This window comes from Plecotus auritus (genome assembly GCF_963455305.1).
Source record: "Plecotus auritus genome assembly, chromosome: 9".
NCBI lineage: Eukaryota > Metazoa > Chordata > Mammalia > Chiroptera > Vespertilionidae > Plecotus > Plecotus auritus.
The window spans coordinates 149,134,898-149,265,661 of record NC_137783.1 but is presented as its reverse complement, the minus strand read 5'-3'; the positions used below and the strand labels follow the sequence as shown (position 1 = coordinate 149,265,661).

Here is a 130,764-nt window from a genome sequence, read left to right as displayed (position 1 = left end):
GCTCTGCCACCCACCCAGAGCCCCCACATACTCATACACCCTGGGCCCCATTCCCCACCCTGTGGGCCAAAATTCTTTCAGGCAGCTCCTCCTAGTCCCTCATGACCCTCCCAGACATCCCACCTCAAGCTCTTCCAGGTTCTCTGGCCTAGTGGGCTTGAGGGGTGGGAGCTTGGTAGAAGGTAAAGGTTCCCTGGGTCTGGGTTTTTCTGCCACTGGATGTCTCTTTTGTCCTGTCCCAACCACCCCCTCCAACCCTCCTTTCATCACCTCCCTTTTTACCTTGGCCATCCTTCCTTGAAGTGTTCTGGGGAGATTTGAAAAGGGGCCCTTCTGGCCATTCCTCACCGTGGCCACCAGGTGTCAGACTTTGTCCAGCTGGGAGGAAAGTCCTAGCTCATTTCCACCCCATCAGCCAGGCTTTGGAGATCAGGGCAAGTTGGAGCCGGGCCTAGAGGACACCTCTGAATGGAGGCTGAGGGACCCTGAAGGTGGAGATGAGGAAAGGGCTGGATTTCTGGTTCGAAAGCTCACAGTATTTTCTTACTGCCCCAGCCCCCACCCCACTGACAAAGGCTTTGTCCGCTATTGGGAAATTGGGGAAACCAGGCTGAGTCAGAGAGCTCAGGAATTGAAGTGACAAAAGCAGGGACAATTGTGGCTCCAGAGAAGGGGGGGCTGAGAGGAAGCCACCCATCAGAGCATTCAGCCAGGCCTGGGTCACTGGCCGTTGCCCTCTAGGTTAAGGAGAACAAGGGCCTCCCTTGGCCCTTCCCCATTTGGGCTGGCTGTGGCAAGTGGGTGAGTGTGTGTGTGAGTGTATGTGTGTAAGATGAGTGCTTGAATGAGTCTCCTAACTTCCCGAGGGAGTCCTAAGTCCTGGATGTCGGGTCAGTCTTTGCAAAAGTGGGCAACTGGCAAGGTGTGACTACCCTTTTTGCCCCCTGCGTCCGAGCCTCTTCTGTACCCACTCCTATGCCCCTGGAAGTTGCCCCCCCCCCCATATGACAGTTCTGCATCTTAAACACAGGGGTGTTAGATGAAATGAGATTTCTAATCCACTCTGTAATACCTGGAGAAGACAGGGAGAAGGGCCTTCTCTCCCCGCCCTCTCACTTTCCCTAGGCTTCCTGCAAACAGATGCCTTCTAGAGACAACACCCTCCCTCCATGACACTGCAGGGCTTCAGGTATTCCAAGTTCTTAGGTTGACCTCTGGATACCTGGGCCCTTGACTATAAGACCATACCTAAGAGGTTAAACCTAGGATAACCAATAAAAACTCACCACCTCTCCTGAAACAGCTGTGGATGGAGAATGACAAACTCACTCACAGAAAAGCCTGATAACATGCCATTTACCAGGCGCTACCTGCCCCTTGACCTGTAGTCCCAAAACCCAAAGGAGGGGCTCCCACTGCCAATACCATCAGCAGGGAGCTATTCGGAAGAAAGTTCAAAAACTCAAACTATGAAATGTCCTCTATGACTGGGTTCTCCTCTGTGTCCACCTCCCCCACCCTGCTCCTCGGGTGCACCCTCTGCATCCTTAGCTGGAGTGAACTCCGGCCCCCGTCCACCCTTCTCCTCCCACTCACTCGTCCCATTTCCCGTTGCTACTTACCCGCCTGCACTGTGCTCTGCAAGGCACACAGCCACTCAACCGTACAATTTCTCACCTTCTAGAGTCCCACATACCCACTGCCCCATGATTCACTGCCATTCCTGCCTTGCCAGTCCCCAGCTTTGGGGAATGCCCTTTCTCCACTCTGTCCCTACCTCTGGGCATCTCTCACTTGCTAGGGAACGTCACAATCCATGCCAAATGGGTTGGTGACAACAGAGCTGCGTTTGCTGATGTTACCTGGTTCCTTGTGGCTGCCCAGCAACCCTTTTGATTCTCCTGTGCTCGTCTGTGATTCCATTCCCCAAGTCTCTCCATTCTTCCACTGCCACTCCTCATGCAGCAATGACATGTTTAGATCTCTTTCGTTTAAAAAACAACAGCAAACCAACCAACCAAACAAAAACCTTCCATGCTCCTCTACCATCTCTAGATATTCCTTTTGCCACCAAACTTCTGAGGGAATATATTTACCCCTTCTACTTTCTTATCATCTCCTTCTTTAATCTCACGGTTTGGTACCTGCCTCTTAACTGCTTTTGCAAGGGTCACCAACCACTGATGGATTTTACCAATGCCAGTGGATTTTGCCCATATTCTCTCAGTTCTTCTGGGCATCTGACACTGTCGATCAGCAGCTTCCTTAAAACTCTCCTCTCTTGACTTTTAGCACATTATTGTCTGAACACACTTTAAATCAAATTATGGAGAACTTTAATATGTGCTCGGCATTGTGCTAAAATGCTGTAGGAATGCAAAGATGAATAGATTACAGAGCCTGCCTTCAAGATGCGACCTGCTTAAAAGGGAGATGGAACACTTAACTAACTATCCCTTGCCTTGCCTATCCTTCAAGAATGGTGTCAAATCGCACCTTCTATACTGATGCAAAAGCACTTACTGTGTGCAAGGCACTGGAAATACACAGTGATCTCAGACAACCTTTGCCTCCCTTCTAGGGCTACAGATTAGCAGAGTCCTCACCCAACTGGAGCAGTTGCTTCTTCCTTGATGTCCATGGTATTTTCCCTGGGTCTTTCTAAACTTAATCAAATTCTACCGTGGATTCTAGCATTTGTGAGGAGGGAAGGAAGTAACAAGTCATTTTGTTCAACACAGTAATTGATCACCATCTTTAGGCTGGAGCTTGAGCTGGGTGCTGGGATAGACAGATGGGGAATACTCGGAATCTGTCCCCCAAAAGCTCACAGTACAGCAGTGTGGGACATCCCTCTCTCCCCGTTATATTCAGTACAGCCCTTTGCTTGGTGCCTTACATATAACAGCTGCTACTCATTTTGCCCCTGCATGGAGACAGCCCAGATGCCCTCTCCTTTCTGTCTTGTTAGGCAGGAGGCAGGGCCATGCCCGGGCAGATTTCTCTCCCTGAAGAGCCGGGACCCTGCAGGGTGGGCATGTTCCCTCCCAGTTGGGCCAGGTGACTCAGGGACATTCAGCAGAGCCTGGCTTGCCCCACCCACACACAAGTCCAATAGCTCTGGCCTCTCCCTTTCCAGTGGTTCATGCACTTGTGGGGACCGCCCAGTGCATACGACACATGTATGCTTTTGTTCCTTATCATTTCGGGTAAGCTGGTCTTCTCTTCCCAAATAGATTGATTACAGGCTCCAGAAGGGCTTCTTTCTCGTCTCCTACACCAAGTAGCACAGTGATAACCAGGTAATGTCTTTAAAATATTTGTCAACTGCTGGGCCAGTGTGGTTAAGTGGTTGAGCGTCTACTTATGAACCAGGAGTTCAAGGTTTGATTCCTGGTCAGGGCACATGCCCGGGTTGCAGGCTCAATCCCCAGTGGGGGGTGAGCAGGAGGCAGCCGATTAATGATGAGCCAATTCTCTCTCATCATTGATGTTTCTGTCCCTCTCTCCCTCTCCCTTCATCTCTGAAATAAAAAATATATATATATATATTTTTTTTAAATTTATCAACTGATTGACATCACCATCACTTGTTACTTTCTTCGCTTCGGGTACTGTCTCCAGGAGGCCCTTGTAAAACAGCCATGTATTTACCTGGGAGCAGTTAGCCCATTAATTTATCCCGCGGCTCTTCGCTAGATTGTTATGACACACCATATGCCACAAGAAATCTGTTTTACTAATTGCCACTGCTGTATTTAATATTCCCGTTTTACAGATGGGGAAACTGGGGAATAGAGAGCTTTAAATGTTTTGTCCAAGGTCATTTAGCTCATAGGTTATGAAACTGGAATTTGAGCTTAAGCCGCCCCTTAAACATCATCTCTCCTATTAACTTGCAGCCCAGTATGAATTTTTCTCTTTCCCCTAATCTGTCTTACATTGGAAAGGAGTAGTCCCAGCTGAGAACCACGACGTGGCTGTGCTCTATCGCCCTCCCTAGTAGATGCAGGGCAATGAGAAAGCCAGGGTCACTGCTGGGGAGGAGGACCCAAAGGCAGCCACAGGTGGAGGTTCTGGGGAAACTGAGGACCGAATGCATGGGCTGACTACCTGGAAAGAGCACCAAAGGAACAGCTGGACTGTTTTTCAAAGAGACATACCTCTGAGGCCATTAGAGTAATCCGGAGAGGTGAGGTAGACTGAGCAAAGGCGGGGAGAAGGAAGATAGTGACAGATAAGAAGGCTTTTGGGGGGACTAAAGGAATATGGCGCTGACGGAGAGAGCTGGAGTGAGGTCTGCTGTGTACACGTCTTCCCCGACAGCATGGGAGAGCCTCTTTCCCAGGCTCTGTGCGTCTCCTGAGTTAACCTCTGGGCTCCCGGGCTCCCCTAGCAGCCCTGGGAGCCAGGGGAGGGGGCGGCCAGGAGAACCAGGGGAGGGGGCGGCCAGGAGAACCAGGGGAGGGGGCGGCCAGGAGAACCAGGGGAGGGGGCGGCCAGGAGAACCAGGGGAGGGGGCGGCCAGGAGAACCAGGGGAGGGGGCGGCCAGAAGAACCAGTAACGAGAGCCAGGAGGGGCAGTGCCAAGCAGAGATGCTTCTGGGGCAAGCATTTTATTTGTTAATACAAGAATAGAAAATTTGCAATAAATATAATCTAATAAATAACTTCTCCAAATAAATAAATATTAATACAACAAACAGAGTCATGAGTGGTTGGGGCTGGGGTGCAGGGCCTGGGGGAGCTGCCCCATACACCCCGAAATGCTACTGCAATGTAAACTTTCAGGAAATCCTGGGGCTGTGGCTATGGTTGCCCTCCCCAGGCTGGGCAACCCACAGATACCCTGGAAAAGGGGGCAGAGAGGAGGCACCATGATACTGGCAAGAAAATTCAAGACAAGGTCCTTTGGTCGCCACCCTGTGCCACACGTGCCTTGGTGACCCCAGGGTCCAGTCTGTGCCTGTCCCCCTGCTTTCAGTATTACCTCCAATGCAGACCTCACCTCTTCCATTTTTAATACCATCTCTTCCTGTTTGGACTTGCCACTGTGCTTGTTTCCTGAATTGAATGTATGGAGTTAATTGGGGTAGGGGAGCAACACCCATCTACGGAGAGTGAGGCAGCAAAGGGCTTCACCCCAGAAAGGCACATGCTGTGGTGGCCCCCTCCCTGCCCTACAGGCATGCTTCCTGCAAGTGCCGCTTAAGGGGCTGTTTGGGCACTGGCAAGTGGTTGGCAGGAAGCAGGAGGCTGTGAGAGCCTTTACACCAACCCGAACCACTTCGGGCTCCCTTGAGCATTACTCCCTGTAGAAATGGATGGGGCCTATTGCACCTCTTCCCCAGACCTGCAGAACTTTGGGAAGTAGGGAGGGGATGAGTCTTATTGCATCATGCCCTCTTCCAAGTCTGGGAAGGGCCAGAGGCTCACAGCTTCTGTCTCCTGGCTCAACAAGTGTTGGCACACAGGTTTCTCCCTCCCAGAGTGGGAGCAGGGTTGGAAAGGGGAGGGGAGAGAGGAGGTGGTAAAGGTCAAAGATTAGAAGCCATGGGTCCCCAGGTGCAGGGTGACTGCAGCTGCTGGAGGCTGCATCTTCTTCTTGAGCCGGTTGAAGTCCTTGGCTGAGCGCCACAGCCAGGTCTGCAGCTCCTTCAACAGCCAGAAGTCATCCATCTTTTGGAGGAAGTCACTGTGGGCAGGGCCAGGGGCCCAGGTGGGCTCAGTCCCGGGCAGAGGCTGGGGCAGCGGGTAGCCCAGAGCTGCCATGACACCCGCAATGCTGCCCAGCAGGCCCTGGAGGCTGGTGCAGAAGTGGGCCAGGCTTCGGCGCAGCTCAGTTGCAGCAGCCTGGCGGTTGAGGCCACGCAAGTGGCACAGAAGGTGGCTATAGGCCTCGTAGTTCTGGGTCAGCCGCAGTTTGTCATTGAGGCTTCGCCAAACTTCCAAGTTGACAGTGGCCCTGGGTAGAGTCTCTGCCCCCAGCCGAGGTGGGTTGAAGTCAGGCTCGTTGAAAGGGGGGCCCAGGTAGTTCAGCTGTGGAAAGGAGAGGGCGATGGGGAAGGAGGAGGGCCAAGCAGCCAGCCTGCCACCACCAGGAGATACCTGTCCCCAAAGCTTCTATTTCCTGTGTCCCCTGACACTGGCCCCATCTCCACGCTAGATCTCTCTGTTCACAGACCAACCCTAAGTTTCTCCATGGATGTCGTTTGCATGGAGATGACAGTTGAAGCGGTGAGGGTACTGAGCTCTCCTATGGAGAGGTGTAGAATGAGAAAAATTGAGCAGCAGATACTCAGGGAGGACTCACTGATCGGCTGTGTGTGCAAGCCTCTGGAGAGGGCCCGCGGGGAGGCAGGGCAGAAGAGGAAGAGGAGCCATGGGGACCCAGGAGGCCAGGCTGCAGAGGTAGAAGGTGGACCGAGAGTGCAGAGCCAAGAAGAGTTCAAGAAGGCAGCAGTGCTCAACAGTGTGGCTGTAAAACAGAGAGCAAGGGGAATGAGCCTTAGAAAATACTGTCGGGTTTGGCAAGAAGGAGGTGCCTGACAACCTTGGAGAGAACCGTTTCAGTGGCCTGGAAGCCAGATTGCAGGGGGTTAAAGCGTGAGTGGGTGGAGAGGAAGTGGAGGCAGAGGGTGTAGACCACTCCTTCGAAAAATTTGGCAGGGAAAGCCAGGAGAGAAAAAGGGTCGGGAACTAGAGGGGGTAGCAGAGTCAAGCAAAGGTTTTCTGGACAGGAAAAGCAGGTCGAAAGGGAGAGGGGCCTGTGGGCATCAGAGCTCCATTTGCCCAGTGCCACCAGCTGAAGGGCTGAGGACAGAGGTACACACTAACCTCTCCAAGGAAGGGCTCAGCCCACAGAAGCAGGACTGCAGAAGGAAGAAACTGAGGCAGTCTCAAGAGCTGGGCTGGAGGAAGGGTAAGGAAGTCAGTGCAGGGAAAAGGACAGCCTTGCCAACCCCCGGGGGAGAAGCCTGGGGCCCAGGGAAAGGGCTGAGGGAGACAGTTCGCGGGGAGAGAAAGGGAGAAGAGGGGCGAGGCCTGGGATAGGCAAGGGCCCAGGGGGAGGTTCACACGCTGACAAGCACAGAGACAAACTAATTTCCTCGGTGTATCCTGGGGCGGAGCCAGCTCCCCCGCCACCCCCTCCCCTTCCTTTCCCTGGCTCCAAAGTAGGGTCTGGGATGTAGAGGAGGAACACGGGAAGAGGGGGCCGGTTCCCGTGGCCCTCGCCAACTCTGACCCTCCTTCCTCCTCTCCTGGGCTCTCCAAACACCTCTGGACTGCCCCCAAATTCGTATGGCAGAACTTCAATCCACACCCTGAGCCCCCTGCCACCACTGGCCTGGGTTCCCTGCAGCCCCCTTCCCACAAGTCCCCCCTAGGAGGCCCATCTAGGATGGGAGAGGCAGACAGAAGGAAGGCCCATGGGTCCAGAGCAGCAGGGCCCCAGGTCTGGGGCAGAGGCGAGCTGGAACATAGGCATGGGAGGTGGGGCCCCTCCATCCCCACCCAGCCCCACCCTTGCAAGAGACACCACAACACGGTGTAAACAGAGGAGACTTCCCTGGCCCCCAGGGGGAGGCGGGCGGCTGGGCAGTCAGCCAGTGGGGCAATGGGCCAAGGCGGGTGCGAGGCCTGCCCGCATGCCTAGTCCTGGGGCCAGGGATGGGGAGGAAGGGGCACCCTAGAGGGAAGGGCAAGAGATAGGCCAGACATGGAGACTGCTTGGAGCTAAAGGTCCCCTCTTCATCACCCCACATTCATCAGGACCCCTCCACCATTCTCTTCCAATTCCTCCTCATTCTTTGCCCAATTCCCAGACCCCTAAAGCCACCCCTAATACTCACATAGGTCCCAGCCAAGCTGCGGAGTTGGTGCTCCAGGTAGCGGGTGAGGTCATAGGTTTTCTGGATGGAGGGACCAGGCCCTGGGTCCCCTGTGCGATTGAGGGCTGGCACTGCAGGGAGGTGCCAGAGCACAGTGCACAGGCAAGCTAGCATCCCCCACGAGTCCCCTGTGGACAGGATGGGCAAGAAGCATGAGGGTGGGCCTGGCCTGGTAGAGGAAGCAGCTGGCAGCCCCTCAGGTGTCTGTCCCCACCTTGGGCTGGGAGGGAGGGGTGGGACGCCAGATGGGAGACAGGGGGGGATGGAGGAGGGGAGCATTCCTGGCCCCAGAAAGGGTTTGTTCGTGTGTGTGTGTGTGTGTGTGTGTGTGTGTGTGTGTGTATGGAGGCATGTATGTTATACATTATACCAGTAGATATTGGAGAGTATATTTGTGGGTCAGCTAACAGGCACTGTATGTGCCCCCAAGTAGGTATGTGTACAAGGAGGGCCAGGCCTAGGGACAGGAATCAGTGTTCCCGAGTTCTGGGTGTACCTCAGCCTCCTCTCCCAGCCTCTAGTCCCACTGCAGCTTGCGGGGAGCCAAGGGGTTGGGGTGGGAAACAGCACACATCACAGCTGCCAGCTGAGAGGCTGTCTCCTCCCTCCTCTGTCCGCCCGCCCTCCCTGAACTAACAAGTCCCAGTCAAGCTATAGGAGGCAAGGTGTAGGGCCAGACCACCTGGGTCAGGCTGAAGGACACAGGTCTGGCTCAGGCGGTCAGTGGTGGGGACATTCTGGGATATGGTCCTTGGTGTGGAAAGGTAGGATGGGGTTAGATTAAAGGAGAGTTAATGTTCACTCTCAGGGAAGTGTGCTCTGTTCTTACCTAGGGTTTTAGATGGGGAAAAGGTTAAGCTGCATGAGGCTTTCAATCAGTCTGCAGTGGAGGTGGCGGCGGGGTGGCGGGGTGCGGGGGCGGGGCAGGGAGAGGAAGAGAGAGAATGATGTATTCAATGAATTGGGTCTGTCAGCTGATCGTGCTGGAGAGTCTGGACATCCGAGGATGCCAGAGGCCAGGGGTCAGTGCTGTGAGAACAGACATAGGTGGTTGGGAAACATGATTTTTCCCAGCTTTTAGGTGAGGTCCAAAATCAAGATCACTTGGTCAGGATTCAGTGAGCATTGGGACTGGGTAAAGCAATTAAGGTTAGGATAGGGTAAGGCTATAATTGGCATTGGGCTAGGTTAGCTTTAAGGACTGGGTTACTTTTAAAGTTTCAGGTTAATTTATTGGGATTTGGCTGAGTGAGTGTGGTTGAGGTTTGAGTCCAGCTGGGGGATGTGGTTAGGTTTGGGCAGGCAGAGGGTTGGCTGGGACTAAGGTTTGTGAATGTGTTGATTCAGATTTTCAGATAGGGTGATGCATGACATGTCACTAAGAATATTGCTAGTGGATTTTGAGCTTGGATAGATGTGAGACCATGAATGGTTTTCTCCTTCTAATTTATATTTTATACTTTCACATTTTCTGCAATGACATATGTTGTTTTGATAAAAATAATTGGGGTATGGGTTTAACAATATGACTGCACTTAGAGTTAAGATAGGTTTGAGTTAAGACTAGGTTAAGTTTACAGTTAGTCATAATGTTGGGTCAGGGTTTTAGGGTAAAACTTGGAAGGGATTAGGATTCAAATTGTATAGAATGTCTCTTACAGAGTGTAAGGATCAGGTGGGGACTCCCGCAGTGTCTTTATATATATTGATTTCAGAGAGGAAGAGTTGAGAGAGAGAAATGAGAGAGAATCATCAATCAGCTGCCTCCCTGCATGCCCCACAGTGGGGATTGAGCCTGCAACCCGGGCAGGTGCCCAAACTGGGAATTGAATCATGACTTCCTGGTTCAGAGGTTGACAATCACTGAGCCACGCCAACTGGTCAATCTTGACTTTCAGATGTGTGATTGACTGGCTTTACTGATGGAGCATGGGAGTAGGGGTACTGCTAGTCTCAGGAACCTGCCCTTTTGGTGAAGGGCTCTTGGTCTGAGATTGTGTGTGTGTGTGTGTGTGCGCGCGCGCGTGCGCACGCACGCGCGCACACACACACACACATACATGCGTACCCACAGACATGTGTTTTAGGACAGAGAGGAGGGTCAGGCACATAACTGCTCCCTGAGGAGACAGGCTCCCTGTTCGCTCTTCCCCCATCTCCAGCCTGTGCATTCCCTCCTCAACGTTCCTTTCCTTATTCTTTCTTTCCATCTGAGCTCTTGGTGACTCTGAATTCCTTTCTAGTTCCTGTTCTTCACATCCCAAGATGACTCCAGGCCTTCTCCTCTGCATGAAGCCTTGGGCTACTCTTAGCCTGGATGTCTGACTGAGTCACTCCCAAGATCCTGCTGGTACATGGGGGTTAGTGTTGGAGGCAGAGACCTGCTGAAGTGGGCAGTGGCCCTTCTAGCCTTGAGGTAGCTTTCAGGATTGAGTCTGGCCTGGCTGGCAGTTAATGGCAACGCCGAGGGTCCTGGCTGAAGCAGGAATTGGGAGCTGGGCTTGCCTCTTTACCCCACCCTGCTTTGGGCAGCCCTGCTAGACAAGAGTTCTGGGGCAGGGCTCTGCTTACCCCATTGGGGGGGGGGGTAGTCAGGAACCCAGCTATGGGACTTATTTTCCCCCTCCTCTTCTGGGCCCTGTGGGACATCCCTGGGGAGCACTGGCTCCCTACACAGGGACAGCAGGGAGAGTGGGGGAGAAGCCTTTGGATAAACAAGAGCTAAGTCATCTGGGCAGAAAAACGGCTCATGAAATTAACCAGACAAGGCCGGTGTTTCCAGGAATATTTCAGTTCTGAGGTAACTGTCACTGCAGTGTGGGTGGGTGGGGGGGTGCAAGGGAGAGAGCAGAAGGATCCAACTGACTGACCCATAGAGAGAACCAGAAAGAGGGAAGGAGACTCAGAAACCCAGAGGGAAAAGAGGCTAGGAGAGGAGAAAAGGGACAGGACAGGGCTCTACCCTCTGTCATGACAGCTTCCCCTCCGGGCAAAATGTTCCTGCATCTCAGGCAGCAAAAGCATCTGGGGCAGAGACAACCTGTGATTTAGTTGTAAGTAGCTTGCAGCTTGCCTGTGTCCCTAGGAGGGAGAGTGCAGTGGGCATCCTGGAGCCTCATTGATCCTCCTCTCCAAGTTCATGGTGTGCAGGTGGACCTGGCCACTAAGGACTGTGTCCTGGGCCCCATCTCCCAGTCCTGGCACCCGACCAGCTCCCGCCCCAGCTCTGGCTCTGGCTGCTGCCCACTGATTGTTTACATCCCGTCTTCCCCTGTGTTTATAAATCCGGCTGAGCACGTGAGGAGCTAATGAGTGCAGCTCACGTTTCCTGCTGCAGCCCCCTCACCCCCCCATCCTGGCCCCCGCCTGGGCCGGCCCCTAATTCCATCCAGATCCCTGGGCTCTGGGAACCGAGGCCCCCCTTATGAACACTCACATGCACACCTCGGACTGCAAGCGCATGGCCACCCTGACCCGGCTGCACAGACAGGCACACCTGTGTGTGCATGTCTTTGGCCAGCTGCCTCTCAGTCTGTAGCCTGTATCCCCCAGGCTGACCTCACTCCACTCACTGAGGGTGTGGGGCTCGGCAGTACAGATGTGCCAGGATGGTCAGGGTGAGTAGGACAAGTCAGCTGGGAGACTCTGCTCCTGGAACTGGTGGCTAAGAGCTATCAGCTGAATGCATAGGAGCCAGGGAGGCATCGCCAAGCTCCAGAGTGTTGGGCTAAATGTGGGAGCCAGAAGGAAAAGCCCTGCCCTCAGGCCAGGTCAGGAAAGCATCCTGGTGACTTTGGATGGGTCTGTTGAGGGGAATTAGGGGAATGAAGCAGTTTAGGGGGTGATGTGTCCACTGTGGCATGAGATCCAGGCACTGAGACTGTAGGAAAGGGTCCATGGGGGAGCTTCCCATCGTGCCTTCCCAGGGAAAGGCCCACAGACACAGCCGGACTTTCTTGTCCTCTTGGCTGCCTGGCCTGCCCTCCCTCCATCATCTCCTTGGTTCCTGTCCCCCAGGCTGCTGAGAGGTGGCTTAGTGAGTGAGTACACATGGGCCCCCAGAAGTCAGGAGACCTCGCTTTGCCAGCAACCCATCAGGTAATGAGGCTTTAGTGAGGGGCTGCACCATGAATGTTAAAGTTCCTCACCAGAACCACGTGGGGCTCTGTCTCTGCTGTCCTCTTCAACAGCCCGCTCCCTGCCCTTCTCTGCCACCTAAATGACAAGAAACTGAGGCCTGGGAAAGAAGCAGCCAGGCAGGCCAGCTGCCTTGCCTTGTGAAGTCCATGTGGACACAGGGGTTGGGCTTTCCTTGGAGTGAGAGGGTTCTGGATTGTGCTGCAAAAGGACCCTGAGTGTGCTGGGGGCGGGGGGAGGGGGGGAAGGGGGGGAGAGAGAGAGCTGAGGCCAGGGAAGCTGGGCCACCGGCTTTAGCGAGGCAAGGGAAGAAGTTAGGAAATAGTAGGGGTAAGTGTGTGGGTGAGTTTCAAAGGGTGTTGTTATCCAAAAGGCCTGGGAGGGGCTCTGAGGGATCCGGCAGGAGCCCGGGTGTGAACAAGCAGGTGGGATTGTGGGGAGGAATGTGAAGTGTCACTAGTAGCCTAGCTGGTGTGGCAGGGTGGTGTGCAGAAGTGTGACTGGGCAGGAGTGCGGGCTCTGTGAGGGGGAGCGGGAGAAGAGACTTCTGGGGCAGCTGGGTGACAGTTGCTGCCATCACTGCCTGGTGCCCTTTCCCATCTGGTTGAGCTCCTGGCTCCCGCGCAGTGAGTGTGCCTGAGCCAGTGGTGGAAGCAGGTCTGGTCAGTCAGGGGGATGTGCCTCTGTGTGCCACGGAAGGGGCATTGTGTGCTTGGGAGCCCAGGAGGGATCTGCGGGGACCCTGAAAGACGGAGATGTCCGTCTGGGTTAGAGAGCGCCCGACAGAGGAGTGTGTCCAGTGCCCCCGCCTACAGCCTCTCTAAAGGGCTCGGATTGCTCTAGCCACCGGGGACTGCCTGCTCCCCTCGGCTCCGGCTCCGGCTCCGGCTCCGGGCAGCCCCCTCCTACCCACTATGGGAGGGTCAGGCCGGGCGCAGGAGAAAGCTGGGACGGGATCCTCTGGGACTGGAGGTCTCTGGGGAGGACTTCTGGACAGCAGACAAGGAAGGTGGGAGGGCAGAGGTCAGGGGGACTCTGCGAGGCTCGAGGGACGCGGGGTTTCCCTTGGGGGCCTCGGCCCGGGAACTGTGCGGCGGCGGCCGCTCCTGGCCCTCCCCCCTCGTTGTGACCCCTCGCTCCGGGCCCTCTCCCCGCGGCGGCTGCGGCGGCGACGCCTTCCCCTTGTGTGGCCCCGGCGCCCCCGGCCCCGCCCCCGGCCCGCTCCCGCCCGGGTGCTCCCTTCCCGTCGGCGGGGGCGGGGGCGGGTCCGGGGCTCCGTGCTCAGCCGGGCCGCTGCCCCTTCCCGCGCGTCAACTCCCCGACCCGTCCGCCCGCCCTCCCGCGGGCCGCCAGCGCCCAGCGGCCGCTACCGCCGCTCCCCGGAGGGTGACGGACTTTTTCCTGCCCCGTCCGGCCGGGCTGCACCCGCCCCCCCTACACTAATCACTCCCAGGCCGAGGCGGGCGGTGCGGAGGGCTCGCGGCCGCCGCCCCCACCGCCGGCCCCTACCTGCCGCCGGCTCCTCGGCCGCGGGCAGCATGGTGGGCTCCGGCCGCGCGGCGCGCAGCGAGGAAGCCGCGAGTCCGGCCCGCGGCCCGGCCCGGCCGGGCTCTGCTCTCCGCCTCTTCTCCCCTCTCGCCCGCCCTCCTTCCCGCCCTCTCCTCCCGCCGGGCCGGGGAGGGAGAGCGGCACGGCCCGAGGTGTCGGCCTCCCTCGCCTCCCGCTGGCCCGGCCCCGGGCTCCCCTCTGTCTCCCTCCCCTCCCCTCCCTCTTCCTCTCTGGCCCCCACCACCCCGCGCGCCGCGTCTCCCTCCCGCAGCCCCGCTCCCGCCTCGGACTCGCTCTCCCCGACTTTTGCGCGGGGCTCGTCCGTCGGGATTGGCGGGACCCCGCCTGGCTGGGGTTCCTGGTGGCCGCCTCCCCAGGGCTGCGGGTCGCCGGGACTCCCCGCCGCGCTCCCGGCCACCTCCTGGCCCCGCGGAGCGGACTCCAGGAATGCCGCGTCCCGCCGGGCCGCTCTCGAGGGCGCCCAGCTTTGCCTCCACCGGCCCGAGCCCTGCTGGCGGGGGCAGGTCCAGGCTCCCGGCTTCGGGCTCCCGGGGGAAGGATGGAACCGGATCTCGAGGCTCCTGGGCGGAGGCGGGGGCCGGGGCCTCGGACGCCTGGCTCCTACCTGCTCGGAGGTCCATGGAGCTGGGGGCCGGGCCGGCCGGGCGAGGCTCCTCTCCCGGAGGCTGGCGGAGTGGGAGGGCGAGCCGCGGCTCCAGCGAAGCTTTAATAATCCCATCCGCCAGGCCCACTCGCAGGTTTTTTTCGCTCGGTTTCGGATTTTTTTTTTCTTCAGTGTGGGACATTCTGCAAACTTTTTTTTTTTTTTCTGACGTGTAAAGCTGTAACCACAAATTGTAGCGGCCCTCCCTGGGGTGGGGGGAGGAGGGGGGAGGAGGGAAGGGAGGGCTTCTGGGGCTCCTCTCCCTCCCACGACACCGAGGGGGGGTGAGGTGAGGCGAGGCTGCGGTGGTACCACCCTGGGCCTCCTGGGGGAGGGGGCGGGAAGGGCATCAGTCAGTGTGCAAACTTTGAGAGCTCAGGCAGGGAGCCGCCCGCTCCTTTTCCTCGCCCTCCGCGTCTGCCTGGGGCGCCGCTCCCTGTCCGCATGGGTCCCTGGGTCCCACGCTCACCCTACCTCTGCCTTCTCATCTTTAAGCTTGCCGCCCCCCCCACCCCGCACCACACACACACACACACACACACACACACACAGTAAATGCAATGACACATTCTCCCAAATGCCAGCGAGCTGGCCTCCAAGCAAGTGATGGTGTTTTTCCTGCTGCCCTTTGTCTGGGCTGACCGCCCCCCTCGCCTATTGTCCCGACGCCTGTCCCACTTCCAAAAGCCGGGGCTAAGCGAGGCGCCTGGCCGGGGCAGGTGACTAACCGGTTCACAATGCCCCCTGCGGGGGTGGGAGAGGGCACCACAGGCCCACTTGGCGAGTGCTTTCCGCGCAAGTTCACAGGGTTCTCCATTCTTCCCAGGGGCCAGGAGAGTGCACATGGGTGGGGGATTTGTAATTCATTAATCAACACGAGGCACCCGGACCAGTTTCAACACCAGGGCTTCGTGGGTGACTCAGCGAGAATGTTCTAATTCAAGGCAATGGACGACCCCATTTGTGAAATGCTTCCCCATAAAGACATTTGGCTTCCTCCTGCCTTTGGGGTTTGGGGTTGTTGGTTTTTCCGGTGGTGGGGTAGGGGCGATTTGGCTGTGGAGTGCTCTTTCTCCTTCCTTCCCTCAGGCCTGGGTTGGGACTTGCTGGCTGGGATACCCAGGGGACCCATAAGCCTAGACCCTCCCTGGAGGGTCTTCCTCGCTCTACCCAGGTCTGCTAGGAAGCGTGCAGAGAAAACAGCTCTCCCTCATCTGGGGTCTTGCAGGATGACTTTTCTTGGGGGACAGTTATTTGATCTCCATGGCTTTGAGAGCTCTAGAACCAGACCAGCAATAAAATCATTTAGTAATTCGTTGCTTTTGTTGTTGTTTATTTGTTGTTTCAAAGGGATAGAGGCGGTGGTGGGCCAGACCTGGACAGTGATTCCTCTCTCTGGAACAGCATCAGAGCCCACGCTCCCCACTCCTTTCCTGGTGCCCCCCGAGAAAGGTGGATGCTCTGCCAGCCCTGCCACAGCCCCTCCAGCCTGTAGGTCAGAGCAGGCGGTATATCATGACCAGCACTGGGTTCCCAGGGCAGCTCTTCCTTTTCTGCACTTGGAGAACTGGGGTGGGGGGGATGGGGGGGTGGGGAAGAAGTTTGTTTTCAATTACCTCACTGGAGTGGGACAGACTTTGTTGTTGAGTTTTTTCCCCCTCTTCTTTCTTTCTTTTTCTTTTTTTCCTAAACAAGAAAAAGAACTGGGAAAGGGGAGCTAGCCTGGAGTTGGGGGCAGGGGACTTTCTAGGGGATCAGCAGCAGCTCTGATGGGCTCTAGGGCATCTGCCTTAGAGGGGCCCTTTTGAAAAGTGCTCAGGGCCTCCCTCTTCCCCCGCCCGCCCCCCCCCCCCCCCAGCCTGAACACTGAAGTTTCAATGACATTCTTGGCCTGTGAGCCCAATGATCTTTGATGCCCATGCCAAGGTCAAGAAGGCAGATGCCCAGTGGGTGACTGGCACTGAGGCCAGCCAGGAGGTCCCCTAGCAGCCACCCTGTCAGAGGGAGGGAGCCATGGAAGGGAGGGGAGAGGGAGAGGGGAACCGCTCAAGTCCTTCTCCCTGGTTTGCAGCCGGCTCCTTGTGGAGAGTGTCTGCACAGACAATGTGGTTTGGATTTGGCTGAGCCCCCTCAGCACCTTATAAAGCACCTTGCTGAGTCAGGGAGAAAGCAGCCCCACCGAGGGAGAGGAGGAGGGGGCCAGGAGAAAAAGGGGGAGAGGGGAGCTGAAGGAGGAGGGTGGGGGCTGAGGGAAGAGGAGGGGGAGAAGGGAAGGGACAGAACAGGAAAGAGGAGACACAAAGGCAAATAAATGGGTGGGAGTGGGAAGGAGGGGAGGAGCAGGAGCCCAAGGAGGAAGAGGAACAGACTCTTGTAGTTGAGGGGGAATTTACCATGTTGCCTCCCCTCCTAGTCCTGTGCCCCCCTCTCCCCCCCCCCCGCAAATATTCACCTCAAGAGTCTAGGTTCAAAGGAACCAAGGGCTTCAGCTCTCAAATGAGGACCAGGCCAGGTGGGTGCAGGAACAATTGGCTTTACACACAGCCCCTGGGCTTGATACTGTGACCCCACAAGCTGAGGAAGTCCCATCTGCCTCAGCCTCTTGTCTGGACTTGTATCCCTGCCCTCTCCCCTCTCTGTGGTGGTGGGGGGAGGATGGAGGAATGGGGGGCAAGCCTCTCCCCTCCCCCTCTTCTCTACTGCAAAGGGAAAATCAACTCCATCTCCAAGCAGCCTGTGCCCCTCTGCCATGTCTGGGCAAAGGCAGCAGGCTGCCAGTTGGGTTGGGGTGGGGGCTGGAATAAAGACTATGCCTTTATTCTACCAAATCCTAAATGGGAGTGGGCTATTGGAACTCAAAGGAAGGAAGGAGAGGCAGAGTAGGAATGGCACCTCCAGGGTTTCTGTGGGTGTCAAGGCATAGGTGGCTGCCCTCTGATTTCCAACTGGGGCCTCCGGAAGGTTCCTGCTCCCCTGTGGCTCTTCCTGTTCATTGCTGCTGGGGGCAGGGCAGAGGTTAGAGGAGACACCCCCCACACACACCTGAGTTCCAGATCCTTGGTGTGTTGTGCAGGCATTTCTGAGCCCCCGCTGGGTTCTAGGTCCTATAAAAGACAAGGGAAGAGGAAAACCTACCCCTGCCTTTAAGAATGTCACAGTCCTGTGACAAGAGACACCCATCAACCCCTCGGAGATCAGAGGATGGTGAGGGGAGGAGAGCTCTGGGAAGAGGTAGAGCTTCAGGGTAGCAATGTGACTAGATGGCAGGAGGGGCAGTGGCAACCACAGGCAGGGGTCCTGAGGTACCCCCTGGGCAGAGGTATAAGGCTCCTTGCAGAGGCAGAGGGCCAGGCTGGGAGTCAGAATGCTGGGCTTCCAATTGGTCAGTGTGGCCTTGGGACAAACCCATCACCTCTCTGTGGAATGGGATAGGACCACCTTCCCCCAACTCCCCCACAGGATGGTGGGAGTATCAGTGAGCTGAGGCGGCAGACACTGCTTTGCTGCCCTCTCTGGCCTTCTAGACTCCAAGCCTTACCATTCACAGTGGGGTAGCAGGTAAGGCTCCAAGGGGTGTGGCTGGGCAGGGGGCAGGGCTGGCACCAGGTGATGACTGAGCTGCCCTCCAGAGTGATGGGGGTGAGTCGGTGTTGGCTTATGGATGAGCTAGAGTCCCACTTCTCCCTCCCACCTTCCCCCCATAACTGGTATCCCCAGGGAAGGCTCTCCAGATGCCCCAACAACACCATGTCCCAGGCAGCTAAAGGATTGGCACTGTAGGGGCACTGGCCTCTGGGTGTCCTGGATTCCTAAACCAGGGAGGCTGCTGGTCTGGTGCCCTTCTGAGGGGTGAGCAGGAGTCTGGTGGTAGAGCAGCCCACAGAGGTGAGTAAGGATATCTCCTAGTTCATTCATTTGTTCACTAAACATTCCCTGAGTGCCTACTCCATGCCAAGTGCCAGGGACACAGAGAGGAACCCTAAGAGGCTATGGGGTGGAGGCTGACCTGTGTGCAGATAGGAGAGGGAGGGGGAGGGAGAGAAAAAGAGAGAGAGAGAGAGAGAACGAAACATTGATGTAAGAGCGATACATTGGCCCTAGCCGGTGTGGCTCAGTGGAGAGAGTGTCAGCCCAGGGACTGAAGGGTCCCAATTTAATTCCAGTCAAGGGCATGTACCTCAGTTGCAGGCAATCCCTGTGCAGGAGGCAACCAATCAATGTTTCTCTGTCTCTCTCCCTCCCTTCCACTCTTTCTAAAAATCAATGGAAAAATATCCTTGGATGAGCATTAAATAAATAAACCATGAATGCAAAAATAGAGCACTTGTTTCTACAAAAATAAATAAATAAATTTTTTAAAGAGAGACACATTGATCAGTTGCGCCCTGATTGGAGATTGAACCCACAACCTAGCTATGTACCCTGACCAGGAATCCAACCCGCAACCTTCCGGTGCACAGGACAACACTCCAACCAACTGAGCCACAATGGATGGCGAGGGCCATCTCGTTCTTACAATAACCCTGTAAAATGGGAACTGTTATTTCCCCATTTATATGTGAGGAAACTGAGGCTTGGTAAGATGAAGTCACCTGTCTAAGGTCACGCAAGTAGTAGAGCCAGGACAGGAGCCCTTTTAACTATCCCTCGCGGAATTAAACCTGGGAGGGGACTCTGGAAAGGACAGGCTGGGTGCTGAGCAGCTCCAGAAACACCAGGACTTGCCAGTGCCCTGGCCATGAGTTAGCTAACCGGGGGTGCCTAGTCTCTTCAGGACACTAAGCCGTTCCTAGGGACAGAGTCCCCACTCTCTTGCCCACCATCCACTGCTGATAAGAATTGACTGTGATGCTGCTGTCACCCCACATCACCTCCTGGGACAGGGAGAGGCACCGTGCCCTCAGCTGGAATTGTAGATTCTAGGAGCAGTAAGCTTGAATTAGGACTGAGCACTGAACTGGGAGTTAGAGGACGCCACCTGCAGAACCAGGACCAGGATGTACCTGTGCTTCCTGAGGGCCAGACTATATGGCCTGCAAAGGGAGGGGCTGAGTAGGCTGAGAGGCCCCTTCTGGGCTACTAACCAGGGCCAGACAAGGCCCGCAGGGACCATCCCTGGGCAGAGCCTCCTCCGCTCCTCTCCACCACCACGTGTGAACATTCCAGTGTGAATGTGCAGGCCTGGGGGCCCCTGAGGGCAGATGGTGAGAAAAGGCAGCAGGGGTGGGCGCTTCCCTTTCCCTCCAGCGGGCAAGAGCCCAGCGGGCCCTGTCTCACCCTGAGCTGGCCATGATGTCAGCGGAAACCCCTGGGCCTCCTCCCACCTTAGCAAGGGCCCTACCCTGCCCTGTGCCCCCACCCACACCTGGACCAGCTCAGGCCTCCCGGAGGACACCACACCCACTGCCTCCATGTGAAGCTAAGAGGAAGCAGGCTTTGCTGCGGGCCACTCCCTGTCCTGCCTGGGCTCTACTCATCTGCGGGGACGTCTGGGTGACAGGTGTGTGAGATGGGCAGGGGCAGAAGGGACACCCCCATGCTCAACTCCTCCCTTGCTTGTCAGAAACTCCCCCGCCCCCCATTCTTCCAGGATGTTCCATTGCCCTGGCCAACCCATGCCTCGGGCTGGGCTCCGTGACTCCGTCTCCCCTGGCAAAGGAGTGGGGTTACCTCTCCCTGGGCTGGAAGATCCTTATCCTGCCCTGCTGAGTCACTGCCGGCTCCTCCTGCTCTGTCCCCTCCCTCCTCACCAGCCACCCTCCTTCAGGCTTCTCAGGACTTTCTCCAGAATGTCTGGGCTTCTCAGGGACCCTGGGGGTCAGAGGACGGACAGCACCTCCCTGGGGCCATCCCAGTGAAGCAGTGATGGGAGCCCCACTCCCAGTGCCTGCCACCCCAAGTGCCTGCACTACTGGGAGAATGACACAGGTGAGGGTGACCACTCCAGCTTTACTAGCTGTGTGACTTGGGGCAAATCACTTGATCCCTGCACATCTCTTTTCTCCTGCATAAAACAGGGGTGATGATCATAGTGCCTTCCTCGGAGTAAGGGTCCATCCGGTTAATACAAGTCAATCTCTGGCACTGATCACTCAATAATGTTAAATATTACTGTTACCTCCTCCTCATGCCCTATCCTCCTGCTTCCACTAACGATGCCACTACCCCCTTGCAAGCCCCTATGTCTGTGCCTTTTCTGTCCTTTTGATTCTGCCTTCCTGAAGCCTGTCCCCATCACCCCCACTCTGACTCCCCACACAGGGCACAGACACACAACTCTGGAGAGTTCTAGAATTGGGCTGTTGCTCAACTCTCCAATGATAAATGATTCCTGAGCATTTGAATTCGCACCCCAGACAGCCTCCGGTAGGGGTTCAGTGTGTTAAGGAGGGTGGAGTGGGAGGGGCAACAGTGAGGGCGCAGTGAGCTCGGAAGGATTGAGAGGAGCCAACTGATCCTGTGCTGGGTGCCCGCCCCATTCTGAGCTTTCAGGTCATCTGTCTGCAAGATGTGGGTAGTCTGGATCTCTGAGGAGCCCCCTCACTCCTACTGGACCCCAGGGCACCTTTCTGAGGACCACAAGGTCCTCAGCAGAGTGCTCTGTGCATGTCAGTTTCAGCCTGCTACAAACTTTGTTAACTGAGACAGGTGCCGAAGAACTGAAGGTTTCCAAAGGGCTGTGGAGCACAGAAAGGTCGGGACGGAGACGTCAGGAAGGACTTCCAGAGGGGCTGGGGGATCTGCGTGGAGAAAGGGCAAGGCCACACCTGGCCTGGGACCTTGCTGGGGCTGGGGAGGGGCTTGCAGAAGCTCCTGTATGTGCCCATGGAACAGTTTGGAACTATAGAGACCCATGCCTGCCAGCCCGGGCTCTGGGTCTCCTGGGACTGAGAGCAAGATGGCTCCAGAGCCACTCTGCTCTTAATTAGTGGCCTCCTTCCCACCCTGCCCCCGGTTTCCTAGTCTCCCCCCCCTTACCCCCCACTGCAGTAAGCCCTTCTCAGCCCCTCCCTCCTCAGGTGCCTAGCTGGCTTAGGCACAGAGCTGGGCCCCAGGGGTGCTTGCCTGCCCTATAGGCGGAGTAGCCCAACTCTGTTCTGGGAGCTGGGACTGGACACGGTGTCTGTCTCCCTCTGCTGGTCCCTTTAGGGGACAACCCGGTCAGGACTCCCCAGAGCTGGTGGTGCGCATATCTCCCCAGACAGCAAGTGTTGGGGGTTGAGGAAAGAAGCCCGGGACTCAGACGGGGCTCTAGCCTGCCAGAACACTGATGCTGCCACCTGGGGTTCCTGTGGCCTGAAGCCTGCCTTTGACCCGGCCCCCTTGAGCTGCTCTTAGGGAGGCCAGGTCCCGCCCTGAGGCTTTCCCCACAGGCCAGCAGGCCCCAGCTTCCTTCCCCTCTAGCCATGAATGGAGCTGTCATCCACAGATTTATCTAAACCTTTTGTGAAGCTATTTATATTCCCAGCCGAGACCACATCTTGGGGTAATGAGTTCCATCGGTATCCTCCCCTGCTGGGTGAAGCACGCTGTCTTTGATTTGTCCTAAACTTACCTCACTTGTGCTCCAAGGGGGCCTGTAATTCCAGCGTGCCAGGTTTTGGTGAACAAGCCTATGCTTCCCCCTTTCCTTCTCCGCTGTGGGTTTAGAAAATTCCCTCCCATCTCCCCCTCCCCCTCCTGCCCTGCAGACTGGAGAGACCTGGTCTTGTCTGTGCACCGTGCCTGGCAGTGTGGGCACAGCCACTGCCTCGTGTCAGCCTCTGGCAGCTTGGGAAGACAGAGGACTTCCATTCCCCTCACGAGGCAGAAGGCATCGAGGGGCCAGCACATGGCAACAGCCACAGCCTCCCCACACCTTTTCCCTGGGGCTGACCTCTGCCCCACCTGAGTCCTGCGAGTTCTTTCCAGTCCCTGGCCTCTGGCCTTTTCCTTGCAGTGTTTCTCTGGGGGTCTCTCCTCCCTGCTTCCTCGTGTGGATTCCTCCCTAAAGGGGATTGGTTTTGTTCTTGGTTCTGACCCTAGAATCCTGTGAGGGCACACGCAAGATGGAGGTGGTGGGACACAGCAATCATCATCATAGTAAAACTGACCGTGCGTGCTAAGAGCTGTATAAACACTAAGTTAATCCTCACAACAGCCCTTTCCTTCCCCCAATTTACAGATGAGTAGACTGAGGCTCAGAGAATATCGGCAATGTGTCCATTTGCACACAACCTAAAAGTGATGAAGCCAGGATTCAGATCTAGGCAGGCTAGTGCCCAGAATCCCATTGTCCGCCTCAATAGACAACCTGAGTTCCAATCTTGTAACCACTTTGAATGTTATGCTCTTCAGTCATTCAGTTTATGCTTAAGCCACCGATATGTGCTGAGCTTGCTCTAATTGCTGGGAGAAATGCTGGGGAATGAGAAAGGCCTGGGCGGGGCTTGCCTACAGGCACCACTGGCACCTGGTGAACCACCAGCAGTTACAGGTGGGCAAGTAGTGCCCTGCCAGCAGCTCAGAGCTGCCTCGCCCCCTTGGTCACCCCAGCGTAACTGCACATTTGGATCTCATCAGAGCCTTGGCACAGGCTGTTCCCCTTAGTCTGTCCTCCAGGACAGTGGAAGCCCAGGAGAGCAGGGATTTGTATCCTGTACTCTCGTTCCTGAACTGAGAAATGTGTTTCTGTATTAAATGAATTACTGAGCTCTGGAGATTCCTGCAACTTCAAACCTAACCAGTTGGGTGAGAAGTAGTGGTTGAACTGAAATTTCCCAACAGATGATTATTTTTAAAGTTTGAAATGGGCCCTGGCCAGTTTGGGTCAGTGGTTAGAGCATCGGCCCTAGGACCGAAGGGTCGAGGGGTTGATTCCTGGCATGTATCTTGAGTTACAGGTTCCCTGGCTCCGGCAGGAGGCAGCCAATCGATACGTCTCTCTCACATCCATGTTTCTCTCTCTCTCTCCCTTCCATGCTCTCTAGAAATCAATGGGAAAAATATCCTCAGGTGAGGATTTTTTTAAAAAAAAGTTTGCAATGGTAATCACCTTCTTCTGTCCCCTATCTCCCCCTCCCCTGCCCCCACATACGCACTTGTGGGAGGTCACAAGTGGGTATGGTGAAGACTAAGAATCTAGGGTTTGAAAGGGTTCTGAGAGAGCATCTCATCCAATCCCCTCATTTTTATCAAGGGGAAACTGAGGCCCAGAGAAGAGTCTTGCTTGAAGTTGTGAGTAGGATGGAGGTCCCCCCAGGCCTCCTGACTTCTGGCACAGATCCCAATTGTCTCTGGGCCCCTATATTCACTGCCTGCCCAACACAAAGGGTTCCTGACAGTTCTGAGGCTCTCATGCCCCCCCGTAGATCCTCCCTTCCGGGCCTGAGAGGTTTTGTTGGCTGTGCCAACTACAGCCAGGAAGGCTGCTTGGCCCCAGACTGGAGAGCCCCCTTCTGGCCCCATTGCCTGGGGGAAGCAAGACAGCCGATTACAGCCCAGGCCGGTGTGGCTGTTGGTTGAGCCTCATGCCATGCACCACAAGGTCACCAGTCAGGGCACAGATCCAGGTTGCAGGTTTGATCCCTGGTAAAGGAAGCAGCCAATCAATGTTTCCATCTCACATTATTTTTTTTCTGTCTCTCCCTTCCTCTCTAAAAATCAATAAAAACATATTTAAAAAAAAAAAAAAAAGAGCCTGGCTGGAGTTCTCAGTGGTTAGAGTGTCAGCCCGAGCACAGAAGGGTTTCAGGTTCGATTTCCAGTCAAAGGCACCTACCTGAGTTGCAGGTTCAATCTCCAGCCAGGTCAGGACGCATGCAGGAGGCAACCAACGGATGTCCACTCTCTCTAAAAATCAATGGGAAAAATATCCTCGGGTGAGGATTAACAGAAATAAAAAGACAGCCAATGACAGCTCTGCTCCAGAGCTACGGCCAGATGAGGGGCATAGGGAAGCCGGGGCACCGCAGTGAGCATCTCATGCCACCAACAGCCGCAGAGCCAGGGAAGGACTTACACAGTCACACAGCGAACCCGTGTTGAAGCACCGACTAGAAACCCAGGCCTCCTGACTCCTGCTCTAGCCTCCTTTCTGTCGTCTGAGCCCTTCAGAAGGGCAGATTCTGACTTCTGACAGGTGTGTGTGTGTGTGTGTGTGTGTGTGTGTGTGTGTGTGTGAGAGAGAGAGAGAGAGAGAGAGAGAGAGAGAGAGAGAGAGAGAGAGAGAAAGTCCTAAAGAGTCTGTCTCTCTCTCCCCAGGGCCTTGCTCCAAAGACCTCAAGGCCGTAAGACTCCACAGACCTAGGGGTCAGGGGCAGACAAGACTGCATAATCACAGCTTCCTTTCCTGGCCTTCCGAGGGCTTTGGTGTCTACCTCCTGTTCCGGTGGGCTGCTCAGGTAATGAATGGTGTGGGGCAGGGGTGAGGTGGGGAAGCTGTGAGGCTCCACTGACTTACACTGGGGTGGAGGAGAGGGACATCCAGGAGGGGGAGGGAAGAGAAGAGAATAGCTGTTCTAGGTTCTTTTGTTCTTCTGACAGAACAGGGTCGGGGGCAGCTCTTGTCCAGGGATGGGTGGGGCTATGAGCCAGAGACAGGTGAAGAAGCTGGCAGGTTTGGGGTAAGGGGTGTGGATTCTAGGAGAAATGTAGTGACTTGGAGGCAGCTCATCTCCATTTGGATCACACATTTATCCACTGAACACATATATTACCCTCTACTGAGGGCCAGGCCCGGTGTGAGGCACAGGGATAGATACAGCAACCAACAAAATAGACAAGGTCCCTGTGCTCAGGAGCTGACATACTAGTGGTGAAGACGGCCGTTGAATAAATGCACACACGTGTGCAATAATGTTGAGTTGTGCTAAATGCTGTGACTAACCCAGAGCAAGGCTTTAGCTAGAGAAGGGAGACATGGGGGAGGGGTCGGAGGCCTATTGCTTGAAGCTGAGCCCCAGGAAAAGGAGCCAGCATGTGAGAAGGGAGAAGAACATCCCAGTGGTAGGAATAGCCTGTGCAGAGATCCCAAGATGGAAAAGGATGTGATGGCTCAGAGAACTGATGGGCTGCGCAGGAAGGCCAGAGACAGGGGAAGAGGCTGGGCCGGCTCTCGAAGTTTGGGGTAAAAAGTGTGGGTTTTATGGGAAGTGTAGTAGTTAGAAACCACTGGAGGGTCTAAACAAGGGGGAGGCGTGACATGATTGACATTTTAGGAAGGTCACCTTGGTGCTGTATGGGGAGTGGACTGGATGAGGCAGAGAGACTCAGAGCTTAGTCAGTCGTCCAGATGAGAAATGATGGTGTCCTTAGCCAGGATGATGGCTCTGGAGATGGAAGAGGACGGTTGAAGTTGTCATCTGTTTGGGAGGTAGACTCAGGACTTGCCAAAAAATTGTAGTATGTGGGGTGAGGGGAAGGTGGGGTCAAGGATGACTCCAAGCTTACTTACCTAAATGCCTGCACAGAGGTGGTGCCATTTACTGACCCTCTGGGAGGAAAGAATAACCTCCCCCAGAGCCCGGTGAGGGAGGGGAGATGAAGGCAAGGAGAAGGGGAAACAAAGTGGGGTCCACAATTGCAAATTAGGAGTTGGAGGGCAAGGGGTCCGCAGGCAAAGGTATCCTCGCTGCAGACAGCAGCAGAGGGGCAAGGCCAGGCTGCCCTACAGAACACCGCGACGCCGGGCCCCACAGAGCACCTGAGAGCCTTGGTGTTGCCAGAGGTCAGCAAGCCCCGCCCAGGCCTTCCTTCCACATTACACAGGGGACTGACGCCCAGGGCCAGGCAGACACCCCTGGCGGACGAAACCCTTCCTTTTGCACAGTCCGGGTTTTGCGTTGTTGTTGTTTTAAACGGCCACGTAAGTACGATTCTACCCCCGTAAAACGTTTCCAGTGCTTCTCATTAGTGCGCCTGGTCATTTGGCAGCCACCGCCCCTCTGCGACGCTCCAAGACCCACTTCCCTCCCCCACGGGGTAAACCCTCACACCGCGGAGCCTTTCTTCTCGCTTTCCCCTGCTAGGCACACCCGGCCAGCCCTTTCTGCCCGAGACTCTTATGTTCAACGATCCATGAAAGATCCTCGAAGCCAGAAGGAACAGCCACTTCGCACATCGGGATCCGGCCGCAATGGCTTTCATCTTTCTTTAGTGCTGGTGGTTACAGCTTGTATCCTAGTCTCCGGCCCGGATTGGGTGCGGACGGTCTTGCTTCGACCCCGTATCCCCGACAAACACCTAAATTGGTGACTCAAGCGCCCTTCTCCCGCACCGAGCACCCTGGGGCCGCGTCCTCCGTGTTCCTCGCGCTCAGTTGCATGCTCGCGCGCCTGCGAGAGAAAACGAACTAGGTCGGCACCAGGCGCTCCAGGATCACGTGACCGGCCCCCACTGGGGGCCGTCACGTGATAGTGGTGTTGGCAAACGTTTTCCTCACGTGACGGAGGCCCGGGTGTGTGAACCAATGAAGAAGCGGGGCGGGGCTGTCAGGGGTGGTGCGCGCGAAGGTAATCCGGGCCATCCACGCTTGGGGAGAGGAGGAAGCCGCCAGTCTCAGCCCGGTCGCAGGCCAGGCTCGGCCTCGGTGCAGGTGGCAGCATGAAGTGTGTGATCACAGGCGGCAACGTGAAGGGTGAGTGGGGACTGGCCGAGGTGGGCGGGGGGGACGTGGGACTGCCGGAGGCTCCAGCCTAACCCCTGATTCTCTCCTCCCCGCGCAGTGCTCGGCAAGGCCGTCCACTCTCTATCCCGCATCGGGGAAGAGCTCTACCTGGAGCCCCTGGAAGACGGGGTGAGGAGCTGGGGTATGGGACTGGATGGGATTCCAACAGGGAGCCCTAACCTGGGCTTGAGTCTCGCCTCTACCAGGCAGGGTGCCCGTGACAGATGTGTCAGCTGAGTTTCAGTTCGCAGCCCCTGGTGCTGGGCCATCAGTTTGGGCCCTGTCGTTTTCCCAGGCCTGTGTGTGAATTGAGAACAATTGCTCTCCCTGAAGTGCCAGGTGGGCGGGGTGGGGGGGGTGACCAGGGGGAAAGGCACAGTGTGTTGGTGTAAGGCCCTTGGTGGGAGCAGTGCTGAGGCCAGTTCTGGGGAGGCTTCATGGAGAAGGTATCCGATGACTGCAAGGGGTCAGGATTTGAACAGGTGATGGTGGAGGGGCAGGATTAGGGCAAGAGTGTGAGCAAGAGCCGGCCGGAGGGACTGGCCTGTCACTGGCCTGACTGCGGTCCTCTCCCTGCTTTTCCTTGCCCAGCTCTCTCTCCGGACCGTGAATTCCTCCCGCTCCGCCTATGCCTGCTTCCTCTTTGCCCCGCTCTTCTTCCAGCTGTACCAGGCGGCCACCCCTGGTCAGGACCCACTGCGCTGTAAGATCCTGATGAAGGTGAGGTCCCTCCCTCAGCAGTGGTACTGCTCCCCCTCCCCCCGCCAAGGAGCCTCCAGCAGCAGTGCGGCTGCTCTGGGCACTCAGTAGATGCGGACTGGGGAGAGGTGTGTGCAGGGGCAACCCAGTGCCCAGTGCAGCGAGGAGCACAGTGAAGACATCTGCAGAGGGGAATAGCAGACGAGGAGAGGGTGGCCAACCCTACCAGGGACCTGGAGAGAGAGGTGGCATTCAAGCAGGTCTTGCAAGGCATTCCAGACAGGGAGCAGCATGAGCAAAGGCCTAGAAATGTGTCAGTGGCCAATACGTTGTGGGAGCTCCCTTCCTGGTGTGACAGTCCTGAGCACATGATGGGCTAGGCCTACAGGGGACGTGAGGACTGGCTGTTGGAGGTGCAGTGTTGGCCTGATGTGTTTGCCCCGCTTAGTCGTTCCTGTCAGTCTTCCGCTCGCTAGCGATGCTGGAGAAGACGGTGGAGAAATGCTGCATCTCCATGAATGGCAGGAGCAGCCGCCTGGTGGTCCAGCTGCACTGCAAATACGGTGAGTGGGCAGCTGGCCATCGAGGGGGTTCCTGGGGGGTGTTGGGGTGGAGGTTGGCGAGGTCCTGAGACTCTGTCTGCCCGTCCAGGGGTGAGAAAGACTCACAACCTGTCCTTCCAGGACTGTGAGTCCTTGCAGGCTGTCTTCGACCCAGCCTCGTGCCCCCATCTGCTCCGCGCCCCAGCCAAGTAAGTACACCACTTTCCCGAAACCTGAGCCCTAGGTCTCTGTCTTCCTTCTTTGGGGCCTCAAGGGTCAATTTAAGAAGGCCCCTCTACCGTCTTTCCTACAGGGTTTCTGGGAAGCTCAGCAGTCATCCAGCCCAGTGTGCTCTCAGGTTCTTGTCTCTCTTTAAGAGGCGGCGTGGAGGAGGGACAGGGGCTCTCTTGCTGTAGGCTCCTCACTGTCTTCAGGAGCCTATATTCTCACTCCAAGGGTTCAGCTTGTCTTTCTGGCCAGTCAGCCTGCTGGAGAGTAGGTCTCTGGCCTGAGCAGCCTTGAAAGTCTGTCATCAAGCTTTGTAGCTCAAAACCCTTCTTTGGCTTGGTTATCCTTCTGGGTGTTCCCAGAAGGGCAGCCTCTCTTCCTACCTACCCTGACTTTAGCCTTGAGCCCTCAGGTCCGGCAGGAGGCTGGGTGGGGAGGCTGTGGTCTAGGAGGGCTGCCTAAACAAGCAGCTCTGGAGCTGGAACCATCGGGGCAATCCGAGCACCCAGGGGCTGGAGGTGGGGCCTGCAGTGGAGGCCCAGGTCCCTGGGGAAGACCAGTGCAGAGGGGTAGCTCCCTTCCCGCCCATGCTGGATGCTCTTGGCTTCAAGCAGCCCAAGGTCTTGTTCATTTCTTTTGGTAGCCATAGGTCATGGTAACTTGAAGGTCCCTTTGGGTCCTGACTATATGGTTTCTGAGTTCTGTTCATAGCACTGCTCAGGTCTCCTTTGGATAGACAAAGGGAAGGCTGTCACCTCTGGATTGGATTTTGAGGCTATTTCTCTCTTTTCTAATAAGTAATTTTTTTTTCTTACAATTTTAAATACATATAAAAGATGCCAGCTCCTGTCCCAACTGTCTTGAGGCTAACTCTAAATATTATTTCATTTGTAACTATTTATTACCATGTATCCCTAAAAAGCAATAATGTAGGGTTTTCTGAAGGCCGAGTGATAAGGATGGACTGGGTGTGGTTTCCACCCCTGGATGGACAGGTGTTGCCTGCCTGGTGTAGCCCATCCTTCCTGCTGCCTTCCCTGGGCTCCCCTCTTGTCTGTCCCGTCCCTTACAGTGGATTTGCTGCCGTGACAGCCTGGGAGCTTTTGATGGGGCAGGAACCATGTCTTGCTCACCCTGTCCTCCTTCCTGGGGCATGCTAGCCTGGCCCATGGCAATCCCCCTTCCACACCGGTGCGTGTGTCACTGTCCTGCCTCAGGTCCTCTGAGAGCAAAACCACTGGGTAGGGCCCAGCCTTAGGTGTAATGCTCTGCCCTCCTCACAGGGTTCTGGGGGAGGCTGTTCTGCCCTTCCCCCCTGCACTGGCTGAAGTGACGCTGGGCATTGGCCGTGGTCGCAGGGTCATCCTGCGAAGCTACCAGGAGGAGGAGGCAGGTGAGGGAGCTGGACAGGGCCTGGGATAGGGAGTGATGGGGTGGGAGGAGCTAGGACCCATGGGCCCAGGTTCCCCTTGTTCCTGCCCCCACAGACAGCACCATCAAAGCCATGGTGACTGAGATGAGCATTGGGCAGGAGGATTTCCAGCAGCTGCAGGCCGAGGAAGGGGTGGCCATCACTTTCTGCCTCAAAGAATTCCGGGTGAGGTTCCCCCCATACCCTCACCATCCCAGCCTCCCTGTCCTGTCCAAGGCCTCACTGCTCTGCTCTCCTCCCAGGGGCTCCTGAGCTTCGCAGAGTCAGCAAATTTATCTCTTAGCATTCACTTCGATGCTCCTGGCAGGTAATTCCCAGCTTCAGGACAGGGAGGGGAGGGGAGGGGAGGGCTCTGGGGCGCCAGGAGCCAAAGGGCCCTTACCTTGTCTGCGACCCATCATCTGCCCAGGCCAGCCATCTTTGCCATCAAGGACTCTCTGCTGGATGGCCACTTTGTTCTGGCTACACTCTCGGAGCCAAACCCAAACTCCCAGGACCTGCCCTTCCCAGAGCCCCGCCGGCCAGCGCCTCAGCACCAAGCTCACAGGTGAGGGTTCCCACGGGCCCATCCTCCCAAGTGGCTCTGAACACCCTGGCCTGAGCCTGCTGCTTCCAGCTTCAATACCTCCCCCTCCATACACAGACATTTCCTGTAAGGCCCCAGCCCCTACATGCTTCCAGCTTCCAGCCTCACAGGCTCAGCCTTCCTGGTCAGCTGTGCTCAGAGATCCCTCCCACCCAGGGGAAGTGTCCCCAAGGTCAGGCTAGCTTCCTTCTCTGGCTGAGACCTCCCCACTGAGCTTCCTCCCAGACTAGGAGGGAAAGGGGGTTGCTGGGGCTAGGGACTGCCTGGGGTGAAAAGCAGGTGGCTGGGAGGGCAGGTGGGTTGGGGAGGATGGGACCAGTATAGTTTAAGCAGAGGAAGTTTGGTCTGGCCCCTGGCCCAGCAGGTTCCTGGGCCCTAATGCTCTCCAGCTCCTATCCCTTGGGAAGGTGAGATATTGGGCCCAAAGTGGCCCAGCTCACCGGACTTACTATTCCCCTCCCCCAACTGAGCTAAACTGGCCCCCAGGATGCCTCCCTCAGGCCCCTATCTGAACTCTGATCAAAAGATTCCAGGCCCAGCCCCTCCAGGAAGCCGTCACTTAACCCTTGTATCCTCTCTCCTCCAACTAAATAAGGAAGTAATAAAACTAAGAGATCACCAGTGGTCACAAGGCCCCCACCCCACCCCACCACAGCCCTCCAAGGTGGGCACTTTTCCTGTTTCTCACTGACATCCTCTTTACCTGCAGCACTCCCCAGCTGGATGACTTTGCCAGTGACGACATTGACTCTTACATGATCGCCATGGAAACTACTGTGGGCAGTGAGAGCTCAAGAACACTCCCCTCCATCTCCCTCTCACCTGGCCTCCAGCGCCCCTGCAACTCCGAAGAGGAAGAGGAAGATGAAGCTGAGGCTGAGCAGAGTACAGTGCCTGGGACCCCCCCACCCAAGAAGGTAGGGGCTGGAAGTGAGGCGGAGGATGGGATGCCAGGAGGGAGCAGCCTCCACAACTCACTCGGCTTCCTGTTCTTCCAGTTCCGCTCACTGTTCTTTGGCTCCATCCTGGCCCCTGCACACTCCCCCCTGGGCCCCAGCCCTGTGTTGGCTGAAGACAGTGAGGGTGAAGGCTGAACTGAGAACCTCGTCTGTGCCCAGAGGCCCTGGACTGGATGAAGCCACAGCCTCCCACCTCAGCGCCAGCCAGGGACAGGGCTGGGTCTCCACCCTGGCGGTTGGTAAAGGTGGGCTGGAGCTGAGCTGGCTGGCCCTGCTGCATCCCCATGCCCCATGACCTCAGGGAGCTGTTGGTAACTGGCCCCCAATCGATCTGTCCCCCTATCAATCATGTCTGTTTCGAGGGGAGGTCCACCTGATAGGAGGTCCCACACCTTATTCCAACCTTGTGGCCAAGGCTGGACACCTAGCTTCCTTAAGAAATCACAGTGGGGCTGCTGGCCCATCGATCAACTCTTTCTGATAATCATGACTTGTCCCTCTTCCAAATCTGGGCACATCTCTGGGCTGTCTGATGGCTGGCTGGCTGTTCTTGCTTTTTCAGTATTTTTTGGCTCTCGCTGGGAATTCTAGGAGGCCCTTGTGGACCTTAACGTGTGGCTGGGGCCCCATGCCCAGCAAGCCAGCCCTCGCAAGTGGCTCTGGGCAAAAGCGTGCCAGGCCCACTGTTTGGGACAAGGGAGACAGGCCAGGGCAAGAATCCAGCTTTGACCTTTATTCAAGAGACCAGATGGGTTGCCCAGGATCCGGCTGCCAGCCCTGAGGCCAAGCAAGGCTGGAGACCCACAATCTGGCCCTGCTTTGCCCTGAGCTACAGCCTCAGCCCCAGGATCCTGCTCGCAGCCACCGAGGCACAGGCAGAGGGAGCCCTGGGGGCTTGGACACTGCTATTGATTCATTAAAAAAAGGAAAAATACATCAAGGCTCCATGTTCCCTGTGACAGCAGGCCTAGGAAGTCTGCATGACCCCTCCCCGACGCTGTGTGGTTTCTGTACAATCCACCATCTAGGGCAGAGGGCGGGCACGTGGAGGCTACTTCTTGGCTTTGGCGGAGTTACGGGGTGGGGTGATGGGCCGGCCACCAGGGTTCAGGCCACTGAACTGCCCATATTTCCCCTTGTTCTTGTCGGCGGGCTTGAGGATCTAAAAGAGACAACACTGGTCAGGCTCATGGGGCTGAGCCAGGGGGCCACCAGCCCCTTCCTTCCCCATCCCCACCTGGAAGGAGCACATGAGCGTCTCGTCCACACTCATCATGGCGCCAGCATTATCAAACTCGCCACAGTAGTTGGGAGCTGAGAAGAGTGTCACCAGCTGCCGCTTGGCAAAGAACTCATAGCCATCTTCTACCACCTGGACAAGGATGGGGCAGATAGGTAAGCAGTGCTGGCTGCCCAGGACCCTCTCCCACCTGGACCAGAGCTGCCAGCCCACCTGGTGTGCCCGGCAGATGAGGTCCAAGTCGTGCTTGTGTAGGAACTTGGCCACCACCTCAGCCCCAAAGGTAAAGGAGACACCACGGTCGTTCTCGCCCCAGCCCTGCACGTCCTTGTCAGGGTCAGACCACAACAGGTCACATAACAGCCCCTGGTCAGGCACATCTGTGGGCCGCATGATACGCCGAATCTGCTCCATGGACTGTAGGTCGGGGGACAGACCTGGAGGACACAGGTGGCACATCACTTCCTCAGGCCTCAAAACAGGGATGCTTCCCCTCACGCCCCCAAAAGCCCTGGCCAATCAGCTTTTGTGCGTGCGCGCGCGCTCCACCGCTACCCCCTGGCCCTCTCCTGGATTTCTGGGAGCCCAGGCAGAACTCACTACCTTCAGCCTCTTTAAAGTCCCTGCCTTCTAGGAGCACAGAGCTCCCCAGAGAAGGGAGCAAGCAAATTCCATGCATAATGCTGAGGCCACAAGAGTGGAGAGTGCAGCCTGACACCAGGAGCAGGGAAACATCCTACAAAAAGCGACATCCAAGCCCAGACCCCAGGGAGCGCTGTTCCAGGCGACTAGGAACACGTCCTCTCGCTGACAGCTTCTTCCCATGGCCCCACGGGTTCTTTTCTTCCCATGAACTCCCTCGGCAGGTGCCCCAGAGCCGCCCTCACCTCCGTGGCAGCAGAAGATCTTCTCGTCAACGATGGCTGCAATGGGCAGGCAGTTGAAGCAGTCGGTGAACGTTTTCCACAGTTTAATGTTGTAGCGCCTCTTGCCTGCCCAGGGGAAGGAGACGGCTCGTGAGCAGGCCTCCAGGGCCTCCCAGACACAGCTGGGAGAAGAGCATGGAAGATAAGAAGGGAACCCCCACCGCGCACACACTGCTTACCAGCCTTCTAGGGGGAATGCTACAGTAGCTGAATCCCGAACCCCAAAGTTTCAATCTGGAACAATGTTGGGGTTAGCATGCACCCCTACCCTATGAGCAGGACCAGGCCAAGACTGGGTCTGGTTTATCTCAGCTTCTGGCCAGCAGAGTCCAGTCCAGATAGGTGTTCTAAGTGCTTAAGCAGGAGATGTACTAGAGGGAGTGTCACCAGACAGGGCTCTGCATTAGAATGTGGACAGCCCTTCGGTCAGCAGACCCCTGTTGAGTGCCAGACCCCATGGCTGGAGAGCAGGGCTCTGCCAGACATGGATACCCCTACCACCAGGCCAACTGAAGAGCCGGGAGACCTCTTCAGGCCTTGGGCAGCCCCAGGCACAAAGCTACTCACACTCATCGTAGAAGCCGTAGATGCGGTTGATGCTGGCACACTCGTGGTTCCCACGGAGCAGGAAGAAGTTCTCGGGGTACTTGATCTTATAGGCCAGCAGCAGGCAGATGGTCTCCAGCGACTGCTTGCCCCGGTCTACATAGTCCCCCAGGAAGAGGTAGTTGCTCTCTGGAGGGAAGCCCCCGTATTCAAACAGCCGCAAAAGGTCGTAGTACTGGCCATGGATGTCACCTGTGACCCAGGGAACCAGGTCAGCACTGGTGCAGGGTCTAGACTTGAACCCAGGGCCAGGGCTGGGCTCAAGGGAAGAAGGATCCAGGGATTTGGGGGGCCAGTGCCGCCTTCAGGAAACAAAGGGGCTTGGGCAGGAGTCTCACCGCAGATCTTGAGGGGTGCCTCCAGCTCCAGAAGGATGGGCTGGCTCAGGAAAATCTCCCGGGATTTGAGGCACAGGCCACGGATCTCATTTTCTGTCAGCTGTACGTTCTTCCCAGGCCGCGAGCCCTGCACTGGAGGCAGAAAGGGCGTCAGGACCCTGGTCCCCGAGACAGGAGGAGGGTGGGCGACACGGGTGCCCCAAGGGCACTTCTGGGGGCGTCAGCGCCTCCTGAGCCCCTCCTTGCCCCGGACAGATGGTGCTGCTGCGCCTCCCAGGACACGAGGTAGCCTCCCAACTACCCACAAGGCGCTCAAAGGGACTGCTGTGCGCAGGTGCTGCCACTCCAAACCCCTCAGCGCAGGACCCTTGCGGGGGAGGGCTGTCTAGGTTTCTCCCTCACTCCAAAAGACCAAGCCAACCCGTGCGCCCCAGGCCCAGGAGAGGGGGCTCCCCGTGCCCCAGCAGTCCCAGATCCCCCAAGCGCGTCGCGAGTGGGGGGTGGCTGCGGCCGTGGGACCTCGCGGCCCGTCCCCGCCCGTCTAAGCGGCCCTGGGAGGGGCAGGCGCCCCCGCGCGCCACTTCCGGGCCGGGGTCAGGGCACAGTGGGAGCTGACCTCCCCCGCCCCCAGCCAACCTTCCAGCAGGCGCCCGATGATAGAGTCCAGGTTGAGCTTCTCACTGTCGGACATGGCGGCTCTGCCGCTCCGGCCCAGCAGCTCCGGGCCCGCGCCTGCCTCCCGCCCTCCGCGGCCTCCTTCCGGCCTGGAGCTCCTTCCGCCCTCCCGGGTCCGCCCCGCCCCGCCCCGCTCGCTCCCCGGCCCGCTGCCCCAGCTCCATAGCGCCTCCGCTGGACCCTAGCGCAGCGGCCGTGGCGCCCCGGGGGGCGGGGCTTCGGAGACGGGGCGGGGCTGGTGTGTCTGGGGCGGGGCCCAGCCCTGGGCGGGGCTTTGTGGGGCGAGGTTGAGGCTGGTTCCGCCCTTGCTAGGAATTACCCAGCCCCTTTCCGAGGCTGTGCGACCGGAAGTACCTTGGTAGTTGTTTTTCTCTCTCAGAAGCGAAACAGTCCTTCCCTCCTGGTGTGAGCGCGTTGATAATTGTTTCCCAAACACTGTGGATTAAGTCCTTCAAGTGCAGAAAAGGAAACAGACTCAGAGAGAGCAAGGGGCTGGTCTCACATTCACTGAGGACCTCTGTCTCCTGAGTCTCTGTGGCCCCCTAGGCGGCTGGCCAGAACTCCGAGCCCATTTTGGGTCCCACTGTCTGTGTTGCGACCTAAATTAATATTTATTTATAAGCCCCATCATTGCCTATTGTGTAGCATAGTAATGCTGCCTGTGTGCACGTTAAAAGTATTACTTTGGCCCGGCCATCATGCTCAGTGGTTTAGCGTCCACCTATGAACCAGGACATCGCAGTTCGATTCCGAGTCAGGGCACATGCCTGGCTTGCCGGCTCCATCCCCAGTGTGGGGCGTGCAGGAGGCAGCCGATCAATGATTCTCTCACCATTGATGTTTCTATCTCTCCTCCCTTCCTCTCTGAAATCAATAAAAAAATATATATTTTTAAAAGTATTACTTTGTAAAGAGCAAACATTAAATAAACCATAATTCTCATTGGCACACTGAATTGAGTGTTTTACAGCTAGTCTCCTCAAAACTAGAGGAAGCCTGGTCTCTCTACCTCTGGCAACCCTGGCCCCATCACAGCCAGCACAGGAACCCACGCCTGCCCAAGGGGTGGAGGGGAGGAGCCGATGGCCCAGGGACACTGGGGTAGGCAGGAAGAGCCTCAGAGAGGAAGAGGTGACCCCCCCACACACACACTGGGGAGGGGCCCCCCAGTGAGTTGCTGAAGCTGGGGCTGAGGAGGAAGTGAGAGGAGGAGGTGAGGTGCAGCAGGAAGGTAAGCTGGGGCTGGGCCTGGGGCTGGGTCTCTGTACAGAGGCCTGGCTTTTCTGCCCCTTCAGGGCCTACCCCTCCAGAAGAAGGGCTGGAGGGGCTTGGTGAGATACCCTGAAACCTCCTCGCTACATTCGCAGCCAGGTTCTGCGGCTGGGGACTGGCTGCATGGGAGCCGGGGCCCCAGACTGGCCAACAACTGCCTCTCACACTAGCTTTCCCCACAGCTTGCAGCCTGTTACATTGAGGGTCTGCGACAGCATGGCCCAGGCCCTAGGTGAGGACCTGGTGCAGGATGATTCCAGCTCTTTGGGTTCTGACTCAGAGCTGAGTGGGCCGGGCCCCTATCGCCAGGCTGACCGCTATGGCTTCATTGGGGGCAGCTCAACAGAGCCAGGGTAAGTGGGGAAGGAAGTGGGCGGGGGGGGGGGGGGGGGAGATGCATGAATTGAGGATGGGGGCTAAGGGCTGACTTCTAGAGTGAGGCCCAACCTCAAGGGTCCTGGGAGGGTCTGGGGATTCAACCAGTGTCACTCCTCAGGCTCCAGGTAGAATCCTAAGGATGGCAGGGCTGGGGTGATATGTCCAAGTATGTCTCTTTTTAAAAAAAAAAAATATTTTTATTGATTTCAGAGAGAAAGGGAGAGGGAGGGAAAGATAGAAACATCAATGATGAGAGAGAATCATTGATTGGCTGCTTCCTGCGCACCCTCACTGGGGATCGAGCCCACAACCTGGGCATGTGCCCTTGACTGGAATCAAACCCGGGACCCTTCAGTCCACAGGCCAACACTCTATCCACTGAGCCAAACCAGCTAGGGCCAAGTATGCCTCTTTTACACCCAATCTCCGAGGGTTTGCACTCACCCTTGGAGCCAAAAATTCTTCCCCTTTTAATCTCTGGATCAAGAATCCCAAATCTAAATCATAGAAACCCACACCTATTCCCCCACACTTCCCCTTTCCCAATATATAGATAGGATAATAAGCCCAGAGACACAAAGGAACTTGCCTGAGGTCACACAGCAGCTCAGAGACAGAACCAGACTCAAACTCTGGGACTCCTGGCTTCTAGTTCAGGGTTCTGTCCACTCAGCTTCTACTGTGAGTTGTCTGTGCCCCTATTCTGGGGACAGCCAACCAGCCCCTCCCCAACACACAGCTACACACCCCCTTTAGTCTTTCCTGCTTCTGCCCACATCACAGCCACATCCTTTCCTGTCCCCATAACAACTACTGGCAACTTCTGGGTGACAGGTCAACTCCCCAGTGGCTACACAGGTTGCATGAGAGTGCCAGATGCAGGCTCCAGGTAACAGGTGCCCTGCATCTACATGTCTGTGACCTGTGCTCCCAGGCCAGGTCACCCTCCCGCAGATCTTATCCGCCAGAGGGAGATGAAGTGGGTGGAGATGACTTCACACTGGGAGAAAACCATGTCTCGCCGGTACAAGAAGGTGAGAGGGACAGTGGCCCACCCGGCCTCCTTGGCTCATCACCCTTTGCCTTGGTCCAGGCCCAGGCAACATTGACCTCTCCTGTGTCCCACACCTCCTGCCTTTTCTCCCTGCCACCCAGAGTGGCCCTTGCCCGATGACAGGCTGTGTTTGGTGCCTGCTAAGAGGAGCAGGGGAGGCTGGGGGGGGGGGGGCTAGCCTACTGGGGTCCCTTGGCCTCCCCCACAGGTAAAGATGCAGTGCCGGAAAGGCATCCCCTCAGCCCTGCGTGCCCGGTGCTGGCCCCTGCTGTGCGGGGCTCACGTGTATCAGGAGAACAGCCCTGACACTTATCAGGTAAAAGAGTTGGCAGGCGTCCTAGTCCCCTTCCCAGAGCCCCTCGCCACTCTGAGCCCCCACATCCTCTTCCTGCCCACCCACAGGAGCTGGCTGCGGCCCCAGGAGATCCACAGTGGATGGAGACCATCAGCAGGGACCTGCACCGCCAGTTCCCTCTGCACGAGATGTTTGTGTCACCCCAGGGTCACGGGTACGAGGCCAGTGATGCCCAGGGATCCCAGCCTCACAAGCCCAGTCATTTGGTGTAGCCACCCCCACCCCCACCCCTACTCCCCAGCGTTACGTCTTTGCATCTCAAGGGATCCAGCAAAGCCAGGGTGGTGAGGCCTGGGCAGAGGCTGCCAAAGGTTGGGGAAGGGATGCCTAACGGGGTCTTCTGGCACAGGCAGCAGGGGCTCCTGCAGGTACTCAAGGCCTACACCCTATATCGGCCGGAACAGGGCTACTGCCAGGCCCAGGGCCCTGTGGCTGCTGTGCTGCTCATGCATCTGCCCCCGGAGGTGAGTGCCCTGGACCCTGAGCCTGCGCTGGGGCCCCAAGACCCTGACCCCGCAACCCCACTCACCTTGTCCCCAACCCAAGGGACTCTGAATTAATGTACTTAGGACCCTTGATCCCCAACACTAGTGACCCTGGGACCTTGTAGTCCTGGGCCCTGGACCCTTGACTTCCTAACCCCAGGTGCTCTGACCTCAGGGACCTGGGATCCTTGCCTCCCAGATCCTGTCCTAGTGAACCAGGATCACTGCCAACCTCAGTGACCTTCAAGCCCAACAACCTTGACTCCAGGAACCTTGCTCAGTGATCTAGGAGCCTGGATGTTACTACCTTGACCTCATGACTCCCAGTTCTTTTGTTGTTGTTGTTGTTTGTTTTAATCCTCACCTGAGGATATTTGTCCCGTTGATTTTTTAGAGAGAATGAAAGGGAGGAGAGAGAAAAATCGATGTGAGAGACACATCGAATAGTTCCTCCTGCAAGTGCCCCGACCAGGGCCAGGGACTGAGCGTGCAATTGAGGGACGTGCCCTTGACTGGAATCGAACCAGGGACCCTTCAGTCTGCAGGCCGACACCCTAACCACTGAGTCAAACCAGCTAGGGCACGACTCCTGGTTCTGAACCTTGCAAACATGATCCCTGACCCAGTGACTCCAAGAACCCAGTACTTGGACTCTGAGCCCCCAACCCTTGACCAGTGAGCCCCAACCCTGTGACCCTCAAATTCAACACCCTGAGCTCTGTGACCAAATCATGGGTAGCTCTCTGTCTGGGCACGGGGAGGCTTTTGGTAAAAGCCCCCCAGCACTGAGCACAGGCTTCTGGCTTGAGTCACCACAGATGGTATCCAGGGCCTCCCCTGCACCCCTTTCCCTGCCCTGCGGTCCCCTTGGTGGTGGGCACTCACGGCCTGGCTCTGTCCTCAGGAGGCCTTCTGGTGCCTGGTGCAGATCTCCGAGCTTTACCTGCCCGGCTACTATGGGCCCCACATGGTGAGAGGCTGAATGGGCCAGAGGGCACAGCAGAGGGGCTGGGCAGGCGGGTGGGGCCTGGGAGGGGAGCGGAGGGACTGATGGACATGGCTGCAGGAGGCTGTGAGGCTGGACGCCGAGGTGTTCATGGCCCTGCTGCGGCGGCTGCTCCCACGCGTGCACAAGCACCTGCAGCAGGTGGGCGTCGGACCCCTGCTCTACCTGCCAGAGTGGTTCCTGTGCCTCTTTGCCCGCTCCCTGCCCTTCCCCACGGTGCTGCGTGTCTGGGACGCCTTCCTCAGTGAGGGTGAGTGGGGACTGCCAGGCGGGTGGTGGGGCCAGGGCTACAGCCTTGGGTGCTCGGTGCGCAAGGAATGAACCCGCCAGCTCTGCTCTGCCCCGCCCGCTATTGCCAATCCTGGCCCTGGGTCTGGGTGCCCGGGTGTGCTGAGGGTGATGGTGCCCTGCCAGCTCTGCCCAGCCCCAGGCCACACTCCCAGTGTAATGGATGGTAGCCCCTGCCCTGTGCGGTGAGACCAATACAGGGGGGGGGGGCAGCCTCTGCCTGGGGGAGGGCTGGGCCAGGGAGGCCCCCTCTAGGTAGATGGGGCAGGAGCTGGGAGATCAGAGCCATGCAGGGCTCAGGGGCTGGCACAGTGGGGACGTGGCCAACGGCAGAGGCCCTCACCCTGGAGCCCAAGTGCCTACTCGGTGTACGCTCACTAGTGCCAGGTGCTGCCCTGTACACTGGGGCCGCCTGAATGAGGGGACCTACCTTCTGGGGGTGGGGATGGAAGAGAAGGCTCACGTAATCAAATTTTTGTTTGTTTATTTTTTAATATATTTTTATTACTGATTTCAGAGAGGAAGGGAGAGGGAGAGAGAGAAACATCAATGATGAGAGAGAATCATTGATCGGCTGCCTCCTGCACGCCCCACACTGGGGATCGAGCCCACATCCCGGGCATGTGTGACTGGGAATTGAACTGTGACCTCCTGGTTCATAGGTTGATGCTCAACCACTGAGCCACGCCAGCTGGGCTATTTTTTAAATTTAAAAAAAATTTTATTGTACTTTTTTATTATTTATTACTTTTAATTGATTAACATATTTACTCAGGCAGGACACTGTTCACAGGGTACAGGCTACAGATGACTTGGGGGGTGTGGGCGTGGAGAGGGGTGGGTGCCTGGGCCAGGCCAAGAGTGGGGGAGTCAGGGCAGAGCCGAACCGGACTCCAGGTCTTTGGGGCTCGGCCTCCCTTCTCCCATCCGTCACCTGCCTGCATTCTGTTCCACCTGGGTTGTCCAGCAGTTGCACCTGAAAAATGGTAGAAATTCATCAGTACTTTTACTGAACACCTGCTGTGTGCCTGTTTGGCTCCAGGCTGGCTCAGAGCTCTGGCCATGGTGTCCAAGTCGCCATCTGTGGGCCACCTCCCCTCCAGCCTCAGGCCTCCAGGGCAGTGAGCTGAGCTATCCTCGCCCTCTCCATTGAGGACAAGCCCCCGCGGGCTCCCTTTCATAAGGATGACGTTCACAGGCACTCTCATCCCTTTAGGAGTCACAGTTATGGCTAGGCCGTGCTGGTCCCTGAGCGCTCTCCTTAGCAGATCCGAGGCTGCCTGGAAGGGAGTCTGAGGATTCTGGGACAGCCCACAGTCACACTCGTGTCCACGCGTGTGTGTGCACACACACGGGCACCGTGGTCTTGGCTTAGGGTGGAGCAGCTCTGGCCAGAATCTCTCTGGAACCAGAACAAGCTGGAAGGGCCTTAGTGGGAACTCTCTGCCCGGCCCAGCCTTGTAGGAACACAGAGCTGAGACCCAGAGAGAGAGGCTTTGTGTGAGGTTGTCAGTCCCCGCTGGCTCCTGGCAGGTGCTCTGCCCGGGAGCATCTGTGGCTGCTGAGACATACTCACCAGTGACCCCAAATGGCACTCCTCCTCTTCGTCCTTACTCCTGGCCTGGGTTGTGTAGAGTTGGGGGGTGGGGTGGAAGGAATCTGGGGAGAGGGCAGCTTTCTCATGCAGGTTCAGGAGGGGCGGGCTGGCCCCACTGAGTGAGCCTGGTCTGCAGGTGTGAAGGTGCTGTTCCGTGTGGGGCTGACGCTGGTGCGCCTGGCGCTGGGCACCACAGAACAGCGCCTGGCCTGCCCGGGGCTCCTGGAGACACTCGGTGCCCTTCGAGCCATCCCCCCTGCCCAACTGCAGGAGGAGGTCTTCATGTCCCAGGTGGGTGCCCCCTGCCCACCCTCCCCTGCTGCACAGTCGGGGAAACTGAGTCCCAGAGCCGAAGTCATAGTGAGAACCAGTGGTTAGTTCCTGCCCTCTGAGCACAGAGAACGTGAAAGCCCCAGGCCTCCAGTGGCTTGCTATGACTCCCTCAGTGAGACTGCCAGCCCCTCAGCCCTCAGCCACTTCCTGGGGCTGTGTACTGCCGCCCTGTGGGGACCTCACGGCTTCCTGCCTTCCTGCAGGCCAGGCAAACTCAGTACCAACTGCTCCCCACAGGTGCACAGCGTGGCCCTGTCTGAGCAGGACCTGCAGCGGGAGATCAAGGCCCAGCTGGCCCAGCTGCCAGAGTCGACTTCCGGGCCACCTCCTCGGCCAAAGGCCCGCCTGGCCGGGGCCCGAGCCATCTTTGAGGCCCAGCAGCTGGCCCGGGCGCGGGGCGGCACCAGGCCTGAGGTGCCCCGCATCGTAGTGCAGCCCCCGGACGAGCCCAGGCCGCCACGCCGCAAGCCCCAGACCCGAGGCAAGACTTTCCATGGGCTCCTGACTCGGTCCAAGGGCCCCCCTATTGAGGGCCCCCCCAGGTCCCATCGAAGCTCCACCTCCTTCCTGGACACCCGATTCTGAAGGTCCCACTTCTGAGGGTACCATGGACTCAGTGTCCCCCAACCTCAATGACCCGAATGGCTGATGCCAGCCTCACAAATGGGCACCGCACTTTATCGCTGCCTTCTCACTGTCAACCAAGGGCAGGAAATGAACCAGGAGGCATTGGCTAGAAATAAGTGATTAAGATTTATTCCAAGTTCTTAGTGTTTGCAAACCCCAAACATGACTGGGCAGTACGCGGTGTCGGGATGAAGAAGAGTTGAGAGCTCTGTGGAAAGAAAGCACATCCCTGCGCTGGCCGGAGAAGCAATCTTCTGGACGTCAGGCCGTCGACAGGCGGACATTCTTTCCTAAGTTCTTCATTTTCCACAAGTCCTATCTCCAGGAATCTCCAGGCATTGACGCACCACTGAGGAGTTCAGAAGTTTAAATCCTCAGGCCAATTAAAGTAAAATAAAGTCCTTTTCCCATGAACCCTGTGTGGCAGCTTGATGAGAGACTCCATTCTGAGTCAGCTTAGCTATACGGACTTCAACTTGTTTTCTTCACTCATTCCTCACGTGGACTGTGCCAGGCATAGGATGAAGGAAGGCCACAGGCTGGGGTTTGGGGGCGCAGGCCCACCATCACCCCACAGAGCTGTCTCCTTGCAAGCACAGAAGTGATGCTGAAGGAGCGTGGGGGTCAGGGTGGCCTGGTGGGCTAGGGGACCCCAAAGAACTCCTGGGGAGGCCTGGAATAAAGTCTGATTTAGCAGAAGCCTGGCCGGAGTTGGATCAAATGTCCTCCACCCCCAACCCTAGACCAGCTGCCCTTCTTGCCCCTCCCTTCCCACAGCCCCGCCCTCCTAGTTCCACCAGACACACCGCGGCCGCCCATTGGCTGCTGGAAGGTGTTTACCAGCAACAGGGCCCAATGGTGAGCCCGTCTTGCTCAGCCTCTTAGGGGCAGGTAGCACCTGTGGGAGGAGGGCTCCCCAAGTGGGTGCTGGGCCCAGAAGTGGGGCTTCTCCCCTATTCTGCCTCTCCCCCAAGTCTGGTTCAGGACCCAGGGTGGGGGGGCTCTAACCCAAGTTCACACCCACCCATGATCCGGGCGGGAACAAAGGCCTAGTGTGCCCAGGACAAAGGAGAAAGGTCCCGCAGGCCCTTGTCCCCTCCCCAAGCCTTGCTGCAGCCCCTGGGACTGCCACCATGGAAACCCCTCCCACACTCGTTAATTGCTCCCGTGGGTGCCTGGGACAAGAGCCATCGTCAGGACAACAGGGCTGGTTCCGACGCACGCTTCCTTTGCTGGGTGCCCATTCCTGTCCTGCTGCCCTTTCCCCTGGGCACCCTCCCGGCAGGGTGGGAGGAGGAGGGTGGGGCGTGGCAGGAGTGGGGAGTAGAGGAGAAAGCACCCCTGGAATCCTGCTTAGATGGAGTAGTGGTCGGCCGACCCTAGCCCTGATCCTAACTGCCCTGCCAGCCTGCTTGCCTCAAATCCCAGCGCCCTGGGCCTGCGCTGCTTGACCCTGGCTTTCCTCCCTGCATCCACGAGGCAAATGCCACCGCAGCCGGTGCCTAGCCAGGGCGGTCTGGGAGTGGGCACGGAACCACACGGCTCTCTGTGCACAGGTGCCCGCACTCCGGCGGAGGAAGAGCCCAGCTACCCACTCACCAGCTGTGTGACCCTGGGCAAGTAACACCACCTCTCTGAGCTTCCCTTTCCCCATCTGTGAAAGGCAGAGATTCGTAACTGCTACTCACAGGGTTACGGGAGATGCGACCCACAGGCCCTCTAGGCAGCGCCTGGGACAAGACCAAGAAACGCTCGCTGTCCCTGCTACGGAGCGCCTACCTTCTGCCAGACACCCCGTGCCCAGCTCCCGGGAAAGGGTGCCCTGTAATTCCCATCAGAGGGTGAGAAAAGTCTGCAGATGCTGCAGAGCTTGTGTTAAAAACAGGCAACAGGTCCCGAATGAAGTCACTTAGGCTAAACCACACGTTGTCACCACACCAAGACTGACTGACAGCTTCAGTTCTCCCAGAAACGGCATCTTAAACCATCCCATCAGGAATCACCTGGTCGGCACTGGTTAGACCCCTACCCTCCAGGGAATGCCATAACCCACCTTGCGCTAACCAGCCCGCTCTTTTGCCTAGAAAACTTCTTCGCTCAGACCCCCTCTGCCCATAGTCTTCCTTTCTTTTTTTAGGGTGGGAGGTGGGGATGGGGGGGCGATTAACTGTAATTTTGGCCAAACTGGGACATGCTGAGCCTCAGGGAGGCTGGGACGGGGAAGGCCAGGCCTCCCCTCCCCCAGCCCTGCCCCTCCCCCTCACGCAGGTCCATCTGAGATTCTAATCAGGCCCACAACACTGTGTCCTTCCTTTTTTTTACACTGCGTCCTTCCTTGGCAGGACTTGGTTATTCTTTATCTTTAAATTATCCCATAGTTTTTCATTTTGAGCAGCTCCTGGGCTTCCTGTCTGCTGGATTGGTTACTGCCCATTGAATAAAGCCAATAAGATCTTTAAAACTTAGTTGAGTTTTTGGTTGTCGACACTTGTTAAGTGTCAAGCTCATGCTCTTCAATGACTTCTGTGCCCCACTTCCGCTGCCATGGCACCTCGTTCCAGAGCCTTTGAGCCTCCCAGCAGCCAGCCCCGGATTGCTGTGTGGGGGATGTGGGCAGGGCGGGGGGACCCCGTTTAAGTCACTCCTCCCCTCCAAGTCCCTCCAGTGGTCGACGGGTGGGTCCTCCTAGGCGGCTCTGTATACACTTGCAGAAAGGACCCCAAACTGCCAACTCTGTCCCACCAAGTGCCACGGGCCCCTCAGGACTCTCCCCAGCCCAGGAGGCACTTGGGGACAGCCAGGGCAGAGGCTCTGAGGTTGGGGGGTGAGGTGAGGAATTGTACCAACAGCCTGCATGTGCTGGGCACTGGCACGTGCCCGTCCTGAACAGCCCGGTGAGGTGGGAACTAGCCCCATCTTAGGCAGGAGGTAAGTGGGGTTCAGACCAGAAAGGGGAGGTGCCCAGGTCCCACGCTGGAACTAGGACTGGAACCCACGTGGTATGACACACTTACACTTGAGTAGAGGGTGTGAGTCTCTGGCTGTGTTTCTGGGGGTGAATTCGTGGCTGTGAGCCAGGTCTCAGGCTGTGCTTCTGTGGGTGCACCTGGGTGTGAGGGGGTGTGTCTCGGGGAGGCTGCGGGTGTCCAGCTGGCCTGGGTGGTGATGGGCAGGGCAGACCCTGTAGATGACCCTCTTCCGGTGCTCAGACTCACTGGCACTCCCCCAGCCTGGCACCCCCTTCCCTCCGGCCCCCAGTAGGGCAGAGGGTGTCCCAGGGAACTGGGACTGCCCTTGTGGGGACACCTTACTGAGCGGTCACTATGCTTGCAGGGGCGGGAGCGGTGAGGAGGGGCCCCATGCACAGGGACCTGTGGCCAAGAGGGTCTCTGGGAGAGTGCTCATGGCGGGACAGACAGCCGCTGGCTGAGGACACCATCCAGGGACAGAGCTGGGGACTGTGTGCCCCAGGCTCTCCTGGCCCCCACCCAAGGGCAGCCCTGGTGCCAGTCTCTGTGGGCTCTGCTCCCCCACCTTTCCCCTCCTCTAGCTTTCTCCTCCATGAGGGGACATCCTCTCTGAGTCCCTGTCCTCATCTCTGTCTTGTCTTTGCCACAGCCCATGTCGGGGACCCCCGCTGGCGGTCCCTGGCCACCGGTCCCTGGCGCCCTGTTCCCCGCCTGTGTCTCTGAGGATGCCCTGTGCTTCGTGCCGGGCTCTCCGCGGCCCTCCGTCCTCCCATCCCAGGGACCAAGCCTTCCCCAGACTTCCCGACGGGCGGCGGGCTTGGGCGGGCCCTGCAGCGGGCGGTGGCCGTTGGGCCCGCGCCGCCCCTCCCGGCACTGGGCATGCCCCGGGCGCTGCTATATAAAGCGGTGCTGTCTCAGCCCCGCGCCGTCGCCAACGTGCCCTCGCCGAGCGCCATCTGGTCCTCGACACCCGCCGAGTCCCGCCGACCCTCTGCCACCCACCCCACCAGGTATCCCGGCTCCTGCCCTCGCCCGGGAAAGCCAGGGAGGAGCGCCATGGGGGCAGGGGCTGCGGCACGGGGACCTGGAGCGCCTGCGCCCCCCAACGGGACCCGCGACACGACCCGCGCGCGCGCCCCCAAGGGACTGGCTGAGTGCCTGGCCCCCCAGCGCTGCCGGGCAGGGGCTCACACGTCCCTGGGTGATGTGTGAGTCCCGCGGCAGGGTCCCCGGGTCAGGGCGGCCAAAATCCCTCCGCCTCCTCGGGGTGGGGGAGGGGGTGGGGGTGGGGCAGGCTCGGGTACCTCCTGGCTGGGACAAGAGAGAAGAGCTGCGGGGTCCACCTCTCTGCCCCCCGCCCCCCCCCCCCGAGTGTTAGGAGCTGGGCTGTGGGGAGGAGAGGCGGTCCTGACTCCCTGTCCTGTCTCTCTTCTTCCATCTGCCTCAGGCTCCCAGCCTCTCTCCACCTGTAAGATGGTGAGTCCCCTCTGGTCCCTCCCCCAGTGACCAAGGCCCCACCAGACAGAGGGCCCAGAGGGCAGCTTCTCACCCAGGCCCAGGCCCCTCAGCAGCACCTGCCCCCTGCCTCCCCATCCCGTGTCACGGGACCAGCAGCCACTGCGTGTCAGGCTCTCTTCCCGCCCCGTCAGCCCTGGCAGTGGGCACTGTTGGTCTCCTTTGGCATCCATTCATTCTGCAACATTTATTGAGCACCTCCCAGGCACCTGGCACCATTCTAGGTTTGGGGGGATGTGACAATGAACCCCGTCTAGGCTCTCAGGGAGTTCGCCTTCTAAGGGAGGGCATGAGGCTCAGTTTGGCACTGACTGGTGAGCTGGGACCCAGACCTCTGCCCTCCTGGCCGCGTGCAACACACTGTCCCCCCAGTCACCGAGGTGATGCTTTTGGTCCAAGGTTCATCAGCACCCAAGGGTGGGACAGGACAGGCGCCTAGCACCCACGTGGTCCAAAGAAATCTCATGACTTGTCCCAGGTGGCCCAGCTGGTCCCCTGGAGGAGAGGCCCGCTGTGTTTGCTCTAAGCCTCTGAGCAGCCCCATGTGGGAGTCAAGGATGTAAGATTTCGTCCAAAAACAGCATTTCCGTGGCTCAGCGCTGAAAGGAAGGGCATCGCTTCTCCTCTCCCCACGCCTAGCCTAGGGGTGGGCTTACAGGAAGTCTTCGAGGCCCACCTGGGGCCGGCAAGGAACAGATTCACCTATAAATCCAGGTCTCAGCAGAGCTCCGTGAAGGTGGATGGGTCACGGAGGCCAGAGAGAAACCAGCAGCCAAGAATGATTGCTGGGTTATTCTGCTCACTTGCTCTGTCAACAAACATTCTCTGAGCAGCCAGCGTGTCAGGCACTGTTTTAGTGCCAGGGCTGCATTGAAGAACAAAACAGACAAAAACCCCTGCCCCTGTGAACCAAGCTAGGGCAAACCCTGGCAGGGGTGGGGGGGGGGGAAGCGTGGTCCAGCCAGCAGCACCCTCCCTGCCCCCCCCCCGGGGGGGGGGGGCACTGTACTTACAGTCTGCGAAGCATTCCCACCTACACATTCCTGGTCTTCATTCCCCAATCCAACCTCATCCCCTCCTGGTTCTTGGGACGGGGTCTGTCCTGAATGTAACCCAAGGTTAAGTCACTCTTGAGTGACCTAATGCACTCTTTGCTCACCCTGCCCAACACCCACCACTTTCGTCCCCCCCCCCTGCCCCCCCAGCTCTCCTCGGATCAGCTGGGTCCCAAGTGGGACTGCCTCCTGGGCTCCAAGGGCCTGGAAGACAAGGAGGGCCCACGGGGAGGAGGCTCGGGCCTGCCACCCCCAGACTGCTTCCCTGGCTCCTGGCGCCTCGACGTGGGCCTGGACTGCAAGGGCTCCCCCGAAGGGGCAGAGGCCCGGGCCTGGACTGCCTACTACTACAGCCTCCTGCAGAGCTGCCTGCAGCAAGCTGGCCTTCCGGAGACCCAGGACCGCAGCCAGGTGCCCCGCACAGGTGCCCAAGGGCTCCACGGAGGGGAACCCCTGGGGTGAGGGAGGTGTCCGTAGCCCAGCCTGCTTCCATCCCAGTCAAGGTCAGTCCCTTCCCCCAGGCTGTGACTAGGTCTGTAGCCTGGGCCAGTTTCGGGCAGGCAGACATTGTTTCCACGGGCCTCTGGCACCAGTCAAGTCAGAGACCTAGCTTCCCTCCACCCCCAGAAGATGCAGCCCCAGAATTCGCAACCCATGATCTCTGGAGCCACAGCTTCCAGAGAAGTGTCTTGTCTTGGGAGCTGCAGTGGAGGCAGCTAGCAGTTGGGACCCCAGCCTCCTTCCCTGCTTTACCTATTTTATGTATCAGGCGGCCCCCTAAGCTCTAAAATACAGGAAGAATCAGCCTCGGCTGCGTTGTACAGACTGGAAAACGAGGTGCAGAGGCTCCTCCTCCCACTGCCAAGGGTCCCACGAAAGTCAGTGGCAGAGCTCAGGCCAGAACCAAGGTCTCTGGTCACCCAACCTCCAGCGCCTTCTAGACCAGCTGCAGAGAGAAGGGAGCTAGCCTCCCAGGGCGGGGATGGGCAGAGCTTCCTCTTCCCTCTCTAGCTTCCCTCTGTCCCTTTAACTTGTCTTGTCTATACCCGGAAGGGCCACGGGGTCAGGAGAGGGGGGCAGAAAGATAAGCAGGGAGCCCCTGGTGAGCTTGGCGTGTTCTCTTCCCTCGAGGCTGCCCTGGGGCAGAGGTGACCTTGTGCATTCTGGGATCCCCCAGCACCTTTCTGTCTGTGCTGCTGGAGGGTGGGGTCCAGAGTCCCGGTGAGTGTGCACCCAAGTTCCCCCACCCCCTCCTACAGAAAGGGCAGCCCTGCCCTGGCCCAGCCACATCCCAAAATACCCGCCAACCCTGGCAACTGCCAGCATTCCAGGATGCCAGCTGCCATGCTCAAAGTGGGGGTGGGTTCTGGGAGCAGCTGCCCCCACTGCCCAGGGCCCGGGCTGGAGGAGGAGAGCATGGGACAGGAAGCCTTCCCTGACCAGCGACTCTCCCCCATCTGCCCACAGGAAACATGCTGCTTTGCCTGTCCCCTGCATGGCTGACAAAGGTGCCAGCACCGGGGCGGCCAGGAGAGGCGGCCCTGCTGGTTTCCAAGGCAGTGAGCTTCCATCCGGGGGGCCTAACCTTCCTGGATGACTTTGTCCCCCAGCGCCAAGCCACCTACTTCCTGGTGGGCCTGGGACCGGGGCCTGGCCAGGGGAGGGAAGCAGCTGAGCTCGCTCGCGACCTCACCTGCCCTACAGGAGCCTCAGCAGAGCTGGCCCGGCTGCTGGAGGACCGGCTGCTCACAAGGCACTTGCTGGCCCAACGAGGTGGCGTGGCTGTGCCAGCTACCCTGGCTTTCACCTACAAGCTGCCCACACTGCTTCGGGGAGGGGATGGCAGCCCGGGACTACGGCTGGTGGAGCTGAGTGGCAGAGAAGGCCAGGAGACACTGGTGAAGGAGGAAGTAGGGGCCTTTCTGCACTCGGAGGCCCTGGGGGATGCCCTGCAGGTAACAGGCTCCTGCCCTTGAGGTCTGTGTAGATGCCACAAGATGGGACCCATGGATGGTCACCAAGTCCTACCCCCAACTTTGTGTCCTGTTGCCGCCCCATCGCTGCGGCAAACCTCTGCCTTCTTATCTGTTTGCTCGTGGGCTCCTGTGGTGTAACATCTCACCCCGCAGGCACGTGGGTGGTGAGGAAGCCCCTTCCCCTTTCTGTGGCTGCAGGTGGCCATCAAGCTCAGCAGCTGGCGCTGGCGGGGGCAGCAGGCGCTACGTCTGCACCCACGAGCAGAGGTGGGCACAGTGGCGGACACAGTGGTGGCATTGCTGGAGAAACTGGAGGAGGAGGAGAGTGTCCTGGTGGAGGCTGTGTGCCCACCTGCCCGGCTGCCCTCCCCAGGTGAGAGCCACCTGAGCCGGCCAGGGGTGGGAGCTTGGCTCGGTCTCCTGGCTGCTGTGCTGGGCTCAGGCCTCACCGTCTTCCCCCAGGAAATCCCCCGCCAGGTCCGGAGCTGGCTATGCGGATCTGTGCTGTGGTGTGTCGGACACAGGGTGACAGGCCTCTGTTGAGCAAGGTGAGGGTGGCCCAGGTTTAGGTCATGACCCTGCTGCCACACCCCAGTCTAGCCCCACTGAGCTGATGAGGGCCCCTGGCAGAGAGGACAAAATATTTTTAAAAAAATATTTTTATAGATGTTTATTTTTTAATAACATTTTAATGTTTTTTATTGATTTTAGAGAGGAAGGAGAGAGAAACATCCATGTGAGAGAGAGGAAACATCAACCAGTTGCCTCCTGCACACCCCCCAACTGGGGAACCAAATCCACAGCCTGGATATGTGCCCTGACCAGGAATTAAACCCACCACCTTTTGGTGTTTGGGACAACGCTCCAACCCACTGAGCCCACCAGCTAGGGCAAGAGGACAAAATCTTTGAGGGGGATCTTGGTTGCCTTTTTGCCGCCCCTGCAACCCTTCTTGCACCCCTCCCACACCAGGAGTCTTGACTGATCCCCATGCTGGCGCAGAGCGTGGGGCTGAGTCCTCCTCCCAAGGAGCTCTTGCCCACAGGAGAGGCTGACCCAGGTCCCTGACAAACTCCAGTGCCTGGAGCCTTAGGAGGGGCCTCCAAGCTGGGGAGCTCAGGAAGGCTTGGGGACCCTCCTGGGTGTACAGCTCTGGGCCAAGGGAGAGGCTCAGTCCTGTCCTCAAGGAGTTCCTGGGCTGGGGCACACCGGGGTGGCACAGGTCCCCAGGGCTGCAGGAGCTAGGACCCAGCATGCTTGGAGCCCTCAGGGAGCAGAGACCCCAGCTGGGATGGAAACCTGAGTGGAATCCCCCAGGGGTCTAGGGTCCAGCTGGGCAGTGGCTGTGGAGGTGGTCTGTGCAATGTAAGTCACTTCAGAGAACTGGGCTTCTTGGATGTCCCAAGGGGTCTGGCCTGGATCTTGGCACAGGGGGCAGCATTCACGGGGGAGCAGGGTGCAGGGGGGGGGGATGGGGTGGGGTGTCCTAGGAGGACTCCTCCTGGGCCAGTCCCTGAGCCACAGCCTGCCCAGGTGGTGTGCGCGGTGGGCCGTGGGAACCGGCCTCTACGGCACCAGAACTCTTTGCCGCGTACGCTGGAGGTGGCGCTGGCCCAGTGCGGCCTGGGTGAGGCGGCTCAGGTGGCCGTCGTGCGGCGGAGCGTCAAGACGGCCGCTGAGGCTGCGCTGGCCGCTGTGCTGGCCCTGGAAGCCGGTTTGAGCGTTGAGCAGCGCGGCGGGCGCCTGGCCTGCACGGACTTCCTCGGTGAGTGCCGGCGGCCCGGGCCGGAGGCTGGGGACATTGGTGGGGAGGGGCAAGGCCCGAGGGCGGTCGGCGCTGAACCCGCGCCCCGCACCCGGCCCAGGCGTGGACTTCGCGCTGACGGTGGCGGGTGGCGCGCTGACCCCGGTGGCTCTGGAGCTGAACAGCGGCCTGTGCCTGGAGGCGTGCGGTGCGCTCGAGGGGCTCTGGGCTGCCCCGCGCTCGGGGCCGGCGACCGAGGAGGCGGTGGCAGCCGCACCGCTGGTGGAGACCATGCTGCGGCGCTCGGCGCGCTGCCTGATGGAGGGCAAGCAGCTGCTGGTGGTCGGCGGGGGCAGTGTCAGCAAGAAGTTCGTGTGGGAGGCGGCGCGCGACTACGGGCTCAAGGTGGGCGGGGCGCGGGGCGGAGCGGGGCTCAAGCCCGGGGTCTGCGTGGTGGAGGCGGGCCCGAAGCAAGGGTGGGCGGGTCTGGGGGCGGGCCAGCCTTAGGGGTGGTGTCTGCGTCCGGCGATCTCTCTGGGGCGCTGGACCCCAGTCCTAGGGGCCGAGCCAGCCGCCTGGCCCAGGTTAGAAGTCTAGCCCAGTTCTGTCCCCGCACCCCGCAGTTTTTATTATTTTTTAAATTGATTTCTGAGAGGAAGGGAGAGGGAGAGGGAGAGAAAGAGAAACATCAATGATGAGAATCATTGATCGGCTGCCTCCCGCACGCCCCCTACTGGGGCCGAGCCGGAAACCGGGGCATGTGCCCTGACCGGGAATCAAACCGCGACTCCTGTTTCATAGGTGGATGCTCAACCACTGAGCCACCCCGGCCGGCTCTGTCCCCGCAGTTCTAAGTGGAGCCCAGGGTAGACAGGCTGGAGGCGCGGGGGCAGCATTCAGGATTAGTGCCAGACCCGGGCTTTGAATGCCGGGCTGAGGAGCCCGGACCTATCCCGCAGAAAGGCCAGGTGCTTCCTTTGAGATTGAATCCCTAGGACACCAGGAGGGTGCTGGGGAGCAGCTTACAGATCCTGAGTCGAGTTCACAGAAGTGGCCTCGTTACAGAATCTGGAGCCATGCAGGCAGAATAGACATTCTTACCCCCACTGAACTGATAAAAAACGGAGGCCAAATAGCTAGGCTCGTCCTGGTCCCAATCTACGCAGTGGCCTCCTGTCCCCTCTCCCACAGTACAAAACCCCCCTCCCCCAGCCATTCCTATGCCTCCATGTTCCCTGCCTGCACACACATTCACCTGGAATGCCTCCACTCCTCACACTTACAGCGCAGACAGCCACCCTCCCTGCCCTCTTCAGGGGCTGCTCTGCCCTGGGTACCAGCTGTTTTGTCTGTTCCCCCAGCGGGCAGTGAGCTTTGGAGGTGTGGGGCCCCACTAGATTCTTCTGTGCGTACCTCCCAGTGTCAGAACACACTGGATAAATGGTGACCAAGAGGGTAATGCCCAAAGACACCAGACCACCTGTCCGGAGCCCCAGACCTGGTGGTTTCCCTACAAATCCTGGCCAGAGTGAAGCTGCCTGTGGGAATGAGCACACTTGCCCTCTGCACCCCACCCCTCTGCTCTCTCCCTCCTACAGCCCTCTTTCCTCTGGCTGGCTCTTATTTGGCTCCCAGCTTAAGCACTGCCTCTTCTAGGGTGCTTTCTCTCCCCGCCAGGCTGGGTTACATGCCCCACCTCTGCACCTCCCATTTACCCAGTCATCAACGAGGATTTCTTGAGCACCTAACGTTGGTAAACCATCTCCCTTGAGGGCCAAGACCACCTTCTGGGCTTCATTCTGTTTCCTCAGCATCCAGCACGGGCTGATCTGAGTGTGTTGCCCTCCTGTGGTTTCTGCAGCTGCACCTGGTGGAGTCAGACCCCAACCACTTTGCATCCCAGCTGGTGCAGACCTTCATCCACTTCGATGTGACGGAGCACCGGAGGGATGAGGAGAATGCACGGCTGCTGGCGGAGTTGGTGCGGGCACGTGGCCTGCAGCTAGATGGCTGCTTCTCCTACTGGGATGACTGCCTGGTGCTCACAGCCTTGCTCTGCCAGGAGCTGGGTCTGCCCTGCAGCCCCCCAGCTGCCATGCGCCTGGCCAAGCAGAAGAGCCGCACCCAACTGCACCTGCTGCGATGCCAAGGCCCACCCTGGCCCTCGCCCTCCCTCCATGCTGTGCCTTGCTGCCCCCTGGAGAGTGAGGCTGACGTGGAGAGGGCTGTCCGCCAGGTGCCCCTGCCAGGGGTAATGAAGCTGGAGTTTGGAGCGGGCGCAGTGGGCGTGCGGCTGGTGGAGGATGCGCTGCAGTGCCACCAGCACTTTTCACGCATCGCCCATGACCTGCAGGGTGAGGCCGATCACCCTGGCATTGGGCTGGGCTGGGGCAACTCCATGCTGCTGATGGAGTTCATTGAGGGCACTGAGCACGATGTGGACCTGGTGCTGTTCCGTGGGAAACTGCTGGCTGCCTTTGTCTCTGACAACGGCCCCACGCGGCTGCCTGGCTTCACTGAGACGGCGGCCTGCATGCCCACCGGGCTGGCTCCGGAGCAGGAGGCGCAGCTGGTGCAGGCGGCCTTCCGCTGTTGCCTGGGCTGCGGGCTGCTGGATGGGGTTTTCAATGTAGAGCTCAAGCTGACTGGGGCTGGGCCTCGGCTCATCGAGATCAACCCCCGCATGGGTGGCTTCTACCTTCGAGACTGGATCCTGGAGCTCTACGGTGTGGACCTGCTGCTGGCTGCTGCTATGGTGGCCTGTGGCCTGCGACCTGCCGTTCCCCCGCACCCACGGGCCAGTGGCTACCTGGTGGGTGTCACTGGCCTGGTGTCCCAGCACCTGCAGGTGCTGCGTTCCTCTGCCAGCCAAGAGGCTCTGCAGGTTCTTCACGACCGGGGCCTGCTGCGCTTCAATCAGTTTACATCTTTAGAGGAGGCCCAGGTGCCTGGCGAGTATGAGGAGCCCTACTGCAGTGTGGCCTGTGCGGGGCCCAGCCCAGCCGAGGCCCGCCTCCGCCTGCTGGGGCTCTGCCAGGGCCTGGGCATCGATGGGCCCCACTACCCCGTTGCCCACTTCCTGTCCCACTTCAAATAGCACTGGTGTCAGGGGGCAGGGCCAGAGTGCTGGAGGGGTGCGGTGCTGCCTCCAGCTTCCTGATACTCTCCCTGCCTCTCTACCCTTAGCCCTGCCCCAGCCTGGCCTGGCCCACTCCTAGGCCTCAGGTCCATTCCAGAGTGGCAGGGCCATTTTGACACCAAGGGGCCTCCTGGGATTAAGGGCCATAAAAGATAGCAACTGGGGGGCCGTTGGGCCCTCTTGCCCTCCCAAAGGCCCAGTCCAGGCCACAGCTGCCCCCAGACTCTTGCCATGGAGAGGGGACAACAGCTGCGTGCGCACGCAGACACACACACACACACACACACACACACCACCCCCAGGGAGGTGGGAGTGTGCCCAAACCTAGCCCAGCCTGCCACCCCTCCAAGCATCTCTCTCTTCCTGCCATCTACAGGAGGAGAGAACCTGGCAGGCCCTGGCCTTGGGCAAATCCCAAGAAAACCTGAGACTAAACACCCTGTCCTCTTACCCTCACCCTCTCATTTAACAAATTCCAGGACAGTTGTAGAGCCTGCTGACAACTGGCAAGGCTGCACCTGCCTCATTTGACCTGAGCAGTAGAAGCAGGTGGCCTGGGGTCAGCAGTTTCCATCTCCCCTCCGGGTAGACGTGATTGACTCCTTAGACGAGGAAAGAGGCTCAAAGAGGAAAAACCATGGCCTGAGGGTCATATCACAGCGGGTGGGATGTTGAGGGACAAGGTGTAGGGTCCACGTTCCTGCTTTTACTGTCTTACATGCCCACTCAGTTACTAGGCCTTGCTAAGCTCCCTGCCCTGATTCATATATGGCCCTGGCACATGTGAATAGCCCCTCATGCATCATGTATCTTCACCAAGCTTAGGTGCTTTGGCCTCCGGTACACCTAACTAGCATTGGCAGAGGAGTCCACTCCTTAACTCAGGGGAGACGGCTTTAAGAACTCCTGTGTGCTCAGCATAGGAGCGATGGACAGCTCCAAAGCATCCCTCTCCAAATAAAGGCTTAAGGACTACTTAGAGGTCCAGGGTCTGCGACAGGTTCTTGCGACTTGGACAGCATCTCTCAGGCTCAGCTCTATGGGGGAAGGGAGAAGTGAGGGGTGGCTAGGGGATACCTGTAACATCTGGAGCTAAGGATACCCGCCACACTGGCCAGGCTTTTGGGTTGACCTTTGTGGGAGCCTGCCAGGAGAATCCACACCAGCACCCAAACTTGAGGGCCTTCTGAGGGTGGGATTACACCCACAGGGTCACATCCAACCAGATGACCCTCCTCCAGCACGGAGACCCCTGAGATCTGTATATCCAAGTTTAAATCTACTCACCCAGGCCTCATCTGGTCCAATTCACCCCCACAGAGCCCCATCCAATAAGAATGCATGCCAAATCTAAAGTCACAGACCAGGTTTGGTGTGTCCGTTCGTTCGTTCGTTCATTCATTCATTCATTCTTTTAACAAAGTTTTATTAAGCGCCTATTCCGTATCAGGTAGCCGGATTACAAAATGTGCTTAAATTGGCAGCGGAGCAAATGCCAACACAAGCCTATATTTACAGGTGGATGAATGAGACACAAGTCCTTTCTGGCAGGAACCTGGCAACAAAGCCTGGCAGTAAGTTGGGCACGGAGCAGTCACCGAGTAAATGCTCTGACCTGCAGGGTCCTGGAACACGGAGGCACGGAGACGGAACACGGAGGTACGGAGGCACGTTAGGGAGACACTGATGCAGCCGCCTCCCTTTCAGAGGCGAACAGATAGAAGACGTGACCTGCCCAATCGCCACCCAGCCAGCCTGGCAGCGAAAGGCTCAACAGGGCTGGGAATTGCATTTACACTCATACCTGTATGCGCGTCCGGCTCTGCCCCATTCAAACTCTCTAAGAGCCAAGATGGGCGCCCCCCAGGCCGCCCGGCCCGGTGCCTCTCCCGGAGAGCTGTGCTGGGAAGACAGAAGGTTTCGACAGAGGGTTCCGCAGGTTTTGGCATCCTGGTAATCTGGAACTACAATTCCCGAGAGGCCTTGCGACGGACGCCATATTTTTCCTCGCTAGGGCAAAGCGGCCGACTCCTGGGAGGAAGATGTGTTGCGTTATCGGCGCGCGCGGCCGCCGTCCACGTCGCCGAGAGATAACGTTGAGGCCCGGCCCGGGCTGTCAGTCGCTGCGCGGCTGGTACGCGCCGAGGGGCCCGCGGGGCCGGCGCCGCCATGGCGGCCGTATTTGACCTGGACCTGGAGACGGAGGAAGGCAGCGAGGGCGAGGGCGAGGGCGAGCCAGAGTTCAGCCCTGCGGTGAGTGGTCCTCCCGGGCGCGGCCGGATCCCAGAGCCGATCCCATCACCCAGGCGATGGGATCGCCTCGGCTCCCCCCATGAGTGGACTCAGCTCCTGCAGACCCCGATCTTTCTCAGATCCCGGCCCCTATTAAGCTCCTTCCCCACCGTCACCCGACCTGCCTTCCAGGACCTACCCCCGATCCTTCCTTTTCTCTGCTCTCGTCCTCTCCTCCCCAGTCCTGGCCCATCACCTGCCAACTCCCATTCCTGCCCCCTTCCTCTCCTGGGCCAAGCAGCCCAGCTTGTGGGGGCGGAATCCTGGCACCTCCCTTGCCTCTGACCCCTCGGTTTCTCACAGGACGCGTGTCCCCTCGCCGACTTGAGGGCGGCTGGCCCGGAGTGAGTGATGGTCGTGTTGGGGGAGGAGGGAATGGGAAAGGGAACCTGGGGAGTATGGAGCCTTGCCCCCATCGCCCTCCTGTGTCCACAGGCCTGTGGGGCACTATGAGGAGGTGGAGCTGACGGAGACCAGTGTGAACCCCGGCCCCGAGCGCATTGGGCCCCACTGCTTTGAGCTGCTGCGTGTGCTGGGCAAGGGGGGCTATGGCAAGGTACTGGCCCCACCTCCTTCCCCACAGGCTTCACAGCAAAGGGTCCAACAAACGAGGCTTGTCAATCCGCAGCCTCCCACAGAACTCAGAGGTAGAAACATGAAGGATGGAAGGGCAAATCCTCTTAGAATCGGACTTGAAATCTTTACTGCCCCACCCTTAGGTGGGCATCAGCCTCTAGGTCCCCGTGCTTCAGGGTGGGGCGTTTTTTGGCGGCGGGGTGGGGCCTTTTGAAGATAGGGTGTAGCGAGGGAAGTTGATCCTGTCTTCCCTGCCCTACAGGTGTTCCAGGTGCGAAAGGTGCAGGGCACCAACGTGGGCAAAATCTATGCCATGAAGGTCCTGAGGAAGGTGAGTTATTCGTTCAGCCAACAAATCTGCCATTCCCCACGTGCTACACTAGGTTTGGGGAGGACAGCAGGGACCATGATGGAGGAGACAGGCCCTGTCTTGGGCATTTGCTGGTCTGTTGTCAGTTGTGATCAGTCATGCCCCACTTACTGAGGGCATGCATTCTGAGCAATGCATTGTTAGGCAATCTCATTGTTGTGTGAACATCACAGAGTGTACTTACACAAACCTAGATGGTCTCACCGGCTGCACGCCAGGCAGCATGGCAGAGCCTGTCGCTCCTGGGCTACCAGCCTGTACAGCACATTACTGTACAAAACAGCACAAGATGCAATCAGACACAAGAGAAAGTGATGCAATCCAAAGATGCCGTAAACGAGATGTCTGAGGCCGCTGCGGGGTAGCAGGGCAGACTGTTGTATGGCAAACTTTTTTTATAAGTAGAGCACCCTCTAAAATAGAGAGAAAAAGTATAGTGTAGCACATACATAAGTCAGTAACATAGTCATTTATTATTGTTCGCAAATATGTACTCTACATAATTGTGGGTACCATATTTTTTTAAATCCTCACTGGAGGATATTTCTCCATTGATTTTCAGATAGAGTGCAAGAGGGAGGGAGGGAGAGAGAGAAACACTGATGTGAGAGAGATGCATAGATTGGTTGCCTCCCGTACATGCCCCAGCCAGGCCCAGGAATTGAACCTGCAACCGAGGCACGTGCCCTTGACTGGGAATCGAACCCATGACCCTTCAGTCCTTGGGCCGATGCTCTAACCAACAAGCCAAACCAGCCAGGGCAGTGCTATACTTTTATATGATTGGCAGCACAGTGGGTCTGTTTACACCAGCATCACCACAAACATTCGGGGAATGAGTTGCATTAGGACTTTACCTCATCGCTAGGAGATAGGAATTTTTAGCTTCATCATGCTCTATGGGACCACCATCATAGATGTGCTTTGTTGTTGACTGAAATGTCAGTATGTAGCGCATGACTGGGTATTGTTTTGGCAGTGATTCTCGACCATGGGCAGTCTTGCCCCACAGGGGACATTTGGCAATGCCTGAATACATTTTGGAATCATGACTAGAGAGGGTGCTAACAGTACCCAGTGGGTAGAGACCAGGGACGCTGCTAAATATCCTGCAGTGCACAAGGCAGCGCCCCACACCAAGGAGTTGCCTGCCCAAGGCGTCGGCCGTGCTGAGGATGAGAAAACTGCTAGAGGTTGAGAGAGGGTGGCTGAAGGATAATGGCTGGAGGGACCGAAGGAGCCCCAGGTGCCCACCTTCTAACCGACTCCTGCCTCTCCAGGCCAAAATTGTGCGCAACGCCAAGGACACGGCACACACACGGGCTGAACGAAACATTCTGGAGTCGGTGAAACACCCCTTCATAGTGGAACTGGCCTATGCCTTCCAGACTGGTGGCAAACTCTACCTCATCCTCGAGTGCCTCAGTGGTATGAGGGGGCCCGGCGAGGGCAAGGGCAGGGCCAAGGAACCAGCACAGGAAGGTCTGGGGTCTGAGAGAAGCCTGGAGAGCTGTGGTGTGTAGGACAGCTAGGGGGCCCCCACACCCATCTGTCAGTCTCTGTCCATCCCTTTATTCGTTCGTTCGTTCGTTCATTCATTCATTCATTCATTCATTCAGCAAACATCTATCTAATGCCTATTGTGTCCCTCGCCTGTGTTGGGGGTGGATGGGAATGTGGGAGTTTGTTTAGAAGTCTAGAGGGCTGTGCTCTCCATTTCCACTGTCCCTTCATGTCCTGTTCCTTCCTCCTGTGTGTCCTGCATCCAGTCAGGTCCCAGAGCCAGTTAGGTCATCCTCTGCCATGACCTCCATCTCTCCACTCTTCCAGGGGCGTGGGGAGGGCACCGTTGTGTCTTAACTCCGGCTCAGCCTCTCCCAGTGTCTCCTCCATTAACGCCCAGGGTCGTCGCCTCAGAGCCTGGCATTGTTCCCAACACTCCTCAGAATCCATGGCTCCCTGTAACGGCCCGGATACAGCCCGACCTCCTTGGCCTGGCCTCTCCTGGGGCCTCCTGTTCGCCTTGGAGCGGTCCAGGCCTGCTTTTCCCCGCACCCCACCTGCACCAAGGAGCCCTGTGAGCTCCAGTCCCTGAGCGCCATCTCAGCATCCCCTTTAAGTCCCACTGCTGCCGTGCCTTCCTGTCCCCTCACCTTGGGATTAATTTTGTCCTCCTTTGTCTCCTCTGTGAGGAATTTGGGGGTTAAGCTCTCAGAGCTGTCGGCTCCGTCTGGTATGTCTTCTCCCGTTAGACTGAGCATCCTGAGGGCAATGGCTGGGTCTCTTTATCTCTGTCCCCAGCTTCACCCAGCACAGGGCCAGGCACCGAGTAGGCGTCGGTAGATGTTTGCTGAATTGAATTGAACCCCCACGGCAGCTCTGTGAGGCAGGTAGGGCGGGAATTGTGAGCCCCATCCCCCAAGAAGAAACCAAGACTTGGAGACCAAAGGAGCTGGGTCCCAGCACACAGCTGCTGACGTGTTTGTGTGTCGCAGGCGGCGAGCTCTTCACGCACTTGGAGCGAGAGGGCATCTTCCTGGAAGACACAGCCTGGTGGGTGCTCCTTCCTGCCTCTCTCCTGGGGCTCCAGGGAGCGCGAGGGCCTGCCTTCCCCACGTCACTCTTGCCCCCACCCTGTCCTGTGTCTGCAGTTTCTACCTGGCAGAGATCACACTGGCCCTGGGCCACCTCCACTCCCAAGGCATCATCTACCGGGACCTCAAACCCGAGAACATCATGCTTAACAGCCAGGGTGCGCGTGTGCAGTCGTATCCACTGGTCAGAACCTGCGGGGAGGGCTGAGGAGCCCGTGGGGTGGCCTGGGGCCCTGACCACTCCTCCATCATGCCTCCTCAGGCCACATCAAACTGACGGACTTCGGACTCTGCAAGGAGTCCATTCATGAGGGTGTCGTCACCCACACCTTCTGTGGCACCATTGAGTACATGTAAGGGGCAGCTGGCGAGGCCCAGGGTCGGGAGGACAGCCAGGAAGGGCCTGGCACAGCTGATGGTTCTACCCGGCTTCCAGGGCCCCTGAGATTCTGGTGCGCAGCGGCCACAACCGGGCGGTGGACTGGTGGAGCCTGGGGGCCCTGATGTACGACATGCTCACTGGATCGGCAAGTCCAGCCTCCTCGGGAGGGCAGGAGTGAGGGCAGGAGTGAGGGCAGGGGGAGGTCCCTCCCCCGGGCAGGGGCAGGGCCCGGAGGGAGGCCCACAAGGCTCCTCTCACCCTCCTCCCCTCCAGCCACCCTTCACTGCAGAGAATCGGAAGAAAACCATGGACAAGATCATCAAAGGGAAGCTGACGCTGCCCCCTTACCTCACCCCGGATGCCCGGGACCTCGTCAAAAAGGTGGGCTCCCTCCTGCCCTTGGTCTGGCCCGTCTCATTTCCCAGGCCCTGCGTGGGTTCCTGAGTGCCTCTGGGTCGTGGGGAGCCAGAGCACTACAGCCTGTGCAGGGTGCCTTTGGGACGGAGGAGCCCCACTTTGTGGTCCCAGACATTGAGCTTGGGGCTTAGCTCTGACGCAGAGCAGCTGCTGACCCCAAGGCCCTCGTCCTAATTTGCAAACCGTTCGTGATGAGCTAGCCGCTCTTCCATTGAAAAGGCGACCAGGGGCACAGGGCCGGGTAGGCCCTCACGCAGATTTGGAGTTGGGTCCCCACCAAAGCACCCGGGGTGATGCCAGCAACCATGGGCCTTTGTAAAGGCTTCATAGAGAAGGGGACATTGGACCAGACCTTGGAAGTCTGAGCATCAGTAGGTAGAGACCACACTCCAGAGGCCTTCTCCTCCCACTTCTCCCTCCTCTCCACTCCCTAGCCCCTCCCCAGCCAGCTCCTGGGAACACAGGGACACCCGAGCACTACCTCTGTCCCAGACCCTCACCCTCTGTCCTGTCCTCTAGTTTCTGAAGCGGAATTCCAGCCAACGGATCGGGGGTGGCCCAGGGGACGCTGCTGATGTACAGGTGGGTCTGGAACCACCATAAGGGGGGTGCTGGAGGGCAGAGAGAGTTACTGAGGGAGCCAAGGGGGGTGAACTGTTGGCATGTTTGGGGGCGCTCTACCCACAGAGGCACCCCTTTTTCCGGCACATTAATTGGGACGATCTCCTGGCCCGCCGTGTGGACCCGCCTTTCAGGCCCTGTCTGGTGAGTGGTGGTCCCATGGGCCCAGAGGTGGGTGGAGGACCCCCATTTTGGACACCCCTTGACCCCTCCCCACTCGGGTCTGCCCACAGCAGTCAGAAGAGGACGTGAGCCAGTTTGACACCCACTTCACGCGGCAGACACCCGTGGACAGTCCAGACGACACGGCCCTCAGTGAGAGCGCCAACCAGGCCTTCCTGGTATGGTCTGGGTGGCCCGCGGGTTCTGGGGACACGGGCGGGACTGGCTGAGGAACAGTGGCTGCTGAGCATCGCCTGCCATGCCTCTGCCCCCAGGGCTTCACGTACGTGGCGCCCTCCGTCCTGGACAGCATCAAGGAGGGCTTCTCCTTCCAGCCCAAGCTGCGCTCCCCCAGGCGCCTCAACAGCAGCCCCCGGACCCCCATCAGGTACTCAGAGCAGAGGGGAGCCTAGGGCTGGGCCAGGAGGCCAGTTCGAGCTGTGGCTCTGCCCTCAAGCCCGGGGTGCCCTGGCTGAGGCTCTTAGCCAGCATTAGCCTCAGTTTCCCATCCACCTCGGGGACACCTTGTGGCAGGGGCTACCTGGGTGGGCACTTGCCCTCACAGCCTATGTACCCAGGCAGGTGGGGAAGTCAGCCCTCCTGCCCGGGTGCCAGGAGGCGCTGACTCTGCCTTGGTTTCCCCTGCAGCCCCCTGAAGTTCTCACCCTTTGAGGGGTTCCGGCCCAGCCCCGGCCCACCAGAGCCCATGGAGCCCCCTCTACCTCCTCTCCTGCCTCCACCGTCACCACCACCACCCTCGAGCACTGTCCCCCTCCCCATTCGACTCCCCTCAGGGAAAAAGAAGTCCAAGAGGGGCCGTGGGCACCCTGGGCACTAGGAGGGTGGGCAGGGATGAAGCCAGCTACTGAGGCTCCTCCCTGCAGGCCAAGAAGGACCCCAGGGGACATTGGGGTACAGGAGTGAGTGTGTGAGAGTGTGTCTCTGTTGGGAGTGGCCAGGCCCCTGAATCATGAGCAGGGGCTGGCTGCGGGGAGGGCCTCCGCAGCTGAGCTGTGTGCTCGCAGAAATAAAGGATCAGATCATGGCACTGACCTGGCTCTTCCTTTGGCGTCTGGGGGCAGGAGTGGGCAAGGTCGTGCCAGAGGAGCGTCTGCTTAGGGACAGAAGGGTCACCACAGGACCACAGGGCCACAGGGCTGGAGGACTTTATTTCAGAGGGCTGCTCAGTGCCCCAGGGAATGAATGCCCTTCCTGGAGGGGGCAGAGATGCGCAGCCTTGGGGACAAAACTGAGGGGCGGAGTGACAGTCTGAGGCTCTCCATGTGGAGGTGACAGTGGGGTCCAGGGCAGGCAGTCTCCAGTCAGGGCAGCTGGGTAAGCAGAGGCGCAGCGACAGGGATGTGACCCCAGGGCTGGTGCCTACAGTGCGGTGACATGGAGGCCCTTGCCCCCAGCTGCCCCAGCACTGTCGTCCCAGGCGGCGCTGCCAGCAAAGGCGTGCAGGTCGCTCAGCAGGGCCTCAGCGCTGCTGGCTGAGCCTTGCAGCTCCTTGGAGCTGAGGCCCAGGCCGCCTTCAGTGTCGCCGGTGTCACTGCCGCGTGCTTCCTGAGCGGGCCCTGGGCCATGCTGTGGGCTGTGCTGCTTTCCACACCGCCGCTCCTCTTCCTGGGGCTTGGCCTTCTCCGGGCCACCATCAAGGCTGTAGTCTTCCTCGTCCCGCTCATCCTCCTGCTGCTCTGGGTCCTCATCTGGTGACTCCAGCTCCGCCCGGGTCCGGAGCCAGCGGCCTGGCGGACTGGCCCAGAGCAAGCGGCGGGTGCGGCCCCACAGCGCAGCACCCAGGCGGGCCGGGTGGTAGTAGCCTCCGGAGTCTCGGCTGAGGCGGCGCCAGGCCAGGGCCAGGCCAGTGGCCAGCAGAAGGAGCAGCAGCAGCAGCAGGATCACAGTGACAGAGCTGGAGCCCACGGTGTCCTGGGCACTGCCACCGGAGCCCAGGACCCCTGGCAGGGCCAGCAGCGCCCCAAGCCCGAGGGCACAGGGCAGGTCCTGTGGGGAGACAGGCAGGGCTCATCCCAGGCCATGGGCAGGCTGGGTGACTGAGTTCTTGGGTGCCTTTTGGGCAAAATGGAGACAGTTGAGCAGAGAAGCCCAAGTCCTTGCTTGGTCAACAAGGCTCTTGCCCTGTGAGACCTGTCCACCTCCCTCCCACTGCACCTTATAAGCCTGCTCCTATGGGGGGCTCAGAGGGAGGACTCTGCCGGAATGTCCCGTCCCTCCTCCCCTTCCTGCCAGCCACATGGCTCGCCTTTCACCGTAGCTCTGAGAACCTCAGTGAGGCCTGACCTGACCTGGATCACCACCCTGACCTCATCCCTGCAGCCCAGCCCAGCTCCACTACCCACTACCCACCCCCAACTCCTAGCCCAATAGGAATGCTACTTGTTTATTAGGTTTATCTCGCCTCCCCCCCACTTCCCCCCACACACACCAGAATTAACTGCAGGAAGACGGGGATCTTTCTGGCTCAAGCACCTAAAATATTCCTGGCACATAGTAGGTGTTCAATAAATGGTTGACTGTCAGACTGCCAGGGTGGGCAGGGGTGGGGATGGGGCTGACTTTTCCTGAGGCCTGGGATAGAGGAACCAGTCCCAAGGCAATTGTTTACTGTCCACTTGGCCGGGTCCCAGGAAGGGGGTCCCTGAGACTCCTCTTCCCCCCAGCTCTGCTACTGCCCCAGCTACAGCATTTCCGTTCAGTTTAACTTTCTGTCCCTGGGGGCCTCAGGGGCTGGGGGAGGCGGGTGCAGCTGCCAGAGGAAGCCTGCGGTTGGAACAAGGCAGGTGGGGGTGTTGGGGGGAGGGGTGCAGAGGTACAAGCAAGACTCCCTCCCAGGCAGGCTCACCAGCAGAGCAGGGGAGGGTCTCTCTGGGGGTCTTTAAGCAGGTCTGGGTCACAACCTGAGTCCCAGGGAGGCCCAGCTCTGAGGTGAAGGGAGAGAAAGGTCTAGATTCTGCCCCACACCTGTCCTGGCTCTCTGTCCTCTGCTGGGACTGGTTGCTTTTAGCCCCATAGAGGGAATCCTTCCTTAACTCCCTCTGACCTCCTGTCACCCCCACCCAAGGACCCAGCGGGCTCCAACGCTCACCATGGGTCCGCAGGCTTCTCAGCGCTGGGTGCCCACCTCTCGCTCCAACTGTACCGAGTGAGAAGTGAGCTCGCGCGCGCTCAACTGCAGCTAGGAATTGACGCTTCCGCTTCCTGCCCACGAGACCCCACCCAGCCCTGTCTGCCACAGGCCCCTTGAGTCTCTTGGGACCACCGTGACCCTCACAGGCCTCTCGATGGGCCAGGCTGGGCTGTGGGGCCTGTGACCAGGCCTCCAAGAGGAAGCGGGCAGCCAGCTCAGCAGGATATGGCCCTAAAGGTTCCCATGTGTCTTCTGCCTCAGTCTTCAGAGAAGCTGACGGCGGGGGATGCTCCCGGCCTCCAGACCTCTCTCAAGTTGATGATCCCTGCGGCCTCATCTGTCCCCCTTTCTTTTCCCAGCCCCACCTGCAGCAGAATGGCAAACTGGCTTTTAGAAAGAGAATTTTATTTGGAATGAAAATATAGAGCCCATCCCTCCTACTCCTCCGAGGAGGGAGCGGGGGCTGGGTAGGAGTGGGGAGATGGTCCCTCAGAGTATAAGCTTGTGTTGGTACAAAAATCCTCCACAGTAACAATGACAAAAGCCAGGCAGCTCCAGCCTGGGCCACAGGATGGATCAGGGTGTGGACTGGCCCTTGAACCTGCCCCAGAGGCCCTCAGCAGGGGGCAGGGGACAGCCAGGCAGCAGTGTGACCTGATAGCAGAGGCTGAGTGAGGAGGTGGGTAGAGGAGGAGGAGGAGGTGAGGTGGGAATGGCATCAGTTGGGCCTGTGGCCTGTGGTCCTATGCGTCCCCATTCTCCATGCGGCCCAGCTGCTCCTCCAGGCGGCCAATCCGCTCCCCTTGCTCCTTGACCAGTGCTCTGAGTGCCCGCAGCTCCTGCATCACCTCCTCCAGCTTACCAGCCTCCTGCAGGGACATCTGGGGATCAGGGATCACAGAGCTGTAGCCCTCCCTAAATCATTACCAGGCAGGGAGGGGCCTGAGGCTCAGAGATAAACAGCAAATGGTTCAGGCACACACAGCACACCGGGGCTTCCCAACACCACCCAGACCGCCAGCACATACCCCAGCTCCGGCGAGGCTGCTGCTGGGGGCGGTTGTATTGGTGGAGGCTGCAGGTGTGGAGGCCCCCGGGCGAGTGGAGCCAGGGGCCACGGCAGGCCGGCTGTCAGATAGCACGTTGCGCCGGCTGACCTTCAGGTCCCGATGTTTGCTGGGCACGTAAGCCTCCCGCAGGGAGATGAGGATGGGGTCTGCATCCCGCCCGCTCACCCACTCCTCCGCCTCCAGGGCCGCCTCGGGCCCTGCCGTGTCAGGGTACAGATCATCCTGGAAGAGGTCCGACTGGGCAGGGGGTGAGGGAGGTCAGGATCAGCTGGGGGCCCACCATCAGCGTCCTCTTGTCTGGACTCTAGGTGGCCACCTCCTCATCACTCTCCTGGCCTCCAGGCCTGCACCCTGTCAACCCATTCCTCAGTGGCCTGGCCCTGAGTCACCATCTGTCTAACCTCAGTCTGTCCCTTTACTTCCCTTCTGGACACCGCCAACTGCTCCCTCTGAAACCTTCCCCAGCCTCCCTAAGCAGCGATGAGGGAATTCCGGGCGCCATGGCTGCGCCCATGGGCTGTGAGTGCCTGGGACAGCCCTGTCAGTCTGGTTCACAGCTTGGCTCCCTGGGACGTGGCTGGCACTGAATGGTCACTCAGCGAATGCTGGCTGGAGAAGGAGACACGTCCAAAGCTCTTGGCTGGGCATCTGAGACGCAGCCACATGTGGCCTGATCCCCTCCTCCTGGGGGCCTCTACTGCACCCAGACTCCCTGCCCCTCTCCATTCCCAGCTCTGTGCCCTGCGCCTGGCCTACTGCCCACCACTGGCGGGCCCTGCCTCAGCCACACTGCCAGCCGCCTCCAACGAGAAGACCACCTGGCTGTCTCCTGTGGTTCATTCAGAGCCGGGCCTTGGCTCTCACCCTTATCTCGGCTTGTCCCCTGCCCAGTACAGCCCAACACCTGGGGACACCCTGGTGTTTGTCCAGCCCACTGACTGCACCCACACCCAGCAGGCCTCACCCCACATGGCCTGTCTGCTGGAGAAGGGCGAGGGTGCCCACACACTGCCGGGTAGGACAGGGGAACTGGGTGGCCTCACCTTTCTTGGCACAGTCATGACAATGGGCTCACACTTGCGCTCATGCAGTTTATAGAACCTGGAAAAGGGAGGGAGGGAGGAGCCGTGCATGGAACCCCCTACCAGCTCTCCTGGCTCCCTCTCCTCCTTACTTCCATCCTCACCTGGCCCCTCCAAGGCTGATCCCTCACCCTGGGGCCTCCTAAGCAGTTTTCTATAATTTGACCTCTCAACCCTGCCCCTAGGCCACCCCTCCCCCCCAGAGCCAGCTGCCTAGGTGGCCCCTCTTACCGGGCGATCTCGCACTTGCTGACCTCCAGGCCCCGCTTAGGCATGCTGCCCATGCCCCTCTGGGGCTCTTTGCTGGTGAATGTGTTCAGGAAGTGGATGTAAGGGGACTCGTCTGTGATCTCAAAGTACCGGATGCTGGAGTCGCCCTGTGGGTGGGTGGGAACAGGTCTCAGTGCTCGGGCATCCCTCTTCCCTGGCCACCAGGCCTGCCCAGCCTTACCTTGCCGCACACGTAGACCACACTGGTGTCAGGGTCATAAAAGGGCAACAGGGCCCCGTTGCTTGAATCCAGCTCCTGCAGGGCCATGGGTTCTTCGAGGTTTGCCTGGCATGTGGGGTAGGGTACAGTCAGGCCAGGCCAGGCCACACTCCCCTCTCCCCTCAATGTCCCAACGCTCCATCGGGACTGCCCCAGCCAGCCTCACATACCAGGCTGGTGGGTTCTCTCCCACCTCTAAGCCTTTGCCTACATAGTGTGCCCCACCAAGCCCTCCTGGCTCCCCTCTGCTCCCAGGGTCCTACTTCTCTGGCCTACGCCAGGCCTTTAGACTACTCCCAGGCCACTGAGCAAGTGCTGACAATCCCCACCACGTGGGAGCTGGGGGTGCCAGGAAGCATCAGCCTGTCTCAGGGGCCCCGGGAGATCAGGATACAGAAGTACAGCTGTGGACAGAGCACTTCAGGGGAAGGGCTGGGAGGCTTCCTGGAGGAGGGGCCTCTGCACTGGGTCTCAAAGGGCAGCTGGGTAGGAACAGGCAAGCAAAGGAGGGGAAGACCCTCCAGTTGGTAAGAACAATGTGAACAAAGACTCGGAGGTAGCTGGAGGCCTAGGGAGGCCTGAGAGCAGGGGGCAGGAACAGGAGAGCCTCAGGTGCTAGGCTGAGAACCTGGGAACCACAGGTCTCTCCAGGGTGACTCCCGCACTCCCCGCCCGTGGGGGGGGGGGGCAGGGGAGGGGGGCGGGCAAGTCTCTAGCCTGCCACCTCAGGCCAGCCAGGGCCACTCACCGGGTCCCAGAGCGCCAGCTGCCGCTCGCTCATGCGGCTGAAGCCTGTGGTGAACACCTTGCCATCAGCCAGAAAGATGGCCCGCATGGGCCGAGCCCCTTCGTGAGCCTTCTCCCGCTCCTGTTGGGTCATGGTGGTCAGTGCGACGCCTGAATGGAGCCCCTTGGCCTGTTCACTGCCCCCCTCGCCCTCCAGGGCCACATACCGCCACCAAGGTGCCCCGGCGGGGGTCGATGATGCGCACGCTCTTGTCCTTGCACGCGGAGCAGAAGAGGCTGCCATTGTGGTTCCAGCTGACATTGTAGATGAGGTCGGGGTGCAGGCTGTCCAGGCGGTACAGCTCCTCTGCCGTGCCCACGTTCCAGATGAGCACCACATTGTCACAGCCTGCCAGGTGGGGGGACGTCAGCCTACCAGGCCCCCTTTGAGCACCCTACTGGGGGCCTCAGCTTTCTCATCTTTCAGATGGGCCTGGGAGGAGGTGTGGGAGGTTCCAGAGCTGTCCAGGAGAGGACGTGGGCGAGGGCGGGGGAGTGGTGCAGACCTGCGCTGAGCAGCACGTTGCGGGCCGTCGGGTGCCAGGTAACGATGCCCACTCGCTTGGTGTGCCCCTCCAGCACCACCACCGGCTCTGTCAGCGGGGAGACTAGCCCGTTCTCTGGGATCTGCCACACCTGTGGGAGGGTCGAGGCTGCCGGCTAAGGCCTGCGCCTGGCCACGCTCCCAGCAGCCTCGAACCACACCTGCGACCCTGGGCCCACCACAGCCCCACACCTCACCATGACAGTGCAGTCCTCTGAGCCACTGGCAATGACTTCGTCGTTGTGGGGACACCAGTCAATGTCCAGGACAGGACCCGTGTGCCCACACACTGTCGGGTAGGCCTTGTCAATGCGGCCCGTCTGCAGGCATGAGGGGGACAGTCAAGGAGGACTCCAGGCGCCCAAGCTCCACCCCTCCCAAAGCCTCAGTCTTCCCTTCCAGGGAGCAGGAGTGATTGATGCACCTGGCCTGGCCCACAGGTGGCCCAGATGTGACTGCTCTTTCTGGCCCACGGCTCCCTCACGGGCACCACCAGGTGAGCAGGAAATGTTGGTTGCCTTGACCCTGACTCAGTAGCAATAAAAGACAGTCTCCTTCTGGGAAAAATGTGGATTATGACACCTTCCCAGCAGTGTGGGGATGGGCAAGATATGGGCTGTGGCTATGGGTCTGGTAGGAGTGGCCAAGCCACCTCCAGTCCTTCCCCCAGCCCTTAGGGGCCCCACCTTGCTTAGGGGTAGCACCAGGAAGGCGCCCCCACCGCTGGCCTCCACAATCACCGCCAGGAATTTGGGGTTGACCGCGCAGAAGGTGCTGTCCCAGGTGACACGGGACACTCGAATGTCTTCATAACACTGGTCATTCTTGACCGGCTGCCCGAACACATGCCGGAATTTGCTCTGCCGAACCACCTTTCGGAAGGACATGTCTGCAGTGTGCAGAGGCCTGGTCAGCTCCCACCCAGCGCAACAGCCCCCAGCCTCCCAGGGCTGCCTGAAGGGGGTGGGGGGATGCCACTGGGGCCTGGTCATCACGACCCGCCTGGCTCTCAGTTTCCCCTTACAGGATGGGGTCACAGGTGCAGACCCTGGCTGCCTGCCCCAGGGGACGAGGCCTGGCAGGACCCTTCCCTGGGGCCCCTCGCTGGCTCTGGCATGTGTGTGGGGGAGCAGGGGGCGGAGAGCCAGAGCCAGAGCGAGCTCAGCTTCTCCGTGGGTCCCAGTCAATTCCCAGCAGGCTCCTTCCGCCCAGGGTTTGGGAGCTGGGTGATGAGGAGGGCGGACAGAGGGGGCAGGGCAGGTCTCCGCTGTAGGGGCCGCGCTAGGCCCCAGTGCCGAGTCCCAGGGAACGTGCAGAGCCCGCAGGAATGTGCAGGGAGCCCCAGGCCGGCCCGGGGGTCCTGGCAGGACTGGGCGGAGGTTGGGAAGCCGCAGAGCATCCCTGAGCCGCCTCGGAGCGGGGTCCGAGGTAAACCGGGAGCCCGACTGCCAGGGACCCCGGCCCAGGAGAGGAGGGGCTGGGTGGCCAAGGGGAGTTGGGACTGAGGGTGGGGCACTGCGGAGGGGAAGGATTCCTGGGACTCGCGACCTCCCACCCGGGCCCCCCGCGGCCCCGCCCCCGCAGCTCCGCCGCCCCCCGTCTGCGCCCCCAGCCCCGGCCTCCCGCGCTCACCGGGGGCGCCGGGGACTGCGGCACCGGCCTCGGGCGGCTCCGGATCCCAGCCTCTGGGAAGCAGGAAGCGGGAATCAGGAAGTGACAGAGGAGAGGGGGCCAGGGGCGGGGCGGGGCGGGGCTCGGGGGCGGGGCCTGGGTCACGCGCGGAGGGGCGGGGCAGGAGGCTGCGACGGTGCCTGGAGGCCCGAGCGCGGGGGCGCCGGGGCGCGGGGGGTGCGGGGGGCGCGGGGCGGGGCTTGGACGGGCCTGGGAGCCCCGCCCCGCAGACCCCCAGTCGCTCTGAGGCGGAGGGATGGGAGCCCGAGGGCCCACACGGGAAGGGGCAGTCCCGGCCCTTCCAGGAGTGGATGGAGACCTGCCCCTCCCAACCTTGCACCCCAATGCATGCTTCAGGGGCCCTGGTCATCAGGGCCCCCAGGCCATCCACCCACTCCAAAATCTATTATCTACTGGGGCGGCCGACGTGTGACCGTGCCTCTTTCTAAGTTACAGAAGTATCCGCTCTTGGTTAACAATGTAAATAAAACAGAAGTGTTTTAAGGAGCGAGTGGAAGCCCCGCCCCCCAACTCATTCTTCCGGGTGAACACCCTGGGTCTTGCTGGGCCTCCTTATTAAAAATAGAAATGGGCCGTTCCCCACCCCCCACCCCACTCCCGCCCCGATCCCTCACACTTTCCTGTCTTTCCCCAACCGTCTCCCACGGAGACCTGGAGGTCAGTCCACAGACCTCTCCCTCCTTGCCGCCAGCTCCTGGGACAAGGGGGCTTAGTTGTTCCTGTAGGTCTCACAGGCAGTCTGCCCCCTCCACCTGGGGCTGGTGTCCCTGGGGCACCAGCCACTTCCCCTCATTCCTTCTCTGAGCATCTGCTGCCCTGGGTGACCAAGCGGTGATGGGCAAGATCCCTTTCTCAGAAAGAGTGGGGTGCAGGGGGAAGCAGGGGAGAGCAGAAGTCAGAAGGAGCCTTTCTAGGGCTCTATGAAGCCCTCTGTGTGTCCCATGTGGGCTGGGGCTTGTGCCCTCCTCATGCCCTTCACCACACCCCATTGAGGAAACAGCTCAGGGAGGAGAGGTGCCTGCCCAGGTCACCCTTCTGGGACTCAGGCCTGATCTGTTTGGCTCCAAAGTCCTTGCTTTCCCACTGCCCCATAAATCTTGGGCAGGCCAACCCCTCCAGCCCAGGACAGGAATGTGGGTGGCTTAGAAGAGGGGAGGCAGCCACAAAGCCTCCCTCTAAACCCCAAACCAGGTAACACCTACAGTGGCTGCTACCCTACCCCCATCCTGCCTGTCTGACCGCTGCCGACCACCCCTTATTACCTACTACTGTCCCTTCCCTGCATGTGGCCCAGTGACACCTGACCTCCTGTCCCAGAAACATACCCCTTTCCTTCCTACCTCAGGACCTTGGCACGTCCTGCTCCCGCATCTGAAGACTCTTCCCTCAGATCTTGAAAAGGCTCCAACCTCACTTCCTCTAGGCCTCCGCCCAGATGTCTCCTCCTCCAAGGCCCTTCCCTGACTGCCCTCCCACCCATCACCCTCTGGCTCCTCAGACTCCCACCGGGGCCCCTGATCAATTGCAGGGATTAATCATGATCATTATTATGATCCCCATTACTTGTCCCCCCTGCATCATTCTTAGTCAGGGCCTGATGTTATATTATAGAATTATTGGTGTATTTGCTGTCTGTCTGCCTTGCCCACTAGGAAGTCAGCAAACCAAGGTCAGTACTCTGTCTCGTTTCCCACTGTGTTCCAGTACCTAGAACAAGAAGACCTAGCACAGTACGTGTTCAATTAATGTACGCTGAGTGAATGAATGAACAGCAGCCCTGAGTGTCAAATTGAGAAATGTTCATGTTCACAACTCTCAGAATCAATGTCTGGCCCCCATGAGGGAGAGGGACAGTGTCTCTTGTCTGGAGAAGGGATGAGTTCCCCTGAGGGTAACAGGAACCCATCCCCATGGGATGTGCAAGGGGGCGGAGGGAGGGGCTGTGGAATGCGGGGCTGAGCATGTTTCCTCCAACACAAAACCCTTCACGGGGCCGCCAAGAGAACTCCTCTTTATTCCTCAAAACCCTGCACGGCACTGCTCTCTCTCCTGGATAGCAATCATCCATGATGGGTGGATTCCCCTTGGGGACCTTGGAGGCGGCGCTGGCCCAGTCTCCCAGAGGTGGGTTTGGATTGTGGACCAGCGTTGAAGGCAGGTGGCTGGCACTGAGGTTTTAGTCCCTGATCTGCCTGCCCTGTTGAAAAAGCCTTGGGACCTGGAACTGGGAGAAGGGAGAGGGCACTGCAGAGTGCCCCAGCGGGACCTTTTCCTCAGGGAGCGTGCACTTGAAGGAGGTGAGAGCGTGTGAAAGCCTGGAGGAGGCAGTGTGGTAGAGGAACAATGCCTGGTGGGCAGGATTCTGCCACGTGGGCTCTGGCCTGGATGAGGCCTGGGGGTGCTCAGTGGTATAATCAAATGAATGGCTAACAAATATTGAGCACTCATCCCGTGCCAAGCAAGGATTCAAGCCTTTTGTAGGGATTAATCATTATCATTATTATGATCCCCAATTTACAGAGTATGTCCAAGCAGTGCCTCTGGATGGAGGGGGGCACTGCTAAGTGTGAAACCAGGGTTCAAACAGCCCCTGAAGGGCACCAGAGGCCATGCCCTTAAACCCACCCTTGTGTCTCCAAAATGGAAGGCTGGCTGGAAAGGCCCCTAACAAGTGCTCAATGAATACTTGCTGAATGGGCCCGGCCGGCATGGCTCAGTAGTTGAGCTTTGACCTGTGAACCAGAAGGTCAGGCCCCATGCCCGGGTTGCGGGGCTCAGTCCCCAGTTGGGGGCATGCAGGAGGCAGCTGATCAATGATTCTCTCTCATCATTGATGTTTCTACCTCTCTATCTCGCTCCCTTCCTCTTGGAAATCAACAAAAATATTTTAAAAAAATACTTGCTGAATGAATGAACTCGACAAGTTTGTGCCTGTCCGGAAATCGCTCTCCCATCGGCCTCAGTGTCCACAATTCCGTCACCGGGAAATGCTATGGTTATGCTGCTCGTGTCACCACCACCCAGAGTGCCTCCATCTGGGCACAGTGAATGATCATAACAGCCAACCTTGCAAGGAGAACGCCATCACCCCATTTTACAGAGGAGAAAACTGAGGTGAAGAGCAAGCTAGGAACCAGAACCCAGATCTGCCTGCACAGCAGTTGTCTTTTTAAAATGTAAGCAGGCCTGGGAAGGGTAGCACATGAAATGTCATTGTCATTTACATCTGTTGGTAACGTATTGCTCAGCTGCTAAAGGTCACAAGGCTGAGCTAATGGGGAAGGATTGGGTATATGTGTGAAAAGGATAAGAGAGCATGGTTTTGGAACCCTAGGGGTTGAGAGAAAGCTGGGTGGCGTGGGTGCCAGCGGAGAATGATGGGTGTGAAAGGGAAGTGGGGTGGAGGTCAGAAAATAGACCTTCAGCACTTGCTAGTTTTATTTTTGCAGTGTTGGCAGCTTGAGAGGGAAGAGGTTGGTTGGCTCTGCCCCAGAGATGTTGTGTGACCTCTGCCCTTTCTGAAGCCACCGATCCCCAGAGCTCTCATCTCTGCCCCTGGTCTGAGTGCTTCGGAGGTGCTCAGATGGAGGCAGGCCCAGGGCACTCTGTACCTGCAACTGTCACCCTGCCGGGCAAGTGGAAACTAGTTGAAACCTTAAATGGAGCAGACCTTGAAGTCCCCTGGAGCTGCCCAAGGCACAGAGGCAGCCCCATGCTCTCTGAGGCCACCTGGCTGTCTGCAGCCCAGAACTGTCATGGGCACAGCTGATCGGATCCCAGGTGCTCAGGCCAGGTGTCGCCTCCTCCCCTCCATCCCCAGCCCCTGCAGGGACATCCCTGGATGCCAGGGAAGGAAGGCTATCTGTTCACTGAGCACCTACTGTGTGCCACAGGCTCTTGCTAGGTGCCTCTCACACTTTCTCACTTAATGCTCACAACAGCAGATGAGGCAGGAGCTCAGAGGGTGAAGCAGCTTCTCGAGTCACCCAGAGCCGCATGCGGATCCAGGCTTGGCTGCTCTCACCTCTGCTCCTGTCACCTTGCTGAAGGCAGTCCCGGCCCGACCTCACAGCTTTGGGCTCCTGCATGCCTCCCTCCTCTGCAGGGACTTCCTCCTTTGGTGTGCTCATGCTCAGGTTAGAGGATGGGCCCGGGAGAAGGGGTGGGAGGGAAGGAATGCAGGGAGTCAGGTCAAGCCCTGGGACGTCCTCCCTGCTGTCTTTCTCCCGCACCTCTGAGGATAATCTGTCAGTGGGCCTGGGGTGTTGCAGGACACATCAGCTGTGACAGTTTGAGGGCTGTTGGGCCACTGTGTGTGGGAGGAGGGACAAGCATGAAAGAGCTCGGTGGGACCCAGAACGGGACACGACGCTCACAACAAACTATCTGGGACTTTTGGCCACTTCATTCTCACTTCCTCCGAGTCCTCCTGCAGCCCCAAGGGACCTGGTGGGGTTTTCCAGGATGACTTCCACCGCGACGCCCCTCCTCTCTGACTGTCTGATTCCGCTGTCTCCTTCTGGCTGCCCAGGCAGGCCTGGCCTTTCCTGGACCCTCACGTGGGTCCTGCACTGGGAACCTCCTCTGGGGGACCACTGCTGGGGTTTTCTCCCTCAGAGGCAGCAGGCATGGCCGGATTCTCAGGGGCCTCTGGGGTGGGGTCCTTGGATGGGGCAAAGGAGGCTTCATCACAGGGGCTGGGGGCTGAGCTGGCCGCAGGTCCAGGGGTCTGGGCCTCAGGGCTCACCTCTGTCTGGGCCACAGAGTCCAATTGGGGCTGGGCCTTATGGTCCCCCTGTTTCTGGGCCGTGGGGTTCAGCTGAGGCTGGGCCCCAGAATCTGACTCTGGCTGGGCTGTGGGGTTCAGCTGAGGCTGGGTCCCAGAACCTGACTCTGGCGGGGCTGTGGGGTTCAGCTGAGGCTGGGCCCCAGAACCTGACTCTGGCGGGGCTGTGGGGTTCAGCTGAGGCTGGGCCCCAGAATCTGACTCTGGCGGGGCTGTGGGGTTCAGCTGAGGCTGGGCTGTGAGGTTTGTCTGTGGCTGGACCAGGGGATTCGCCTGTGGCTGGGCCTCAGCAGTTGGTTCTGGCAGAGTCTGCCCCCCAAAGTCCACTTGCGTCTGTGGCTCGGCCGGCGTGAAGCTGCCTGGCCGCTCCTCGCAGAGCGCGGCCGCGAAGGAGGAGAGCACCGCGCGCAGCAGGGCCCGCAGGTCGGCGCTGGCCAGGAGGCAGAGGAAGGGGCTGAGACAGCTGTTGAGCAGGATCAGGTAGTCGGAGTAGACCAGCACCTCCCATAGCAGGTAGCCCGGGTAGATGTCCCACAGGAAGGCCAGATACAGCAGCTGCGCCAGCTGGTAAGGCAGCCGCAGGACCACGTAGGCTGACAAAATGGTCTTGGCCACTCGGGCAAAGCCACGGCAGGCCGGGGGTCTCGGCTGGCGGCGGCAGCAGGTCCTGCAGGCAGCAGCCTGGGTGAGCACGTGGCAGACGAGCAGCAGGAGGAAGGGCAGGAAGCCCCCCAGGATCTCCAGCATGCGCAGCGGCAGCTCCTCGCTGTCCCAGAAGTCCAGGCAGATGACTAGGTCATACCACCAGATGACTGCCTCGGGGAAGACCAGCCAGGGCACACTGAAGAGGGTGGCCAGCACCCAGACCCCGGCGCAGACCCAGAGGGGCAGGCGGACTGGGCGGCGCCCCGGGTACCAGCGTGGGCAGAGCGCCAGCAGGCAGCGGTCCAGGCTGAGGGCTGCCAGCAGGAAGAGGCCAGAGGAATAGGACACACCCCACAGGAAGTAGTAGAAGCGGCAGGCCGCCGTCCCCAGCGGCCAGTGCCCTCCATGCTGGATCTCCATGATCTGGAAGGCCGCTGCCGCCAGGAACAAAAAGTCAGAGAGAGCCAGGCTGAGCAGGAGCAGGGCCAGCCGCGTGCCTGCCCCCTGCCGGGCCTGGGAGCCAGCCAGCCACGCCATGAGTGCATTGGCCGGCAGCCCCAGGAGCAACAGGACCACCAGGAAGACCGTATCCCAGCCTCCCTGGGGGTAGTAATCCTCGTCATCGAGCTCCGTGCGGGGCCCGTGGCCAGAGACCCCCAGGTTGGCTTCCATAGCAGTATCCATCTGAAGTCCCCAGTGTACTGCTGGACACAGAGTGGGTGCCTGGCAAATCAATGAAGGCATGAATGACTGGGTATGAGACAGTGCATCTCCAGGCAGTCACTGTCCCCCTCTGAGCATCACCATCACCTTTTGGGTAGTTACCCTATGCCAGGGACTTTAATAGATTACCTCACTTAGTCCTCCTGAAATCCATTTTGCAGGTGATGAGAGGAAAATTCAGAGGATCAGTGACTTGCCCAAGGTCAGAGGTAGGAAGGGAGACACCAGGACTTGAACTCAGATATGACCATTCTGCCACTCGGAATCCCGTTGTGTCCAAGTGGACTAAACCAGAGGCTTTATAACCTGTTTTTAAAGCTGGTGAACCTTTTCTTTAAGTAAACTTTATAGTGGAACTCCTATGAACTAAAAGGGAGTACTCAGATGAAAGGAAGGGAGAGTACCCTTAGGGCCCCAGGGAACACAGTTTGAAAACCACTTGGTCAGATCATTGCAGGCCCCTTTTTGTCTGGTATCCTGGGGTTCAAGTGTTTAAGATTCCAAAAAGGGAGGGCTCAGGTCCCCTGGGTGCATAGGAATTCAAGGATGACAGAAAGTCTGGGGCCGAGCCCCTCCCCCATCCAGTACAACTCGGGACCCCAGGGTGAGGTCTGCAGGTCCAAGCCCCAGTGGCCTGGGGCCAGAAAGGCGGTCCTGGGAGCAACTTGAGCCTCTTCATCATTCTCCAGCCCCACTGTGACCCTCTCCCCAGCTCAGGCAGAAGGTGGCCCCCACTTATCCTCTGAGGCTACTGAGCAGAGAAGGGGGCTCAGCAGTGTGATGAGGATGAGGTGGCTGTCACCCCACTTCCCTCACTGGTGGAACGAGTTTCCCTCTGAGGACAAAAAGCCCTGATAACAGCGCAGAGTCGGGATGACGCAGAGGCCACTGAAACGCTGGGCCCGCCTGTGGCCCGTGGCTCCTGACATTTGGCCTTCAGCCCAGTGGCCTCCCACAGCAGCCCACCCAGGGCTTTTGTTTAGACAGACCCCACTCTGCAGGCTCCAGCCCCTGCTGATCGGAGCCCTGGCCTGGCTTACCTGTGAGGTATGGCTGCTGGCTGGAAGGAGCAGGGCGTGCCTGGCTGCCCAGAGGTCCAGCCGTCTGCAGGGCCCCACACCGGGGCCTGCTGCATGGCGCCCGGCGGCGCTAAGGCGGCCTGCATGAAACCCAAGCTGAGAGGACATCAATCATTCATGGGGCTGCTCACCGGGAAACCCTAACCTCGGCCCAGTAGGGCCAAGTGACCAGCCAGGCCCCGAATTCTTGAAAATGCCAGATGGCTGAAACCGCCTCACCTTGGGTCTCTCCAGCACAGTGGCAGGCTCTGGGACTCCTCGGGGTCCACCTCCTCTGACCTCACCGCCATGTCCCTAAATCCAGCATTCAATTTCATACTCTCTCTGCTCCGGCCAGGATGTCACCCAGGCGGGGGCCGCAGGGGGCAATTTGGGCCTTCACTCCCCACCTCCCAGCCCTCCTGCCTGAGATGCCTTCTCTCGTCCTCTCCAAGCTAAGTTCTGCCCATGTCACACAACTGGGCTGAGTCCTTGACTCTTCAGCAGTGCTGCCCCGTTTTATAGATAAGGCGCCTGAGACTTAGAGAGGTGAGTTTGCTGGGTCATCCAGCTCATAAGTGGGCAGAGCAGCAGTCTGAAGCTCTTTTCAGCCACCATGTCCTGGCATTCATTTTTGCTGAGAACAGTTCTCTTGACCCCTCTGGCTCTGCCCAGGCCACTCCAGCCAGAGGGCCCGAATTAGGGCCTGGGCTGCCTACCTCACTTAGCCTAATCCCCTCAGGGCCCGATCCCAGGCCGTCAGCTCTCGGCGTATAAGCAGCTTTATGAGTCCCGAGAGCCAAGGGTGCTTTCTCGTGCTGCACCTCTGAGCCCTGTCACCCGTCTCCACATGGCCGCAGAGCAGGTGAGGGGGCAGCATGGCCCAGCCCTGGCCCCCAGCCCCCAGAGGTCCCCTGTGGGGGTCATGGCTCCCAGCAGTGGTGCTGAGGGCCAACCCTTGACTAGGACGAGAAGCAAGAGGGAGAGGGGGCTCCAAGGGTCCCGGAAAGGCGCTGACAGCTCTGGGAAGCAGACCCCCATCCAGTGCCCTGAGGCCTCAGGGGGCAGCGAGAACCCCTCGAGGACAGGGGAAGGACAGGAGGAGCCAGCCCCTGCAGCCCCCGGGCCGGCCTCTCGTCGCCAGTCCCATCGCCATCGTCCTGCCCCCCGGCACGATGCTGCTCAGAAGACATATGGGCCCCTGCTCAACCACATCTTTGGGAAGGTCAGGTGGGGCCTGGGCAGGGCTGGGGGCCTGGGAGTGGGGGTGGAACTTGCCCCCCAAGTTCAGTCCACCCTGCCCCTGGAGCTCAGGCCTCCTACCACTTCTCCTCTGGACCCTGGGGCAGGGTATCTGGAGTTTGAAAAAGTGTAGGCTGGCCTGGGCAGTGGAGCCAAACCTCAGACCCAGGGTTCTGTGGGAGCTCAGGACCCCAGGAGCAGGAAGTGGGGGTTGCCTCTTTTCCTGGGGCCCACAGGTCTTCAGCTGCCTTCTCCTGCCCTTGTGGAACTGGCCCTGCCCAGGCCAGTGTGGGTGGGGGCTGGAGGAGGATGGCCAAAGTCCTGGCTGGCCCTGGGTTCATGCTGGACTTGCCCCTGCAGGACCGCGAGCTGGGCCCCGAGGAGCTGGATGGTGAGTGACCTTTGCTGGAGGCAGCAGGTGGGAGGTGTCCCTGAGCCTGGCTCCTGGGCCTGACCTCCCTCCCCTGCAGAGCTACAAGCCGCCTTCGAGGAGTTTGACACTGACCGTGACGGCTACATTGGCTACCGGGATCTGGGCACCTGCATGCGGACGCTGGGCTACATGCCCACGGAGATGGAGCTCATAGAGGTCTCCCAGCACATCAAGATGCGAAGTCAGTGCCTGACCCCACCTGCCTGGGTGGCCTTAAGCGTCCAGCAGGGGTGATGGGGGTGGGGCAGGGAGATGACAGTTTCCAGGACAGTTTGACATTGGCCCCTTCAGCTGCAGGGACACCAGGGGGCAAGGAAGGCTCTGGGGATTCAAGAGAGACCTTGGGGCTCTATGGTGACTGGGGTTGAAGCCTCTGACCTCCTGAGGAAATGCCTCCTGCTGGCTGGCCATCTCTCCCCCGCAAACCCTCCCTCCCTCCCAAAAAAAGATCCTCCTGAGCGTCAGTGAGGCCTAGTGCGACAGAACCCTGCCATTCCAGTGATCAGATGTGAGCTGGGCGGACACTGTGTTATCATTAGCTGGTTTGTCAAGCATCAGATTCACCTCCATTCCAGGACACCCACACCTGCCTCCTCCTTTCGGCTCCAGAGCGGGATGCGACTTACGATTCGTGTGGACATTTCAGTTTATGCTCCTTTCTTTCCCCAAAGCTGTTATTTGACCATCGGTGTTTTTTATAATGGATGGTATCTTAGCGCAAGGGGCAACATGGTACATTTCTTTAGGGGCATTTATTGCTGCCCACAGGGGTCCACACTCGTGAAAGCCGTGAGCTCCAGCCCCACGCGCACCGCTCGGTTCTCTTGCCCCCAGCCTCGGGTAAGGGGGGCAGTTTAGTCAGTCACCCAAGGCCACGCACCAGCGGCTGCAGAGCCAGGGTTGGGACCAGGCTGTCTGGTTCCAGAGCCTGGTCTCTTTCCCCGACCCGGGTGCTTCACTGAGTGTACCCCCAGCAGACAGTGGGGCTCCGGCCTCCTACCCCCCTGAGGGTATGGATGCTGGGGGATCATTCTTTCCTGGATGCAGGAGAGCCAGGAGGGACTGGGCCTCATGCTGTCCCTCCCAGGGCCCCAGCCCCCACTGTGACACTCTGCTTGGGTCTGCAGTGGGTGGCCGTGTGGACTTCGAAGAGTTTGTGGAACTGATGGGCCCGAAGCTGAGGGAGGAGACAGCACACATGTTGGGGGTGCGGGAGCTGCGCATCGCCTTCCGAGAGGTGTGGGGTGAGGCGGGCGGTGCGTGGGCGGCTGGAAGGCATCCCTATGGGTCTCCCACCCAGGCCAGGAGGGACGCAGACTGGGGACCTCAGCCTGGAGAGGCCGAGGGCCCTGCAGAGGTGGGAACCAGGGCCAGGGAGGGGTTGGAGAGGATGGGGCTCACCCCCGCTGGGGCGTCCACTCAGGGAGGCTTCCTGGAGCAGGAGAGGGAGGGTTTGGACTATGGGAGGTAGGGCGTCCAAGCACAGCATGTGGTAAGGTGGGGGTGGCTTTGGGTGGGAGGGGCTGAACCCTGCCGGGATCCCAGTTCGACAGGGACAGGGATGGACGAATCACAGTGGCAGAGCTGCGACAGGCAGCACCGGCTCTGCTGGGGGAGCCGCTGGCGGATCCTGAGCTGGATGAGATGCTCCGAAATGTGGACCTCAATGGGGATGGCACCGTAGACTTCGATGGTAAGTGTGTTTCCCCACCCCTGGGTGCTTCCCCTACCCCTCCAGCGCCCAGGCTGGGATCCCTGACCTGGACGGGTCATCTCTTCTGCAGAGTTTGTGATGATGCTTTTCACCCAGTGAGGCTCCAGCAGCTTGTCACCTGCTGGCCCCAGACCAGCAGGGTTCATGGGGCACACCCCGCCCCCCCCCCGCCCCCCCGCGGCCCCAGGATGGAAGAGACCAGCAGGCTTCTTCTGCCCCTGACAACACCTGGCTGGAAACTTGGCTTGTCACCTGACCACCCTCCTCTTCATCTCCTTCCCACCTGAGGTGCTAAGAGAAAACCCACGCTCAACTGCCTGTCATTCCCCAGGATGAGCAAGATTTGGGTCTCTCCAGCCCCTTGGCAGGTAGGGAGCTGTTTTGCCCTGGCAGGTGTGGCTCAGTTGGTTAGAGCTTTGCCCCTTATACGGAAAGGTTTCGAGTTCAATTCCCAGTCAGGACACACACCTAGTTGTGGGTTCCATTCTTGGTCAGAGCACGTGTGGAAGGCGACCAATCGGGGTTCCCTCTCAAATCAACGTTTCTCTCTCTCTCTCTCCCCCTCCCTCCTCTCTAAAATCAATACGCATATCTTCGGGTGAGGATTTAAAAAAGCGGGGCAGTTTTGGGGGGAGGATTGAAAGGGTGGCCTCCCACTACTTAAGTGTAGAAAAAATGTGTTTTTTAAAAAAAGTTGAACTTGAAAGAAAAAAGAGGGATAACCTTAGATACCAAAGACAAAGAGAGAACGCCAAGCTGGGTGATGGGAGGGAGTGGACACTGTGGGGCTTCAGACCGGAGGGATGAGAGCCTGGGCTCTAACACCCAGGAGGGACCAAAGACAGTAAGAGGCTGAGGAGCAAGACATGACCCTAAGTACATTTGAGGGTCTCGACGGGGTATCCTGTACTTGAAAAGGGAACCAAAATATACTTCCACTGAGCAGCCTGAGGGATTAGCAGGGATACAGATGTCCAGGGCCTTGAGCGGGAAAAGTTACCCTAGAGAGCCCAGAACTCAGGCCTGCACGTCAAGCAGGAGTGTGGTCTGTCCCCATGGCATGAAAAGCTGAAGAAATAGGAAAGAAATTGCTGAAAAGGGTACACTTTCAAGCCAGGCACATAGGACTTAAAACACACACACACACACACACACACACACACACACACCCTGTCACTTCTGAAGATGAACCAGGTGCTGCCCAGGGCCCAGAGGTCAGCTGGGACCTGCCCTTCCACACCAGACGCTCATGCTTGGATCACCAGCCAGGCCTAGGGACCGCACCCGTGCATGAATTTCGTGCACTGGGCCTCTAGTATTGAGATAAAAGAAGGAAGAGAGACCAATATGCAGCAACAGGATAGTATTAAAACTGAACAGGGAGATTCAAAAGCTAACAATAGAACTTCTAAAAATAAAGGATATAGCCATTGGAATGAAAAAATATTAATAAGTTAAACAGCAGATTAGAAACAGATTAGAGAGGATTAATGAACTGGAAGCGATCACCTCTAAGGTAGCACTGAAGGATAAAAAGATGGAAAAAATTTAAAGGGTAATTACAACTCATTAAGGAGTTTCAAAAGGAGAAAATATAGAGAAGGGCATGAAGCAATATTCAGAGAGATGAAGTTTTTCCACAAAGACAAGTGCCCAGACCGAAGGAGCACATTGGAGCCAGAGAAGAATAAATAAAATTAAATGTATATCTACCCGAAAATAAACACAGATCATTTATCTTCTAAAAAAAAAAGTTGTATCTAGATTCTAGAAGCATCTCAGTGAAACTGCAAAATACAAAAGGGAAGTGAAAGGGGCCCCCACCCACATACTCTCATTGAGGGGACGGCTTCCGTCAGAAGGAAAGTCAATCCCGAAGGAAGGCAGAGTATGTACTGACAGGCAGTGATGGACAGCACAAACGGATGAACAAAAGCAGATTCAGAGACAGAGAAGCATCGATCAGACCATCAAACCTCAGAGGGAAGGTAGGGGAGGGTGGGGGTAAGGGGGAGAGATCAACCAAAGGATTTGTATGCATGCATATGAGCCTAACCAATGGACACAGACACCAGGGGGGTGAGGGCATGAGGGCATTTAAAAATTTCATTTGGGGGATTTTAAAAACAGGAAGGGACTGAAATAATAGGCAAAACAAAATGGAAGGTGGGAGGGGATGCTTCAATGTTGTTGTTGTTGTTAATCCTCACCCGAGGATGCTTTTTCCATTGCTTTTCAGAGAGAGTGGAAGGGAGGGAGGAAAGGGGAGACAGAGAGAGAGACATTAACGTAAGAGAGACACATCGACTGGTTGCCTCCCGCACGCACCCTGACCTGGGCCAGGGATTGAACCTGCAACCCAGGTACACGCCTTTGGTTCTCGGGCCGGCACTCTAACCACTGGGCAACACCAGCCCGGGCTACATTAAAACTTTAAATGTTTTATTTGGTGTCTGTCACAGGGCTCATATCGCTCCAGGGTTGGCATGTGTTTTCTGTAAAGGGCTGGATAGTCAGGATTTGAGGCTGAGGACCACATTTTCTGCTGCAGCTGCTCACTCTGCTGTTGTAGTGTGTGTTGCCAAGCAGCCAGTCTACACATAAACAAATGGGTGTGGCTGTATTGGAACTTTAATAAAGAATTAATTAAACTTGATTTATTGATACTGAAGTTTGAATTTTATAAATTTTTATGAGTTCAAAAATCTTATATTACTATTCTTTGACTTTTCCCAACTGTTCCAAAAATGTGAGAACCCTTCTTAGCTTGGGGGCCCTGTTGGGCCTGTGGACTACAGCTTGCTGACTCCTGAGTCTTGTAATATGGAAAATCACCATTTCTGAGATAACTTTGCTAAGAATAACAAAAAGTTATGAGCACAGTGTTGCTTACTTTCAATGACTGGTTTTCGTGGTTTTTCATTTTTCCCATGTTTGTTCTGATTATATTTATTGAAATGTAATTTTATGTCTGATTAATCTGTAATACAAACTGTTGGCTTGATTCTGTATTTGTTTTTTATTTCACATTACTAGTTTTTATTTTATCTTCAAGTATTGATTCATGACAAAGTCAGAAATGAAAATTGCTTTTCATTTCAGCCCGTTTAAGAACCAGTGACTTAGGAGTTCCTGGATCCCAGTGTGCTCCAAAAAGTGTCTTGACCAGGGGGCCGCAGGTTGGAAGTGTGGGTGGGCCAGGAGAACAGGAGCGAGAGCAGGTGTCTGGGTGGTGGTGTTTTTTTTTTTCAAAAAAGTCACAGAAATCCAAAGGCACGGTTCTGGCTGCTGCATACATAGTGGAGGCTAGACCAAGCCCAGTCCCTTATGGCACTCACGTGTTCCTGGGGGACACAGGCTGTAAACATGGAATCACATGAATAGGGTCTCTTCAGCTCACAAGTGTTCAACCAGCCCTGAGGTTGGCCAGTTGGTGGCCACCAGCTCAGTGCCCTTCTCTGTCCCACTGGTGTCATGGAACCCTGGCTATGACCCTAACTTTGCCCTTGGGTGAGTCAACCTCTCTGGGTCTGTTTCATCTGTAAAATGGGGCTGAGGAAGTGAGGACCAGAAATAACCTGCATTAAGTGCTTAGCACAGGTCCTGGTGCCTTCTAAGAGTTTGGTAAATGGTAGCTATTATGATCTCAGATTTCAGGGTTCTCATAGATTTTGTTTCCTTGTTCTTAAGATTCTGAGATATTTGGATTTTTCAAAATCCTGAGATGGTCTGTTCCCAATGTTCTGTGGTTCTAAGAGTCTTTGATCACTGAGGTTCACTGTTGAAAAGCCCTTATCCCATGTCCTTTGTCTCCTATTTCTCCCAACCCTTGGGCCTAGGAAGTAGGGCAGTGGGTGGGGGGGGCTGGGCCGCTGCCTTGCCATGGCCCACATTCGGAGCTGGCTGTGGCAGCCCAGGGCCCCAGAGCCGGACTGGAACCAGGATAGCAGCCTCCAGGCCCCAGGCCTGCGTCATCGGAGTGCCCTTGGCCAGGACAGGAACTAATGCTGCCCCTACCTACCGGTGGAAAAAGGGGCAGGGCGGACAATGCTAAGGGCTGGGGCAATGGGGAGGCTGGAAGAGGCTCCCCCAGGCTTTCAGGGCCGAAGGGTCCGAGGATCCAGCTCGACCCATAACACAGCCGGACAAGTCTTGGAGCATCAGGGCTGTCCTGTGCACAATGCGAAGATGGGTGGTCCGGTCGCCCTTCAGTTCCAGGGGCAGCCTCTGCGGCAGGGGCTGGCCAGGCTGACGGGCAGGTTGGAAGGAAAGAGCAATTCTTTGCTGGATGTAAGTACCCCTTTTATTAGCGTAAAACACCACCACTCAGTAGTCTCAGGGCCCGAGAATAAGTTAAGGCACAGAGCAGGCAAAGGGCGACTTTCCCAGGCTCAGGTAATGGGCCCAGGGTCTGCAGGCCCCAAACTTCCTGAGCAAACTCCGGACTGGACAATGGCCGAGGAGCGCCCCCTGGGGACGAGAGAAGGCCGCCAGGGGCCGACGTGGATTCCTGCTGTCCTGCTGTCCATTGGCGGCTCACTTCTCAAAGTAGGGCAGGTAGAAGAACTGGAAACCCCGGTGGCCCTTGACCGCGCAGTAGATGAAGATCACGTGGTAGACTGTGGGGCGGGGCCAGTCAGCGCCTGAGCTCGCCCACCCTCCCCAGGCCCCGCCCCGCCCCGCCCCACCGGCTCGCACCTCCCGGGACCAGCAACAGGAAGCCAGGAACGAAGAAGATGGCGCTGGAGACACCTTCGGGAGGAGAGGAGGGGCCAGGTCAGGGCAGGGGGGCACCTTCCGCAGTACCAGGGGCCCTTTCTGGCTGGGCGGGTGGTGAGTAATGGGAGGGGAGAGGGCTTGCCAAGGATCGCTGGGCACAAGAGAGGAGTGAGCGCTGCCTGCGGAGGTGGGGGGGCGCTCACCTGGTGAGGGGGCCACCTCCAGTCCCACGCCGACCAGGATCAGCACTGCACACAGATGGGGCCGCAAGGGTGAGGGCGGGAACAGGGGGCAGGAGCTGGGACCTCCAACCGCAACCCCCAACATGGCTTAGGCCCGAGGAATGGTGTTCCCCCACCTGAGCTGAAGGTTCCTGGGCAGCTCGCCAAACTGTTTTCAGAGCAAGGGCCCTGGCAGGCCCTGGGAAATGTCTGTAAGGAGAGACTTTTATCTGCTCCTTGGTGTGGTCTTTACGTCAGTCAACACACATTTATGGAGCACTTGGTATTGGGAATTCCTGGGGGTTGCAGGGGGAGGCCGATGAGGTCTCTGCCCTCATGGCCCTTCCCTAGTAGAGCAACCAACAAGAACCTCCAAGCTGCTGCCCAGTGGTTAGGATGTGGTGGATCAGATCAGGCAGCATGGGAGCCTGGGGGTCAAGGAGGAGCTTCTTGGGGGCAGTGGCCCCTAAGCTGAGCAGGGTAGCAGTAGCAATAGCAGTTTACATTTAGCAAACACTTACCAGGTGCTGCCAGACACTGGGCTAAGCGTGTTACATGCACACTTTGTCACCTTGACCGAGTGAGGCATATATTATCCCCATTGCTCAGAAGATGAGACTGAGGCACAGAGAGGGAAAGTAACTTGCTCAGGGCTGCACCTGGAAGGTAGTGGCATCCTGACTAGACGTTTTGCTATGGGTGTCGCGCAGGCAGAGAGGGAAAGGAGTGTTCCAGACAGAGGGAACGGTCTGGAGGGAGCTTGGGCTTTCTAGGAGCTTCCAGCTGTTGGTGAGACTGCAGAGACAAGAGCCCAGGCTGAGGAGTTTGGCAAGGCCTGTAGGCCCGGGGGAAAACTGGACTTTGGCTGAGGACAGTGGACGCTGGGGAAGGTGGAGAGGTCAGGCTGGACCAACTTTTCAGACCCAAAGCGAGTTCTGGGCCCCCAGGTATAGGATGGGATGGGGAGAGGTGAGGAGCTGGGCTCTGCAGCAATGGGGTAGGGGAGATAGCCCAGGTTTGGGAGTCAGGGTGGAATTGCTGGGATGGTATTTCAGAGGCCCAATATAGAGGCTCTGGATTTGGGGTGCCAGGGAAGGGCAGGCCCATGGTTTCCAGGTTTGGAGCACCTCAAAAAGGCCTTAGTGGGGGTTAGAACTCACTCCCTGAACCCTGGCTTAGGGCTGTGGGCTCTGCCCACTCAGAGTAGGCATCTTTTTCTAATTCCTACAAAGGCTCTTTATGGGAATGTCAGGCCTGGCGATGTCATTATTTATTTATTTTTCATCCCCCCCCCCCCCCCCCGCCTATTGTGAGTTTAAATCCCAGCTCATCTACGTCTTAGCTGTGACCTGAGAAAGGCCCTTCACCTGCCTGAGTCTGTGTCCTTATTTCTGGACTGATCACCATGCTCGCCCTGCTGGGTGTTGAGAGGATAAAATGAGATAAGGCAGGTGGCTAGTGTGACCAGTGCTCTGTGTGCAGGTGTTGGAGAAGTGGTAGCTCTCTCCCCCCCTGCACAGACACCCAGAGCTGAGGCAAGGATGCTGCTCACTTTCTGTCCAGGCGACGTGACCTTCCTGGAGGAGGGAGGGCAGCTGCCACAGTGGGGGCCTCCTTATGGGCCCCTCTTGATCCCAACCCTAGAACCTTTCTGGGGACCCTGACTCCTCAGCCCCATAGAATGAAAAGTGTGGAGTCAGAAAACATCTGACTGTGAGATCTGCCTGCTCTGGGCCTCAGTTTTCCTATCTGAGCAATGGGGGGAGGAGGTGGAAGAGAGGTCTTCGTCAGCTCTCAGACTCCAGAGAACTGGGAGTGACAGGTGTCCTGTGGATCAGGCTGGCGGGGCACTCAGCATCCCTGGCCCGTGAGAACGGGCATCTCCCTGAGCAATGGGCTCTACACACAGGTTCTGGGTCATGACCCTACCTCTTCCTTGCTTTGTGACCTCTGTAAGGTGAGCAAGATAAACCTGCCCTGCACCTGGTTCGAAGTGGACACAGAGTAAAAGGGTTAAACAGGCTAAGTTAGAGAATACAGTTTGGAACACTGAACAAGGTTCCATTTTCAACTTCCTGTCATTTCCTGGCTGTGTGATCAGGAGGCTGGGCCTGCCTCTCTCAAGGCCTCAGTTTCTCACCTGTAAAATGGGGGTAGGGGGGAGGGTGATGGCAGCTAGCTGCCTCCTCAGGATTCTGGGAGGCTCAGTGTGCCAAGGGAATGCAGAGTCTGCAGAGGAGGGCGGACCCCTCCCAGGGGCTCAGGGACACTCACCCAACCCCAGCAGCAGCAGCAGGAAGGAGGCCAGCACTACCCTGCGGTTCTTCTGGATCAAAGGGTGCTGAGTCCAGCTGGGGAGCAGGAGAGCAGGAGCGGTGAAAGAGGTGACAGGGGCCCACCCTCTTCTGTCACCCTCCCTGATCCAGAGGGCTGTCTGTACTGGGGCTCTGCCATGGGTGGCTTAAGGAGGGTGGTGACTCACCTGCAGCAGGCATTGTAGGAGCGCTGGGTGCTGTTGCTGATGGTACTAAAGGACCACTGGGAGCTGCGGACGGAGGATGTTCGGCCAGAATCCCTGCAGGATAGGTGGGCCCAGTGAGAGGGAAGGGGAGGCCAGGAAGGGGGCCCTTTGGGACAGGAGTCATGAGAATGTGGCTGGGGAGGGAGAGGGACTAGGGCTGGGTGTTCCTGTAGGATAAGGGGGCCCTGACAGGGATGGGATAAAAGGAATTCAAGGGCTGGGGGGTTTCTGCAGACTGAGGTGGAAGGTTGGGGGTTCAAGCTAGGGATTGTAGGGGCCAGACCAAGCTTGGTTTTCTGCAGGATAAAGAGGCTGGTGGGGGTGGGTGGGTGAGGCTGGCACTAGGGTAGGGTGACCCTGCAGGACAGGGAAACCCAGGAGAATGGGGGTCAGGCTAGGAGTCCTTGTGGGATAGGGTGTGAGAGCTGAGTGAGGGGAGGTGGACTGAACGGGGAGCCAGAGGCACAGCAACAGGGGTATGGGGTGGGTCCCCACCTGGCCCTGACCTGGTGTTGACTCCCCCATCTGGCTCCGGAGACACCTGGGCTCCTTCCTCATCGTTCTCCAGGTTCTATTCCAGAATACAGGGCTCAGGGTCACTGCGTGCAGGCCCTTCCTCACTCCCCCTCCGGGCGAGGAGGAAAGCCAGTCCACACAGCTGCTTGCCTGGCCCCTCCCTCCTCCCCGCAGAGCAGAACGGGTTTGTGAATCATCAAACCGAAACCAGGTGGTAGGTGGGAGCTGGAGGCTTTGGGGGGCAGGAGTGCAGGGGCTGATGGAGGGCTCCCAGCATAGGTCCCAAGGCCAGGAGATAGCCCAGGTTTGGGAGTCAGGGTGGAACTGTCGGGATGGTATTTCAGAGGCCCAATATAGAGGCTCTGGATTTGGGGTGCCAGGGAAGGGCAGGCCCATGGTTTCCAGGTTTAGGGCACAAGAATCTGGTCCAAGTCTCCATGAAAAGGATCCTAGAGTTGGTGGAGGTCATCTGGGAAAATGGGGATTTCCAGTTTGGTGGGAGTCAAGGTGTGGGCAAGGACTCCTGTGAGTGGGGGCCCCCAGCTCTCGGGGAAAGGATGGATGGAGACCTCTAGAACAGAAGAGGGGATGCAGGTTCCTGTTAGATCATCGGGCCTGGACCTCAGAGGGTTGCTCATGAATATGGACAAGGTCTGATTCAGGTTCCGAAGGGCTCCCCAGCTCCCTCTCCTAACATCTGAGGAAGGAGGGGAATCAGTGCCCAGGGTGGGCGAGGCCTGCGGCTGGGGTGGGAGGGAGCTCCCGGGGTCGGTCTCTGGGCTCTCAAGTGGTGGCTGGGGACCAGAATCGGAGCTGAGGGTCTGGGCAGGGCTCTCGATCAGTGGCCACGTCGGGGGTAGGGGGGTGGGAGGGGAGGGGGACGGTCTCCCACTCCGGCCAGGGCCTCTAGGAAGATTCTCCCCTGAGCTGGGGTTCTCCAGGTCCGGCCTGGGGTCCCGCCCGGAACCGGGCGGGGGATGAGGAGGGCCGGGCCGGTCACCTGGTAGCGCAGCCGGGACTGCTTGTCCTCGTCGGCCGCCTCGAACCGCGCCCGGCGTTCGAAGTGCAGCGGCCCGAAGCGGGCGACCCCGCTGGACTCGGGCCCAGGGCCCGCGTCCTCCAGGGACAGCTCGAAGGCGTCATCGATGCTGAACTGGGGCCGGGCGGCGCTCATGGCCCCGCCAGCTCAGGCGCCCCGCGCCGCCGCCACCCGCGCCCGCCAGCCCGGCTCGCCGTGGCCCCGCCCCCGCACGCTGGCCTGGCCTTGCGCCGTCGTCTAGGGAGCGGGGTGCCGCCCTCCGAAGCCTCGCCCTCACGTTACGCCCCCGCCCCCCGCAGGCCCGAGCTGCCGAGCGCCGAGCTGCCGAGCGGGCAGGGCATCCTCTGGTTCGGGCCGCGCTGGGCCCTAGCGCCGCCCAGTGGCCGTCTTCTCGAGCAACGGCGGGTGCCGGGTTGCGACGCAGCTCCCAGGTCTGTACCGTGGGCTTGGAGGGGCTGCCTGCTAGGCGCCATCCTACAGGCCCCAGACGCGGCCTTCGCATTCCAGGCGCTCCTTCCGTGCCAAGGAGACTCAGGGTACCGTTCCCCACCCGTACTCACCAGGGCCCTGCACGGGCGAGGTGTTCTTTCTCATAGCCTTGCCTCTGTGCGAACAGGCTCAGAGAGTTTATGTGGCTTCCACTCTCCTGCAATCCACTCTCCACTGAGCAGCCAGAGTGTTCTTTAAAAACATACCCGATTCTTTTCTCGGTGTGTTAAATAAAACTTTTTAAAAAGTGCAAAAGCAAGTATGCTGCTAAGTCACTCCTCTGCATAAAACTCCCTTGGTTTTCCATTGTGGTTAGAACAATATCTGAACTCCTGACCAAGGCTCTGAATGCTCTGGTCTCTGCCTGCCTCCCCTGGTCTCATCAAGTCCCCCTCTGCCCTTCATCACCCTCCTCAGCCATACAGGCCAACCTTAATCCCACCTCAGGGTTTCTGCACCTGCTGTTCCCTGTGCCTGCAAAGCACTTATCTCGTAGGGAAGCCATCCCTTTCCCTGCGATGTAAAGTCTTTCAGTTTCACATCATATAGCACTTACCTTGAATTACCCTTATAGTTTTATTCACCACTGTGTCTGCAGTGCCTAGAACAGTGTTTGGCACTAAGTACATGCTCAGTAAGCATTTGTGGAAGAAATGAATGTGTGCTTTGTTAAAATCCCAAATGCTTGCAAGTGGAAGAAGTGGTATTTGAACGCAGGTCCCCGTAGCTCCAGGGGTGCTCATTCTCTTCCACCCAGCCATCCCGCTTTATTTTATTGACACAGTTGTGTCAATCATGCCTCTCAGTTTGTGACACATCATCACTATGAACAATTTCCCTCTTCCTCTCCCCCTCTTCCCTCCTCCCTGCTCCCTTCCATCCGTGTGCTCAGCCATTTCCGTGAATCCTGCCTGGCTTTCTACTACACATGGCACTGGCTCTTATGTGGATGTGCTCCCAATTTACAAACATGGTGTCATGTATGAAACTCATTCTGTTGTTTACATTTGTGCATTTTTACACTCAACACCAATGTTCTCCACATGCATGTCATTTGTTGCTTCTTCTGGCTCCATGTTGAGCACCTAGTGCTTTTATTATCCACCATCCCCACCAAGTGTGCACACTGAGCTCGGCCTGAGGCCCCCATCACATCACATACATCACTGCTATGGACATCTTCACATTGTCCCCAGGTGGACCATCAGAGAATTCTGCTTGCAAGTAGGACTTCTAGGCCATGGAGTCCATGTACCCTTGACTTCACTAAGTACCACAGATACTCTCCTGAGTGGTTGTATGAATTTGCACACCCACATTTTTAAGTGCACAGTTCAGTAGTATTAAGTACACATTGTTGTACAACCAATCTCCAGTACTTTTTCATCTTGCAAAACTGAAACTCTATACTCTTTAAACAACAACTCTTCATTTCTCCCTCCCCGATAGCCAACCACCATTCAACTTCCTCTCTATGAATGTGACCACTCTAGGTACCTCATATATTTTTAAAATATGTGTTGTTGTTTTTTCTTTTGAGAGGATGGGAGAGGGAGAGAGAGGAAGCAACATTGATGAGAAAGAAGCATTGATCGGTTGTGTGTCCTGACTGAGAATCAGGGACCTTTCAGTGCATGGGACAACACTCAACCAAGTCACACCGGCCAGGGTGGCCAGGGCAGTATTTCATATTGTTACCAGAAAGGGGACCTGGCCCTGAGCTGGTCTGCCTAGGGCAGGCCGGTAGTGTGTGGGTTCTTGACTTCATGAGTCTAGGTGATTTTTAGAGGAAGTTTACTAAAGCTGGGGACAGTGAAACAAGGTTCTAAGACAGAAGAAGCAATAGGAGAGATACTAGGTGGGGAAATGGGCCTAGGCTGGACTGCTCTGCTCACTAAGAAGTCAAAGAGAAGGGGATCTTGGGGACAAGTTCAGTGGGTGAGTCTGGGATGAGCTGCCATTGCCCACTGCTCCCTGGTTGCAAGCCTCTTGGAGACCCCTAGAGTTTAGGAGATGCATGCCTGTGGGGGAAGAAGTGGGGGAAGGGAAAGGCAAGGGAGTGCTCCCAGGAGGGAGAACAGGAGCTAGGAACAGTTTTTTGAGGGTTTTTTAAATGCTGGGAGTTTAAGGGAGGATTATAGAAAATTCATCAATTTTATGCTGATGTGCCAAAATGAGACTGATTCCCTTAACTTCATCTGTCCCTGGATGTGGTTGGCACAAACGGCACTAATTGGATTTCTGCTATCTATTTCCCTGAGTAGGGTGATTTAAGCTATTTACCCTCCTGTCCTGGAGGAGAAGTGCAAACCATCTACTCTTTTGTTGTTTTTAAATATATTTTTATTGATTTCAGAGAGGAAGGGAGAGGGAGAGAGAGATAGAAACATCAATGATGAGAGAGAATCATTGATCCGCTGCCTTCTGCATGCCCCATACTGGGGATCAAGCCTGCAACCTAGGCATGTGCCCTGACCAGGAATTGAACTGTGACCTCCTGGTTCATAGGTCAATGCTCAACCACTGAGCCACACTGGGCCAAATCATCTCTTTTTGTTGTTGTTCCTCACTGGAGGATATTTTTCCATTGATTTTTTAGAGAGAGTGGGAGGGGAGAGACAAAGAGAGAGAAACATCAATGTGAGAGAGACATATGGATTGGTTGCCTCCAACCAGGGCCGGGGATTGAGCCTGCAACTGAGGTACATGCTCTTGACCAGAATCGAACCTGGGACCCTTCAGTCCCCGGGCCGATGCTCTAATCACTGAGCTAAACCTGTCAGGGCCAAACCATCTACTCTTAAGTGTCCTTGGTTTAGAGAAGATAGGATTTACTAGATGGCTGCAAACTGCTTGGCATCTAGATTTACTAGATGGCTGCAAACTGCCTGGCATCTAGATTTACTAGATGGCTGTAAACTGTTTGCTTCACTATCTGTCTCAGTTTCCCTATTCCTCTTGTCCTAGCTTACTAGCCTGTCTCAATAGAAATCATATAGTATCTCCCTTTTTGTGAGTGGCATTCATTTAGATATTGATGCATTTTATATACTCTAGTGGATTCAAGTAACTTAATATTTCATTTAGAATTTTTCATATCTATAGTTATTAGTAAAATGTTGTATAATTTTCTTGCCTTATGATATATGTAACTGGTTCAGAAATCAAGATTAAAGAAGCCTTGTAGAATATGTTGGTCAGCTTTCCTCTTTTTCTGTTTTCTGAAACAATGGGTATAAGATATAGACTACTTGTGGCTTCAAAACTTGGCAGAAGGCGCCCAGCTGGTGTGACTCAATGGTTGAGCTTTGACCTATGAATCAGGAAATAGAGGTTCAATTCCCAGTCAGGGCACATGTCTGGGTTATGGGCTCAATTCCCAGTGGGGGCATGCCAGAGGCAGCTGATCAGTGATTCTCACCACTGATGTTTCTATCTCTCCCTCTCCCTTCCTCTCTGAAATCAATAATAAAAAATTTAAAAAATATTTGGCAGAACTTGCCTGTAAAACTTCCTGTGTTGTGGGCAAAGGATCTAAATAGACACTTTTCGAAAGAGGACATACAGAAGGCCCAGAGACATGGAAACATGCTCTAAGTCATTAATCATCCGAGAGATGCAAATCAAAACAATGAGATACCATCTCACACCTGCCAGAATGGCTATCATCAACAAATCAACAAACGACAAGTGTTGGCGAGGATGCGGAGAAAAAGGAACACTCCTGCACTGCTGGTGGGAATGCAGACTGGTGCAACCACTGTGGAAGACAGTATGGAGTTTCCTCAAAAAGTTAAAAATGGAACTCCCATTTGACCCAGTGATCCCACTTCTAGGACTATATCCCAAGAAACCAGAAACACCAATCAGAAAGGATATATGCACCACTATGTTCATAGCTGCACAATTTACAATAGCTAAGATTTGGAAACAGCCTAAGTGCCCATCAGCAGATGAGTGGATTAGAAAACTGTGTTAAAAAAAAAAAAGAAAAGAAAACTGTGGTACATCTACACAATGGAATACTATGCTGCTATAAAAAAGAAGGAACTTTTATCATTTGGAACAGCATGGATGGAGAGCATTATGCTGAGCGAAATAAGCCAGTCAGAGAAAGATAAGTATCACATGATCTCACTCATATGTGGGATATAATGATCAACATAATTTGATGAACAAGAATAGATCCAGAGACAAATGGTAGGGGAGAGGTGGTTAGAGAGCAACCAAAGGACTCATATTAGCATAACCAATGGACACAGACACTGGGGTGGAGGGGGCTTGCCCAGGGTAGGAATGGCGGCGGGGGGGGGGGGGGGGGCGGCGGTGATCAATTGGGGGAAAAGGAGACCTATGTAAAACTTTAGACAATAAAAACAAACAAACAAACAAAAACTTCCTGTGTTGGTTAAAAAAAAAGAAACAAAGCATGTTGCTTTCATCGGAGGTCCTGCCTGTCTCAGGGGACTTCTTGTGGGAAATGAACCAGAGTAAATATCTGAAGCGCTGAGCACCTGGGTCGCAGGGGACTAACAATAATCCCTCGCAGTTATGATGATGCGATGTAGACAGTGCACAGGTCCCAAGACATTCCTCTGACGTGATGACCTAAACCTTGTGGACGAAGAAGGGGCACATAGGAAACCTGACAAGCTCAGGGAGGCCTACCTGGCGGCCTTACAAACTCAGAAACTAAAAGTAACCATATAGGATGGTCTGAAATTAAAACTTTCTAACTAGCCCACCGATCCTCTCATTGTTACTAATTGTGGACTGTAAACTATCCTGTACCCACCTATGTAAAAGACATTTGTCTATTCATTGTACTTTTTACTCAATCCCAGGGGTTTCCCTGCTTTGCTTTCTCCTGCCTCCCCGCCTCGCTAATCTTCCCCTTTGATTTCGATGTATAAAACAAGTGGTAAAACTGCCATTTTCAGAAGCATTTTCTCAATCCCTGTTGAGATTTTTGCTTCCTGGCAATTGTCTCAGTTTGGCTCAAATAAACTAATAAAAACTCTCTATAGGTTTGAACATTTCTTACGTTGACAACCCCAGAGGTGGGAGTAGAAGACACACAGCTAGTTTCCCGGGAGGGAATCGTTGTTTTAGCCCCAAGGTACCTGACTCCTATCACTTCATGTATTACCTTATATTTATTGGGCATCCACTCTGTGCCAGACACTGTGGATCCAAACCAACCCTACGTGGCACTTTCTCAGTATCTTGGGGAGCTTACAGTTCCCACAGAGATACCGAAACCCTCCTCCCTTCTTACTCCTGGTTTTGCTTTTTATTTTTGAAGGAGGAAAAAAAAATCAGGATTTAAAAGTCGCGACTATTGTGCTAGATATGCAAGAAGAAAAAGCCAGAAGGGAATACACAAAAATAGTGGTTTTTTAAAAATATACTTTATTGATATTTTACAGAGAGGAAGGGAGATGGATAGAGAGCTAGAAACATTAATGAGAGAGAAACATCGATCAGCTGCCTCCTGCACACCCCCCACTGGGGATGTGCCCGCAACCAAGGTACATGCCCTTGACTGGAATCGAACCTGGGACCCTTTAGTCCGCAGGCCGACGCTCTATCCACTGAGCCAAACCGGTTTCGGCCATAAAAATTGTTTTTGGGGACTGGCCTTACAGTGGGCTTCCCCTACCCCGCCCCTATTCTCCTCTCCTAGGTCTGAAATGCTGTTATACTGTTTGTACAACTTTAAATGGAGTGGCACAAGGCCAAGGGGGAGGGCCGCAGTCCTAATCAATTCAAGGACCTGTTTGCTAGGGACGCCCCCGCACCGCCCCGGCCCGCTCCGCCCCGCCGACCCCGGCCCCGCCCCGCAGACCTCGGCCCCGCCCCGCAGACCCCGGCCCCGCCCCGCAGACCCCGGCCCCGCCCCGCAGACCCCGGCCCCGCCCTTCGGACAGGCTTCAGTTCACGCCCCTCCCTCCCGGTCAGCCTCAGGCCCCGCCCCTGCTCAGACCTGCGGGCTCAGCCTCAAGGCAGAGAACCAATCACCTTCCGTTTCCACGTTCAGTCCCTCTTTGGCGTCTGCCCTCAGCCAAAATGGCGGCACCTCGGAAGTTGCCGAAGCTCCAGCAGTTGCCGAAGCAGGTCCGGAAGCTGCCGAGCGAGTCCGGAAGTTACCGAAAGAGAGCAGCGGGTAAGGAGGATGGCGGATGTCATCGCAAGACTCCGGGAGGACGGGATCCAAAAGCGTGTGATACAGGAGGGCCGAGGAGAACTCCCTGACTTTAAGGATGGAACCAAGGTTCGTGTCTTACCCCGTCCGCTTAACCCCTCTGTGCGGCGCGCATGCGAGGCGGGAGGAGGCCTTAGGCGAGAGGTTGCGCATGCCTACAGAACAGCGGCCGGTGACCCTCCCGCTCACATGCAGAACTCGACGCTGATTGGTCTGAATTTAAGTCGGGGATGAATTTGGATGTGTCTGCCCCGCCCCCTGGCTTGGCTGGGTGGCTGTATTGGCCCGGGAGGCGGACTGGCAGTGTAAACGGGTTGGGGGAGTTTGACCTAAGTGCTTGCTTGGACCCAGTGCTGGAGAAGAACCTGAGCTGAATACCTGGATCTGGGAGGGACCCTGGACTGGGGAGGGGCCCCCGGGGCCTCTGGGTTGCAAGGCTTAAGATCTTTTATAGATGGAAGGGTGTTCTTAAAACACTTAGACCAGCTCCCATTGTTTAGATGGGAAAACTGAGGTTCCAGAGAACAGGCCCGGAGGTCAGGTCTGCCAGATCAGAACCCTTTGGCAGCTTTCCGACTGGTCTACCTTGCATCGTTTGGGACAGATAAAGGCTGGGAAGTAGAGCCTCCTCCCTTCCTCCCTTTGTACATCAAGGCCTCTCCTGGCTTCTCCCCCAAACAACCTACATCAGCTTCTGCTCCTGCAGTTCTGTCCTCCTGGAGTTCCTTTCCCAGGTGCCACTTGCCTGTAGAGTAGGGAACTTCCCTGGGGTAGGCCCTGTGCCCAGCACAGCAGTCATGCAGGACAGGTATATTGAGGGAAGGGCACATCCTAGCCTGGCCCCGTGTGAGTGCTCTGAGAGTAGAGGGGAACTGCATAGCTCTGGTGATGATTTGTATGAAGTGGGATCCGTGCCCAGATTAGAGAAGGGCTGTGGGTGTGGCTTCATGTCCCCATGGAGTTGGTGGCCTTGAAGAAGGTCCTGGCAAGGGAGATTCTGGATGGAACAGACCCCAGAAGGAGAGAACATTGTGAAGATAGTAAAGATCTGTGAACAATGACACTGAAAGAACAGGGACCGGAGATATTAAATGACCGGTCATTAGCATTGATTTATGCACACTCTATAATCACCTTGCTAAATGCTTTACAAGTTTACTTCATTTCCACAGTGTGGGATAAGTACTATTGTTGACTTCATTTTACTGATGTGGAAACCGAGTTCAGAGAAGCAGCATGGCGCGGTGAAGAGTGTGGGCTCCCCTAACCATAGCCTGTTGAGGGTTGGGTCTTCAGACCTCTTCTCTCTGCACTCACCCCCACATGACCTCATCCAGGCTCATCTCTTGAAACAAATTCTCCATGCCTGGACTACCCTCAAATGTATATCTGTAGCCTTTACTTCTCCCATAAACTTGATATCTAGCTCCCTACTCACCATCTCCACCTGGATATCTGGTTGGCAACTCAGACTTAATCCACTCCACCCATGCCTTCCCCATCTTGGTTAAGGGCACCTTTAGCCTTCTGGTTGCTCAGGCCAAAAGCCATCCATGGCTCCTCTTGTTCTCTCTCATCCCACAGCAAAACCTCAAGTACACCTAGGGTCTTACCACTTCTCCCATTACTGCTCTGGTCCAGGCCGCCACGGTCTCCCCCCGGGTCATTGCAGTAACCTCCTACCTCGCCTTCCTGCTTCTGCCCTCACCCCTCTACGACCTGCTCTCATCTCAGCAGCAGCAGGACACACATCACATCCCTCCTCTGCTTGGATCCACCGAGTGGCTTCCGTCTCAGAGTGAAAAACAGCATCCTCACCACACATGGCATACAGGCCCTGGGGGGTCTACCCCTGCTGACCCCATGACTCCATGGTACACCCCTCCCCTACAATCACTCTGCTTCTGCCACAGTGACCCTGCTGCTTCTTGAACTTACCATATGCTGTCCCCCTGCGAGGCTTTTATGCTGCTATTCTTTCGGCCTAGAAAGTTAACGCCGCCTTGCTACCGCAGCCTCTAGCTGGCTTGCTTCTCCCTGCTCCCTTTAGATCTCTGCTTAAAGGTTGCCCTCCCCATCCCATATACACTCCCCCTGCCTTAGCTGCTGCTGTTTGTTTTCTGATCCACAGCACTACCTCCACCTTACATAGCACATTGTTTGTTTGAGGCCCATCTCTTTCCTATAGACCACTGGTCGGCAAACTACGGCTTGCGAGCCGAGCCGCGGTTTGCTGCTCTGTTGACTAATGAGTTTGCCGACCACTGATCTAGACTCTCGATTCCAATAATTACAGGCTGTTGTTGTTCCTTGTGATTAAGCCCCTATCCAAGTGGTCGGCAAACTCATTAGTCAACAAGGCGGCAAACCGCGGCTCGCGAGCCGCATGTGGCTCGCAAGCCGCAGTTTGCCGACCACTGCTATAGACAGTCCACGTGAGCTGCATGGGGGCAGGGACTTGTTTTGTTCTCTGCTGTGTCTAGCACAGAGCTCAGTACATAGTAGGTGCCCGTAACTATTTGTTGGGAGAATAACTGGAGCCAGGCTGCTGGGCTCCCATCCCAGGCCATCCACCCACTAGCCATGGGACTTGAGCCCCTTACTGTCCTCTCTTTGCCTCACTTTCCTCACTTGGGTGGTAGGTAAAGGCCAGGTGGTGACCCCTGGGCAAGCCCTGTCCCTTATGCCATCTGCAGGCTGGGAGCCGGCTTTGTGCTTGGGGCTGGGTGAGGGTTTATGCCCTTGCCTGATCCCTCATGGGCCTGCAGGCCACATTCCACTACCGGACTCTGCACAGCGATGAGGAGGGCACTGTGCTGGATGACAGCCGTGTGCGTGGCAAGCCCATGGAGCTCATCATTGGCAAGAAGTTCAAGTTGCCCGTGTGGGAGACCATCGTGAGCACCATGCGTGAGGGGGAGATCGCCCAGTTCCACTGCGACATCAAGGTGCCTGGAGTCTTACATCTGCCTGCAGTGCCTGCATGTCTGTCCAGCCATCCCTACTCCCCATCTCCCCATGCCAGGGCCTCTACCCTGGCGAGGCCACCACCAGCTCCCCCCGGGCATCGCAACACCAGGAGGACACAGGCATCCCAGCCTCTATCCTGCCTTCTCCTCTCCATTAGCCAGACTGTAGCCAGGAGACTGGTTCTCAGATGGAAAGGACCCACTCAGTTCCTTGCTTCAGGCCTCTCTGGTTCCTGGTGCTCACTTGGCCCTGTAGGGTCTGGCCCCTGCCAGACCCCCTTCTCTCCCCTCCCCTCCCTGCCTTTCCTTTCCATCCTCTTTTTGGCCCAAATTCTCCCTCATACCTCACAGTAAATTCCTGGGTCACCACTCCCAGGAAGTCCTCCCTGACTGCTTGGTAGTTGGCTTGAACCCCTCCTTTGGGTCCCTCAACCCATCTTGCCTTGGATGGCCAGGATCTGGTCCTCTGCCTGGGTCTCAGCTACTTCAGGGCAGGGGTAGGGCTTGTTTTCCTCCAGTTTCAAAATGCCCAGCATGGCCCTGGTCTGTGTGCCTCGGTTGGTTGGGCGTCGTCTAGCACACCGGTTTGATTCCTGGTCAGGGCACATGCACGGTTTGAGGGCTTGATTCCTGGTGGGCGGCATATAGGAGGCAGACAATCGATGTTTCTCTCTCTTCCCCTCTCCTTCCTCTCTCTCTCTTTTTTAAAATATATTTTATTGATTTTTTACAGGGAGGAAGGGAGAGGAATAGAGAGCTAGAAACATCGATGAGAGAGAAACATCTGTCAGCTGCCTCCTGCACACTCCCTACTGGGTATGTGCCCACAACCATGGTACATGCCCTTGACCAGAATCGAACCTGGGACCCTTGAGTCCCCAGGCCGACGCTCTATCCACTGAGCCAAACCGGTTAGGGCTCCTCTCTCTCTTTAAAAAAAAAAAAAAATGCCCAGCATGGTCCAGCCCAGACCCAAGACTCAGGAGTGCCTTTGGCTGGATGAGATGGCAGGGCCAGCGAGGAGAGCTGGTTAGACTGGGGTGGGGTAGTATATGTATTTGCTTTGATTTCAGAGAGGGAGGGAGAGGCAGAGACAAATAGAAACATCAATGATGAGAGAGAATCATCGATCGGCTGCCTTTTACATGCCACTTGCATGCTCCCTACCAGGGATTGAGCCCGCAACCCAGGCATGTGCCCTGACTGGGAATCAAACTGTGACTTCCCAGTTCGTAGGTCCAAGCTCAACCACTGAGCCACTTTGGCCAGGCATAGGGTGGCAGTCTTATTCCCACCATCCCAGCAGCTGTTCCTAGTGAAAGGCTGGGTGCCCTATGGCTAAGGGTCTCCCCTGTGGGTTGTAAAGTTGCTGCCCTGAACTCAGCTCTGAGATAGGCCCTGAAGGGGGTAGGGGGCGGGCAGGAGAAAAAGCAAAGGCACCTCAATAATGGACTCCCAGGAGGAGGAAGAGGTAAGAATTACTCTGGGCCTATAGAGAGACCGGTTGACAGTGGGGGGTAAGTGATGGGCTTGGTTCGGTGCCCAGAGCGGGTGGAAGGAACTGGGGGCTTCGCTGGGAGAGAGGGGCCTGGGATGCCGGAGTCCCAAGGGGAAAGCCCTCCTGCGTTTTAGCAGAGTGGGGCTGAACCAGTTGTGGCCCCTCCCTGGGCCTCAGTGTCCTTTCTCAGGTGGTGATGGGCAGGGGCTGGGCGTCTTGGGCCACACTGACAGAGCCCCTGCTGCCCACCCGTCCTGCAGCACGTGGTCCTGTATCCACTGGTGGCCAAGAGTTTGCGCAACATCGCGGCCGGCAAGGACCCCCTGGAGGGCCAGCGGCACTGCTGCGGCATCGCCCAGATGCATGAGCACAGTTCTCTGGGCCATGCCGATCTGGACGCCCTGCAGCAGAACCCCCAGCCTCTCGTCTTCGACATCGAGATGCTTAAGGTGAGCAGCCGCCAGGGCTCAGGCGCCTCGACAAACTGCCACTGCCCAGCTTCGGAGTGGGCTCCGGCCCTGCCTGCCTGCCCAGGGCTCGTAGGCTCCATGGATAGACGGGGGTTAAGGCAGGGCAGGGAGCAGAACACCTTGTGGACCCCTGGCTGTCCCCAGGGGCTCCCTCTCGGGCCCCTCCTTCCCCTTCAGTCTCTGAGGGCAGGGATCTTCACTGTCTTACTCACTGATCTGTCTCTAGAACCTGGCACGGTGCTGGGCACCTAGGGGATGCTACGTAAGTGTTTGTTGAATGGTCAGTGAAGGAACGAGCGATGTGGTTTGGGGATCCATTGTCTGGAGGCCGAGCAGCTGTGGTGCCCTGGGGCTCCCCTTGACTTGGCCCACACTCCGGCAGGTGGAGGGCCCTGGCACATACCAGCAGGACCCGTGGGCAATGACGGATGAGGAGAAGGCAAAGGCGGTGCCGGTCATCCACCAGGAGGGCAACCGGTTGTACCGCGAGGGTCACGTGAAGGAGGCCGCTGCCAAGTACTATGATGCCATCGCCTGCCTCAAGAACCTGCAGATGAAGGTGCTGCCCTGAGGCTGCGGCAGGTGGGTGGAGGGCTGAGGTGGAGCCAGGGGCCCGGGTCTCAGCGTCCGTGTCCCTCTCCCTGCCCCAACGCCCCCAGGAACAGCCTGGGTCCCCGGACTGGATCGAGCTGGATCAGCAGATCACGCCGCTGCTGCTCAACTACTGTCAGTGCAAGCTGGTGGCCCAAGAGTATTATGAAGTGCTGGACCACTGCTCCTCCATCCTCAACAAGTATGATGGTGAGCAGTGGGCACTGGGCTGCCGGGTGGGCGGGGGTCAGACGAGCGGCCTCCTCCTCCCTAGCACCACTGGGCACTGGGGTGCAAAGACTGAGCCTTTGCCATCACCCCCATTCTGAACTCCCCCACTCCGTCAGCCATCCCCTACCAGGCAGGGCCATGGGCCTCGATGTGCCAATGAGGTCTGAGTGGGGAATGGGAGGCCCTGTCCCATGATGGACCCCATGGTGCAGAAGGCATAGTGGGCAACTAGCTGGTCCCCCCTCATGCCTTGCATGCCTGCTGCCTACTGCCACCCCCTGCAGACAATGTTAAGGCCTACTTCAAGCGGGGCAAGGCGCACGCCGCCGTGTGGAATGCCCAGGAGGCCCAGGCTGACTTTGCCAAGGTGCTGGAGCTGGACCCCGCCCTGGCACCCATTGTGAGCAAGGAGCTTCGGGCCCTGGAGGCACGGATCCGGCAGAAGGACGAAGAGGACAAGGCCCGCTTCCGGGGTATCTTCTCCCACTGACAGGGCCCTGCTCACCCTGCCCAGCTCACTGCTCACTGCCAGCCCACCTGCCCCACGATATCATGCTTCTCTGTACATAAAAGCCTTATTTATCTCTCTCTGGGCCTGCCGAGCTCACTCACTGGGGGAGGTGGGGGCCATCACCCCACATTTCCTGGTACTTGGATGGCATTGGGGGACAAAGAATCAGGGTTCTAATCCCAGTACCCGGTTCACCAGCTCTGAGCTCTCTCTGGGCCTCAGTGTCCCTGACAGAATGAGGATGATCTCTGCCACAAAGAAAGCATTTCTTGCTGCCAGAGCTGGGGTGCCCGGAGCCTTCAGTCTTAAGGGGGAGACAGTTTGTGCTTGAGCGAGATGGTCTCCCTGCCCCTCCGACCTCTGATCCGATGGTCCTCTCGTCTCAGCTTCTGGAGGCAGAGGTTTCAGTGAGAAGCCAAGTCTGGGCTGAGGGTGGCCCTATGAACCGAAGGGCTGGCCCAGGGCGGGAGGGCCAGGTGGGCTGGCTCTAGAAAAGGCCTTGCTTGGGTGGAGGTGAAGACAGAGCCTTCCCTGAGGCCTTCGGGGTCCAGGACGGGCCCTGTCTCTGACCTGCTGTATGATTCTGGATACATCCTGGCCCCCTCTGTCCAGCAGTGCCTCCATCAAACTGGAAATGGTGGGCTTGGCTACCCTGAGACCAGGCAAGTGGGCAATCGGGTGGGATGTAGGTGGTGTTTATTGTCATGGGTTTACACACTGAAAGCCTCTGGGTCTTGCCGCTCCCTCCCTCGCCCCCTGGGTCCTCCCACATGAAAGGGAAGTAACACTGAGGGGCAGGCAAAGATGCAGAGTGTGGAGTTGGGAGGCGAGGGCCAGAGGTCGGGGCCCCCAGCCTCCCACACCTGGTCATTTGGGCCCCTGCCTGTGTGAATAAATAACCCAGGTCCAGCCATAGTTTAGGCCTCACCGCAGTCCAACTTGAGGCTGATGCTTCGGCCCTTGCCCCGGGTCAGGGTGGTGGGTGGTGTCCCTGGGCCCTCTCGCTCCGCCTGGCTCGGGCCCCTGGAGCGCAGCAGCTGGCTCTGTTTGCGGAGGAAGTCCACAGGGGCAGCCCCACCATAGCTGCTCTTGGCCAGGGTGGCCCTCGAGGGTCCCGTGGGGGCATGAGGGTGGGAGCCAGCTTCCAGTTGGCCCAGGTGGGCCACGTAGCCATCTGACAGGAACTGTGGGCAGAGGTGGGCAGGGATGAGGGGTGGTGGTCTCAGGCCCACACCCTGCCCTCGTCCTCTCCAGGCTCCTGGTCCGTGCTGGCCGCGTTCTAGGCACGGCAGAGCCTGACCCCGAGTCTTCTCTCAGCAGATAGGAACCTCGGGCTGGGAGCAGGCACCTTGGCCTTCCTCCTAGCCTCTCCCTAGCCTCAGTCTCCACATCTATAGAGGGGGCTTCTTTGTGGGGTGTTAATAATAGCAGGTAACATTCTCAAGCACGTTTTTTGTGCCCAGCCCTGTGCGTGTTGATGTGCAGTAAAGCACATGATGTTCATGATAGCTGTCAAGGCCAGTGCCATTTTATCATTTCCATTTTACAGACAGGAAATTGGGGCTTAGAAAGGTCCAGGCTGGAGAGTATCATGCTAAGTGAAATAAGTCAGAGAAAGACAAGTATCACATGATCTCACTCATATGTGGAATCTGAGTAACAAAATAAACTGATGAACAGAGCAGATCCAGACATGGAAGCACGGAACAGAGTGTGAAATCTCAGAGGGAAGGCGGGGGAGGGTGGGTGGGGGGAGGTAATCAACCAAAGACCTTGTATGCATCTATGCATAACCCATGGACACAGACAATAGGGTGCTGAAGGCCAGGGGTGGGGTGGGGGGGTGAGCTGGAGGGAGTCAGTGGAGGAAAAAAAGGGGACATATGTAATATTTTCAACAATAAAGAATTATGTAATAAATAAATAAAATGACAAAAAAGAAAGCTCCAGGGCCATGCGACATGGAGTCGGCACTCCAGCCTGAGTTATTAATACTGATCTGCCCAGCAGCTCCGAGTTGCTCACGACCCCTGTCCTAGGAGGAGCCAGGTCCCCTGAGACCAGCCACCCTTCCCATAGCCGCCCCCCTCAGCACAGGTGGACCTATGACCCGAAACCCAGGCTCCCAGTCCTCACCTCACTTGGCCCTTACCTGGCACTGTGCTTGCAGCTTCCGCACAGCGCGGCCCACGATGTAGGTCTGGCTGGGGGGCAGGCCCAGTGCCGCATATACAGCCACATCTTTGGGGGATCCATAGCCAGCCACGATGTTCAGTTCCACCTGCAGCGGGTGAGGCCAGTCAGCCACCCTTGGGACAGGGCATGAGGCTGGGGGTGTGGTGTGGTGGGCTTCCTGGATCAGATAGTTTAGGGAGCCACGCTAGTTGGACAGAGGTGGGGCATAGAGTCCTACGTCACCGGCACCCATGGGAGGCAAGATTGACTGGGTCTCCCTAGTTGGCCCTAAGGATTAGGAGCCCCTTGGAACATGAGAGGGTGGGACCGTAGGACAGTTAAGGTCCCAGAGATGAGCTGAGGGCAGAGGAGATGGGCTGAGGGCAGAGGCGGGTCCCTTCCCATCGCGCACCTCCTGCACCAGGCTCTGCAGAAACATCGCTTTCTGGCGCAGCGGGTCATGGGTGAGGCCATCGCAGAAGGAGACGACGCCGTGGGGGAAGTTGTGCTGTGACAGCCAGGCCACCACACGGTGCTTCTGCATATCAGGCCGGCCCGTTACGTAAACAATCAGATAGCCCGCATCCTGCCAGTGCCTGCGGGGTGGGGTGGCAGTGAGCTCCAGGTGCCAGGTGGGGTCGGTCTCCAGGGTGGGTCCGGGCGGTGCTCCTACCTGACCACATCCACAGCGCCGGCGCGCACCTTGGGGTCACTGCCCATGATGGAGACGCTGGCAGTGAAGGAGCCGTCTATGCTGAAGACCACGGCCTCGGTACCACGGGCCACCACTGTCAGGCAGCACTCGGCATAGGTGTGGTCGCCCCTGTGGTCCACAGGTGGGGTGAGCAAGGTGGCGGCGAGGTGCAGCGGAGTTCCACCCTGCAGGGGAGTGGCCTGCCCCGCGCTCACCTGACCATCATTCGTACTGGGTAGACGCCAATGCCCAGCGCACGCTCAGGGGGCACCGGGAAAGTGAGGCGGCCAGAGCTGTTGGTGACCTCCGTGCCAAAGTGGATCCACTTGCCGGACAGTGGCTGTGTCATGACGTAGACGTCCACCTGGCGGTGAGAGGGTGTGAGCGTCCATGGGGTGGAGACCCTGGGTGCCACATGACTTTGAATGGAGGAGGGCAGAGGTGGGCTTGTCATTAGGGGTGGATGGGGCCTCGGGGAGCTGTGTATGTGTGACAGTAAAGACACAGGAGGCAGGACGGGGGCACCCACTTGGGGGTGTGGTCGGCTGATGGGGGCGGGTCCAAGGCCAGTGTCCTGACCTTCTCTCCAGTGAGCGTGACCACATCCAAGGGCCCATACATGAAGCGCCCATTCAGCACCTGGGGGCGGCCCTCGCACACCACTGTGTCGTTCGCCCGGTGGTTGGAAGTGACGTTCTGTTGGGAGGAGAGGACATGAGCGGCAGCCAGATGTTGGGGACGCAGAGGAAGCAGATGAAAGAGAGACAGGCACCCAGACGAGGCAGGGGCAGGGCGGGGAGGAGGGCCCGGAGGTCAGGAGTGCCTGTGTGAGTGGACTGTGACATAATCAGATGCAGAGGATGAGCTGGGGTGGGTAAGTGCCCATCAGAGACCTAACTTGCAGGGGGAAGGGGAAGAGACCCTGGTTCCCAGGGGCGGGGCCAAGATATGATTAGGTGGGGCCAGGCCCCTAGGGGCTCGGGCTGGACTGGAAGGCCAGGTAGGCGGGGATCCAGCGGCCAGGGGGCGGGGCCTCGCTTCTGACGGCGTGAAGGGCAGTGCACCTACCCGGATCTTGACTTGCGTGCGCTTGCGCTGCCACTTCTCCCTGGGAAAGGCCGGGCTGTAGATGGACGGCTCCTCGCACTCGGCCAGCTGTGGCTGCTCCTTCTCGATCACCTGCACAGGCCCAGGCTAGGTCACCTGCACTGGGTTCTGGGGCTGCCCCTCCCCCAGCCCGCAGCCCCTCATTCTCGTCTGGTTCCCATCCCCCAGTCCATATCCCCGGGCCCACCTGGCGCAGGATGAAGGCTACCACGTCTGCGGACTCCCAGTAGCTGGCGTGGAAGAGGTGGGGCAGCGTGACTGTGGGGAAGGCCGTGAGCGCCTCGGGGCAGTAGAGTGAGTAGTCAATCCGCTTGGTCCCCCACCATCGCTCCAGGACTGCACAGCCACGGTGGGCGGTGAGTCAGGGTGGCCTCCCACCCCGTGCCCACCTGCCTGGCCCCTGGGTGCTCTTCCCTCCCAGCCTCGGTGCTGGAGGGGAGGGGCAGAGCGGATGCTGGGGGCAGGGGTATTTGGCTGGCTGACTTACTCTTTTTTTTTTTTTTTTTTTAAATATATATTTTATTGATATTTCACAGAGAGGAAGGGAGAGGGATAGAGAGCCAGAAACATCGATGAGAGAGAAACATCGATCAGCTGCCTCCTGCACACCTCCCACTGGGGATGTGCCCGCAACCAAGGTACATGCCCCTGACCGGAATCGAACCTGGGACCCTTCAGTCCGCAGGCCAACGCTCTATTCACTGAGCCAAACCGGTTTCGGCTGGCTGACTTACTCTTAACCACCTCACTGGTGGTGCTGGGGGCAGCCGGCTGGGCCTGTGGCTCGGTGCCTAACTCACTGCCCTTCCAGAAGGCACCGCTGGTAGAGGTGGGCGTTGAGGGCACCAACATCTCCAGCTCCTCCAGAAAGAGGCCTGAGTGGGTCTGCAGAGTGTCAGCTGTGGGAGGAGGGGCAACCTCAGCAGCAGGCGGGGCTCCAGGACAGCTCAGCGCCCACACCTCCACCATCTTTCCTGCCAGCCCTCCTGGTCAGGTCATGGCTGAGGCTGAACTGCTCCACATCTGGATGCGGGCATTCTCTCCTCTCAGCTCACCCCACAGCCTGTTACATTCTTGCCAGAATGCCTGTCACCACCATCCCAATGCAGGCCCACTTGTCTCATGGGGCCCAGTGCATACATGTACATGTGAGAACACAGTGCCTATGGACACACAAGCACCCCTACACACACAGCAGGTCCCTCCCATCCACTGGTGGCTGCTCTCTCACGGGCATACCAGTGTCACTCCGCCTCCTCTAGTCCAGTCTCCACCCACGGGCACAGAATGTCAGAGGGTCTGCAGACCTCCCAAGGGGCTGAGGTAGGGCTCCTGAGGTTGCCAGGGATGTGGGAACTGCCTCATGTCCCCTAGGGTGATGGGGCCCATCCTCATCCCTATTGAGGCCCTCCTCCTACTCCCCTTTATCTTGGTTGGGGGCATACCCAGCAGCAGGGACGTGCCGTCTCCCAGGGGGAACTTCTGGTAGCGGGGTATAGCAAGTGGGGCGATGGCCTGGAACTTGGGGGCCAGCAGGGGCTCAAGACGGCAGGCGCAGGGGTCGGCCGCGTGGAAGAGGTTGTAGATCTGCTCACAGGCGGGGCGCATCTGGGCCACTGGCATCCAGGAGATAAAGCGGGAGGAGGTCACCTGGGCATTCTGGGAGGTAGGGGGTGTGGGCAGCAGCACCCTGACATGCTGTGTGACCCTGAGCCAGCTCTTCCCAAACTACACTCCCTGGAGGTCACCAGGGTCCTGCTTAGTGAGGCAGGTCTCTTGGCTACGAATATGTCAGAGCCTTCACTTTGCTGGGGTGGCTCAGGAGGAAGTGGTTCCCATGCTTGTTGGACCTCTTCTCACACAGAGCATCTGTGGACGTGAGCCCCTCCCAGTGCACTGTGGGAAAGTTGGCATTGGCAGGCCCCTTCTTTGTGGACCACAGGTTCCCCTTCTCATTGGTACAGTGAGGCGTGGCAATAACTCCAGCATCTCAGGTGAGATGAATTTGTAGGAGCTGGGGGAGGGGCAGATGAAGGATGGGGTGCGGACCCCACCCCATCCTTGGGGCTCACCCTCCAAGGCAGGCATCACGGTTTTGCGCAGAGCCAGCACCAGGCCCAGCGGGGAGCCGAAGAGAAAGAAGCCGGAGACCTTGAAGTCCAGGCGGGCAGCGCTGATGGAGCCATCAGGAGCCTCCGAGGTGGCAGTGGGTGGACAGGAGGCTGTGCTTGCCCGCCTGGGCTCCCCCGAGGAGGAGGCAGTTGTGGGGGCCACCTGCAGGCTGTGTGGGAGGGCTGCTCAGTGCTGCTGTCTCAATAGTCCAGCACAAACCCAGGGTGGGGATGGGGCAGGAATGTCACCTGTTCTGGGAGCCCTCAGGTTCAGGATTGACCATGTCGCTGGGGGTGCGCTGGGCGGGCAGGGCCGAGGGTTCTGGGCTGCCCCGGCCCAGTCCCTCCATCCCATCTGCCAGGGGGTCCTTTACTGGGCCGATTTCCGGGGAGAGCAGCTCATTGTTCTGGAAGGAACAGGGGACCAAAAATCCTCAGGAACGGAGACGATGTGGTTTCTACTTATTTGGAAGTGAGGAGAGAGGCTTGGCTGTTGGGCAGGGAGTCAAAGCAAGTGGGCGGGCAGAGCCTTGGAGGGGACAGAGCGAGGCAGCAGAGGACAAGACGGCAGGGCACAGAGGTCACGTTCCAGGGGGCAGAGCCCTAGAGATGGAGAGGCACCGCCCTCCTGAGGAGCAGGGTGTGCCACACTGACCATGCTCCCTCGGCGGCTGCTGCCCCGGCTCCCGGTGCCCGCGCAGGCACTGTGACAGAGTGCGTCAAAGCCCAGGATCCCGCCTACAGCGTCTCCGATCAGCACCACCTGGATGAGAGGGTGGCACCATCAGGAGGGGCTGACCGGCGATGGAGGGCCCACATGAGCTCCCTGGAACGTCCCAGCTCCTGACCTGCCCGCAGAAGCCGGCGCCCTCAGCAGAGCTCAGGAAGGCGGCATAGGCCTGGTTGGTTCGGGTGATGACAGTGGCCACAGCGCTCTGGTATCGGGAGGATGAAGTGGCCAATAGCGGCAGGGCGGCCAGCGGAATGTGGTCCTGAGAGCGGGACAGGCTGTCGCCATCATGGCTGTAGGGACTCAGGCTGGAGGAAGAGGAGGTGTGGTGGGTGGGTGGCTGGGGGTCTGCAGCCCCTTCACTGGCCCCTCCAAGTCCCCTTGGCCTGCTGGCAGGCGCTAGCGCTGTGGGGCCTTTGTGGGCAGCGGCAGCACCCCAGAGGCCATTGACGAGAAACCGAGGTCCAGCTCTGAGGCTGACTGGCCAAGGTGTCTGGCTTCCCGGCCTCCCCCCACTTCCCCCCATGGGGTCTTCTCGGTCCCTGGAACCCCCAGGTGGATCCCTGCGGCTTGGGGACCCTGTATACCCCCCGCCCTCCCACCCCTGACCAGTACTTGGAGACAAGGGCATAGGCCGCAGCACAGATGGGTGGGCAGGGCACCAGGCGCAGTGCCACGTGGCCCAGGGCCTCCGGGAAGTGGATGCGGGTGATGGCCTCGAAGGCCAGGTTCAGCGTCTGCACGTCAGCCTGCTTGGAGTTGGCGTCTCCAGGGCCGGAGTCCAGGATGCTGCCGCTGTGCAGGATGAGGAAGAGGGCGTGGACCGCACATGCCTCGGGCCCCAGCTCCCCGGCTCCGTCTGGGCCCTGCGGGGCACAGTGGGTACCAGGGGTGTCAGAACAGTGGCCTGGCAGGTGGGTGGGCAGCACTGAGACACAAGGTGGCTGGTCATAATTACCTCGGAGTCCCTGGGTGCTCGGGCCCCGTCCCTCATATCTTTGGCAGCCTCGGCTCCGGGGTCTATAGGACAGGGGATAGCCAGTGAAGGGGACGAAGGGGTCTGTGGGGGTCCCTTCACCTGACACTTCAGAGCCTCCTGCTCTTCTGTCTGCCTGAGTGGTACGCCCAGCCCCCACCTTCCTCTGACCTCTCACGCGACTCTCCCAAGTCATTTCACATTTCCGTGCCGCTCCTCCGCCACCAGGAATGCCTCTTCCCACAATGCCTGTTTGCTTGGAAAATTCCTTCTAACTCTGCCTTGTCCAAAATTAGCCACTATCCAGTTGTGCCCGTTTAAATCGAAATGAATTAAAATACAATACAGCCAAAACCAGTTTGGCTCAGTGGATAGAGCGTCAGCCTGCGGACTGAAAGGTCCCAGGTTCGGTTCCGGTCAAGGGCATGTAACTTGGTTGCGGGCACATCCCCAGTAGGAGGTGTGCAAGAGGCAGCTGATCGATGTTTCTCTCTCATCGATGTTTCTGACTATCTATCCCTCTTCCTTCCTCTCTGTAAAAAATCAATAAAATATATATATTTTAAAATACAATACAACTCAAACTTCCAGTTGTGCCCGTTTAAATGGAAATGAATTAAAATACAATACAACTCAAACTTCAGTTCCTTGGTCACATTGAGCACATTTCAAATGCTTGATTCCCACATGTGCCTGTGGCTAGAACCTGTCCATCAACACAGAAAGTTCTGTTGGACAGAGCGGGTCCAGTCCTTCCAGATCCAGCTGAGACCCCAGCTCCCGTGTGAAGCCCTCCTGCCTCCAAATGACTTGCTCCATTCTTGGTGCTGTGTCTGAACTTTGGGTACCGCCCAGCCATCCCTCCATCCCCCCTTTACCCACTCGCTGTCCATCTGTTTAGTGAGCACCCTCTCCGGACTGACACTCATTCTAGGGCCTCACTAAATTAGGACTGACTTGTTTTCCAAGTCCCCACTGCCTGTGGGGTGCTGGCAACCCGATTCTGGACCCGTACCTGGCGCCCCCTCGGCCTCTGTTGGGGAGGCGAAGGCGTCGATGAAGTCATTGGAGTTCCACTTGGTCATCTCCTTGGGGAAGACCTCATCACTGTCCGAGAAGCCTTCTGAAGGGACAAGGGGTGGGAGACCTTTGTGTCATGGGATGGAAGGCCTTTCTCAGGAACACACCCACCTCCACCAGGGCCCGCAGTGCTGACCGTGGGCATCAAAGAACTCGTCTTCAGAGCTGTTCTCAGAGTCCCGGGCAATGTTCTGCATGCGCCACTCAGACAAGCTCTGAGGAGACACGCCCCCTGCAGGACCACATCAGCATCAGCCTGGGAATCAGCCTGACGGTGGCTCCCTCCCATCCCCCTCCCATCCCGTGCTGCAGCCTCACCTCCATGCTGGGACGAGTAGGAGGAACGGGAAGATGAGGACCACTGCTTGCCGAAGCTGGCATCAGGTGAGGCGTCGGGGCCCAGGGGGACCTCAGGCCCGTCGGGGGTACCCGCGTGGCTGGCCCCACCCTGGGCCTCGGTGCATGGCTTCCCAGAGGGCTGGGCCTCAGGCCCCTCACCGTCCATGTTGCACTTGGCCATGCGCTGAGCCAGCATGCGGGCTGTCTCCTCCTCCAATGCCCGGATGTCAGCCATGCTCAGATCTGTCCACTCGTCCTGCCAGCACCAGGCCTGGCGGTGGGCGCGCAGCATCACCCGACGAAGACCTGTAGGTGCCCGGGCATCAGAACAATGCCCTTCCCGCCCCAAGTTCCCTGCCACAGCGTCCACACGCTCAGCCTTCAAGGTCGGTTAATGGCTCCCCTGGGCACATCGCCTCCCCAGAGCCACAGAGTAGGGCAGGGCGAGTGCTATCCAGGGGATGGGAGTGGAAACTGGGACACTTGCCTTCCTGCCGCACCTCCCTCCTTGCCCACTACCTCTTCTGTCCTCCTGGGCACCCCGACTCTGAGCACGGGCCACACCCCCACACCACAGGAAGCTGGAACCAATACTTGTTTCACTCTTTCATCTGGCTTTCCACTGACTTCTTCAGAGGAGTTAACAATTAAGGCATTAACAGCCTAATGAAATTGTTGATGGTTAATGAAGGTGCTAATAGTTAATGGAAGTGTTGGCACTTAAAGAAGGCTGTAGGGAAAGATGATACCCAATCTGGGATATTTTCATCTTAGGCAGGGGAATAAAGTTTAAAACCTCAGTGTCTAGGAAATACAGTAATAATGGCTGAAGTACAACGATCAACTTCTGGAAGGAAATATATCTGAATCTTAATAGTGGTTATATGTGGGTGATTTTATTTTCTTATTTGTGCCTTTGATATTTTTCCAAATGTAAGACAAGGAGCCTGTATTACTTTCTGAGCTAAATTTCCTCATCTGTAAAATGGGAATAATAGTCCTTACCTTGAGGAGTGTTATGTGTGTTAAAGGAGATCTTGCATGTTGTGACCAACATTAGCTTTTAACATCTGGCCCAATCTCCCCCCGTTTACAGAAGGGGAAGTTCAGGTGCAGAGATGGGAAGTGGCTCGATGGGGGTTCCATGAGAGTCTGTATGTGAACCCAGGCCCCTGGACACCCCCATACAGGCCAGGGCTCCTTCTAACTGTAGCTGGCCCACCCTCAGACCTGGGAGGTGGGGCGGGATTGAGCTGCAGGAGCTGTGGGGTTGGGTTTAGGGTGGTGTGAAACAGGGGCTCCTGGATATCATGGCCAGAGGATGGGTCTCTGGGAGCTGGGGGTGGGAGGGACCCTGGGAATGACATCAGAGTCATAGTCTGAGCCTGCACTTAGCATGTTGCTGGTTGGGGTTGGTGACCCTCCTGAAGGTCCCTAAGTCTCACTTGATGCACAGAATGGTTTAGAATCTTTGACCTCGAGACCATGTTGCCAGCTTCTTGCCCGCCTGACTCTTACTCTACCTTAAGGCTATTCCTGCCCCGACCCCCGGCAGGCTGTGCTGCTCCCCTCTGCCTCAGCGCTCACCACATCAAGTGGAAATGAGGGCTTTATGCGTCTGTGTCCCATGTAGCCTGAGAGCATCCTGGCTCAAGCACTGGGCTGGTGCCTGCTGGGTCAATGGAACGTCCCGCGGCTTGGTGCTCACCGACGTCGTGGATGAACTGCTCAATCTTGGCCTGCATGCCCCAGTATCGGAACTCGACCTTGCACAGCTTATAGGCGCACATGAGGGGCCCCGTCTGAGCCGCCTTGTGTGCCCAGTCATCAGCCAGTGGTCCTCGGCCTGTCTTAACGGAGCGGTACAGCCGGGGGTCCTCTTCTGCTTTGTACTCTCCTGGGGCCACTGCATCCCGCACGATGTCTATGGTGTCTGAGGGGGTTCCAGCAGCACTGAGCACCGCCAGCCCCCTCCAGCCCCTGCCACCCCTCCCTGCCTCGGGATTGGGAGGGCATCCTTTTGAAGACAGGAAGCCACGGCCCCAGAGAGCCTGGGAATTGTCGGAAGCTTCCCATCGAGGCGCCAGGTAGCCTGAGAGGGTCCCCAGGGTCCCCCCACTGGCTTTAGGCCTCACCCAGGATGCGCTGTCTCCTCTCCGCCCCGCTCAGGTTAAAGACATTTGGTTGCTGCCCCCCATCAGGCAGATAATAGGTCTCTATTTCAATGGAGAATTTCTCCACAAAGGGGCAGGTGTACCTGGGCAGAGGTTAGGAGCAAGGGTCACCACTGTGCCCACCAGGGCTATTCCCCTTGTGGCCCCAGGCCGGTCCCACCCACTCACCGGGTTCGGGTGTAGGGATAAGCGTTCCAGGATTCTTCCTCCACCTGCAGGGCGGCCTTGGGCAGCAGCGCCCGGAACCAGCCTGGGATGTGGGAGCCCACGTGGTACACCTTGTGTGTGTACTGCCCACTGCCACCGGGCCCATCCGTGTAGGGCCTGTTGGCCAGGATCTCCACGCCACTGCCCTCACCACTTGACTCCTCCCGGCTCTTTTTCTGTAGTCCAGGGCAGAGCAGAAAGCGGAACTCACCTCCAGCTCAGCTCCTGGGGTCCCAGCTCTCCCGGGGCGCCTGGGGGGCTGGTCCTAGCCTCCAACGCCCTGGGACCCTACCCTGCCCCCTGCTGCTCCTGGGATCAGGATCACAGCTGCTGTCCGGTCTCCCCTGGGTCCTGCAAGCCAGCACTCATGCACTCATTCAAGTCTCTACTGAGTGTCTGCTTTAGTCCAGGCTTTGTTTAGGGTTATATTAACCAGGGTATGTTGAACAGAATCAAGACCCCTGCCCTCCTGGATCTTATGTTCTCATGGAGGCAGACAGACACAGAAAAAAAGCAAATTCTATGGTATGTTGGAGACAAAGTGCTATGGGAAAAAGAAAGCACAGATTAGGGTAAGGGGGATTGAGATAGGGATTGCTATTTCCATAGATGGGCAGAGAAGGCCTCGGGGAGAAACATTTGAACATGGCTTCAGGCAGGGTGGGAGGCGCTGAGTGGATGTGGGGTGGAAGTATTCAAGGCAGAGGGGAGCCAGTGCTAGCTCCTGAGGCGGGAGCATGGTGCACGCGTTCCAGGGGCAGCAAAGAGGCCGGGGTGGAGGCTGAAGAACTGAGGAGAGTAAAAGGTGCCCTGCCACGCTGAGGACCTGACTCTGGTCCCCTCCCTCTGTGGACCCCACAACCAGCTCCTGCCACACCCCTCATCGTTTGAGAGCTCTCAGATCCTGCCCTTTTATAGCTCTGGAGCCCCAACTTGGCCCACTCCACCCCGAGGCTGGATCCTGGCCCTCTTGACCCTGAAGACTGATCCTAAAACTCAGGAGCACATCTGGAACAGGCCTCCCTGAGGGCCTGGACCAACCCTCTCCCCTCCCTGAGAGCCTGCCCTGGCCCATTTTCCTCACAGCGCAAGGCCAGGCCTCTACTCCCTTCCTCTTAGCCCAGACCTCCCTCGCTTATCCTCTGGACGGGACAGGAGCACGCCCTTGCCTGCCCCTGTATTTCACAGTCTTGATGTCTCATCCCATCCCATCCTCATCCCATCTCCCTGACCTGGGCTTGCCAGGATCCTGCGAACTCTGGGGACCCCCTCCCACTTCCTGCATCTCACTCTTGCCTCCCCATGTACTCCCTACCCCTACAGGATTACAGATGCTAAGGAGGATTAAAGGAGATCATACATAGGCTGGGCACTTGGGGGATGGGGAGCCACGCTAGGCCCTTCTGCCTTTTCCCCCACAGCCCTTACGATCTCCCCCTGCGTCTGAAGGGGGGCCTCTCTCTCCTCCTCTGGCCTCAGCCCTTTCAAGGCCCGGAGCAGGACTGCTGGGGCTGAGCCCCAGCCCCCTGTCCCAGGTGCGGCCTGCATGCTCCTGCATGAAGTATGGCTCCCTTGGTCTCCGCTTCCCATCGCTCTCACCTGGATCATGTAGAGCTGGGCGACCTGGTACTCGTCCAGGCTCATGGGCAGCAGAATGTGGTACTCCTTGATGAGCATCCTGAAAGCGCTCAGCAGGATGCGCGCGGCCTCCGCTCCGCCTGGCGCAGGGCACGGCGCGACTGTCAGTGCGGGGCGGCGGCGCGCAGTCCCGAGCCCTGCGCACAGGCCGAGGGGTTCGGGCCGCAGGACCCCATGCCCGGGCCCACCACCGGGGCGGCAGAAGCGAACCCAGAGCTGCCGCGGGGAGCCGGGAGCCGCAGCGAGGCTGAGCGCTGACCTCTTTTCCGTGTAGCCCCCGCCCCCCGCCAGCCCGTCGCCATGGCAACCGCGAGCTGACGCGCGCCCCCCGGAGCAGCGCAGAGCTGGCCACCCTCGCCTTTCCCGCCGCGTTCTAAGCCCCCTCGAAACAGCATCCCTTGGGGACCCGCCCACTGGAGCCCCCGTGCCCCTCCTCCCGGGCCTGCCTTCCACAGGCGGTCCCTCGGAGCCGTCTCCTGAATCCCTTTCCTGGAGTCGGTGGGGTCTCGTGTCCCCCACTCCCTTCGTCCACTTAAAACCTTGTCCCCTGGGGTGTATCTCCACGGAGCAGCCCCGTGCGCCCCTCCTCTTAGCATCTGTCAGTCCCCACACCCGAACCTGTCTTCCAGGACCAGATAACTAACCGCTCCGCCCCCCAGACCTGCCTTCCCCAACAAGGCCGGCAGTCCAGTCCTCGACTTCCCCTTCCCCAGCATCCTGCCCAAGGGTTGGCTCCTCTTCGGGCTGAGGCAAGAGTGGCTCCACTTGGTATCCCACGGGCTCCAGTCCTGAGGACCCGCTCCACTCACCCGCGCCCCGGTTCCGTTGCACCTAGCGAGCCCACCACCTGGCACCCAGCGAGCAGGCAAGAAGCCCATTGTCCCCACTTCCCTCTGCTCCCCGCGTCCCCGTTCCCCGCCGTGCTCTTGGCCCGTCCTGGCTCACCTCTAGTTGAGGGCGGGCGCCCCTCACCGGGCACGGGCGCGGACGAACGGGCTATGGGTCTGAGCCCTGAGCGTCCCCGGCCCCGGTCTCGGGTTCCAGCAGTGGCCGGACCCTCGGGAGGCGCAGCGCCGGCCCATGGCCCCGACCTTTCTCCTCGTCCGCCCTCCGGCGCCCCAGCCGTTCCTCCCCGCCACTCGCCGCGTCACTGCGGCCGCCCCGCCCCCTTCCTGGGCCTGGCGGGCCCTCCCCACCCCTGCGGGGTCCCGGCAGCCACGCCTGCGGCGGAGGAGGGCGGCCCCTTCCTTCCTTCCCCAAGGCAGTGAGGGAAGAAGCAGTTCTCCAAACGCTGGTGCTGGTGCTTTTTACTCCTTATGTGCTTTTTGGAATCCCCAAAACACTCTTGGTTTCTATCCCCACCCTAGCCCAGCCCGCCCGTGTGCTAGGGAATTTTGGCAGAGTCCTATTCCCTTTCTCCCCAGCCCCTCACACCTGAGACCAGGGGAAATGCATCACCTCTCCCCAAAGTCTGGCCTCAAGCTGGTCTCTGGCTTGCCTCTACTTAGGGGGTGGGATTCCAGCGCTCCAGGTCTCTAGGGTCATTCGGCCACACACCCAAGCAGAGGCCTTTAGTCACTAGTAGGACTAGCCCCTCAATGTGGCCCCATCTATACCTTCCGGGTCCACAAGTCTGGCCAACCAGCCACCAGACTCTGGGCAAAGGCTGAGACACCCGTGGGTGGGGCTTGTGAACCACACCCAGTCCCCTAAAGGCCCTGGGACAGTGGATGGCAGCACCCATGCTGGAAGCCAGTCCCCTGCCCTTGGCTCTGCTTCACAGGTGCTCCGGGGCGGGAAGCAGTGCTCTCTCCACTCTGTGGAGTCAGAGATGGGTGTATTCAGAGCCTCTGAGGGCTGATTCAGCTTAGGCTGTTAGGGCATTAAGGCATGAAGGCGTGGCTTAAGTGAACTGGCATTTCCACCTTGCCAGGCATCACTGCTAATCCAGAGGTAGAACCCTCTAGGCCCAGGCTGGTGACACTGCCCTCCAGCTGTGGGGGAGGCCAAGGCCCTGCACTGCCCCCTGGTGGCACCATGGGAAGCAAGGCAAGGCTCTCAGCTACAGGAGCTCAACTCTTTCCACTACTTAAAGCTGGGAAGGCTGAGGGCAGACAGACAGGAACAGGGTCCCTCCCAAGGTTAATGGACAGCACCGGGCAAGGCAGGCCAGGCTGCGTTGGCCTCTCTCCCACCCACTGCACCACTCTGAGTCTTCTTTGTCCCTGTTTCTTCCCAGCCACCAGGCTTAGCACAAGTACCAAACTCAGAAAGGCTAAGAGCTGAGAGAACAACTCCAAATTATCTTTTATTTATACAAAAAAAGAACATGTTTAGCAAAAGACACACTGAGAAAAGAGAGGCTATGGCCCAGGAGACAAGGCAGGGAGGTGACAGGCCTTCTGAAGCCCTGCTGGGGGAGAAGGGGGCTGGGACAGAGTGGTGAGAAGTCCTGGGTTAAGTGCTGAGTCGTGGGGGCTACAGGAAGAAGAAAACTCCAGTTGGATCAACGCTGATGGCAGCTCATGAGTGGGACTCACAGTGACCTCGCTGCTAAGTATTCCAGGGGTTCCAAGTTAGTGCTGCCAACGAGTGAGAGCCACCCCCTGGTTCCTGGAGAGTACCCACCAAGGGACACAGGACAGGAAGTGCAACTCGGGGTGAAGGCCAGGGAGAAGCAGGTGCCCTGCAGTGGCCGGGAAAGGTCCAGACACGGAGGCGGAGGTGCTTCCTGTTACGTGCGGGCGTTCCGCTCTGTCTCTGCCAGGCACTCTCTGACTAGGGCCCGGGCATGGATGATGCCTGGGGTGAGGGTGGGAGTGGGGATGGGGAAGTAACATACAGGGTCTCAGCGACCCTTCAGTCCCACCCACACCCTCCGGAAGAAGACCCCTCCCTCCCCACCCGCTTTCCTTTCAGTTAGAGGGACCATAATCTAATGAAGGGCTAGATGAGATCTGGCCAATCCTCAAATTTATCCTGTTGAAATACAAATTCCCTGGTCCTTCCCTGGAAATCAACTAATTTTCAATTCCGTTCAATACACCTACGGGTAGTAATCCTGCCCCTAGTCTAGGCTTGCTCAGGTGGCCTGCACAGGTCCTTCCTTCCTGGGGGTGGGGGCCTAGCCTCACTCACCTCTCTTCAGGCGCTCCATGGCGCTCTTGCTGCCGGCATAGGTGGGCCGGATCTCTTTGCCCATCTCCTCTATGACCGACAACAAGTCCGTGTAGGTGCTCTGGGAGCCCTGGGCGCCGGGTGGCTTCATTGCCTATGTCAAAAGAGAACAGGGTGGTGAACCCAGGCCCTGGGGCAGACTGCGAGCCATAGGCAATCTCTCGGTCCCACTCACCTGCACATAGCCCATGGAGGGCGGTCCAAAGTCGTTAAACAGTGGTCTGAAAGGGGCAGCAGCTCCAGGCACCGAGCCCGATGGCGAGGGGACACTTCCGGCTGTAACATGTGCGAGTTAAGGAGGTCAGAGTGGGACAGGGACATCGCTTCCTAGCGTTCCAAGCCCCCGACCGGACTCACCCGATTCCTTCCAAAGGTATGCTTCATTCCAGGATGCTCAACTTCAGGGATAAACCCCTACCCCTGCATCCCACCAGACCCTTACGCGACCACGCCCACTTCACAAGCAAACAAACTGAGGCTCTGGGAGTGTAAGTGACAGGCCCAGAACTGCTGAACTCAGGGCCGTCTTCTTTTCGAGACCTCGACCGCCCGGGCAGACGAACAAGAATGGAGCTGGATCCTCACCTGTAGGGACTGGGGTGCCGGGCCCAGGGGTGCTGGAGCCCGGGGTGCTGCTGGGGGCGGGGGCGATGGGTTTGTAGGACATCCCCAACTCTTGGGTGCGGCGGACGTCGGCCGGCCGCTCCTCCGGGGTTGGCTGCCTGGCCACTCAGCTGCGCTCTGATTGGCAGGCGGGCTGCACGCCCCTAGTAAATAGAGCTCTGGCCGGAAGGGCGGACAGGCACAAACGCTCTCTCACTCCCGATTGGTGTGCAGAGATGTCACTCGGACCTCCTCATTGGCCGAGATCGGCCCCAATAGGCCGCAACCGCTGCTGATTGGTCTCTGCCTTCCGGACCTCGCACCTGTCTGCTTCGGATTGGGCGGTGTCCGACGCCCTCCGCAATTGGAGAGTTCGCGGCTCGGGACCGCGCGCTCTGAAACCGATTAGTCCCAAGACTCGAGAGGCGGGGCCTCGAAGCCAGGACCTGGGTCCAGTCGCCGGCGGTTCCCCCTGAGGGGGTCTTCAAAGGTGCGGGCACGGCCCCCACACCTCGCTCGCGTTGCTTCGCACGTCAGCTCCGCGCCGCCCGGCCTCGGTTTAGCTGGGGTTGCTGTAGTCTCGGTCCATGTGGGTTGCTGTTACCGCCGCCAAGGAGCGCGCCTTTCCTCCGCCCGGGACGCCGGAGGACGCAGGGCTTTGACGTTCCGAGCCCTGCGTCTCACCCCGTGCGCTTTTACGTCACCTTTCGCCGGTTCAACAACCTGTTCCCTATCTGCGCACGCGCCCTCCTAAAGCATTCGTTTGTTCCTATGGAAACGGGTCCCTCACCAACGCCACCGACGCACCTGTTCCTCCGAATTGCCTCGTTCTCCGGTCTAGGCTAGTGTTGGGTACAAGGGCGACCTCAAAGACCCTTCAACCTGCTCCTCCAAGGCCCCCCACGTCTGTGCCACATAATGACAATAGTAGGAACAGCTGACCTTTGTTCAATACTTACTGCATGCCAGGCCCTGTATCAAAAAAGAGAATGGACTGGAGTCAGAATGACAGTGCGAACCGCACATCACCCCCACTAGCGATTTGCCTCAGTTTCTCCATCTATAAAAATGGAGACGCTAATCACTATCTCACAGGGTTGTCGTGTGGATTAAATGATTATTTATAAAGTGTTTATTGTTTTCTTCTCTTTTTTGTCCCAATCCAGAGCCTCCAAATCTTTCCGTTTTCCCACCCAGAACCTCCCCCTCAAATCTCATTCCTCCCCACCCTAGATCTTACACTCTCTCCAAACACTAACCCTTTCTCCCAGGCTACTTCTCCCTCAAAACTCTTTGTCCTTGGGTGCCCTCCATGCCTCCAAGTCTGTAGTTTTTCTCATCCCCAGGACATTCATTCACTCATCCAACAAACATTTTCTTTTCTGAAAAAATAATTATTTGTCAGTGGTTAAGTACCATAATAGGTACTGTTTTTCTTTCTTTTTAAAATATTTTTATTTCAGAGAGAAAGGGAGAAGGAAAGAGATAGAAACATCAATGATGAGAGGGATTTATTGATTGGCTGCCTCCTGCACACCCCCCTACTGGGGATCGAGCCCACAACCCGGGCATGTGCCCTTGACTGGAATCGAACCTGGGACCCTTCAGTCCCCAGGCTGATGCTCTATCCACTGAGCCAAACCAGCTAGGGCATCCAACAAACATTTTCTGACTCTGTCCTAAATCCCAAGCTTTTGCTAGACACTGATATGGAAATGAATGGCATGGCCTCTGTCCTCAGGAGCTCCTATTCTCAAGGAAGACACAGGCAAAGGCACACCGTGCAGTGAGACAGTGTGGAGGCTGGGACAGGGTGCATTGGAACTTGGAGGAAGGGGCCTGCGTTGGTGACAGCACAGAAGGCTTCCTAGAGGAGGTGATGTTCAATAGGTGAACAGACAAACTCTGATATATTCCTACAGTAGACTATTACTCAGCAATAAAAGGAAATTATCTATCTAGCTATGAAACAACACAGATAGGCATATTGCTAAATGAAAGAAGCCAGTCTGAAGAAGCCACATCATGTATGATTCCAATTGTATGACATTGTGGAAAAGGCAAACTTACACAGAAAGTAAATTATTAGTTGCCAAGGGTGCTGAGGGGTAGAATTGAGTAGGCAAGCAGAGGGGACTTTTTTTTTTTTTTTTTTTAGGGCAGCAAAACTATTCTGTATGCTACTGTAACGGTGAAATCAGCATTTGTCAAAGAGTAAACTTTAATGTGTATAAATTTAAAAAATCATTTAGGCAGTTGGGGATCCCAGGATGGGATTCAGAATATGACAAAAGAATCTAGCTGTATTACAAATGTATAAAACAGCCTCGTCGAAGGGGGTGGGGGAATAAGATGCTAATCTGGAAATGAGTGGAGTCTGGAAGAATAAAGGCAAAGGGAATTGCACATAGCACTGCACTCTAGTTGGTGAGGGGGGTTCCCAAGGTGTACGGGCTACCAGTCCTGAAAACACTGCTCACATCCACTAGAACTGAAAATTAAGTAGATGTGGGATGGGCCATTTCTTACTGCTGGGACGAGAAGTTACAGCTAAGGCCGGGGAGGAAGCTAGGCTGACCCATGTGGTAGTGGATAGGAACTGGAGGCATCAATGTGAACTCATGTTTAGCTTAATACAGATACAGTTGGTGACATGTAGAAACATTTATAAATGTATATATACACACAGGTTACTGTATACACGTATCTCCTTACACTGTATCAGCTGAGAGGGCCTGGAAGCAATCTTGTGTCCAGATCTTGGTTTCTAACACCATTCTCCAATAAAACGAACCAGAGTTCCTTGAAATGGCTGATTCGAGGACTAGGGCAGGAAATATACAACCTGATCCCAGGGCATTTTGTAGTGCAGAAAGTAATAAAATGCTGAAAACAAAATCAAAACCCCAAAGGAGACTTAACTTGGGGTGGTGAACACGCAAGACAGACCATGTGTTATAGAACTGTCACCTGAAGCCTATATAGTTTTAGTAACCAACGTCATCTCAATAAATTCAATTAAAAATAACAAAGAAAAACAATAAATCAGTAGAGAGGATGTGAAAGGGAGACAGGAGCACACTGAAAGAGCTCCCAATGGCCCAAACTGGGACCATTTGAACAACAGAATAAATGAAATAGTATTGGATTATAACTTAAAGCACAGAATAAATACCTATGAGTCCATATGGATAGAAACACATGATTGATTGAGTAAACAAATAAATGAATAAGTGGGGGAGAAGACACCAATCTTCCATACAGAAGAATTCCAATTCCAAATAATTTATGTTGATACTCTGCCCTTAAATGTGGGCTATGCACAGTGATTTCCTTCCAAAGAGTATAGTATGAAAGAGAGAGGAAAAGAGTTATTTTATAGTATATAAATCTGATAAGCACTGCCTCAGCCAGCTGGTCAAGGTCACCATCAATAGTGATGTCATGTTGGTAGTACGCACCATTGATGTGAAAGATGAGAGACGCACCTTGCCTCTGAACTCTTCCTCCTCCAAACCCATAGCTATGACTAATCATGAAGAAAACAGACAAATTTCAGTTCAGAGACATTATATAAAATACATAAAACACCTGACCAGTCCTCCTCAACATTGTCAAGATCATAAAATTTAAAAAGCAAAGTCTGGCCCTAACCGGTTTGGCTCAGTGGATAGAGCGTCGGCCTGCGGACTGAAGGGTCCCAGGTTCGATTCCCATCAAGGGCATGTACCTTGGTTGCGGGCACATCCCCAGTGGGGGGCGTGCAGGAGGCAGCTGATCGATGTTTCTCTCTCATTGATGTTTCTAGCTCTCTATCCCTCTCCCTTCCTCTCTGTAAAAAATCAATAAAATATATTTAAAAATAAAATAAAAAGCCAAGTCTGAGGAAGCATCAACCAAGAGGGACCTAAGGAGACATGGTGTCTAATGTAACGTGGTCCTGGATGTTGTGGAACAGAAAAAGGGCCATCCGGAAAAAAATGGATGAAATATGCATACACTGTGGGCTTCAGTCAATAGTAATGTATCAGTATAAGTTCATTCACTGTGACAAATGTGCCATTCCAGTGTACAATGTTAACAATAGTGTGATGGTTAATTTTATGTGTCAACTTGACAGGATCCTGGGGTTCCCAGACCTGTGGGCAACCGTGATGCTGGGGGTGCGTGTGAGGGCGTACCTGGGTGAGATGAACCTCTGTTGAGTCAGTGGGCTCAGTCAAGCCGGTTGCCCTTCCCAATGTGATGAGCCTCATCCAATCAGCTGAGGGCCTAAATAGAACAAAAAGGCTGAGTAAGAGGGAACTTCACCGGCCTGCCTGCCGAGCTGGGACGTCAGTGTTCTCCGGACCTCAGACTGGCGCCCATGCCATCACCCTTCCTGGATCTCAGGCCTCCGGGCTTGGGCGGGAATGGCACCACCAGCTCTCCTGGGCCTCCAGCGTGCTGACTGCAGGTTTTGGGACTGCTCAGCCCTCATAATAACCTGAGCCAATTGCTTATAATAAGTATCCTTTACATACACATACACATACACATACACATACACATACACATACACATACACATACACATACACATCTCCTGTTGGCTCTGTTTCTCTCAAGAAGCTGGCCTAACACATAGGAGAAGCTGGGTTGGAGGTATATGGGAACTCACTGGACTGTCCTTGAAATAATTCTGTAATCTGAGAACTATTCTAAAATAAGTTCTAATAGAATGATGGTTACCTGGGTGCATACACAGGTAAAAATTCATTGTGCTGTGCTCAGATTTATACGCCGTCCTGAATGTATGTTATACTCACACTATTTAAAGTAGACTTAAGCCCTAACCGGTTTGGCTCAGTGGGTAGAGCGTCGGCCTGTGGACTGAAGGGTCCCAGGTTCGATTCCGGTCAAGGGCATGTACCTTGGTTGCGGGCACATCCCCAGTAGGGGGCGTGCAGGAGGCAGCTGATCTATGTTTCTCTCTCATCGATGTTTCTAACTCTCTATCCCTCTCCCTTCCTCTCTGTAAAATATCAATAAAATATATTTTAAAAAATAAAAATAAAAAAAAATAAAGTAGACTTAAATCATTGAGACCTTCTGGGCTCACAGACTTGTGGGGCAAGAGGGCATGTGTGAGAACTGGTGGAGCTGTGGACACTTCTGGTGCCAGCATATACGCTGCAGATAATCAAATGCATCCCAGCAACTCCCTCAACCCACCAACCACAGAGCCTCCCAGGCTGGGGGCCACAGGGTGGTTGGTGGGAGGCTAACCCTGAGAGGGGTTCCATCTTCCCCTGGCATGTACCCCCCAAACCCCTGCGAAGAGGACAGACATCTCAGGAAGCAACGCCGTGTGCGCCAACTGGGGGAGGGTGTCGGAGGAGGACGGGCCATGGCTCCCAGGGAAGCCGCTGGCCTGGGGCGAGTCCTCCTCCCCACCTCCTCCCCAGGCCTGCCAGACTGGCTGGCAGGAGAGATGGCCTAATTGGGGATTACGGATTAACTGGGATCTTCCAGGAGGGTGATGTTGAGCTGCTGCAGCCAACCCTGGCACCTCGGTGTGCAGGCTCTGGGCTGGGCAGGGCACCGGTGGCTGCCCACCTGCTCGGTCCCAGGGCCGTCGCGCTGGCCGCAGTGATGACGAGGACCAGGTGCGGGGCTGACGGTCAGGTTCATCTTCCTCCCAGTCAGCCGAGTGCCACAGACCAGGCCTTTGCTGTAGCCGGAGGAGGCTGAGGCCTGTCCTGGGTCCACCCTGACCCTCAGGCGTCCTCTCTTGTTGGCACTGTGATGTTACAGCAGGCGTCCTCAAACTACGGCCCGCGGGCCACATGCGGCCCGCCGAGGACATTTATCCGGCCTGCCGGGTGCTGCTGCCTGTCCTGCTTAGCAGCCGACTGGTCCCGGGCCCGCAGTGCGCATAGGAATTTGTTCATATGTGTTTTTTTTTAAACTATAGTCCGGCCCTCCAACGGTCTGGGGACAGTGAACTGGCCCCCTGTTTAAAAAGTGTGAGGACCCCTGTGTTAGAGTCTCCAGGCCTGAGTGCGAGCCCCACCTCCCCTTCATCCTGATGGCACGGGGCTATGCCAGTCCCTTGTCCTCCCGGAGACTTCTGGTGCCAGCACAGGGGTGGGTTCATCTGAGGACCATGGGGGATCATGGCCAGTCCCTGAACAGGAGTGTCGCAAAATGCAAGAGGTATTTTAGGAAGAATAATCCGGCAGCATGCACTGCATGGCCCGGGGGCAGAGAGGTCAGTGGCGCTCTGTGACCTCTAGCAAATCACTTAGACCGGGCCTCTCGGTTTCCTCAACCTGGAAAGTGGGGCATGAGGACGAGGGGAGGGTGGGGGTGAGCCGACGTGTCATTCGGGTCCCCCAGGAAGCAGGTAGTGAGATGACGTTAGAAATGCAAGGCAGAGAACGGCAAGAAAGCAAGATTGCAGGAGGGCCTCGGCCGTGAGACCAGCCCGGCCATGCCTCAGCGAACGAACGTCAGGGGAGCTCGCGGCAGAGACCACCCCGGAGAGGAACCTCCAGTCGGGCAGGAATGTGCGTGTTCTGGCGCCCCCATGCTGGGCCAGTGGGGCAGGAATGTGCGTGTTCTGGCGCCCCCATGCTGGGCCAGTGGCTGGGGGCTCCACAAAGAGGACGGCAGCCCCGAAGCTGAGCTGTCTTCCGAAGGGACCGACATCCAGAGCCCAACAGCTGAGTCTCTTCCTAGCGGACAGTAAAGCTGGGAGAACGCCAGTTCTCCCCCAAGGGCCCCGAGCAGCATCCCTCCCAGAGAGAATGAGCTCGATCCTGGGAAAAGCCTCACACATTTGCTCCACCCTCTAGGCCAGTGGTTCTCAACCCTCCTAATGCCGCGACCCTTTAATACAGTTCCTCATGTTGTGGGGACCCCCAGCCATAAAATTATTTTCGTTGCTACTTCATAACTGTAATTTTGCTACTGTTAATGAATCGTCATGTAAATATCTGTGTTTTCCAATGGTCTGAGGCTCTACAGCAGCGGTTCTCAACCTGTGGGTCGCCTAAGACCATCGGAAAACACAGATATTTACATTACGATTCATTAACAGTAGCAAAATTACAGTTATGAAGTAGCAACGAAAATAATTTTATGGTTGGGGGTCACCACAACAGGAGGAACTGTATTAAAGGGTCGCGGCATTAGGAAGGTTGAGAACCACTGGCCTAGAGCAACCCCGGGTCTGGCAGGGGCCATTCACAGGGTGAGGGGCCCCCACGAACCCAGCCCTGGGAGAAAGAAGCAGGCTGGGTTTACTCATTCAAGGACCTTTCCGGACACTTGCTGTGGGCCGGGTCCAGGATCCATAGAGGGCCCCTGCTCACCCAGAGCTCACAATCCAGGGGGCTTGTGACCTAGGACTTAACCTCTGGAGGCCAAATCCTGGATCCTCCAGGGTGAGGAAGTGAGAGGTGAAAGCCATCTCCCCAGGTCTGAAGGTCCTTTATTGTCAGAGAAACAGAGATGGGCTTGGTGGAGGAGTGGGGGAGGGGGGAGGGCAGGCAAGGGCGCTGCACACAGGTGGGGGGTGGGGGGAAGAGGCAGAGGGTCCCAGCTGGAGGCAATGGGCTTCCAGGAACACACTTGTGGGCAGTGGCCGTGGTCTCACGTCCTCTCCGCTGCCTCCAGCTTCTGTGCAGGCTCAGCGAGACATCATTCGCACAAACTCTGCCAGGACAAAGCCAAGGTTTCGGGTCTGCTCTGTGGTCCCCGCTAGGGGCGGGGCCGATATACTGGCCTTGAGGTGTGAGGGCGTGTGGTCAAGTGAGTCTCCTGGACCTGACAGGCAATAGGTCTGTCTCTAGGCCAAGAAGAGGGGCTTTGTCTTGTGGACAGAAAACATCTTGTAACTCAGCTATTTTCTCTTTGCTTTGGCTGCTAGGGAGCTCAGGAGCAACTTTGGGGCTACACACGGACCTCCCGTGGCTTCCTGTGATGATTTAATCCTTGCGCTCCCTCTGTGGGAACGCAGTGTAGAGGAGGAGCTGGGTCTGGATCGGGCTGCCTGGATTCAGATCGTGGCTTCATCCACTTCCTTTTGCCGAGCACTGACCCTTTCCTAAGAACTGACTGACTGGCTTCTCCCGATCACAGGGGAGATAAAGCTCCTTCCTCCTGGGTGCTCGTGACGATTTACTGGGAGAGGATTCGGGCGTGCTTAGCACAGGGCCTGGCACACAGCAAAAGCTCTGCCTTATTGTTCTTTATCTGTCAGAAGCCTTCCAGGGTGTGGTGGCAGGCGGTACCTTCAAAGTCGATCAGGCCGTCCCCGTTGAGGTCAATGTCGTGAAGGATCTCGTCCACCTCCCGCTGGGTGAGGCGCTCCCCCAGCAGGGCCTTGAGGGCCGCCCGGAGCTCGCCCAAGCTGATGCGGCCATCCCTATTGGTGTCAAACTGTGGCGGCGTTGGTCATGGCGTTGGGCCACCGAGGAACCATCCCTTCACTCAGCCCCTCACTCACAGCACACACGCAGGCCCCGCCCGCCCTCGGCCCAGGGGCCACACCTCTCGGAAGGCATCCCGCAGCTCCCGGACGCCAATCATGTCTGCTGTCTCGGCCAGCAGCTTGGGGCCCATCAGCTCCACAAAGTCTTCAAAGTCCACCTTCCCGCCACCTGGGGGCCGTGCTCGTCAGAGATCCCGGCCCAGCCCTGGCCCTCCTCTGCTCGCTGCCCTCCCCTTCTGGCCTGGGCCCACTAAATGTCCCTTCTCCCTCCGGGCCCCGCAGGCTGGGCCATCTGTGTTTTTTGATGACTTTCCTTAATTGCCCTGAAGAGTTCGGTTGGGTTCAAGCCCTGGCTCCAATGACCTGGCTGCGTGACCTTAGGCAAGTCACTCAACCTTTCAGAGACTCAATTTCCTCATCTAAAAAATGGGAATAGTGGTCCTCGCCCCGCCCATCTCATAAGGACGGTGAGATTCTCTGCAGGCAGAGTCCTCGCCTTGAGAATGGCCGAGGTCTGGGCTCTGGGGCCAACCAGCAGGCAGCTCTATGCCTGGGCTGCCCAGCTGCCCGGCCCTGGCCGCTGGAGAAGTGGGGATGGGGTGGGTCTGAGGCACATACTGATCTGCTGTGAAATCTCGATGAGCTCCATCTCGGTGGGCATGTAGCCCAGCGTCCGCATGCAGGCGCCCAGCTCCCGGTAGCCGATGTAGCCATCCCGGTCTCGGTCAAACTCCTGGAAGGCGACCTGCAGCTCTGCCAAGAAGGGCAGGGTCAGTCCTTCTCCAAGTCCCCCTGGACCCCAGCTTGGATCCACTCACCCTTCTCTCCTTGGGCTAATCATTCCCTCCTTCTAAACATGTTTCTCTTTGCTGCCGCAGGGCCTTTGCACATGCTATTCCTATAATTCATTCTTTCAGCAAATATTTAGGAGCATCTGCTATGTGGCAAGCTTTGCTCTAGGTAGTGGGAATATGACAATAAAGAAAGAAAAAGAAAGGAAAGGAGGGAAGGAGGGAAGGAAGGAAGGAAGGGAGGGAGGGAGGGAGGAAGGAAGGGAGGGAGAAAGGGAGGGAGGAAGGGAGGAAGGGAGGTAGGAAGGGAGGAAGTAAGGGGGGAGGAAGTAAGGGATGGAGGAAGGGAGGAAGGGAGGAAGGGAGGAAGTAAGGGAGGGAGGAAGGAAGGGAGGGAGGGAGGGAGGGAGGGAGGAAGGGAGGAAGTAAGGGGGGGAGGAAGTAAGGGAGGGAGGAAGGGAGGAAGGGAGGGAGGGAGGGAGGAAGGGAGGAAGTAAGGGAGGGAGGAAGAAAGGGAGGGAGGAAGGGAGGGAGGGAGGGAGGAAGGAAGGAAGGGAGGGAGGGAGGGAGGTAGGAAGGGAGGAAGTAAGGGGGGGAGGAAGTAAGGGATGGAGGAAGGGAGGAAGGGAGGAAGGGAGGAAGTAAGGGAGGGAGGAAGGAAGGGAGGGAGGGAGGGAGGAAGGGAGGAAGTAAGGGGGGAGGAAGTAAGGGAGGGAGGAAGGGAGGAAAGGAGGGAGGGAGGGAGGAAGGGAGGAAGTAAGGG

General features: G+C 57.6%; 15 protein-coding genes across 29 annotated transcripts in view; 6 read left to right on the top strand and 9 right to left on the bottom strand.

Annotated features, from left to right (window-relative positions):
* Window positions 1-5,544: 5,544 nt before the first annotated feature.
* Window positions 5,545-13,648, bottom strand: CLCF1 (cardiotrophin like cytokine factor 1; the record flags this gene model as incomplete). The annotated part of the gene is made up of 3 exons (XM_080641351.1): window positions 13,539-13,648; window positions 7,854-8,020; window positions 5,545-6,039 (listed from the first exon to the last, which is right to left on the bottom strand). Exons 1-3 carry the CDS (start codon window positions 13,567-13,569, stop codon window positions 5,545-5,547), a joined length of 693 nt encoding a protein of 230 aa, XP_080497477.1. The 5' UTR covers window positions 13,570-13,648.
* A 13,041-nt stretch (window positions 13,649-26,689) lies between these two features.
* On the top strand, window positions 26,690-32,267 carry RAD9A (RAD9 checkpoint clamp component A). The gene is made up of 11 exons (XM_080642945.1): window positions 26,690-26,857; window positions 26,946-27,016; window positions 27,479-27,607; window positions 28,035-28,149; window positions 28,238-28,337; window positions 29,640-29,749; window positions 29,844-29,953; window positions 30,031-30,095; window positions 30,198-30,335; window positions 31,084-31,291; window positions 31,373-32,267. Exons 1-11 carry the CDS (start codon window positions 26,824-26,826, stop codon window positions 31,466-31,468), a joined length of 1,176 nt encoding a protein of 391 aa, XP_080499071.1. The 5' UTR covers window positions 26,690-26,823; the 3' UTR covers window positions 31,469-32,267.
* PPP1CA (protein phosphatase 1 catalytic subunit alpha) lies at window positions 32,052-35,234 on the bottom strand. The gene is made up of 7 exons (XM_080642946.1): window positions 35,080-35,234; window positions 34,444-34,575; window positions 34,067-34,297; window positions 33,461-33,565; window positions 32,787-33,010; window positions 32,571-32,705; window positions 32,052-32,495 (listed from the first exon to the last, which is right to left on the bottom strand). Exons 1-7 carry the CDS (start codon window positions 35,132-35,134, stop codon window positions 32,385-32,387), a joined length of 993 nt encoding a protein of 330 aa, XP_080499072.1. The 5' UTR covers window positions 35,135-35,234; the 3' UTR covers window positions 32,052-32,384.
* A 1,003-nt stretch (window positions 35,235-36,237) lies between these two features.
* TBC1D10C (TBC1 domain family member 10C) lies at window positions 36,238-43,210 on the top strand. Its single transcript, XM_080642944.1, has 10 exons — window positions 36,238-36,349; window positions 36,573-36,743; window positions 37,703-37,802; window positions 38,031-38,138; window positions 38,225-38,331; window positions 38,527-38,641; window positions 39,567-39,632; window positions 39,729-39,918; window positions 41,690-41,844; window positions 42,124-43,210. The coding sequence occupies exons 2-10, from the start codon at window positions 36,607-36,609 to the stop codon at window positions 42,469-42,471; spliced, it is 1,326 nt and encodes a 441-aa protein (XP_080499070.1). The 5' UTR covers window positions 36,238-36,349; window positions 36,573-36,606; the 3' UTR covers window positions 42,472-43,210.
* Window positions 43,211-46,392: 3,182 nt separating this feature from the next.
* CARNS1 (carnosine synthase 1) lies at window positions 46,393-55,892 on the top strand. Of its 6 annotated transcripts, XM_080688121.1 has the most exons (11): window positions 46,393-46,492; window positions 46,930-46,958; window positions 48,203-48,476; window positions 49,184-49,273; window positions 49,520-50,007; window positions 50,227-50,401; window positions 50,491-50,576; window positions 51,346-51,393; window positions 51,562-51,793; window positions 51,894-52,177; window positions 53,634-55,892. In XM_080688121.1, the coding sequence occupies exons 2-11, from the start codon at window positions 46,956-46,958 to the stop codon at window positions 54,867-54,869; spliced, it is 2,916 nt and encodes a 971-aa protein (XP_080544247.1). In that variant the 5' UTR covers window positions 46,393-46,492; window positions 46,930-46,955; the 3' UTR covers window positions 54,870-55,892. The 6 variants fall into 6 exon arrangements, with proteins under 6 accessions (XP_080544247.1, XP_080544249.1, XP_080544248.1 ...); XM_080688123.1 differs by lacking the exon at window positions 49,184-49,273; XM_080688122.1 differs by lacking the exon at window positions 51,346-51,393.
* A 1,031-nt stretch (window positions 55,893-56,923) lies between these two features.
* Window positions 56,924-63,376, top strand: RPS6KB2 (ribosomal protein S6 kinase B2). 2 transcript variants are annotated; one of them, XM_080688127.1, is made up of 15 exons: window positions 56,924-57,164; window positions 57,507-57,547; window positions 57,639-57,759; window positions 58,042-58,110; window positions 59,430-59,577; window positions 60,645-60,702; window positions 60,801-60,901; window positions 61,006-61,096; window positions 61,180-61,270; window positions 61,399-61,506; window positions 62,062-62,124; window positions 62,230-62,307; window positions 62,397-62,504; window positions 62,601-62,713; window positions 62,974-63,376. In XM_080688127.1, the coding sequence occupies exons 1-15, from the start codon at window positions 57,081-57,083 to the stop codon at window positions 63,161-63,163; spliced, it is 1,464 nt and encodes a 487-aa protein (XP_080544253.1). In that variant the 5' UTR covers window positions 56,924-57,080; the 3' UTR covers window positions 63,164-63,376. The 2 variants fall into 2 exon arrangements, with proteins under 2 accessions (XP_080544253.1, XP_080544254.1); XM_080688128.1 differs by having other exon boundaries at window positions 57,012-57,164; window positions 62,601-62,737; window positions 62,984-63,343.
* Window positions 63,377-63,475: 99 nt separating this feature from the next.
* Window positions 63,476-65,563, bottom strand: PTPRCAP (protein tyrosine phosphatase receptor type C associated protein). The gene is made up of 2 exons (XM_080687819.1): window positions 65,435-65,563; window positions 63,476-64,332 (listed from the first exon to the last, which is right to left on the bottom strand). The coding sequence occupies exons 1-2, from the start codon at window positions 65,435-65,437 to the stop codon at window positions 63,706-63,708; spliced, it is 630 nt and encodes a 209-aa protein (XP_080543945.1). The 5' UTR covers window positions 65,438-65,563; the 3' UTR covers window positions 63,476-63,705.
* A 297-nt stretch (window positions 65,564-65,860) lies between these two features.
* On the bottom strand, window positions 65,861-71,161 carry CORO1B (coronin 1B). 2 transcript variants are annotated; one of them, XM_080642297.1, is made up of 11 exons: window positions 71,081-71,161; window positions 70,135-70,337; window positions 69,646-69,768; window positions 69,411-69,540; window positions 69,072-69,253; window positions 68,867-68,986; window positions 68,080-68,184; window positions 67,860-68,005; window positions 67,590-67,647; window positions 66,505-66,783; window positions 65,861-66,357 (listed from the first exon to the last, which is right to left on the bottom strand). In XM_080642297.1, exons 2-11 carry the CDS (start codon window positions 70,333-70,335, stop codon window positions 66,220-66,222), a joined length of 1,482 nt encoding a protein of 493 aa, XP_080498423.1. In that variant the 5' UTR covers window positions 70,336-70,337; window positions 71,081-71,161; the 3' UTR covers window positions 65,861-66,219. The 2 variants fall into 2 exon arrangements, with proteins under 2 accessions (XP_080498423.1, XP_080498424.1); XM_080642298.1 differs by having other exon boundaries at window positions 65,861-66,345.
* A 4,534-nt stretch (window positions 71,162-75,695) lies between these two features.
* Window positions 75,696-77,315, bottom strand: GPR152 (G protein-coupled receptor 152; the record flags this gene model as incomplete). The annotated part of the gene is made up of 1 exon (XM_080640089.1): window positions 75,696-77,315. One exon carries the CDS (start codon window positions 77,313-77,315, stop codon window positions 75,696-75,698), a length of 1,620 nt encoding a protein of 539 aa, XP_080496215.1.
* Window positions 77,316-79,202: 1,887 nt separating this feature from the next.
* On the top strand, window positions 79,203-81,840 carry LOC308233783 (calcium-binding protein 4-like; the record flags this gene model as incomplete). The annotated part of the gene is made up of 6 exons (XM_080640737.1): window positions 79,203-79,577; window positions 79,955-79,985; window positions 80,065-80,208; window positions 81,155-81,264; window positions 81,573-81,720; window positions 81,812-81,840. 6 exons carry the CDS (start codon window positions 79,203-79,205, stop codon window positions 81,838-81,840), a joined length of 837 nt encoding a protein of 278 aa, XP_080496863.1.
* Window positions 81,841-86,024: 4,184 nt separating this feature from the next.
* TMEM134 (transmembrane protein 134) lies at window positions 86,025-90,966 on the bottom strand. Of its 5 annotated transcripts, none has more exons than XR_013961632.1 (8): window positions 90,719-90,957; window positions 89,709-89,773; window positions 89,164-89,256; window positions 88,956-89,032; window positions 86,819-87,340; window positions 86,664-86,708; window positions 86,440-86,493; window positions 86,025-86,360 (listed from the first exon to the last, which is right to left on the bottom strand). XR_013961632.1 is itself a non-coding variant. In XM_080687919.1 (7 exons), the coding sequence occupies exons 1-7, from the start codon at window positions 90,890-90,892 to the stop codon at window positions 86,278-86,280; spliced, it is 591 nt and encodes a 196-aa protein (XP_080544045.1). In that variant the 5' UTR covers window positions 90,893-90,966; the 3' UTR covers window positions 86,025-86,277. The 5 variants fall into 5 exon arrangements, 2 of the variants coding, with proteins under 2 accessions (XP_080544045.1, XP_080544046.1); XR_013961633.1 differs by having other exon boundaries at window positions 86,028-86,360; window positions 87,203-87,340; XR_013961631.1 differs by having other exon boundaries at window positions 86,664-87,340.
* Window positions 90,967-97,366: 6,400 nt separating this feature from the next.
* On the top strand, window positions 97,367-103,798 carry AIP (AHR interacting HSP90 co-chaperone). The gene is made up of 6 exons (XM_080642256.1): window positions 97,367-97,520; window positions 100,220-100,399; window positions 102,179-102,367; window positions 102,771-102,947; window positions 103,048-103,189; window positions 103,495-103,798. The coding sequence occupies exons 1-6, from the start codon at window positions 97,422-97,424 to the stop codon at window positions 103,698-103,700; spliced, it is 993 nt and encodes a 330-aa protein (XP_080498382.1). The 5' UTR covers window positions 97,367-97,421; the 3' UTR covers window positions 103,701-103,798.
* Window positions 103,799-104,398: 600 nt separating this feature from the next.
* PITPNM1 (phosphatidylinositol transfer protein membrane associated 1) lies at window positions 104,399-118,106 on the bottom strand. Of its 2 annotated transcripts, XM_080642254.1 has the most exons (24): window positions 117,898-118,106; window positions 116,914-117,032; window positions 115,276-115,490; window positions 115,069-115,190; window positions 114,642-114,866; window positions 112,913-113,239; window positions 112,731-112,826; window positions 112,530-112,637; window positions 111,497-111,558; window positions 111,154-111,404; window positions 110,657-110,846; window positions 110,464-110,571; window positions 110,058-110,215; window positions 109,770-109,978; window positions 109,143-109,313; window positions 108,432-108,596; window positions 107,885-108,033; window positions 107,659-107,769; window positions 107,170-107,286; window positions 106,806-106,954; window positions 106,570-106,719; window positions 106,309-106,492; window positions 105,874-106,002; window positions 104,399-104,905 (listed from the first exon to the last, which is right to left on the bottom strand). In XM_080642254.1, the coding sequence occupies exons 2-24, from the start codon at window positions 116,989-116,991 to the stop codon at window positions 104,639-104,641; spliced, it is 3,741 nt and encodes a 1,246-aa protein (XP_080498380.1). In that variant the 5' UTR covers window positions 116,992-117,032; window positions 117,898-118,106; the 3' UTR covers window positions 104,399-104,638. The 2 variants fall into 2 exon arrangements, with proteins under 2 accessions (XP_080498380.1, XP_080498381.1); XM_080642255.1 differs by lacking the exon at window positions 117,898-118,106 and having other exon boundaries at window positions 116,914-117,123.
* A 1,128-nt stretch (window positions 118,107-119,234) lies between these two features.
* CDK2AP2 (cyclin dependent kinase 2 associated protein 2) lies at window positions 119,235-121,421 on the bottom strand. 3 transcript variants are annotated; one of them, XM_080687794.1, is made up of 4 exons: window positions 120,715-121,421; window positions 120,305-120,405; window positions 120,091-120,223; window positions 119,235-119,754 (listed from the first exon to the last, which is right to left on the bottom strand). In XM_080687794.1, exons 1-4 carry the CDS (start codon window positions 120,794-120,796, stop codon window positions 119,687-119,689), a joined length of 384 nt encoding a protein of 127 aa, XP_080543920.1. In that variant the 5' UTR covers window positions 120,797-121,421; the 3' UTR covers window positions 119,235-119,686. The 3 variants fall into 3 exon arrangements, with proteins under 3 accessions (XP_080543920.1, XP_080543919.1, XP_080543921.1); XM_080687793.1 differs by having other exon boundaries at window positions 119,235-119,430; window positions 120,715-121,414; XM_080687795.1 differs by having other exon boundaries at window positions 120,487-120,816.
* A 6,985-nt stretch (window positions 121,422-128,406) lies between these two features.
* The window catches only part of CABP2 (calcium binding protein 2), a gene marked incomplete at both ends in the record, with an annotated part of 4,454 nt that continues 2,096 nt past the window's right edge, over window positions 128,407-130,764 (bottom strand). The window contains 4 exons of the mRNA XM_080640083.1: window positions 128,407-128,432; window positions 129,011-129,158; window positions 129,270-129,379; window positions 129,829-129,963. Of these exons, the coding sequence (XP_080496209.1) occupies window positions 128,407-128,432; window positions 129,011-129,158; window positions 129,270-129,379; window positions 129,829-129,963 (419 nt within the window). The remainder of the gene's footprint in view (window positions 128,433-129,010; window positions 129,159-129,269; window positions 129,380-129,828; window positions 129,964-130,764) is intronic.

What these genes read in the sequence shown, in the direction of transcription:
- CDK2AP2 (XM_080687793.1), bottom strand. Translation starts at nt 120,796, where the DNA reads ATGTCCTACAAACCCATCGCCCCCGCCCCCAGCAGCACCCCGGGCTCC. An exon ending in CGGCACCCCAGTCCCTACAG is followed by an intron (nt 120,406 to 120,714) that starts GTGAGGATCCAG and finishes CACATGTTACAG; the next exon opens with CCGGAAGTGTCCCCTCGCCA. An exon ending in CATGGAGCGCCTGAAGAGAG is followed by an intron (nt 119,431 to 120,090) that starts GTGAGTGAGGCT and finishes TTCTTCCTGTAG; the next exon opens with CCCCCACGACTCAGCACTTA.
- RAD9A (XM_080642945.1), top strand. Translation starts at nt 26,824, where the DNA reads ATGAAGTGTGTGATCACAGGCGGCAACGTGAAGG. An exon ending in GCTGTAAGATCCTGATGAAG is followed by an intron (nt 27,608 to 28,034) that starts GTGAGGTCCCTC and finishes TGCCCCGCTTAG; the next exon opens with TCGTTCCTGTCAGTCTTCCG. An exon ending in CTGCTCCGCGCCCCAGCCAA is followed by an intron (nt 28,338 to 29,639) that starts GTAAGTACACCA and finishes CCCTCCTCACAG; the next exon opens with GGTTCTGGGGGAGGCTGTTC.
- PITPNM1 (XM_080642254.1), bottom strand. Translation starts at nt 116,991, where the DNA reads ATGCTCATCAAGGAGTACCACATTCTGCTGCCCATGAGCCTGGACGAG. An exon ending in GAGCACCCAGGGACTCCGAG is followed by an intron (nt 111,405 to 111,496) that starts GTAATTATGACC and finishes TGTGCCCCGCAG; the next exon opens with GGCCCAGACGGAGCCGGGGA. An exon ending in CCAGTACGAATGATGGTCAG is followed by an intron (nt 106,720 to 106,805) that starts GTGAGCGCGGGG and finishes TGTGGACCACAG; the next exon opens with GGGCGACCACACCTATGCCG.
- RPS6KB2 (XM_080688128.1), top strand. Translation starts at nt 57,081, where the DNA reads ATGGCGGCCGTATTTGACCTGGACCTGGAGACGGAGGAAGGCAGCGAG. An exon ending in TTGAGGGCGGCTGGCCCGGA is followed by an intron (nt 57,548 to 57,638) that starts GTGAGTGATGGT and finishes CTGTGTCCACAG; the next exon opens with GCCTGTGGGGCACTATGAGG. An exon ending in CCCGGGACCTCGTCAAAAAG is followed by an intron (nt 61,507 to 62,061) that starts GTGGGCTCCCTC and finishes CCTGTCCTCTAG; the next exon opens with TTTCTGAAGCGGAATTCCAG.
- CORO1B (XM_080642297.1), bottom strand. Translation starts at nt 70,335, where the DNA reads ATGTCCTTCCGAAAGGTGGTTCGGCAGAGCAAATTCCGGCATGTGTTC. An exon ending in GCCGGGGCACCTTGGTGGCG is followed by an intron (nt 68,987 to 69,071) that starts GTATGTGGCCCT and finishes ATGACCCAACAG; the next exon opens with GAGCGGGAGAAGGCTCACGA. An exon ending in TCATGACTGTGCCAAGAAAG is followed by an intron (nt 66,784 to 67,589) that starts GTGAGGCCACCC and finishes CCCCCTGCCCAG; the next exon opens with TCGGACCTCTTCCAGGATGA.
- TMEM134 (XM_080687919.1), bottom strand. Translation starts at nt 90,892, where the DNA reads ATGAGCGCCGCCCGGCCCCAGTTCAGCATCGATGACGCCTTCGAGCTG. An exon ending in TCCTACAATGCCTGCTGCAG is followed by an intron (nt 89,033 to 89,163) that starts GTGAGTCACCAC and finishes CCTGCTCCCCAG; the next exon opens with CTGGACTCAGCACCCTTTGA. An exon ending in GGAGGTGGCCCCCTCACCAG is followed by an intron (nt 86,494 to 86,663) that starts GTGAGCGCCCCC and finishes CTCCTCCCGAAG; the next exon opens with GTGTCTCCAGCGCCATCTTC.
- TBC1D10C (XM_080642944.1), top strand. Translation starts at nt 36,607, where the DNA reads ATGGCCCAGGCCCTAGGTGAGGACCTGGTGCAGGATGATTCCAGCTCT. An exon ending in GGCAGCTCAACAGAGCCAGG is followed by an intron (nt 36,744 to 37,702) that starts GTAAGTGGGGAA and finishes CTGTGCTCCCAG; the next exon opens with GCCAGGTCACCCTCCCGCAG. An exon ending in AGGAGGTCTTCATGTCCCAG is followed by an intron (nt 41,845 to 42,123) that starts GTGGGTGCCCCC and finishes TGCTCCCCACAG; the next exon opens with GTGCACAGCGTGGCCCTGTC.
- AIP (XM_080642256.1), top strand. Translation starts at nt 97,422, where the DNA reads ATGGCGGATGTCATCGCAAGACTCCGGGAGGACGGGATCCAAAAGCGT. An exon ending in ACTTTAAGGATGGAACCAAG is followed by an intron (nt 97,521 to 100,219) that starts GTTCGTGTCTTA and finishes ATGGGCCTGCAG; the next exon opens with GCCACATTCCACTACCGGAC. An exon ending in CATCCTCAACAAGTATGATG is followed by an intron (nt 103,190 to 103,494) that starts GTGAGCAGTGGG and finishes CACCCCCTGCAG; the next exon opens with ACAATGTTAAGGCCTACTTC.
- CARNS1 (XM_080688121.1), top strand. An exon ending in CCCTGGGGGATGCCCTGCAG is followed by an intron (nt 50,008 to 50,226) that starts GTAACAGGCTCC and finishes CTGTGGCTGCAG; the next exon opens with GTGGCCATCAAGCTCAGCAG. An exon ending in GTGGAGGTGGTCTGTGCAAT is followed by an intron (nt 51,394 to 51,561) that starts GTAAGTCACTTC and finishes CAGCCTGCCCAG; the next exon opens with GTGGTGTGCGCGGTGGGCCG.
- PPP1CA (XM_080642946.1), bottom strand. Translation starts at nt 35,134, where the DNA reads ATGTCCGACAGTGAGAAGCTCAACCTGGACTCTATCATCGGGCGCCTG. An exon ending in GATCTTCTGCTGCCACGGAG is followed by an intron (nt 33,011 to 33,460) that starts GTGAGGGCGGCT and finishes TGTGTCCTCCAG; the next exon opens with GTCTGTCCCCCGACCTACAG. An exon ending in CGCTCATGTGCTCCTTCCAG is followed by an intron (nt 32,496 to 32,570) that starts GTGGGGATGGGG and finishes TGTCTCTTTTAG; the next exon opens with ATCCTCAAGCCCGCCGACAA.